We start from the raw sequence: 144,179 nt of genomic DNA, 5'->3' as shown, positions 1-144,179 counted from the left end.
TTGAATCATAGAATGTTAGCATTTAGTTACAGAAATTAGGAAGCAAAGTATAATCTTGACCTTTACTGTAAAGGGATAGAGTATAAAAGTAGGGGAGTCTTGATATATCAGAATGAGACATTAGTCAGGTTGCATCTGGAGCACTGTGTATTGTTTTCTTCTCCTTTATTAAGGTGAGTTATAGTTGCACTGGAGGCAGTTGAGAGAAGATTCACTCGGCTGATTCCAGGGATGAAGAGTTTGTCTTATCAGGAAAGGTTGAGCACCTTGAAACTAAACTCATTCCCCCAGAGAAGAATGCAAGGCGATCATACTGAAACAAAAAAACACTGTTTAAGAGGGGGCTCCACAGGATGGGTGCTGATGAGATTAGTTCTCTCATGGGGGTGGCTGGAACAAAGGAACGCAGTGCAGAAGTAAGAGGTCCCCTGTTTGAATGGACATGGAACAACTTCTTCTCTCAGAGGGATTTTAATCTTTGGAGAGACTGGGTCATTACATCTGCTGAAGATCAAGTAAGGCAGATTTTTAATGACAAAAGTTAAGAGTTATGGGGAAGTGGAGTTAAGGTTAACAGCGAGAGAGTCACATCAGACTTGAAATGTTAACGCTCTTTCTGTCTCTCCAAAAATGCTGTCATATCTGCTCAGATTTCCCAGCACTTTCTGTTTGCTCAGACCCTTGAGTTGGGATGATATGTTCAGGTTGTACAGGATGTTTGTGAGGCTTCTTCTGGAGTACACTGTGTATTTCTGGTTGCTCTGCTCTAGGATGGTATTATTAAGCTGGAAAGGGTTCAGAAAGGTTTAACCAAGATGCTGCTGGGATTGGAGGTTTTGAGTTATGGGGAGAGATTGAATCGTCTGGGACTTTTCTCGCTGGAGTATAGAAGAGTATAAAGGCAGTAGGAATATATTTAAGAGGGAAATCATGGCAAAAAGGTGACATGAGATAGCTTTGGCACATAGTGTTAAGGAGAATCCAAAGATATGCTACAAATATATTAAGGACAAAAGAGTAACTAGGAAAAGAACAGGGCCCCTTAAAGATCAGCAAGACCATCTATGTGTGGAACCGCAGGAGGCGGGGGAAATACTAAATTAGCATTTTGCATCAGTGTTTACTGTGGAGAAGGAAGCTGGAGAATTTGGGGAAATAAATAGCGACATGTTGAAAAGGGTCCATATTACAGAAGGGGACGTCTTAAAACGCATAAAGGCAGATAAATCTCCAGCGCCTGAATCAGGTGTACCCTAAAACTCTGGGGGAAGCTAGGGAAGTGATTGCTCGGCCTCTTGCTGAGATATTTGTATCATCAACAGTCACAGGTGAGATGCAGGAAAACTGGAGGCTGGTTAACGTAGTGCCACTGTTTAAGAAAGGGTGGTAAGAAAAAGCCAGGGAACTATAAACCGGTGAGCCTGACGTCAGTGGTGGGGAAGTTATTGGAGGGAATCCTGAGGGATAGGATTTACATGTATTTGGAAAGGCAAGGACTGATTAGGGATAGTCAGCTTGGCTTTGAGCATGTGAAATCATGTCTCACAAACTTGATTGAGTTTTTTGAAGAAGTGACGAAGAAGATTAATGAGGGCAGAGCAGTGGACGTGTCTATTTGGACTTCAGTAAGGCATTCGACAATATTCAGCATGGGAGACTGATTAGCAGGGTTAGATCACGTGAAATCCAGGGAGAACTAGCCATTTGGGTACAGAACTGGCTCATAGATTGGAGACAAGGGGTGGTGGAGGAGGGTTGCTTTTCAGACTGGATGCCTGTGACCAATGGTGTGCCACAAGGATCAGTGCTGGGTCCACTGCTTTTAGTCATTCATAGAAATAATTTTGATGTGAATATAGGAGATATGGTTTGTACCAAAATTGGAGGTGTAGTGGACAATGAATAAGGTTACCTTAGAGTACAACGGGACCTTGATCAGGTAGGCCAATGGGCCAAGGAATGACAGATGGAGTTTAATTTAGATAAATGTGAGGTGCTGCATTTTGGAAAGGCAAATCAGGGCAGGACTTATACACTTAATGGTAAGGTGCTGGGGAGTGTTGCTGAACAAAGCAACCTTGGAGTACAGGTTCATAGTTCCTTAAAAGTGGAGTCACGTATAGATAGGATAATGAAAAAGGCATGAGGTACACTTAACTTTATTGGTCAGTGCATTGATTATAGGGATTGGGAGGTCTTGTTGCACCTGTACAGGGCATTGGTTAGACTTTTGGAATACTGGCCTCTCTGTTATAGGAAATTGAAAGGGTTCAGAAAAGATTTACAAAGATGTTCGAGGGTTTATGCATTAGGGAGAGGCTAAACAGGCTGAGGTTATTTTCCTTGGAGCATCAAAGACTGAGAAGTTTATAAGATCCTGAGGAGCATCGATAGGGTGAATTGTCAGGGTCTTTTACCAGGAGAATCCAAAACTAGAGGGGAAAGATTTAAAAGGGACCTGAGGGGCAATGTTTTCACACAAAGGCTGGTATGTGTATGGAATGAGCTGCCAGAGGAAGTGCTGAAGGCTGGTACAATTATAACATTTTAGAGGTTTTTGAGGGAAATGCTGGCAAATGGGACTAGATCAATTTAGGATACCTGGTCAGCATGGACAAGTTGCACCAAAGGGTCTGTCTCCATGCTGTACATTTCTAAGACACTATGACTCCATGAGGTTGAGGGGTGACCTTATAGATGTTATAAAATCATAAACTTTATAGATACGGTGAATGGTAGGTGTCTTTTTCTTAGGGGATTTCAAGACTAGGGGGCATATTTTCAAGGTGAAAGGAGAAAGATTTAAAAGAGACATGAGGGACAAGTTTTTCACACAGAGAGTGACTCATGTGCGGAATGAACTTCCAGAGCAAGTGTTGGTTGTGCGTACAGTTACAACATTTAAGACATTTAGACAAGGACATGAGATAGAACTGTTTGGAGGGATATGGGTCAAGCACTGGCAGGTGTGACCAGTTTAGTTTGGGGCTATATTCAGCGTGGACTGGTTGGACCGAGGACTGTTTCCATGCTATATCACTCTATGACTCAGTTCTTGTCTTTCTAAATGCATAGAAGTCCTGCCCCTCAGAATCCTCTCCAACAACTTACCCATCACTGACATCAGGCTCACTGGTCTATAGTTCCCTCGATTTTCCTTACCACCTTTCTTAAGTACTGGCATCACGTTAGCCACCCTTGAGTCTTCCAGTACCTCACCCGTGGCTGTCGAAGATACAAAAAGCCAGGAATGGGACCAGCAATCGCTTGCTGTTTCCCACAATGCTCTGGGGTACACTTGATCAGATCCCAGAGATTTATCAACCCTTATGCATTTTAAGACTTCCAGCACCTCCTCTTCTGTAATATGCACACTTTTCAAGACATCACTATTTATTTCACCAAATTCCTTAGCTTCCACATCCTGCTTCGCAGTAAGTACTACTACCAAATATTCGTTTAGTATCTCACCCACCTCCTGCAGTTCTACACATAGACAGTCTCGTTAATCTTTAAGGGCCCTATTCTCTCCTTGGTTACTCTTTTGCCCTTAATGTATTTGTAGAATCTCTTTCATTGATATATATTGGAAAGGAGCCCTTCTTCAGGAAGAAGGGCTCATGCCCGAAACATCGATTCTCCTGCTCCTTGGATGCTGCCTGACCTGCTGCGCTTTTCCAGCAACACATTTTCAGCTCTGATCTCCAGCATCTGCAGTCCTCACTTTCTCCTATATATTGGAAAGCACAGGAATCAGAACATTAACCCCTGGGGGAGCTCAACTACCAACCTTCTTCTGAAACACATCCTTAAACCATGTCTTTGTTTCCTAAAACTCAGCCAATTACATATCCATGCTGCTACTGTGTGTGTTATAACCCAGCTCTTTGGTCACAAATCTACTGCATTGACTACCTTCTGGAAAATTATGGACATCACATAGCCTGCAGACTAGATTTAAAATGTAAAAAATTACTAATGATGCAAATTCTATAAATGTAACTATTATAAAACAAACATATTTCATAAAGCCTTGTCAAGCGGTTCAAAGCTTGTTACATAACTTACTCAACAGACGTAAAGCGATAAATATAATGAGCCCCATTCCACCAGCAAATGTTTCAGATTATATTATAGTACCAGGTCATTAAAAGCAGTTCCTTGGAATTATTTACAAGCCTATAGGTTACTTTTGAGAGATGTTTTCTTCTGTAATGAACGCATATAATAGGCTGCCGTGCTGTGAAATTCATCATTAAATTGTAGACATCTGGTGAATATCCTGGTACCTGCAGTTTAACTTCCATTATTTTTAGGGTATTTCCATGAAGAAATATACTTTGATCAAGGCTGTGCAGGTTACTGTATTCTTTAAAACTATTCTAAAGGACAAAGTTGATTTCTGGGTCCGTTGATACAATGTTAGCCAATATTGAAAGTTCTAAAGAGAGGAAAAACTCCTTCAACATCTATAAATAAATGAATCTCCGAAAATATATGTTTTGCAGAACATTGGTTTGGCTGAGACAAGAAAACTGAGCAGAGTTTAGTGATCTTGTGGCTTTTTCTTCCATCCTCGCCAACCCATTGAATGAAATACTCAGCTGCCAGCGAAATTGCTTGCACATTTCATTTAACAATGAAATCTGCAATAAATTACTACTTTCATTCATGGCTGTTTTGATCTTTGAAAGTGGAAGAGTATTTAAAATGGAGTATTGCTCCAATGATAGCTTGTAAAATCTAACTGTCTTTTGCCTTGATAAACTAGGCAGAATTGTCCAGGCCGAATGGAAGCTTTAGGAGAGGTAGCCAGGGGAACTTAATTGGGCGAAATGTCAGTTTCCCAACGAGGGGTTTTGCTTGTAGATTCGCTGAACCTTTCGAGCAGGTCAGCTTTCCCCGCCTTTGTGATCGGAAACCTGTGACGGAATCATCAACATTTCATTCATACTTATCACCATCTCAGCCTTCTGCAAAATCATTGATGGGCACAATCTTGATGGCACAAACCTGAAACAAATGTGTCCACAAACTGGGCCATAGTTGTGATACATTTACCTGATGGTACATGTTAATTCTTCCAAGCTGCAACGCCAACAAATTTCTTGAGTTACTTGACTTCTTCATAACTAAGTCAATTCCTTTGTGCAAATGTTTATAATGCCGAGGTTGTGTGGAGGCTTCAGGATCCTAGAGGAAACTTATGATGATGTCATGGAGCTGCACATCACTGAATATAAGTAGCACAGAATGGGTGGAGTCAGAACACAATGGAAATTTACACTAGACTATAACAAGACTGTATTCCAGAATGAGAAAGAACCTTGAGGACACATGGATCTGATGACAGAAAGAAGATAGATTAGTCTTTACCTGATACAACTATAAGATTAACATTTGGTTTTGAAAGATTACCCCATGTGTAACAGTGTTTAGTATTCATTATGTATAAGACACAATGTCCAAACATGAAGACATTTCTCAAGTTTGCCTTTTCATTGATCAGCCTGCTTTGAACCCAAACTCAGATTGTGAGACCAAACCACGTGATAAAACAAAGCATCTCCATGTTGATCAGCTCATGAAAAGCCTCGCTGTATTCAGTCTAGTTTGTTAATGTTAAACGCGTACGGTGTTAGGGATCAAGCCTGACTGGGCCAACAAGACTTCCCAAGAGGGGCAGCCATGTTAACTGACGCCAGCAAACATGACCAGAGCTGGTTAACAGGGTTTAACTCAAAAGGGAGCTTTATTACAAAGGCTATCATTTCTGGTTGACCTTAAGCCCACACAAACCTTTGGTGAAAAGTTATCAGATGTGTGCCTCCTCCTAGTCATGATGCAAGATCATTGGCCTGAGAGGATGTAAGCTTTTAGAATCACTGCTCCTTGTATATTTTAAGTAAAGATCCTCGCAAATGTGTATGTTGCAGTATATCACCGTGGTGCCAATAGTGCTATATGGGTCACTGCAATGAAGTCACAGACATTGATTTAACAAGAAATATCCACAGAGATGCCTGGCACTCAATCTCCTGTGTGACAGCCCTCTGCAGTAGCAACCTTATGGTGCTAAGGGTGAAGAGTGCCAACAGTTGCCTCAACATTGCCTTGTATGCCTATTAGCACCAATCCAGCTTCTTCATCAATCAAATCAAGGGATTCTTCTCCCTCAATGTACAGTTTGTCTGTGACCAAAGACCATGCATCATACACGTCTATGTTACTATCCTGCCAGCAGCTGTAAGAACATTGAGATGAAGGCTCATGATTTATCATAATTGTTTTGAATATTGCGTTTTAAATTGGATACATCGAAGTTTGATTTGTATTGCATGTAATGAAGGGAATTACATAGGTTTTAGCTTAATTCTTGAATTCTAAGTTAAAAATCACACTACACCAGGTTTATTTGGAAGCACTAGCTTTCGGAGCGCTGCTCTTTCTTCAGGTGATTGTGGAGAATAAGATTGTAAGACACAGAATTTATAGCAAAAGCTTACAGTGTGATGTAACTGAAATTATCTATCTTATTTGTTGCTGCGATCCCATCTGATGGTAATCTTGGACAAGTCAGATCTTAGACTGAGACCTGGCTTGATAGACCATGAGTTTTACTTCTGCAATTTGTTTACTGTGTTGCTCAGTCATTCATCACATTCACAAGCAGCTGCTAATGTACCTTGAAGAAAGAAGCATAAAAGTTTATTACCGACAAAAATGAAAAATATACTAACTGTATTATAAAATACAAGAACATATCTTTTTCAATATATAATTTCAGTTACATCACGCTGTAAATTTTGCTATAAATTCTGTCTTAAAATCTTATTCTCCACAATCACCTGATGAAGGAGCAGCGCTCCAAAAGCTAGTGCTTCCAATTAAACCTGTTGGACTATAACCTAGTGTTGTGTGATTTTTAATTTTAAACATCCTGTCTAACACCAGCATCGCCAATTCTTGAGTTCTGTCAGTCATAGTGAATTGTCTGAAAATTTGGTCTTAAGTGTATTTATAATAAATGTTTACAGATTTGGAGAATATCTTGCAGTTAATGCATTCGGAAAAAAAGATAGAAACAATAACTGCTGTTGCCTACTGACAGAGATACAGAAGCCCAGGATCACAGAAAGAATAAACCATTCTGAAGATCAGGCAGTGCTCATGCAAGTTCATTCAAAGTGAAAGGGAGTCATGGCTGGGGAAAAGGTCTTGAGTGGTTTCAAAGAAAACTTTAGAAGCAAAAGATCACTGGAAGTTGAAGCCATTTGTGTTTGCTCAAAAAGTGCTTAGAAGCCATAAGAGGAAAGTTCCAGAAACCAATTATAGCTATTCCAACTGAATGAGAAACATTGAAGTGGAGACAGAGTGAACCTTCCCTGAGACCTGTTGTTCAAGTAAAATGGTTAATTCTTTATTTCTGTTCTTGTATTTTGTAATACAGTTAGTTTATTTTTCATTTGTGTATGTAATAAACTTTTATGTTTCTTTCTTCAAGGTACATTAGCAGCTGCTTGTGAATGTGATGAATGACTGAGCATCACAGTCAACAAATTGCAAAAGTAAAACTCATGGTCTATCAAGAGGGAAATCAGGAGGGCAAAACAGGGACATGAGATAGCTTTGGCCAATAGAATTAAGGAGATTCCAAAGGGTTTTTACAAATATATTAAGGACAAAAGGGTAACTAGGGAGAGAATAGGGCCCCTCAAAGATCAGCAAGGCGGCCTTTGTGTAGAGCCACAGAAAATGGGGGAGTTACTAAACGAGTATTTTGCATCGGTATTTACTGTAGAAAGGAGATGGAAGATATAGACTGTAGGGAAATAGATGATGACATCTTGCAAAATGTCCAGATTGCAGAGGAGGAAATGCTGGATGTCTTGAAATGGTTAAAGGTGGAAAAATCCTCAGAACCTGATCAGGTGTACCTGAGAACTCTGTGGGAAGCTAGATAAGTGGTTGCTGCGCCTCTTGCTGAGATATTTGTATCATTGATAGTCACAGGTGGGGTGCCGGAAGACTGGAGGTTAACAAACATGGTGCCACGTTTAAGAAGGGCAGTAAAGACAAGCCAGGGAACTATAGACCGGTGAGCCTGACCTCAGTGGTGGGCAAGTTGTTGGAGGGAATCCTGAGGGACAGGATGTACATGTATTTGGAAAGGCAAGGACTGATTAGGGATAGTCAACATGGCTTTGTGCATGGGAAATCATGTCTCACAAACTTGATTGAGTTTTTTGAAGAACTAACAAAGAAGATTGATGAGGGCAGAGAGGTAGATGTGATCTATATGGACTTCAGTAAGGTGTTCGACAAGGTTCCCCATGGGAGACTGGTTAGCAAGGTTAGATCTTATGGAATATAGGGAGAACTAGCCATTTGGATACAGTACTGGCTCAAAGGTAGAAGACAGATGGTGGTGGTGGAGGGTTGTTTTTCAGACTGGAGGCCTGTGGCCAGTGGAGTGCCACAAGAATCGGTGCTGGGTCCTCTACTTTTTGTCATTTACATAAATGATTTGGATGCGAGCATAAGAGGTACAGTTAGTAAGTTTGCGGATGACACCAAAATTGGAAGTGTAGTGGACAGCGAAGAGGGTTACCTCAGATTACAACAGGATCTGGACCAGGTGGGCCAATGGGCTGAGAGGTAGCAGATTTGGGAGGTCATGTTGCAGCTGTACAGGACATTGGTTAGGCCACTGTTGGAATATTGCGTGCAATTCTGGTCTCCTTCCTATCGGAAAGATGTTGTTGAAACTTGAAAGGGTTCAGAAAAGATTTACAAAGATGTTGCCAGGGTTGGAGGATTTGAGCTACAGGGCCTGTTTTCCCTGGAGTGTCGGAGGCTGAAGGGTGACCTTATAGAGGTTTACAAAATTGTGAGGGGCATGGATAGGATAAATAGACAAAGTCCTTTCCTTGGGGTCAGGGAGTCCAGAACTAGAGGGCATAGGTTTAGGGTGAGAGGGGAAAGATATAAAAGGGACCTAAGGGGCAACTTTTTCATGCAGAGGGTGGTACGTGAATGGAATCAGCTGCCAGAGGATGTGGTGGAGGCTGGTACAATTGCAACATTTAAGAGGCATTTGGATGGATATATGAATAGGAAGAGTTTGGAGGGATATGGGCCGGGTGCTGGCAGGTGGGACTAGATTGGGTTGGGATATCTGGTCCGCATGGACAAGTTGGACCAAAGGGTCTGTTTTCATGCTGTACATCTCTATGACTCTATGACTCTATCAAGCCAGGTCTCAGTCTAGGATCTGACTTGTCCAAGGTTACCATCAGATGGGATCGCAGCAACATATAAGGTAGAAGCAGGAGTGCCCCATTCAATCCCTCGAGCCTTCTCCACCACTAATAAAATCAAGGTGGTCTGACTATGGTATCAACCCTACTTTCCTGCCTACTCACCATCACCTTTAACTCCCTTGTCAATCAAGAATGATGCTGTCTACCAGTTCTCTGGTGAAGAGAATTCTTCAGACTGATAACCACGCTGAGTGAGAAAAAAAAGTCTTCTCATCTTTGTCCTAAATGGAACAAATCATTATTAAACTATGTTCTCTCGTTTCCAACACTTCCATAAGTGGAAACATCCTCCCAGTATCCACCTCAAGGTCTATTCCCCTCAAGGTATTTCAGTAAGGTCACCTCTCATTCTTCTAAACAACAGATACAGGTCCAACTTTCTTCACAAGGTAACCCATTCAACCCTAACATCAGTTCAGTGAACTTTTCTTTGAACTGTTTTTCATATAATTGCACCCTTCTTGACTTGATTTGATTTGATTTATTATTGTCACATGTACCAAGATAAAGTGAAAAGTGTTGTTTTGCGTGCTCTACAGGCAGATCGTACCTTAGAAACTAATTCAGGATCTGGATATAGGTTTGCTTGCTGATCCAAGGTTCATTTTCAGACGTTCCGTCACCATACTAGGTAACATCTTCAGTGAGCCTCTGGACGAAGCACTGCCGATGATTCCTGCTTTCTATTTATATATTTGGGTATCTTTTGGTTGGCGATGTAATTTCCTATGGTGATGTCATTTCCTATGGTGATGTCATTTCCTGTTCTTTTTCTCAGGAGGTGGTAAATGGGGTTCAAGTCAATGTGTTTATTGATAGAGTTCCGGTTGGAATTTAATGCTTCTAGGAATTCTTGTGCGTGTCTCTGTTTGGCTTGTCCTAGGATGGATGTGTTGTCCAATCGAAGTGGTGTCCTTCCTTATCTGTATGTAAGGATACTGGTGAGAGAGGGTTATGTCGTTTTGTGGCTAATTCATATAGCCTGGTGGCTAGTTTTCTGCCTGTTTGTCCAGTAGTGTTTGTTACAGTTCTTGCACGACATTTTGTAAATGACATTAGTTTTGCTTGTTGTCTGTTAAGGGTGTTTCAAGTGCATTAGCTGCTGTTTTAGTGTGTTGGTGGATTTGTGGGCTACCATGATGCCAAGAGACCTGAGTAGTCTGGCAATCATTTTTGAGATGTCTTTGTTGTAGGTGAGAGTGGCTAGGGTTTCTGGACACGTTTTGTCTGCTTGTTTGGGTTTGTTGCTGAGAAATTGGCAGACTGTGTTCATTGGGTACTCATTCTTTTTGAATACACTGTACAGGTAATTTTCCACTGCTCTGCGTAGTTCTTCTGTGCTGCAGTGTGTGGTGGCTTGTTGAAATGATGTTCTGATGCAGCTTCTTTTCTGAATGTTGGGGTGATTGTTTCTGTAGTTCAATATTTGGTCCATATGTGTTGCTTTCCTTTAGATACTGGTTTGAAGTTCCCCATTGGCTGTTCACTCTACTGTGACATCTAAGAATGGCAGCTTGTTTTTTGCCTCCTCTTTAGTGAATTTTATGCCAGTAAGGGTATTATTGATGGTCTTGAAGGTTTCCTCTAATTTGTTTCATTTAGTGATGACAAAGGTGTCATCCACATAGCGGACCCAAAGTTTGGTTTGGATGGTTGGCAGAACTAACCAATTCAGGATAATAGGACAATATGCAGAATACAATGTTACAGCCATAGGGAAAGTGTAGAGAAAGATCAACATTAATATTTCAGAGGTCCATTCAAAAGTCTGGTAACAGCAGGGAAGAAGCCATTCCTGAACACATTAGTACGTGTATCTGTTTGTTTATTCTGCCTTACGGAAGACGGTGGAAGAGAGTATAACTGGATGGGAGGGGTCTTTGATTATGTTGGCTGCTTTCCCAAGGCAGCGGGAAGTATAAATGGAGCAATGGATGGGAGGCTGGTTTGTGTGATGGTCTGGGCTGTGTTCATGACTTTCTGCAGCTTCTTGCGGTCTCAAGCAGAACAGATGCCATATCACGCTGTGAAGCATCCAGATAGGTTGCTTTTTATGGTTTTCTTTAAGTAGGGAGACCAAAATTGCACACAGTATTCTATTGTGGTCTCATTAAGGCCCTGTAGACATTTACTAAAATTTACTTACTTTCAATTTCAATTCCTCTTGTAATAAATGGCAATATTCCATTTGTTTTCCTTATCAGTTGCTGTATCTGCGTACTGATCTTTTATGATTCAGGGTATTGAAGGAGATGGCTAGAGTGATGATGAATGTATTAGGTGTTACCTTTTGAAAACTTCATAGATTCTAGAAAAGTTCCTGCAAACTGGAAATAGTAAATGTAAGAAGAAAGAGGGAGAAAGACTTGTTGGTTTGACATTAGCAGTAGAAAATATGTTAGAATTTAATATAAAATATGGACTGGTTAGGCTAAAGGGTCTGTTTCTGTGCTGTATGATTCCATGACTATGATTCTATATAACATTTGAATAGAATAGTAAAATTGAGTATAGTCAATATGAATTTGTAAAGAGGAAATCATGTTTAACAAACCTCTTGGAAGTTTTTGAGGGTATTACTTATAACACAGAAAACAGAAAGCCAGTAGGTGTGGTGCACTTGGATTTTCAGAAGGCCTTTGATAAAGTGGTCAGGAAATTAGAGTGCGTGGGTTTTGGGGTTAGTATACTAGTGTGGTTGATAATTAGTTAACAGACAGAAAGCAGGGAGAAGGAATAAACAGACCATTCTCAGGATGGCAGACTGTTACTAGGTGGGGTACTACAAGGATCAGAACAAGGTCGATAGCTGTTCACAATCTGTATAAGTAATTCAGATGTTGCAACCAATTGTAATATCTCTAACTCTGCTAATGACATCAACCTAGGTCAGAAAGTGAGTTGTGATGAGGATAAAAGGAGGCTTCAAGAAGTTTAGTCAGGCAAAGTGAGTGAGCTGGAATATGATAGATGGAATAGAGAATGAATACATTTAAGGTATTTCACTTTGGAAGATATAGAAAGACAGAATATTTCTTAAATAGAGAGGTAGGGAAGGTCCTGTGTCCAAAGAGACCTGGCTGTCCTTGTCGATGACGAACTTTAGGTTAGCAGGTGAGTAAACAATTCGAAAAATGCATTCATACTGGTATTTGTTTGAAGGGGATTTGAGTCCAGAAGTAAAGGTGCCTTGCTGCAGACCCGCTGGAGTGTGTGTGCAACTTTGGTCTCTTATCTAAGGAGGAACATACTTACCAGAGATAAAGTGCAATGGAGGTTCAGCAGATTAATCCCTGGGATGAAGGGATTGTCTTATGAGAAGAGATTGAGGAAACTGAAATATTCCTGAAAGTTTTGAAGAATAAGAGGTGACTTTATTGAAACTTAGAAAATTCCTCCAGAATGGACAAAGATAGGATCGTTCCCATGGCTGCTGAGTCAAAATCCAAGGGACAGATCTCAGGATAAGAGTTTGACCCATTTAAGACTGAGGTGAAGAGGAATTTATTCACTCAGCGGATAGTGAATCTTTGGAATTATTAATAGAATTAATAGAGGCCTTTTAGAAACAACATAGACAAAGGAGAAGATGTGCTGTACCTGAATTTCCTGAAACTGACCTATTTATGTCTATTCTCTGCTTCCTTTTGGCTAACCAGTCTCTAGACATCCAAATATGTTATCCCAAGACCATAAGCTTCTATTTTGTAATATAACCATTGATGCGTTACCTTATCAAGTCTTTTGGAAATCCAGGTAAAGTGTATCTATAGTGTTCCCCTTTGTCAATATTGCTTTTTTACTTTCTTAAAGGCTCCTATTAAATTTGTCAAATGCACTTTTCCTTTCACCAAACCACATTGACTCTGCTTGACTATATTGAGATTTGCAAAGGGCCTAACCTCCTTAATAATATCAATGCTTCTAGCATTTTCCCTATAACAGATGTCAAGCCAAAAATCTCTGCTTTCTATCTCACTATTTTCTTGAATAGAAGTCATATTTACTGTTTCTAAGCTGATGGGATCTTTCCAGAATTGAGGAAAGTTTGGAAAATTACAAACAATGTGTCCATTTTTTCAGTGATCACTTCATGTAGTTTTTGCAGTAGTCTTCCCCTGGTGATTATAATTCCTTCTGTCACTTCTCCTCTTGACTTATTAATATTTCTAGGATGCCATTTATATCTTCTACAGTGCAGACATACACAAATATCTGTTCAATCCATCTACTATTTCCCTATTTTCCATTTTCATTCCATAAACTCACTTTCTGGAGGACTGATGTTCCCAAAATTGTTCTTTTTATTTTCAAATAAATATAGAAACTCTTACTCTCAGTTTTTATATCGCTAGCCGGCTTTTTCTCATACTCTAATTACTCCTTTTGTTTCTTAAAGTCACTCCTTGATGGTTTTAAATTCTGTTCCATCATCTGTTCTACCCATATCTTTACAGAATTCTTCCAATTTGATATTGTCCTTAACTTATTTAGTGAACTGAAAATGGTGCCTCCTTCTCCCGGAATCTTTCTTTCTAACTAGAATGAATCATTGTTGAGTGTAATGAAATATCTCCTACTGCATCTCCACTGATCTACCCTTTAGTCTAATTACACAGTTCATCTTAAGCAGATCTGTCTCAATATCTTTGTAATTGTCTTTATTTATGTTTAAAGTACTCATCTTAGATCTCCTCTTCGCTCCCTCACATTGAATGCAAAGTCAGTCATGTTAAGATCATTGGTACTTAGAGGCTCCTTCACTATAAGGTCATTTATCAATTGTCTCATTGTGTATTACCAAGTATAGGATAACCTATTTTCAAATTAGGTCTACAATGTGCTGCTGTAAGAAAGTGTCTCAAAAACACGATGAATTAATCTTCCAGGCTATCTTTACCACTCTGTTTCATCTCATTTCAATGCATGTTTAAATCATTCATGGAAGCACGGTGGCTCAGTGATTAGCACTGCTGCCTTACAGCGCCAGGGACCCAGGTTCGATTCCAGTCTCGGGCTGGATCCAAACTCTGTGTGGAGTTTGCACATTTTCCCCATGTCTGCATGGATTTCCTCTGGGTGCTCCAGTTTCATGCTACAGTCCAAAGATGTGCAAGCCAGGTGGATTGGCCATGCTAAATTGCTCATAGTGTCCAGGCATGTGCAGGCTAGGTGGATTAGCCATGTGAAATGCAGGGTTATAGGGATAGAGTAACGGGTGGGTCTGGGTGAGATGCTCTTCGGAGGGTTTGTGTGGATTTGATGGGCTGAATGGCCTGCTTCAATACTGTTGGAATTCTATGATAATTCCAACACTTTTCTCACAAGTATCCATTAGCTTTTCCTATATAACCTATGCTAAAATGGAACAAATGCTAGGAAACCTCGAAACTACTTTGAAAGTGACCTCTTATTGTTTCTATTTTTATCTCTTTACGAACTAATTCTACCACCTCAACCTTTGGAATTAAGATCATTACTCACTATTGTGCTAATTACTTCCTTACCTTAAATAGAGCGACTCCATCGCCTTTCCCTGGCATGTGGTATTTCCAAAATGTCAAGAAATCTAGAACATGAGGTGCGTACCTCAGTAACCTTGCAGTCACATTTCTATCATAGCTACTTATTTATATTTATGCTAATGACTCATCCAATGCTCTTCCATTCAGAAGCAAAAGAAAGCCTTCAATTCTGCTGTTTGTCTCAGTTTGTAAACCCTGAGCACTATCTGTTGAAACACTAGCTCTCCGGAACTTGCCCAGGATGTGTCAGCACAGTGACAGCACAAGTCGACAATAAGAACCATGTTACTACATCAAACGTCATTGAGTCATAAGATGTACAGCATGGAAAAAGACCCTTCAGTCCAACTCATCCATGCCGACCAGATATCCTAAATTAATCTAGTCCCATTTGCCAGCATTTGGCCCATAACCCTCTCAACCCTTCCTATTCGTGTACCTATCCAGATGTCTTTTAAATGTTGTAATTGTACCAGCCTCCACCACATCCTCTGGCAGCTCATTCCATACATGCACCACCCTCTGCATAAAAAGGTTGCTCCTTAGGTCCCTTTTATACCTTTCCCCTCTCACCTTTAACCTATGCCCTCTAGTTGTAGACTCCCCCACCTCAGGGAAAAGATCTTGTCTCTTCACCCTGTCCATAAGGTCACTCCTCAGCCTCTGACACTCCAGGGAAAACAGTATTCAGCCTATTCAACCTCTACCTAAAGCTCAAACCCTCCAATCCTGGCAACATCCTTGTTAGTCTTTTCTTCATCCTTTTCAACATCCTTCCTATAGCAGGGAGACCAGAATTGAACGGAAAAGTGGCCTCACCAATGTCCTGTACAGCATGATTGAACAATTTGCATGTTTAAGCGATATCTCCACCATTTGGCCTACTTAGGATGAACATTGCTGTGCGAGTCTGACTGGATATCTGGCTTTGTCATCCTTTCCTGCAACTATAACAACATTGTCATCATGAAGGATCATCTCTGATCGCCACCTACACCATGAGATTTGCAGCCAACAGGAGCTGCATTATAAACCATGGCAACGAGAGTAACTGATTAAAGAGGACTTCATCAAAGCAATCCTCTTCTATCCCTAACATCCCAACAATACTGTGCTATTTTTGGGTAGAAGAAAGGAGCCATCAGTCAGTAGCTCTTATGATGGTAATACAAAACTGGAGTGGGTGGGTCGGTAATTTAATATGACTGTAAAAGTCAGCTTCTTTCTTCAAAAAGAATTTGACCACCTGGACCCCATACTTAACTTCCCCATTTGATGTGGCTATCTTGACGAGCTTGTTACATGTTCACATCCAGAACTGGCTGCAAACTAGCTGGAAGACTCATGACCAAACTATGGCCCATTGTTTGACACTGCTGCATCAATGAACACACGTGTAGCAAACATTTTTTTGCAAGATCCTTACAACAGCTTCTCTGGTTGTGTTTAAAACCTTCCCCTCAACAATTGTGTGTGGCCAATCGTCAAACATAAATAGGTCTGTTTAATTTAAGAGCTACTCACACAGTAAGTACTTAGGCAATCAGCAGGAACTTGTGAAAAGAGAAACAAGGGAGAAATAGCACTTGAGGCTAAAGCCTCCACTTCTGACCTGGCAAAATGTTGTGGGAGAGGCTGTATGGGTGAAAGAGAGTTTCGAGGGTAGTCCCACCTATTATGATCCCAGCTGACAATTTGACAAGTCAGATCCCAGAATGCAATCTGGCTTGATGGAATTTTTCATGTTTCGTTTTGTGTTTTTCATGTGGTTGGTGTTGGCAGGTGGGCAGAAGTAGGCAACCATTTTATATAAAGTTTTCAAAACAATGGGAAGGAAAGGGGTGCTATCTTTGGAGCAAAATTTTTGTCTATTGATGTACCTACTTCTCTCGAGAAATTGTACCCCTCTTCCATCTTACTCCACCCTATGTATGTTAAAATTCACCCTCCAATGCACTCCCCCCCCCCCCCCCCCCCACCTCCACAATGTGGCAAAATCCTCTGTGCACAATATTTCCATCGCACCTACATCCATTTGATGTGTCTTCAGTCCTGGCAATGCCCACTGTGGGGATCTTGCACTACCAGGACATTTGGAGTTGCCAGTCAATTAGAAGGTGGCGCCCCCTGTCACTGAGGGGTTGACTGCACCCTGCACATTCAAAACACAAACTTAAACCTCAACAGAGCAAATAAAAAACTCAAATTCAATTTTATAATAAATCTGAACTTTAAAAAAGTTAGATTTAATAATGGTAAGAATAAACTTACTGAATTGTTATAAAACTCAGCAGGTCTGGCAGCGTCAGTTAACGTTTTGGGTCCAGTGACCCTTCTACAGAACGAACTCGAAACGTTAACTTTGATTTGTCACTTCACAATTGCCTCCAGACCTGCTGAGCTTTTCCGGAAATTTCTGTTTTTGTTTCTAATTTACACCATCCGCTGTTTTTTCAATTGTTATAAAAACTCATTTGGTTCACTAATGTCTTTTAGGGAAGGAAATCTGCCATCTTCACTCTGCTGTACCTACAGACTCTGGATGCACAACTATATGGTTGACATTTCATATTTTTATTTGTCCTTGGGATCTAAGTGTTGCTAACAAGGTCAATATCTGTTATCCATCCCTAATTACTTTTGAAAAGGTGGTGATGAGCCATCATAACTGCCCTCTGAAATGGGTGTTGTATTAAGCTGCTGAAGTAAAGTCAATAACCAATAAATAGTGAGTCCAAATGGACTCCCAAAATGCAAGGATACATCCAGCTGTGTTGACCTTTCAAATTCTAACTCATCAACATCTGTGGGCTTATGTCATGGGAAATCAGGATCGTTATCCCACAGAGCATTCAAGCAGCATATTATAGTCATATCCACCAAATCAGACCTTACATCCAATGCTTATCTACAATCATCCCTGATTATGGATTATCTCAATGGTCAGTCAGTCAGGCTCCCTTCTATGTTCTTGAATGCAAATTTCTGGTTGTAGTTTTCAATCTTATTACAAAGTTGGTAATAGACTCGTCTAACTCCTGACTGAAGCCTTGAAATGACTACTGGAATTTCCAATGACTTGAATTTGACTGGAGAGTTGATTCAAAGGGTCTGTTTCAGTCTGTATGACTCTATGTGACCTCAATCCTTTATCTACTCTTTCTTGCGGTCCTCTTCTGCAAGCTCCCTCTGCTGAATAAATTTGATTCTTCCTTTCCTACCCTCTGAGTAATTAGCTCTTGAGATAACACTGCAAAATATCTTACCTGTTTTGAAATGGAGTTTCAAGTGAAACCATTTACAACCTAACGTTTTCCACTGTTTTCTGGCATATCGGAGCCTCACAGTTAGCACATAGCCTGTTGTCATTGTCTCTGAGTCTAAACATCTGCACTATATTCCCACTGAAACAATCAAATCTAATAATCAAAGCAGCCAAGCTTCCAGTCAGGCAGACCTCAGTACAGGTCACACAATCCCCTTCTTTTTAACCTTATACTCAAGAAACAATCAGAAGAGAATGTTATAAACCTCATAGTTCTAACATGTTCAATTTCACCTGCCAAATCTATGACCTTTACCAACTCGAAGGACAAGGCAACAGATGTAGGGGAACAACATCGCCTGAATCCTATTAAAAGCTCAGCTTCACACAGAGAAACTAACAGTTATGGTGCCTGAATAACCCGAATGCCATAAATACATGAGAGAATAATCCTTGATAAAAGCAGAAATTGCTGGAGAAACTCAGCAGGTCTGGCAGCATCCTTGGAGAGAAAGCAGAGTCAGTGTTTTGTGTCCAGTGACCCTTCGGCGGAACACCACTTCTTCACTGGACCTGAAATGTTAACTCTGCTTTCTCTCCAAAGATGCTACTGGACCTGCTGAGTTTCTCCACCAATTTCTGTTTATGTTTCAGATTTCTGTAGTTCTTTGTTTTATTTTCGAGGATGATCCTTGTTGCATAGCAGCAAAGTAGTCTTTTACATGCAGTGCCATTTGGAACACACAGAGAACTGGTTAGCTGTTTCCACATTTTCCAGGAGGGTTCTGCCAATCTCCTGTATGAGTTATATTTGTAAGTCAGAGAAACATCAATTGAACCACTGCCAAAAATGTTAGTCTTCCTGGAAACCTGATTTAAAACATTAAATTGCCATTGACAGGTTCATCTCAATATGGCATAAACATTGACGTAAACCTGGGAAAGTTTACAGGAAAATAATATTTCAAAGTTAGGAAGAAACAGTTCATGTGGAAACAGATAGACAAATTTGCTATAAATTGCTGTTCTCTATGTAAAGTTGAAGAGAATGCTAAGATGAAACTTTAATGTGCTGAACTACTCAGTATGTATTCTGAGATAAACATAAATTGTGTTGCATTGCAATCTTCTTCAACGCAGTACTACAAAAAGAAATCTTGGCTCCTGAAGGATAGTAACATCCTGAAAGTTCAATGAAAGCAGCATGTGCCAGTAATAAAATAATCTGGCTACGTGGCACTTCTATTATGGACCTACTTTCTTTACAAAAAAGGCAATAAGCATTCTTCTGTTTATGATTCACATGACTGTACTTAAGAGAGGTTTCAAGTTAAACCAAGTATGATTTATTGCATAAAAACATTTGTACATTTTACTTGAATTAGTTAACTTTATGTACAGAAGACATCCCTGACCTTTCCCTCTGCAGTCTCAATAATTTACACAGACTACTCTCCTCTTCCAAACTGTTTGTGCACGACAAGCCAGTCCCTGATAATTCCACTTCAATAAATATTTTTATTTTGACCATATTATAAGTATTAACATTCCTGCAGTAATAATCAATGGAAGAAGATATTTTGCAGCACTAAAAATTAATCCAAGTAATCTCGTAGCAGCATTACCAGCCCATGACAATACTGAAGAAGGGTTACACTCAAAACATTGACTTCTCCACCTCCTGATGTTGCCTGACTTGCTGTGTTCTTCCAGCCTCTTGCTTGTCTACCATGTGAATACTGAACCAAAATTGCCCATAGTGTCCAGGGATGTGCAGGCTAAGTGGATTAGCCATGGGAAATGCAGGGTTACAGGGAGAGGGTAGGAGGGTGGATCTGAGTGGGATGCTCTTCGGAGGGTCGGTGGGCTCAATGGTCTGCAACACTGTAGGGAGTCTGGGATTCTGTGATTTGATGACTGTAATCATATCTAGATCCTGGAATGAGATGTGAGGGAGTTGTCTCATTATCGTTCAACCAATTTGGAATCTTGTTAGCTTCCTTTAGTCTAGCTTCAGTAAAGAGTCTGTTTGATTGCTTTATATTTTGTTTAGGCTTCATCAATCTAATTTCTCATTCTTCAATGGACTAATTATGGTGGCTATTTTTGTCAATCTCAAACTAATGTTTGTTTCACTTGGAATCTGAGTTCTACTGGCTGGTGCGATTTCAAATTGTGTAAAATTGACCAGATCACATTGTAACTGTTCTTTTGAAATCACTATCCAATTTCCCATAGCAATATAACAAGAGTTGTCTTCTTCAAATGTGGTAAATAGAGTCCATTTCTCACTGAAGTTCTGTTAGCTATGGCTTTCTTGAATACATCGCTCTTAATCTTATGAGACAAAAACAGAAACTATTGGAAAAGCTCAGCAGGTCTGGCAGCATCAGTGGAGAGAAATCAGAGTAAATGTTTGTGTCGGGTGACCCTCAGAATTTCTGAGGAAGGGTCACTGGACACAAAACATTAACTCTGATTTCTCTCCACAGATGCTGCCAGACCTGCTGAGCTTTTCCAACAGTTTCTGTTTTGTCTGATTGACAGCATCCGAAATCCTTTCAGTTCCTTTTAGTCTTAATTATTTTAGCTTTTAATGTGAAAGGAGTGTCATGATATTTAATTGTATTTTCTTGGCATTTTTCTATGTATCAATAACTTTAGCTCATTTTGTTGACTACCATTTCCGGGTTAATAGGTTTTAATTATACTTTTACTGTTACTGGGTGTTTAAACCTGCTTCTATTCCAAAGGCAAATGGCTCAAAGGATGAATTTACACTTCATTATTTCGGCTGTTACATCAATGACCTTCCGTTGATCAGAAGTAGAACTGTTCCCTGAAGACTGCACAATATTCAGCATCAATCATGACTCCTCAGATAATGAAGCAGTCTGCGTTCAAATGCAGCAAGACCTGGGCAATATTGAGATTTGACTGACAAGTGGCAGGTAACATTCTTGCCACACAAGTGCCAGACAATGAGAATTTAATCATTACCTCTAACTTTAATCCTATCATTACCATCACTGAATTCCCAACTCTCAAAGTCCTGGGGGTTACTATTGACCAGAAAGAACTGGCCTTGCAGCATAAATATTGTAGTTACAAGAACTGACTCCCCAAAGTCTGTCCACCGTCAATAAGGCACTAGTTACGAGTGAGATGGAATACCCCTAACTTGCCTGGATGAGTGTGGCTTTAACAACACTCAAGAGGCTTGACGCCATCCAGGACAAAGCAGCCCGCTTGATTGGCATCACATTCATAAACACCCCCTCTCTCTATCACTGACACTCATTAGCAGAGGTGCGGACCATCTACAAGATGGACTGCAGAAATTCACCAGATACTCCTTAGGCAGCACCTTCGAAACACGCGAATACTTCCATCTAGAAGGCCTTGGTGGGTGCAGTAGCAAGATAGAGAGAGTGCGAAGTAACTCACCCTGTCCACCGAAACCTCCGCATCCCCATCTGAATGACAGTGCACTACTTTCCCGTTGCCTGCCACATCCAGTGCAAATGTCATGAACCATGCATGGGCACCTCCACAGCGCCATATCATGACAGGCTTTTAAAAATAATACCGGTGCCAGGGATCACAGAATATCCCAGCAATAGTAAATACTTCCATCTACAGCGAATGGAAGAATCAGGCTAGCATCAGATGGGTGGGACATTCATGAAACTTTAGGACAATTTGGCAAGAAGACCCACTACACTTTGTGGTCAGAAACCCTCCATGATGATAAAAAGTTCATGTATATTTATGAACACAATAACGTAATTGCATTGAAGCATCACCAATGGCAGCCACTTGTCCTCAGTTGGCCTTTTTTCCCTTTCCTTCCCACTGTGTCTCAGTTCAATGCCACTGTCCGGAATGGCAACGCCTGTTGGCCTTAGAGTTTTGAGACCTGGAGCACTTGTGGCTAGAGTGTCAAGGAGCTTTCATTTATCTTATATTTAACCATTTCAATGACCAAACTATCTTAGAAACCTAAACAAAAGCTTTCTAAAACAGATGAATCATGAAAGTACATGCTTGTAATAATATTCAGGGAGGCAATGGGACCTGATAATCCAATCTTCTGAGAGGTGAGGGAGTTACAGGTTTAGTGCCGCTGGGTCTGCAACAAAACCAACAAATGGAGCAGATTTTAAAGAGAGAGGGGAGACGATGAGGAAGGAGACCCTGCATGGAAGGCACTAACCATCATCGGTCTATTATGTGGACTCCTCTTAGCTCCATCTAACCCAGGAGCAATTCCTGTGGGAGCTCAGGTTCATTAAGGAGCTGGCCACAAATTTCGTAGAATCAAAGAACATTGCTTCTCCCAAACATTTTCCCCCATGTGACCCATTCCATGGCTTGAACATTTTCACAGCCACTGGGTGAGAACTGAGAATATAGAACAAGAGCAATTATAACTCAGTCAGAGCTCCATGGCAACGCTTGATGTTTTGAAGCTCACAATACCAAAAGGTCAGTTCGTGACCCGACTTGGAATCCTTGGGAAACTCTGTCATGAAATGATTCTAGCTCAGGAGAGGCCATTTGGCTGTCATTTTAATTTCCAGGGTGTGTATGCTTTATATTATGTTCTTTCCCACTCTTCTCTATTCTTTTTGCTTCTGACTACACATTTACAATCTTCTTTCTTTGTTCTAAACATTCTGACTGAGTGAATGGGCTTTGCACAAGTCTGTAATTCAATCAATCTGTGGGACATTTTTGGCTGTTATGAAATTGTGTGATCATCCATTGTGACCCAAAACCATTAGGATGTGCTCAGCCTGGGCAGGAGGGAAATAAATTATTTCCCAGCTTTGGCCAGACTCTTAGTACCATGGAGGAATGGTATCTTGGAAAGGGGATGGGTGCACCGAGGATGACCTTTCTAATCTGAGTGGGTGTCGTGACCCCTGCCATGTGATCCTATTGGCTGAAGCCAGAGTTCACTCCAGAAGGGCTCAGAAAGGGGGGATAAGAGGGGACACCTAATGGCCATTCCCTCAGTGAAGACTCAGCCAGCAAAGACTCTGTGTAAGACGTACTGTGGTACCAAGAAGATCCTGAAAGCACCCATTGACACAGCTCAGTGAATTGAATCCAGCAGCCCAATCGCATTCACCAGAGTGAATAGTATATGCATTTTTCGGGCAGTCAGCCTAGTTTGGTGAAAGGTTAACTGAATTTGTTGTGTAGGAATTGTTTCTTTAACTCCTGTGTTTCAATAAAAGTTTGAACCACATTCCTTTGTTTGTCTCACATAATAAGAGCACCTGGGTAAACATGTTTTAAGAATAATAACTTGGTCAAAACCTCTGTATAGACTAGTTCACAGGCTACAGATTTTCATCTATCTAATCCAGCATTAATTCTGTTGATAATATTTGAGATATATTCAAATACCTGCTGCCAAAATGTTGTGAATTGTCAGCAATGTTTAGAATAAATCACACATATGGATACAATCACTGAAGATGTCAAATTTATTTCTCAGCCCTCCCTGTGTGCTGCAGAATAATACATTATCATTCAGGACTGTAGTGATGCAGAATTCTGGGTTTACATGTGCACATGAACATATCAATGTAGTTATTAAATCTATTCAGATACCACAAAACACATCATTCTATAATTTCTCCTCATGTTATCACCACTACAGTAAGGTGACTTTTCATCATTTGTCTATACTTAGGTCCTTGTAAAAGTCCTCTTTCAGAATAGACTCCACCCTCTACACTGGATCCAATTCTCTCTCCTTCCTTCCACTTGTTGAAACTTCTCTAGATTAGCCATGGGAAATGCAGGGTTAGAGGGGCTGGGGCTCTGTGAGATGCTCTTTGATGGGCCAAAGGATCTGCTCCCACACTGTGGGCACTCTATGATTCTCCAGATCTAGATGCTGGACAGTGGGCACACCCAGATCTCGGCACTCGTGCACACAGCTGGACCTAGATGTTCACATATCCAGCCCAGTACATTCAGACACTTAGAATGGAACATTCTAAGCCAGCTTTGAGGCTGAATCTAAAATCCTTGCTTTCAAAGGCAAGGTGGGTGTAGCAATATACAGAAAACTGACATCATTTAGTAATTTCAACCTTATACCTGTCTAACCAAAACATTGTACAGTCAAGGATGGGCATCTGCAAATTTTCTTTCATGTTTCTGGGTCAGTGTTATGGATATGAACTATCAATCCCTGGAGATTTGTATCAAAATAACGAAACCTAACTTTTAATTCATATAATGAGACCTTTGTTGTTTTGTACATCACATCACATAGAATGGCTTTTTGGATTTTGCAGAGGAACAAACTGAACAGGAACGGTGGCTCAATGGTTAGCACTGCTGCTTCATAACACTAGGCACTCAGGTTCGATTCTCACCCTCAGGTGACTGTCCCTGTGGAGTTTGTACATTTTCTACGTGAGTTGCCTCTCCCAAAGATGGTGCAGGGTTAACTGGATCGACCATGGAAAATGCGGGGTTAACGAGGTAGGGGTGTGGGTCTGGCTGGGACGCTCTTCGGAGGGCCGGTGTGGATTTGATGCGCCGAACAGCTCTGCTTCCACACGGTGAGGATTAAATACCAATTTAGGGTGGCACACTAGTTCATTGGTTAGCACTGCTGCCTCGCAGTGCCAGGGACCTGAGTGTGATTCCAGCCTTGGATGACCGTCTGCATGGAGTTTGCACATTCTCCCTGCCTCTGAATGTACAGGGCTGGATATATGAACATCCAGGTCCAGCTGTGTGCATGAGTGCCAAGATCTGGGTGTACCCACTGTCCAGCATCTAGGTCTGGTGAATCATAGTGTCTGGTCCAGTTTCCTCCCACAGTCCAAAGATGTGCAATTCAGGTGAATTGGCCATGCTAAATTGCCCATAGTTGGGAGTAGGGGAATGGGTCTGGGTGGGTTACTCCTTGGAGGGTCGGTGTGGACTTGTTGAGATGATTAACCTGTTTCTGCACTGGAGGGAATCTAATCTAATCAATTTAATGAAATCTTCAACATGAGTAAAAATCCTGAATCTCTTAAAGAAATTTAATACCTTAATGAAGTAGTAGAAATTTATTGTTGATTTGTCGTTTAGATAACTTTCTGTTTTGATTCGGTCATCATTTCATAAATTTTAAACGATCCATTCATTGTTCTGCAGACAATAAACTTTCAGTTTCTAATTATAAGTGTGTGTGTGTTTTACTGAAAATGTTGGGAAAATATACAGAGACTGCGCCAGTAGTAAAGATGGCGCCCAGCATTCAAATTATCGGAAAAGTGGAGAATGAACAGTGCCAACAAGAAAGATGGCGGCCGCACCGTTTCACTCACCATGGTAACCGGTGCGGTATTTCCGGTTCTACCTTCATTTCCGTTTGGTTTCCATGATCACCGAGGTACTGGTTCCGAGCCGCTGCTTTTGCTGGAGAGCTGATGGGATTTTACAGGAAATTTATCTTTACCCTTTTTTATTCCGGACGCCGCTGATTCTGGGCTCTGTCTCATCCAAATGGCGCTGGTGCAGATAAAGGACGGGGAATACACAACGACCATCTATAGACTGGTCAGTTTAACACCAGAGTCTCACTCTGTACCCGGGGGGCAATGGTCAGTCTGTACCCAGTGGGCAGGGGGCAATGGTCAGTCTGTACCCAGGGGCAATGGTCAGTCTGTATCCAGGGGCAGGGGGAAATGGTCAGTCTGTACCCAGGGGCAATGGTCAGTCTGTATCCAGGGGCAGGGGGCAATGGTCAGTCTGTACCTAGGCGTAGGGGGCAATGGTCAGTTTGTACCGAGGGGTAGGGGACAATGGTGAGTCAGTACCCAGTGGGCAGGGGGCAATGGTCAGTCTGTACCCAGTGAGTAGGGGTGCAATGGTCAGTCTGTACCCGGGGGCAGGGGACGATGGTCAGTCTGTACCCAGGGGCAATGGCCAGTCTGTACCCAGTGGGTAGGGGGCAATGGTCAGTCTATACCCAGTGGATAGGGGGCAATGGTCAGTCTGTACCCTGTGGGTAGGGGGGCAGTGGTCAGTCTGTATGCAGGGGGCAATGGTCTGTCTATACCCAGTGGGCAGGGGGCAATGGTCAGTCTATACCAGTGGGCAGTGGGCAATGGTCAGTCTGTACCCAATGGGTAGGGGGCAATGGTCAGTCTGTACGCAGGGGGCAATGGTCGGTCTGTATCCAGTGGGTAGGGGGCAATGGTCAGTCTGTATCCAGTGGTTAGGGGGCAATGGTCAGTCTGTACCGAGAGGGCAATGGTCAGTCTGTACCCAGTGGGTGGGGGGGGGAATGGTCAGTCTGTACCCAGTAGGTAGAGGGCAATGGTCAGTCTGTACCCAGTGGGTAGGGGGCAATGGTCAGTCTGTAACCAGTGGGTGGGGGAGAATGGTCAGTCTGTACCTGGGGGGCAGGGGCAATGGTCAGTCTGTACCCAGTGGGTGGGGGGGGGTGATGATCAGTCTGTACCCAGTAGGTAGTGGGGCAATGGTCAGTCTGTACCCGAAGAGCAGGGGTCAATGGTCAGTCTGTACCCAGGGGCAATAGTCAGTCTGTGTTCAGGGGCAGGGGACAATAGTCAGTCTGTATCCAGGGGGCAATGGTCTGTCTGTAGCTGGGGTATAATGGTCAGTCTGTACCCAGTGGGTAGGGGGTGGGAATGGTCAGTCTGTACCCAGGGTGTAATGGTCGGTCTGTAACCAGTGGATAGGGGGGCAATGGTGAGTCAGTACCCGGGGGTAGAGGGCAACGGTCAATCTGTACCCAGGATGCAATAGTCAGTCTGTACCAAGTGGGTAGGGGGCAATGGTCAGTCTGTACCCAGGGGGCAATGGTCAGTCTGTATCCAATGAGTAGGGGGCAAGAGTCAGTCTATACCCAGGGGGCAGGGGGCAATGGTCAGTCTGTATCCAGGGGCGGGGGCAATGGTCAGTCTGTATCCAGGTGGCAATGGTCAGTCTGTACCCAGTGGGCAGAGTGCAATGGTCAGTCTGTACCTAGGGGTAGGGGGCAATGGTCAGTGTACACAGTGGGCAGGGCGCAACGGTCAGTCTGTAACCAGTGGGTAGGGGGACAATGGTCAGTCTGTACCCAGTGGGTAGGGGGGCAATGGTCAGGCAGTACCCGGGGGTAGCGGGCAACGGTCAATCTATACCCAGTGGGCAGGGGGCAATGGTCAGTCTGTACCCAGTGGGCAGGGGCAATGGTCAGTTTATACCCAGTGGGCAGCGGGCAATGGTCAGTCTATATGTAGGGGACAATGGTCAGTCTATTCCCAGTGGATAGGGGGCAATGGTCAGTTTGTACCCAGTGGGTAGGGGGCAGTGGTCAGTCTGTATCCAGGGTGTAATGGTCAGTCTGTACCCAGTGGTAGGGGGCAATGGCCAGTCTGTACCTAGTGGGTCGGGAGGGGAATGGTCAGTCTGTACCCAGTGGGTAGGGGGCAATTGTCAATCTGTACCCAGGGGGCATTGGTCAGTCTGTACCCAGTGGGTGGGGGAGAATGGTCAGACTGTACCCAGTGGGTGGGGTGGCAATGGTCAGTCTGTATGCAGGGGGCAATGGTCACTCTATACCCAGTGGGAAAGGGGCAATGGTCAGTCTGTACGTAGTGGGTAGGGGGCAATGGTCGGGCAGTACCCGGAGGACACTGGTCAGTCTGTATCCAGTGGGTAGGGGGCAATGGTCAGGCAGTACCCAGGGGGTAGGGGGCAATGGTCAGTCTGTACCAGGGGGCAGTAGTCAATCTGTACCCAGTGGGTAGAGGGCAATGGTCAGTCTGTACACAGCATGTAATGGTCAGTCTGTACCCAGTGGGCAGGGGTGAATGGTCAGTCTATACCCAGTAGGCAGCGGTCAATGGTCAGTCTATATGCAGGGGGCAATGGTCAGTCTATACCCAGTGGGCAGGGGGCAATGGCCGGTCTATACCCAGTGGGCAGGGGGCAATGGTCAGTGTGTACCCTGTGGGCAATAATCAGTCTGTACCCCGTGGGTAGGGGGCAGTGGTCAGTCTGTACCCAGTGGGTAGGGGGCAATGGTTGGTCTATACACAGGGGGCAATGGTCAGTCTATACCCAGTAGGCAGGGGACACTGGTCAGTCTGTACCCAGTGGGTATGGGTCAATGGTCAGTCTGTACCCGGGGGACACTGGTCAGTCTGTATCCGGGGGACACTGGTCAGTTTGTATCCAGTGGGTAGGGGGTAATGGTCAGGCAGTACCCAGGGGGTAGGGGGCAACGGTCAGTCTGTACCAGGGGGCAGTAGTCTGTGTGTACCCAGTGGGTAGGGGGACAATGGTCAGTCTGTACCCAGGGGGCAATGGTCAGTCTGTACCCAGTGGGTGGGGGGTGGAGATGGGGAATGGTTAGTCTGTACCTCGTGGGTAGGGGGCAATGGTCAGTCTGTATCCAGCATGTAATGGTCAGTCTGTACCCAGTGGGCAGGGGTCAATGGTCAGTCTGTACCCAGTGGATAGTGGTCAATGGTCAGTCTATACCCAGTGGGCAATGGCCAGTCGAGACCCAGTGGGTAGGGGGCAATGGTCGGTGTTACCCAGTGGGCAGGGGTCAATGGTCTATATGCAGGGGGCAATGGTCAGTCTATACCCAGTGGGCAGGGGGCAATGGTCAGTCTATACCCAGTGGGTAGGGGGCAATGGTCAGTCTGTACCCTGTGGGCAATAATCGGTTTGTACCCCGTTGGTAGGGGGCAGTGGACAGTCTGTACCCAGTGGGTAGGGGGACAATGGTCAGTCTGTACCCAGGGGGCAATGGTCAGTCTGTACCCAGTGGGTGGGGGGGGGGGGGGGGGGAGATGGGGAATGGTTAGTCTGTACCTAGTGGGTAGGGGGCAATGGTCAGTCTGTACCCAGTGGGCAGAGGTCAATGGTCAGTCTATACCCAGTGGGCAATGGCCAGTCTATACCCAGTGGGTAGGTGGCAATGGTCGGTGTTACCCAGTGGGCAGGGGTCAATGGTCAGTCTATATGCAGGGGGCAATGGTCAGTCTATACCCAGTGGGCAGGGGGCAATGGTCAGTCTGTACCCAGTGGGTGGGGGTGGGGATGGGGAATGGTCAGTCTGTACCCAGTGGGTGGGGATGGGGAATGGTCAGTCTGTACCTAGTGGGTAGGGGGGAATGGTCAGTCTGTACCTAGTGGGTAGGGGGCAATGGTCAGTCTGTACCCAGTGGGCAGGGGGCAATGGTCAGTCTATACCCAGTGGGCAGGGGGCAATGGCCGGTCTATACCCAGTGGGTAGGGGGCAATGGTCAGTCTGTACCCAGTGGATAGGGGGCAATGGTCAGTCTGTACACAGGGGGCAATGGTCAGTTTATACCCAGTAGGCAGGGGACACTGGTCAGTCTGTACCCAGTGGGTAGGGGGCATTGGTCAGCCTGTACCCAGTGGGTAGGGGGCAATGGTCAGTCTGTATCCAGTGGGTAGGTGGTATTGGTCTGGCAGTACCCAGGTGGTAGGGGGCAATAGTCAGTCTGTACCCAGTGAGTAGGGGGCAATGGTCAGTCTGTACCCAGGGGGCAATGGTCAGTCTATACCCAGTGGTATGGGGGGTGGGGGCAATGGTCAGTCTGTACCCAATGGGCAATGGTCAGTCTGTACCCAGTCGGTAGGAGGCAATGGTCGATGTTACCCAGTGGGTAGGGGGCAATGGTCAGTCTGTACCCAGTGGATAGGGGGCAATGGTCGGTCTGTACACAGGGGGCAATGGTCAGTCTATACCCAGTAGGCAGGGGACACTGGTCAGTCTGTATCCAGTGGGTAGGGGGCAATGGTCAGTCCTTACCCAGTGGGTAGGGGGCAATGGTCAGTCTGTACCCAGGGACACTGGTCAGTCTGTATCCAGTGGGTAGGGGGTATTGGTCAGGCAGTACCCAGGTGGTAGGGGGCAATAGTCAGTCTGTACCCAGTGAGTAGTTGGCAATGGTCAGTCTGTACCCAGGGGGCAATGGTCAGTCTATACCCAGTGGTATGGGGGGTGGGGGCAATGGTCAGTCTGTACCCAGTGGGCAATGGTCAGTCTGTACCCAGTTGGTAGGGGGCAATGGTCAGTCTGTACCCAGCGGGCAATGGTCAGTCTGTACCCAGTGGGTGGGTGGGGGAAATGCTCAGTCTGTAGCCAGTGGGTAGGGGGGCAGTGGTCAGTCTGTACCTGGGGGACAGGGGCAATGGTCAGTCTGTACCCAGTGGGTGGGGATGGGGATGGGGGATGGTCAGTCTGTACCCAAGGTGTAATGATCAGTCTGTACCCAGTAAGTAGGGGGACAATGGTCAGTCTGTACCTGAGGAGCAGGGGGCAATAGTCAGTCTGTACCCAGGGACAATAGTCAGTCTGTATTCAGGGGCAGGGGGCAATAGTCAGTCTGTACCCAGTGTGTAGGGGAGCAATGGTCAGTCTGTACCTGGGGGACAGGGGCAATGGTCAGTATGTACCCAGTGGGTAGGGGGTGGGAATGGTCAGTCTGTACCTGGGGTGTAATGGTCAGTCTGTACCCAGAGGGTAGGGGGCAATGGTCAGTCTGTACCCAGTGGGTAGGGGATGGGAATGGTCAGTCTGTACCCAGGGTGTAATGGTCAGTCTATACCCAGTGGGCAGGGGGCAATGGTCAGTCTATACCCAGTGGATAGGGGGCAATGGTCAGTCTGTACCCTGTGGGCAATGGTCGGTCTGTACCCAGTGGGTAGGGGACAGTGGTCAGTCTGTAGCAGGGGGCATTGGTCAGTCTATACCCAGTGGGCAGGGGGCAATGGTCAGTCTGTACCCGGGGGACACTCGTCAGTCTGCATCCAGTGGGTAGAGGGCATTGGTCAGTCTGTATCCAGTGAGTAGGGGGCAATGGTCAGGCAGTACACAGCGGGTAGGGGGCAATGGTCAGTCTGTACTCAGGGGGCAATGGTCAATCTGTACCCAGTGGGTAGTGGGCAATGGTCAGTCTGTACCCAGTGGGTGGGGGGGGGAAATGGTCAGTCTGCACCCAGTGGGTAGGGGTCAATGGTCAGTCTGTACCCAGGGGGCAATGGTCAGTCTATACCCAGTGAGTGTGTGGGTGGGGGGGGGGGGGAGAAATGGTCAGTCTGTACCCAGTGGGTAGGGGGGGAGAATGGTCAGTCTGTACCCAGTAGGTAGAGGGGCAATGGTCAGTCTGTACCCGAGGAGCAGGAGGCAATGATCAGTCGGTACCCAGGTGCAATAGTCAGTCTGTGTCAGGGGCAGAGGCAATAGTTAGTCTGTATCCAGGGGGCAATGGTCAGTCTGTAGCTGGGGTGTAATGGTCAGTCTGTACCCAGTGGGTAGGGGGGCAATGTTGAGTCTGTACCTGGGGGGCAAGGGCAATGGTCAGTCTGTACCCTGTGGGTAGGGGGTGGGAATGGTCAGTCTGTACCCAGGGTGTAATGTTCGGTCTGTAACCAATGGGTTGGGGGGCAATGGCAGTCTGTTCCTGGGTTGTAATGGTCAGTCTGTACCCAGTGGGTAGGAGGCAATGCTCAGTCTGTACCCAGGATGTAATGGTCAGTCTGTACCCAGTGGGCAGGGGTGAATGGTCAGTCTGTACCCAGTGGGCAGGGGTGAATGGTCAGTCTGTACCCAGTGGGCAGGGGGCAATGGTCAGTCTATATGCAGGGGGCAGGGGGCAATGGTCGGTCTATATCCAGTGGGTAGGGGGCAATGGTCAGTCTGTACTTTGTGGGCAATGGTCGGTCTGTACCCCATGGGTAGGGGGCAGTGGTCAGTCTGTACCCAGTGGGTAGGGGGCAATGGTTGGTCTGTACACAGGGGGCAATGGTCAGTCTATACCCAGTTGGTAGTGGACACTGGTCAGTCTGTATCCAGTGGGTAGGGGGCAATGGTCAGTCTGTACCCAGTGGGTAGGGGGCAATGGTCAGTCTGTACCCGGGGACACTGGTCAGTCTGTATCCAGTGGGTAGGGGGCATTGATCAGGCAGTACCAAGGGGATAGGGGACAATGGTCAGTCTGTATCTGGGGGTATGGGGCTAATGGTTAAAGAGTCATAGAATCCCTACAGTGAGGAAGCAGGCCCTTTTGCCCAACATGGGATAGGTACATGCCACAGGGCAAGAGTTATAGATGGGGGAAGGGCAATTATAATGCGATTAGGCAAGACTTAGGATACATAGAAAGGGATAGCAAAATGCAGGGAATGGGGACAATTGAAATGTGGAGCAAGTTTATGGAACAGATATTCCTTGACAGGTATGTCCCTGCAGGGAGGATGTGATAAGGTAAGAGAACATGGTTTACTAAAGAAATTGCATCTAGTTAAGCGGAAAAAGGAGGCTTATGTGAAGTTGAGACGAGTTGGTTCAGATGAGGCGATGGAGAGTTACAGAATAGCTAGGAAGGATTTAAAGAGAGCATTAAGAGGAGCAAGAAAAGGACATGAGCAGTCTTTAGCAGGTAGAATGAAGGAGAACCCTAAAGCTTTTTATAGGTACGTGAGGAATAAAAGGATGACTAAGGTAGGAATGGGACCAGTCAAAGACAGAAGTGGGAAGTTGTGTGTGGACCCTGTGGAGATTGGAGAGGTGCTAAACGAACGTTTCTCATCATTTTTCACTCAGGAAAAGAATATTGTAGAGAAGAATGCAAAATGGGATAGTAGACTTGAAAGGATCGAGGTTATTAAGGAAGAGGTGTTATCAATTCTAGAAGGAGTGAAAGTAGACAAGTCCTCTGCGTCAGATGGTATTTATCAGGGGATTCTCTGGGAAGCTAGAGAAGAGACATTGGAGCCTTTGACTTGATATTTGAGTCGTCATTGTCTACAGGTTTAGTACCAGAGGACTGGAGGATTGCAGATGTTGTGCCCTTGTTCAAGAAGGGCAGTAGAGATGACCCAGGTAATTATAGGCCAGTGAGCCTTGCGTCTATTGTAGGAAAAGCTTTGGAAAGGATTAAGAGATAGGATTTATAATCATCTAGAAAGCAACAATTTGATTGCAGATGGTCAACATGATTTTGTCAAGAGTAGGTCATGTCTCACAAACTTCATTGAGTTTTTTGAGAAGGATGTGGATGAGGACTTAGTGAGCAGAGAGCGTCAATCAGTCTATTCCCAGTGGATGGGGGGCATTGGGCAATCTGTTCCCAATGGATGGGGACATTGGACACTCTGTATGCACTAGGCAGAAGATGTTGATCATCCATGCCTAAAAGGTATAGCATCAGGCTGTTTGTTTCCAGTGGACAGAAAACCTCAAGCATCTCACACCTAGTGGATACAGAGGCAATAACCTGATAAGGGCCAGTCACAGTCAGAAACAAAAATTGCTGGACAAACTCAGCAGATCTGGCAGCATCTGTGGAGAGAAAACAGTTAACATTTCACGTCCAGTTGAGCTTTCCTCAGAAAGGACAAAAGGAGGATTATAGAAGTCAAAATGTTAATTCGGTTTTCTCTGCACAGATGCTGCCAGATTGGCTGAGATTATCCAGCAATTTCTGTTTCAGGTTTCCAGCATCTGCAGTTTCTTTGTGCTCATTTAAATCTGGTGTCGGTTCAGAATCAGAGAGTGCTGTCTTGTATATAAGCAATACTATCCAAGTGTTGTCAATTTAGAGATGTTTCTGAAATGCAATACTTCAGAAGACTCAGCAGTAATTCTGTGAAACTAAGCAACTTGACTGATTAATTTCTAATTTGATGATAATGCATTCAAAGTCTAATGTAGCTAATCCTTTGCTACTCAATACCTGTTTGTTCCCTGCAGTGGTATTGCTGACCTGTTGAGTGATTTCAAAATTTCTGATTTGGTTCTTGATTTGTATGGCTGTGTAACGCACAACTTTGATTTTAAAAAAACCTAGAAGGCCGTTACCAGCAGAATTCACCAATTCCTTGCTTTTTGTGATTTGTAGTCTTGGACTCAAATATAAGGATGTGATAAAGTCTGGAGATGGTGCAATCATTGGCCATATTGCTGATGGTGACAAGGAAAGCTGCAGGATAGTAATGACGGTCTGGTCAGTTGGTCAGAAAACTGGATAATGGAATTCATTTCAGCAAAATATTGAATAAGATATTTGCAAAAAGGAAGGGAAACTGAGGATACTGCATAGTGTGGAGGAACAAAGGAATCTTAGAGTGCATGTCTATAGAGCTTAACATTAGAAAATCAGACTGATAAGCCGGTCAAGTGGCATTTTACATGTTTTCTGAGGTCAAAGTCAGGAGGTGTGGTGCTGGAAAGCACAGCCGGTCAGGCAACATCCAAGAAGCAGGAGAGTCGACGTTTCGAGCATAAGCTCTTCATCAGGAAGAGCTCACCATTCCTGATGAAGAGCTTATGCTCAAAATGTCAACTCTCCTGCTCCTTGGATGCTGCCTGACCAGCTATGCTTTTCCAGCATTCTGATCTCCAGCATCTTCAGTGCTCACTTCCTCCAGGTTTTCTGAGGTATTGACTATATGTGCAGGAAGTTATGCTTGAGCTGAATCCAATGCTAATGAGACCACAGTTTGAATATTGTGTGCAGTTCTAGTCACCACTAGAATTGGATTGGAGAGGGTGCAGAGAAAATTAATGAGAATATTGCAAAGATTTTTAACCATTTGGAAAGACTGGATAAATTGAGGTTACCTCTCTTGAAACAAGAGGCTGAGGAGTATATAAAGTATACTCCTTATTGAGTATATAAAGTAATGAAGTGTCCAGATGGAGTGATAACCTGTTTATCTTGGGGGAAGATGGTGTCAAAGAGCAGGGGACATAGATTTAAAGTCATTGGTTGAAGAAATATTGGGAAGATGAGAAAATGGTTTTAATCCAGGAAGTAGTAATGACCTCGGAATCTCTGTGGTTCAGGCAGAATCTCTTCTCCACATTTGAAAAGAACTCAGAATTCCATTTAATGTGCAGGAATATCGACCTAGTGCAGGATTGGTCTGGGTACCGCTCCATCAACCAGCATGGATTATGATTGGTCAAATTGCCTTTTTTAGTTTCATGAAATTTCCTCTAATTTCAATAGTTGTGGATTTTTAAAGCCAAATTGTGCCTAAATCAATTTGAGTTCTTCACTTGAATAACGAAAGGGACTGATGGAAGTGGTGCCGTTGGTGTGGTGCTTTCAAAAGGTATTTGCTAAAGAGCCAAGAAATAGCAAAATTAAACCCTTTGCATTTAAAGGACAAAGGCAACATAACTGAAATTGGCTGAGACAAAAAAAAGTGCAAAGTATTGAAAAAAAACATACTTTTCAGATTGGAAGAGAGCATACAATGGCATTCCCCTAATTTTAAGATCACTGTTCATTTAATGTGGACTTGAGGATATGGGTAACAAATTCAAAGTTTGCAAGGAGGCAGGGGTAATGTCATTGAGCTACTACTCCAGAATCACAGGCGAATGTTCTAATGGCATGGGTTCATATCCCAACATGGCAGATAGTGAAATCCAAATTCAATAAAAATCTAGAATAAAAAAAAACTAGCTTAACAGCAATCGCTGTCAAAGCCTATCTAGTTCATTGATGTCTTTAAGGGAAGGAAATCTGTCACCATTACCTTGTCTGGTCTGTGACTCCAGTTGAACAACAACTTGGATGACTCTTAACTACTCTCTAGTAATTAGAGACGGGCAAGAAGTACAGGTCTATCAAGCAATGCCCACATCCCTTGAATTGTTTTTTTTTAAAAAAAAAACACAGTAGCAGACTTCAGAATTGAATGGTGAAGGGAACAAACACATGGCAGGCAAGATTTCGAGTTTAAAAAAAAGCATGAATAAGACATTTTGGAAGGAAAGATGATGAGAGGCAACTTAGAGTAAATTATATAACTTAAACAGGATTCAGGCATGGAGATCCAGGTGTTACAAAGAGAAATCCTTGGAGAGCACAACAGACTCAGAAGCTGTTAAAAAGGTGTATGGTTTTGTGCACTGAGTAGAAAAATTGCATGTACAATCTAACTTAAGATATTATGCCCAATCTACCATGTTAGAAAGAATATAGCAATGTTGTTTCCCCCTCCCCATTCAAAGCAAAACACAGTGCAGTTTTACCTCTTTCATCTTTCCTGGAGGGGAAAGAAGGAGGGGGAGAGGGAGAATGATCACCCACATGTACAAACATATGAGTTCTCAGTCTTCTCTGGAATAACAGTTTCTTAATCAATTATATAGTCATTTTACAGGGCGTATCATCCAAATAAGGCAACATACATATTGATTGGGTGACCATTACAATCAGTGAACCTCAATAGTAAAGATTAAGCCATCTGCTGTTACACAGAAATTTTCTTAACCTTGTTAACTGGCTTCACCTGATGAATACTTTTCACATTGTTAACTGACATTACATACTGATTGCTACCTCATCTTGTTAAATGGCTCTACGTAATAAATGCTTTTCCACCTTGTTAACCCATTACCTTTGCCTTCATCACCCCATTGTTAATTCTAAATTCTAAGTTCTTATCTGATCTGAGTCATGCTCAGCTGAATCTCTTGTATCACAAAACTCAGAACTTAACTCTTTCCCTACCTGCTTGTACTCTATACACATTCTCAGCAAGACTTTGGGTTAAGTGCTGAAGCTATTTGAGATGGTACCTGGGATGAACGTTTTCAGTTATTTGGAGAAGCTGGAAAACTGAATTGTTCACCCTAGAACAGAGAAATTATGTAGATATTCAAAGTGATTATTTTGAGAGAGTAGCTGGAAATATATTTTCACCAGCAGAAAGCTCGGTAAGCAGAGAAACAAATAATATAATTAACAAAAAGACCAAGGAGGAGATGAGGAAATTTATTTCTCTGTAATGCACTGCCTGTAAGTATGTTGGGAGCAGATTGAATGGTAACTTTTAGAAAGGAATTGGATTTGTAATTAGAAAATAATATTTAAAAGGACCAGGGCAAGCGAGAAAGGAAGTTTGACCAATTGGCACTTTTGCCAATAGATAGCCCGCTGCAGAATGGGGTGAATGGTTCCTTCTATGCACTATGATTTTTTGATAATGAAATAGTATTTGTATGTGTTTTTAAATGCTTATTCCATGTTCTCTCCAGTTATACTGTGATTTTATTTTTATTTGTCTCTCTTTTTCTTTTTCTACTCTGAAATTCTACTGTGCAAACATTTTTCTGAAGTAATTTGCCTTTCTAACTTCCTTTCTTAGTGCTCATTTTACAGTTATCAGTAACATTTTATTTGAAACATGTATTCATTAGCTGGAACTAATTTTGAAATGATGCTTATGTTGTCCAGACTCAGGTCTCCTGTGGGTGAAGTATTGAGATGAAAATGCTTTTATGGAAGAAAATAGAAGTTATGTTTTCTATTTGTTTTTAAAAAGCACTAAATTGTTCTCCAGTTGTTGCAGAAAATCATTGCAAACAAAAAATCTTTTTTAGTTAATAATTGATATGTCATCTGAAATGCTCTTAGGCAGTGGCTTGTTCTGTATCTGCTTAAAATAGCAAGTATTTCCACTGCTGATATCTCTAATAATACCTTTTAATTTTTCAGATTCGAGATGGGAGATATGGAGAAGCCATTCATATACTCAATAATGAACTTCAGAAACATTCAAAAGTAAGTTGCAGTTTGTATTTTTGTTTTAGTTCATGATGGTTATATTTATTTGCAAATAATAACAATGTGCATCTAATTTGAAGAAAATCGAACATTACAAATATTGAAAATAAATTTCTGATAATGCAATAACCTTGGTGAGACTCTTTGCTATCCACTTGCAATGATGCAGAACATCTGAGTTCAATATTGTGGCTGAAAGATCCAGAAGCTTTGTCGTTAGTTGTCAATAGTTTGTAATTTTATTAATCTGTTTGTTATGCAAATGTATATAAAGGCAAAAGTCCTAAGGAAGTTTACCAGAACTTGTAGTGGGGTGAAAAACTAAGACTGTTCTCTTCATAACAGTTAAGGTTAAGAAGTTATAGTCATGGAGATGTACAGCATGGAAACAGACCCTTCGGTCCAACCCATCCATGCCGACCAGATATCCCAACCCAATCTAGTCCCACCTGCCAGCACCCAGCCCATATCCCTCCAAACCCTTCCTATTCATATACCCATCCAAATGCCTCTTAAATGTTGCAATTGTGCCAGCCTCCACCACTTCCTCTAGCAGCTCATTCCATACACGTACCACCCTCTGTGTGAAAAAGTTGCCCCTTAGGTCTCTTTTATATCTTTCCCGTCTCACCCTAAACCTATGCCCTCTAGTTCTGGACTCCCCAACCCCAGGGAAAAGACTTTGCCTATTTAAACTATCCATGTCCCTCATAATCTTATAAACCTCTATAAGGTCACCCCTTAGCCTCCGACGCTCCAGGGAAAACAGCCCCAGCTTGTTCAGCCTCTCCCTATAGCTCAAATCCTCCAACCCTGGCAACATCCTTGTAAATCCTTTCTGAACCCTTTCAAGTTCCACAACATCTTTCCGATAGGAAGGAGACCAGAATTGCACGCAATATTCCAACAGTGGCCTAACCAATGTTCTGTACAGCCGCAACATGACCTCCCAAAGGAAAGCATACCAAACGCCTTCTTCACTATCCTATCTACCTGCGACTCCACTTTCAAAGAGCTATGAACCTGCACTCCAAGGTCTCTTTGTTCAGCAACACTCTCTAGGACCTTACCATTAAGTGTATAAGTCCTGCTAAGATTTGCTTTCCTAAAATGCAGCACCTCGCATTTATCTGAATTAAACTCCATCTGCCACTTCTCAGCCCATTGGCCTATCTGGTCAAGATCCTATTGTAATCTGAAGTAACCCTCTTCACTATCCAGTACACCTCCAATTTTGGTGTCATCTGCAAACTTACTAACTGTCCCTCTTATGCTCGCATCCAAATCATTTATGTAAATGACAAAAAGTAGAGGACCCAGCACCGATCCTTGTGGCACTCCACTGGTCACAGGCCTCCAGTCTGAAAAACAACCCTCCACCTTCACCCTCTGTCTTCTAGCTTTGAGCCAGTTCTGTATCCAAATGGCTAGTTCTACCTGTATTCTGTGAGATCTAACCTTGCTAATCAGTCTCCCATGGGGAACCTTGTCGAGCGCCTTACTGAAGTTACCTAATAAAGTTTTTCCAGTTGTTCATATATTTTGGTAGGATAGATGGGTAAAGGAATTTTCTGTGGTGAGTAGGTCAATTGCTACTAGCATTACTTTGAAATCATTGTCAAAAGATCCAGAGGGGAGTCTAGAATTTATTGTACTCAGTTGTCGGAATCTAAAATCTTCTAAGTGAGAAGGCAGCAAAAGCTGATGTCGCAAATAATTTTGAAGTGGAGCTGGATAGCTACTAAGAGATGTCAAACTTAAGATAGTATGAATAAAAAAAACAGGGTTGTGAGATTAGGCATGATTGCTGTTTCAAATAGCCTGCAGGGACATGACAGGCCAAATGGCTTTTTTCTGGGCTGGAAGATTTTACAAAAGTCTGATATATTGCAATGTTTGAATTCTGTCTGTATCAGCTGTTTTTGCAGAGAAATTACATTTTTTTTTTGCATAGGTTGTTGCTTGGTCTTTAACTTGTGTAACCATGGTACAAAAACACAGCACAAGCTTGTTTTACTAAATCAGTCAATGATAGATCAGTGAATAAGAACAAAATGCTGGAAATAAAAACGGAATGTGCTGGAGAAATGCAGCAGGTCTTACAGTCCCTGTGGAGAGTGAAGTAGAATTATTGTTTCGAGTCTAATAGGACTGTTCTTCAGAATCAGTATCTTGATGCTCAGTTCATTGAGCTTATATTACAACTAATTGCTTATGTATTGGCTGTCAGTGTTTGAAAATATATTGTTCAAACAAAATAGTTTGCTTGTACAAACTTATTGTTATTATTGTTAAATATTGGTATGCACTTTTGTTTATATTTAAAAAAATTACATATGAATTGTTTTCAGTCCCGGGCAGCACTCTCTCTGCTGGGCTATTGCTACTTTCAGATGCAAGATTTTTCCAATGCTGCAGACTGCTATGAACAATTGGTACAGATTCATCCAGAAGTGGATGACTACAAACTTTATCATGCACAATCCCTTTACAAGGCATGCTTGTATACAGAGGCTATGAAAGCAACATTTCTCATAGATAATCCAGCTTATCAAACGAAGGTAAGATTAGACATACATCATGCTATATGTTTTAGACCTTGCACTCTTAAGAAAGTCATTATTTTATTGGGATATTCAAATCTGTATTTTGCCTGATTCAAAGGGAAATTTGTGAAATAGTATTATCAGACCTTGTAGTTATCTGTTTTGGAGTAGTTAACTATATATTAAAAATATATCATCATCATAAGTTACGCTCCTCTGAAGAACGACTTTGTTCTATAATTCTCTATCTTATGCTTTTACCAATTGATGAGGTAAAACTTAACTATTTGATTCTCACAGTTCTGAGAGAAGAATCCTTGACAAAAAAGGCTAGAAGAATGGTCATTCTAATTGTTTGAGACAATTCCTTGATCTAATTTTTGGAGCAATAACATGGAGTTAATGTAACTCCAGTTGAATTTGATTTTGTGTTTTCTTTCCAATATTGGTGTATGCATACTCCAGAATGATTCCACTCGGATTTGCAGAATATATTTACTTTTTATTTTAAGGAAGCTCTCTTGTACAGTTTTAATATCCAGTGCAAACATGCTGTGGGTTCTTGAAGAAATACATTTATTTGAAGAATATTTACATGTACTTCAGTGCCTGTAATGCAGCAATAGCTCTATTGATTTTTGATTTTGATATTATTTTAACTAAGAATTTTCTATTCTTTAATATCCTGCTCACCACTACTGTTGCCTGCTTATTTAGTGTTTCTATTTTTGGTACCACAATATTGTTATGGATTATTTTTAATCACCTATTCCTAAATGTTATGAAATACCTCTGAGACAGAGAGGACTTGAATCATCTCTCCCAGAAGTAAGGACACTGCCACTGCACCACAACAGCCCCAGAATGATTGTTATATGTTTGCATATTTTAATGTAATTACTTTGTCTAAGTAGGAAATTTTTAAAGTAACTTACATTGTCATTCAGTCTTTGGGCTGAAAAAGTGATTTTTTTCAAAATAAAAAGTTAACCAAAGCAGAAGCCTGGAAATTTAATTGAAGGTTCAGAAATTGCAATGCATAAAAAAAATGGCTATTGCTTTTCTTTGCACCTTCATCTCCATTTTCCTCAAATAATTTCACTACTCTCAAACTAAGCAAAAATTATCCATTAGAAGTAAGCTGCAGAATCTTTAAGATCAGTGGTGGAGCGTTTCCATTTTGGGTTCAATTGGCAATTGAGGTGCAAAACAATTTGCAAAATATTTTGTTTTCTCTTCAGTTTCCCCTCAAACTCAATCGCATATCACCTGTCACACATTCTACCAGGAACCAATAAAATGGGGCTCTGCTACTTTAAAAAAAAAGTAGGTTATTGTGGCAGAGTAGTAGTGTCCCTACCTCTGAGCTAGGAGGCCTGGGTTCAAGTCCCATCTTATCTAGAGCTTCATAATAACATCCCTGAATAGGTTGATTTAAAATCTGAAATTAGGCAAAATTTCATGGTACGGTGGCTCAGTGAGTAGCACTGCTGCTTCACAGCGCCAGGGACCTGGGTTCAATTCCAGCCTCTGGCGACTGTCTGTGTGGAGTTTGCACATTCTCCCTGTTTCTGCATGGGTTACCTCTGTGTGCTCCAGTTTCCTCCCACAATCCAAAGATGTGCAAGTTAGGTGAATTGGACATGCTAACTTGCCCGTAGTTGCAGGGATGTGTATGTTGGGTGGGTTAGGAGTAAATGTAGAGTAATAGGGTAGGGGAATGGGTCTGGCTGGGTTACTCTTCGGAGAGTTGATGTGGACTTATTGGGCCAAAGAGCCTGTTTCCACACTATAGGGATTCTATGATCCTGAAATGTAGTTTTGCTTTAAAATATATTCCTTTGTGCATTTGATTATTATAGCTTATAAGTCATCAATCGCAAAAATAAGCTGATGCCACTCCAGCTGTTGGCAGTAACTTGGTTTTAGCTTCTTGAAAATTGCTTTTAAAATTTGCTAGGTATAGTAGTACCAGTTTCTCTAGTTAAAGAAAAATATATACTAAGCTTGCACAAAAGAACCAAATTAATTATTAGACCCTCCTCAGAAACATGCAAGAAAGTGAATGAAGAAGATGACGATTTCAGGCACAAATCAAGTTTGTTGCAGAAACTTGATTTGTGCCTGAAATATGCATCTTTTTGCCCGGTCTTGAGATTTCAGGAGAAGTACTCGAAAAATACAGCTCAACCGAGTGTAAACTGCATGCCGAACTATTTTTAGTATCATTAATCATTAAAATTTTACAATGCAAAGCTGATTTTCTGAAGAAAAGTACGGTGATAAATAAAGTAATTCTGATTTCTTAACCAGATGTTGAAATTACAAGCTGCAATTAAATATGGAGAAGAAGATCTTTCAGGAGCAAAAGTAAGGATAGATTCATTCCACTTTACTTTCAAAATGCTCACTGTTTAAAGCAAATCTAGAAATTTAACTTGATCATGTATCTAAACTGTAAATTGTAAATTTATCTTACACACTGATTGTGTTAGAAGTTTATGTATTGCCCACATTAAACCGCAAGAAATCTACAATAATCAACAAGCAATTAATCTGCATTCTCAGGTACTTCATTAGAAGATGATTACATTTTTATGTCCTAGTCAGTTTCTGCAGTCTTCCTCTGTTCTGTTTTCCTTCCCAAAATATCCTTTTTCCTGATTATATCTTGCTGGGAGAGCTCCTGCTTCTGCACCTCTCTCTGTTCACCTTGAAAATCTTCTCAAAACCTTCCTCTTTGATGTAGTTATTGGTCAACCCTCCTCTCCTCTTGCTGATTCAGAATCTTATCTCATTATATCTGTTCATAACATGTCATGGGCTTTTCTTTTACATATTAAAGACACAGGGCTAGAGTTGCCATTCAAGTGCTAGTAATATAGGTGGAATCTGCCAAATCAGTGTTTACCTTATAGAATGTTTAGTTCTGCCTTGCAAGGTATAACTTATGTTGTGTTTGATTTGATGTTTCACATTGACTTAAGATTTCATTTGAATGGCTCAGGCTATATCTGCAAAGCTGGCCACTTAGCTACTAACAACTGGAATATTTGGACAAATTTTCTTAGGCACACAGGTACTGGAAGGCCTACGTTAAAAGTGCTTTCACATAAAAAGAAGTCATTTGCAAAGGAGTTGACAAACATTGACTAATTAAACTATTAAATAGGTAAATCCAGCTGTTTCCAACAATGTTTATATAGTGTGACTCGTGTGATTAAATAGCCCAAGATGCTTCATAAAGGCACTTATAAAACCAGCCATGTCTGCATAAGTTGTCACTGTGACTCTTGGGGGAGCACTTCCTACACTTATTTCCCCTACTGCCTTGCTATAAAAAACACTCAAGCAAAACACAAGTGCATTATATATCCTTGTAATGAAACAAGGAATACCTTTCAGGCAGACAAATCCCTCTTGAAATTCCAGTTTTCAACTCCAGAGTTCTCACTTACACAGATGCCTGGCTGTCTCAGAATATCCAGTTTCATTAGAAGCTTTCAATGTCCCATTGTGATAGACTGACTTGATTTATAGTGACAAATAACATTCTGGTTTTTAGTTCGTACTGTTTTTGTCATTTGTTTGGGATTATGCGATTTTGTTTGGTATCATTTAGTGAATGAGGATTTCAAATGGGGTTAGCAGTTACAGAGTAAGGTGATTTGAGGTCAGATGGTGAAAAGTTTCATCGTGTTTTAGAGAAGGAGAGTAAGGTCAAGAGGCATAAGGACTTGCTGTCAGAGTTAGAAAACAGGTCCATTTGAGGCTCAAACAGTACAGCTCCAGAGTTGATTGAGAGCAGATGACATTTGTGTACTGGTAGCAAAGTGGTAATTCCACTATAGGGTTCCTGTGGTGCAGTGGTAGTGTCACTACCTCTGGGCCAAGATACTTGGGTTCAAGTCCGATTTGCTTCAAATGTGTAATAACAACTATGAATGGTTCAAACAGAAAATAGGTGCATAACAAGTAGTAATGTAACTGCACGAGTAATCCAAAGCCCAGACTAATGTTAAAAAGACACTTGTAGCGCCATAGCATTGTCCTTACCTCTGAGCCAGGATACCTGGCTTGCCATCTCACTAAAGATGGGTAAAAACATCTCTGAACAAGTCGATTAACAATATCTTATAAGAGCTTAGTTCTGATGCAAAACAAGAGAGCTGAGTTCTTTACTAATTAAACAAACCAGTTACAAGCATTGCTCGTCAGGGGCAGACTCTGTGATTGGTGGGAGTCTATTTAGACAAAGAATTGAGTTCTTATTCTGTAATGCTGTGGAGTCCATAGACCATGTATAGAGAGGTGTCCACTATGGGATGCATTATTTCCCCCATAAATTCCATTTTGATTTAGTCCCCTCCCCTATCCCCCAGTGGGCAGTATTTGTTATTTGATAGTTAGTTATCTGGTGATTTGGTGTTGGGTGTTTCAATGTAGGAAAATGAGCTGAGTTTTTGTAATTTGGTTAATTTAACAAAAAACTTAGTTCTTGGCTCTTATCTATAGTTATGTCCATGCCTGGAAATCCTTAAAGAAGGAACATGGGGTGTCCACCAGTACCCTCAGAAACTATGTAGGGAGGTGAGCAGCATGGGGCTGAGTGCATTTTTCTCCATTGACTCTATTTTGATTTACACATTTTGGTATTTTTGTTATTGTAGGCTGTGTTGTTTGTTGCTCGGATAGTTTGGTGGTGAGTTTCTGTATTTTAAAAAATAACAAAAAATAAACATCATTACTGTTTCTCTCACCCGAGTTTCTGACTATTTCTAACATTTTCTGTATTTGCACTTGCAGCATCTGCAATGTTTTGCTTTTGTATTCAGAATGGATTAGGTGGTTGAAGTAAGAAATCATGGAAATGGGTGAATACATTGTCCTGAATCATTTGCTCAAGTGGAGGACAAGCTCTTCATCTCCTAACTGCCCAATCAAACAGACTGTTTCTCTTTTAGTGCTATGTAACTTTTGGTTGACACTATATTAAAAGAGTAAAGTTCAATTCTGTTGAGGAAACAGATTATTCCTTATTTTGATGAGAAAGAAGTTGCAGTTTACACAATTATTCATAATTCCTGAATTGTCATTTCTAAAACACATTTTCCTTTATATTTGTTGAATGTGCTGTAACTAAATATATTTTTATAGAGTCTTGTGGAGCAGCAGACTACTGATGATCCAGACACTGAGATTAATCTAGGATGTCTGCTCTACAAGGAAGGACACTATGAAGACGCCTGCAAGAAATTTACCACAGCTATGCAGATTGTGGGCTACAAACCAGGTAAACTGTTCGAAGCGCAAAAGTTGATGGTTGACTGAGTATTTGTAAAGCTTTTCTTTTGTGAATTGTTTTGAAGTCCTTCCAACGCTTCTGTTTTCAGTCTCATTGAATGAAACAGCACAGAAGATTGGCATTCAGTCTAAAGTAAGGTTATTCAGTTAATCCCTAACCTCTTTCCTCTTGATCTTGTGTCTTTTCCCTTTGAGTATTTACCCAGTTCCTTTTCAGATATTTTGGTGAATCTCTTCCATAACCTTTCAGGCAATACATTCTAAATGCAACAACTTACAGCTTTAAAGAATAATATTTCCTCATGTCACCTCTGCCTTTCTTCAGTCACCTTAATTCTGTGACTTATGGTGACTGACTCTTTTCTTGATTTTTCTTTTTTCTATTTCTTCCAATGTTATGAATTCTGGTAATTGAGCAGCTTTGGGTTAGATACTTTCTGTTTACTCTTTAAAGGAAATTAGTTTTGATTTACTTTATTTAAAAAAAGTACTACTTATAAAATGCAAACATTCTTATTCATATTCTCAAGTGGCTGAACTTCACAGCATGTTAGGGTATAATATTCACTCTGTTGGTTTGAATCTTTTAAGCGTTGATTTTAATACAGAATTTTTATGTGATCTTTCCTTATGAAAATAAGAAGCCGCTGGTCATACGGCTCCTTGGGCCGCCTCCATTATTCAATAAGGTCTGTTTTGTACTTTGAAGTCCACATTCCCACCTGCCCCCAGTTGCTTTTGATTCCAATTCCTAACAAAGCTGAGAGAAACTTTAGTTTTTCAATTTAGCCTAAGGAGATTGAAATCCTAAAAATGGGCCAAAGATATGTAGATTAGGTGGATTGTTCATGCTAAAGTATCCTGTAGTATCGAGGGAAATGTTCAGGCTAGGTGGGTTAGCCATTGTTGAAATAGAAAATGTGTAGGGTTATGGAGATGGGGTGTGTCTGGGTGGGATGTGCTTCAGATGGTCAGTACAGATTTGACGGACTGAATGGCCTTCTTCTGCACTGTGTGGTTTCTATACTTAAAAAATTCTGTCTCTATATAGATTTATATACAATATATAGAAAGCATTTGAAAGAAATTGCTGTTAAAGAGAGATTTAATCCTTAAAAAAGATTAAACTTTTAAATTGCCACACTAATCAAACTCAATGGATGAAGAGCTTATGCCGAAAACGTCGACTCTCTTGCTCCTCGGATACTGCCTGACCAGCTGTGCTTTCCAGCGCCACGTTTTTTGACTCTGACTCTCCAGTATCTGGAGTCCTCACTTTCTCCTACACCAAGCAAACTCCCAAGCACTTTGTTCTGTTAATTTTGGTTGTATTGGATTTATTGATAGCTACAGTGTTTAAAGCAGGCCACAGCTTGCAACTTTGAGATGTATTCTGATTTTGTTTAAATATGTCACTGTGCTTTCTTTCAGATTTGACCTACAATATTGCCCTCTGTTATTACAGCATGAAACAGTATGCACCTGCTTTGAAATACATTGCAGAAATAATAGAGCGTGGGATTAGGGAACATCCAGGCAAGATGCTTTATCCAAATTACCTTTTGTTGTGATCACTAAAACTTATAAATTAAAATATCTGGAATCTCAGTCCAGCATATCTCTGTTCTGTCAAACCATCATGCCAGGGAATCAACCCTGGTTCAGTGAAGGAAGTGATGCTCAGTTCAAGTTGTTCGGGCCACTCAAATTCTGATCTACAGCTTTGGTTCAAGAATTGGCAAGAAGTGAGGAAGACTGTTCAACACAGGGCTCAAAATACACACAAGGTAGGGGAGGGGGTGGTAGTGAAGGATAAATTTGCCCTGAAAGCCTCTCAAACAACTGGGAAGATCCAAACGTGGGGACAACCAAATTGAAAAAGGTTGTTCCCATATATAGAATGAGGACAACCTCCACTCACCAGTGGTTCACTCCCATCCTTGCTGCACAAACATGAGAAACAACCTTTGATTGGACAAGCAGCAACAAGCAATTAGAAAACACAAATGCAAGATGTTCCTGAACTGGAAGCTCCACCATCTGACTCAGTTTGGTATCAAGGTGTCCTTATAAAACTGGGGCAACAGCTTCTGTTGATTGCAGCACAAAGGAATGTGCTTGTGTTTGTTGGAGACTAATTAATTCAGCCCCTAGAGAACTGTGAGAGTTCCTTGAGCTAGCATCCCCAGATCCAACCAAATTCTGCTGCTTGGTCAGTGACCTTCCCTCCAAAATAAGGTAAGAAATGGAATGTTTATTGATGTTTGCATAATTTTCAGTACCTTTGCAACTCCAGAGATACAGAAACAGCCTTTGTCCATCTGCAACAATTCCTGGAAATGTTGAGGCTTTGCGTGAAAGTAACATTTACACCACTCAAATGCCAGGTAATAGTCATCTCCAAGAAGAGAGAACCTAACCATCTTCCCTCATCATTCAAAGGCTTTACCATAGAATTCCCCCACTACTATAATCTCAAGGGTTACCATTAACCAGAAAATGAACTGGACCAGCCATGTAAGTACTGTGGTTACAAGACCAGATCAGAGGCTGGAAATTCTAGTTTGAGTGATTCCACCCCCAACTCCCACTATCTGCAAGGTACAACTCAGGAGGTTGATGGAATACACTCCACTGGCTTGGGCAAGTGCATTTCAACAAGGATTCAGAAGGCTGAAAGCATCAAGCACTCTATCTGATCTACATGTGACTCCAGATGCACAGCAATGTGATTGACTGACTGTCCACTGGCCTCTGGACAATTGAGCATGGACAATGAATATTGATCAGGCTAGCAATGTCCACGTTCCATGAATGAATACATTAAAAAAATGCCCACTAGATGGGCACATCCTGCACCATTCTGAACATTCACTACCTCTACCACCATGGGAGCAGTGTGTTCCATCTACAAGATAAATTGCAGCAACTAACCAAGACTCCTACTTCAGCACTCTCCAAGTGTACAACCGTTACCCCCTAGAAGGACAAAGGCAGCAGATTCAGGGAAGTGCCATCGCCTGCAATTTTCCTCCAAATCACACACTCTCTTGATTTGGAACAATATCACTGTTTCCTCATTGTCAATAGTTCAAAATCTTGTAACTCCATCTCTAACAGCACTGAACCCTCTTAAATACAGGGGTTCATAAAGCTGGCTCACCACCACCTTCTGCGGGACAATTACGGAGGGGCATAAATGATCGACTTGCCAATGATGCCCACATACTGTGAAAGAATAAAGCAATTTAATTTTCACCTGTCTGTTATAGTACCAGCTTTTAAAACAATGTTTGTTTTCCAGTCTTAATACCATGGGTTAAACTGCTTTATGATTCTTCTGTAGGTTTAGAAAGATTTGTTCAAACAATCATGCTTTTGCAATGCTGAATTTTAATTGCTTGGGTTTAGACATACATAGCATTTTCAGCACAGAAACAGGCTTTTGACCCAAAGGCTCATGTTGGTGATTGGATTCTGAGTCTCCTTGCAACCTTTTCCATTAAAATTTCCATCAACTTCTTTCTTTATGTTAATGTCGTTTCTCACTTAACGCTTCTATATTACGTGCCTTCATTGTGCTTTTGGTAGGAAGCTCTATGTTCTAAGCAGGCTGGGCCAAAAATATGTCCTTAAACTCCTATTGAATTTTTTTAAAATAACTCTCTAATATTTGTCGCCCCAGTCCTGGTTTCACTCAAGTGGAAGTAACTGTCTGAATTCAATCCAAACCTGATATATCTTAACATTAAATAAACTTAAATATTTCTTTCAAGTCATCCATTTTTTATGTTTAGCGAAGAATCCTAAACTCTGTCTTTCCTGGTAGATACAACCTTTCAGTTCCCACATCATTCTAGTAAATCTTGTTTTACACCCTCTCCAGTTGCTCTGTATTCGATTTTGAAATATAGAAACCATAAACCAGCATCCCAAGCATGACCTAAAGAAAGTTTGACATAACACTTCTAGTTTTCCATTTTATGCCTCAGAAGCGAATGCCCCTGCTTTCTTTAATTTTTTAAAAATATAACTTTATTAAACTACACCACTACTTTCATGATTTGTTATCGTGTTTCTTTTCAGAACTTAGTGTTGGTATGACAACTGAAGGGATTGATGTGAGAAGTGTTGGGAACACATTAGTGCTCCATGAAACTGCATTGATTGAAGCTTTTAATCTTAAAGCAGCCATTGAATACCAACTGAAGAACTGTGAGTGTTTAAGTCAAAAATAATTGGAACTGTTTTATAACTTGTGTCGTACTTTTAGTGAGGCCGAATGAATTTTTGAATGTTTCAAAAAGTTTGCAAAGTAAATTGGAAAAAAAACTACATTGTCCTCTAAATAATATTGAGACAGGTCAAGTTCCTTGATGCAAACAGATCATAAGGAATAGCTTAAGACCTTGAAATGAAAACCATACATGGGATGCAATTCGTGAGGAGCAAAATTTAAACGTAGATTTATTAGATAGAATCTTATTAAATCTGCTTGGAGTTTTGAATAAGGTCCTGGTCTCTCTTGGAAGTATAATAGTGATTTACAAAAATGACAATAGACAGAGGGTTATTACTCTCAAGGAAACAAAGACTTTTCTCTTTTTTTCTGTTTTATCAGTTGTTTGTTTTACATAGCTTTGTTAAAATATGCTTTCAAGAATTTGTAAGATTGTGATTTATGCTTACTTCATGTTGACTAACTTATCTTGTGACCCTGGCCTGAAAGTTCCTCAGAATTGTTCTTGCTTCATGTCCTTCACCCCCTCAAATTGGCAGAATCTCTGTTAACAAGGTTTGTGACTCACTCTTGTCTAAATTACAGGAGGAAATGAGCACAGTTGTAAGGAAATTCTGGTTCTGATTCATTGGTTCATCCAATATTAGGGAGAAATCCTATCCATAATGTTACATATGAAGATACTTTGGCAGACCATATCAAATGCCATGCTCCATTGCAGATTCGCAGCAGACAACATGCCAATCATGTTCAATCAACCCATATTTGCAAGTCTCAGAAAAATATATCCTCCATTAGATTCTTCTTTTGGAAATCATTTAAATAATCCAGACTGTGCTAAGAATTACAACAGAAATCAATTTCAGATCATCAGGCTCGCATTCTGATGCATTTCTGCATGCCACAAGATATATGTGCAAATACACAGGACTCTGTTTTATGTAGGCGAAGTGAATTTGTACCTACATTGTACATTTTTTATGAGAGGGGTTTATGGAGACAGCCAGTCACTGCTGCGTCCACACACTGACCAATCAGAATCTACCTGCTTGAATCTAAGAATGAAGGTTGACAGTTAACTGTTCCAGGCCAATTAGTCCGACCAGTTGGCACCCTCTTCATTTGCTGCATAAATTGGTGGGGTTTCTTTCCTAAGTATGTTTCTTCCATTCTAGTTCTGATGGTTACAAGATGTAAAGCTTTGACTCCCTGTGTCTTTTTAGCAATGTTTAAGTTTTGTACTACCAAGCAATTATTTCTGATGATCTTCTGTATTGTATATTTATTTGTAATCTGGCTTCAAAGGGTTATGGTTGTAGAATATTGCTACAGTGGCAATCATACTTTCCATCCCTTGTCATCAAACAGATGAAGCAGCTCAAGAAGCATTGACAGACATGCCACCACGATCCGAAGAGGTAAGCTGATTTATAAAAGACTTTTTAAAAAAAATCCACAGTTAAACATACCATAACTTGATGTGTTCTCAAGTAATTAGAATGCCTACATAATCCACTTGTATTCTAATATGGATGAAATTGTGGGTACAATGTTCCTTTTTGTATTGCTGAATGAACCTGCCAGCTCTTGAACCATGCAGTATTTTCTACTTGAATCTTTGTTGTAGAGGTTTGTGAATTAAAATCAAAGGATAAAATTATGCAAATGCTTTGCCTTCCAGATCTAGTTAGTAAGAACTTTCTGATTTTGCTTGAGTTACAATCATTCAGAGGTTGTAACTTGTTTGTTTAATCGCACTACCCTTTAATTTCTATTGAGATTTTTAGAACCTAGGATAAAACCAATGATTTTGAAAGCCACTGGAGCTTGCAAAGAAGGGGCCTAACGCCAGTTAGGGATAAGGAATCTCTGCAGTTTGGTGGAATTCTGCCACTATAATCTTGGAATTCCACCCATTCAATTTGCTTTCCTGCCCCAGGGAACCATCACTCCTCTAATTCTGATCTGACCTTTCCTCCCTTTCTGTGCGTGAGAGATGGAGAGGTCATGCTTCCAGAAGCTGCTGTTCCCATATCCACCCTGTAGGGGGCCTTCCTGCACTGGGCAATCTGCATGACTGAATCGGGCAACCAAAGCTGTGCCATAGGGCAGTTTGAGTCAGAGTGGATCAATGGATCAATTTCACATGGATTAATAAAAGTGATATTTCAGAGGCTGAACTATTGGAATGAATAATGGAGGTGTTGAGGCAATCAACATCTATTGAACCCTTCCAAGAAAACCACAGCATCTTTTCTTATTTCCAGGAGATGGCAGAAAATGTGAAGGCATTGTACCTGCAAAACAGCAACTGCATACGTTAAATGTAGCAAGCAGTGTTAATGCTGCAGTCAGCTCACACAAAGCTAGTGTGGCACTGTGTGGTAAATGCAGTCTGCCGCATCCAATAGAAACTTGTCCTACATTCCAGGATCTGCTCAAGCTAAAAGGATAAAAGCATATTGGGTTGACCAGTGCAAAAATTATGGCTGCAAAGATGCAACCTGAAGTTATAACAGGTCACAAGCAAACAGAAGACAGCTGCAACCATAGGGCCACAGCAACGGAGAGTGCACAAGAGACCAGCATAAACTTAAGGCAATGTCTGAAGTTCACAGTAAGGCAGACATATATCAAGTGGAACAACCTCCAACCAGAAGCTTTCCACCTTGTGAATGTAAACACATTGTCGGGAAAAAGCCAAACCTGTGCCACAATCAACATAATTTGCTTAAGTAAAACTGTCTCTCTAAGCGTCTTAAATATCTGAATTCTCAATTAAGTGCGTACAATTGGTTGGCAATCCCTTGTATTAGTGCACTAACAAAACAATGTATACAGTTATGTAGATGTACAGCACAGAAGCAAACCCTTCGGGCAAACTCATTCATGTTGACCAGATATCCTAAATTAATCTAGTCCCGTTTGCCAGCTCTTGGCCTGTATCCCTCTAAACTTTTCCTATTCATGTATCCATCTATTTTAAATGTTTTAATTGTACCAGCCTCCACCACTTCCCCGAACAGCTCATTCCATACATTGATCACCCTTTATGTTGAAAAGTTGCCCTTAGGTCCCTTTTAAATCTTTCCCCTCTCACCCTAAACCTATGCCCTCTAGTTCTGGACTCACTCACCCCAGGGAAAAGACCTTGTCTATTTACCCCATGCATACCCCTAAGATCACCCCTCAGCCTCTGACACTCCAGGGAAAACAGCCCCAGCCTATTCAGCCTCTCCCTACAGCTCAAACCCTCTAACCCTGGTAACATCCTTGTAATTGTTTTCTGAACCCTTTCAAATGTCACAACGTCCTTCTGATAGGAGGGAGACTGGAATTGCACACAATATTCCAAAAGTGGCCTAACCGATGTCCTGCACAGCTGCAACATGATCTCTCAACTCCTGTACTCGATACTCTGACCAATAAAGGCAAGCATACCAAACACCACCTCCACTTTCAAAGAACTATGAACCTGCACTCCAAGGTCTCTTTATTCAACAACACTCCCCAGGATCTTACCATTAAGTGTATAAGTCCAGCTCTGATTTGTTTTTCCAAAATGCAGCACCTCACATTTATCTAAATTAAACCCCATCTGCCACTCCTCAGCCCATTGGCCCATCTGATCAAGATCCTGTTGTACTCTGAAGTAACCTTCTTCACTATCCAATACAACTCCAATTCTGGTGTCATCTGCAAACTTACTAACTATACCTCTTATGCTCAGATCCAAATCATTTATATACATGACAAAAAGCAGCGGACCGAGCACCAATCCTTGTGGCACACCGCTGGGCACAGATCTCCAGTTTCAAAAGCAGCCATCCACTACCACCCTCTGTCTTCTACCTTTGAGCTAGTTCTCTATCAAAATGGCTAGTTTCCCCTGTATTCTAACTTTGATAATCTACCTTGAGGAACCTTGTCAAATGCCTTACTGAGGTTGGTATAGATCACGACTTATACAATTCGGCAAAGTTATTACAAAATATTACCTTAGAGACACAAGTGGACTAGTAATGGCAGGACTAGCAACATGTATAGTTCTCAACATCACAAATGTCTACAAGATCTTCAAGATACCCCTGGTTGCAGAAGAGACGCAGTGTACTCACATTGAATCAATCCAACGGTGGCTCAGTGGTTAGCACTGCAGCCTCAGAGCACCAGGGTCCCAGGTTCGATTCCAGCCTCAGGTGACTGTCTGTGTGGAGTTTGCACATTCTTCTCGTATCTGCGTGGGTTTCCTCCGGGTGCTCTGGTTTCCTCCCCCAGTCCAAAGATGTGCAGGTTAGGTGAATTGGCCATGCTAAATTGTCCATAGTGTTAGGTGCATTAGTCAGATGGAAGTGGGTCTGGGTGGGTTACTCTTCGAAGGGTTGGTGTGGACTGGTTAGGCCGAAGGGCCTGTTTCCACACTGTAGGGAGTCTAAAAAAAAATCCAGCAGGTCTGGCAGTATCTGTAGAAAGAGAAACAGAGTTGGCATTTCAAGTCCTTTAGCTTATCGATAAAAATTAATTAGATGATCTTTCAAAATATTCTAACTTATTTTAAGACTGAGGCAAAATCTAATGTCTTTGGGAAAGCTTGTATTGTTCACAGTTTGTCATTTATTTGAATAAGGATAATCAAGCATGGGTTCATCCGCTGTATTTTCTTTCTAGGAACTTGACCCAGTTACTCTACACAACCAAGCTCTAATGAACATGGATTCCAAGCCTACTGAGGGATTTGAAAAGCTCCAATTCTTACTTCAGCAGAACCCATTCCCACCAGAAACCTTTGGCAATTTGCTTCTGCTGTATTGCAAATATGAAGTGTGTTTACTGCTATTATTTTTTCTTGTTTGTATGTGGCATAATGTACTTACTGTTGGATTACTTATATTTATGCATACTGTTTCTTTTAAAGTTATTTCCATTTTGCATCATGTCTGGCTTTTCTTGGCGCTGTTATCACTCTGTCTTCAATTTGTCTTCAATCTGAAGCAACGTTAAAGTGAGTCATAATTAGAGACTGAATATTATTCCCATCAGTTGAGCTAGTTATAGTTTTGTTTCAAAAAGAAAATTAAAATTAATGGTTTATGCTGACGTACGTAATCTTTGTAGTTTTTGATTTAATTTTTAAAAAATTTTTACATTTTTAAAAATTTCTTAAAAATTCCAAAATTGTGCCTATCTTTCTACATGTCAAAGTCAAAAGCAACCTCTTCTATTTTGGATAAGTCTTCATCTCTGCCATGCTAACTTATATGTAGTATGCAGAATGTCAAATATGCGTTCTTAATAAACAGAAGACCAATGGACAAACAAGTTTCCTTATACATAGGCAAAGTTTTCAGCTAGCAAATTGAATTCTACAGATTTTCTGACTGCACTGCTCTAGGTTAGAAGTTCTGTTTATTTGTACTTCTGTTTTTTTTATTAATTTAAAGAATGTGAGCACCATTGGCTAGGTCAGCATTTATTTCCCATCTTTAATTGACCTTAAGCAGTTGGTGATGAGCTGTCTGTTGAACTGTTGCCATCCTTGAAGTATCAGTGCACCCACAATGCTGTTAGGCATTCCAGGATTTTGACACAAAGAGTGAATAATCAGTGACATAGTTTCAAGAGAGTAGGTTGTAGTTTGGAGGAGAGCTTGCAGATAGTGGTGTTCACATGTATCTGCTACCCTTGAAGGTGAAAGAGTTCATGGATTTAGAAGGAGCCTTGGTAAGTTGCAGCAGTGTAACTCAGTGCAGCTGAACAGGTTGTTGCTGAACTTGATAGCTCTGCCATCAATTTGCTGATAACTGACAGTAAACTGATAGGGTTGTAATTGGCCAAGTTGGATTTGTGTACCTGGACACTTTTCCCCATTGCCTGATAAGTGCCAGTATTCTTGCTGTATTGGAACAGCCTGGCTAGAGGCATAGCTAGCTCTGGAGCACAGGACTTCAGTACTATTTCTGGAATGTTGCCAGTGTCCCTCACCTTTATGGTAAACAGTGCTTTCAATAATTTCTTGGTAACATGTGGAGTGAATCAAATTGGCTGAAAAATAGAATCTATGATGCTGGGGACTTCACGAGAAGAACGAGATAGATAATCGATTTGGCTCCTCTGGCTGAAGATGGACGCAAATACTTCAACCATATTGCATTGATGTGCTGGGCTCCTTCATCATTGAGATAGGGCTATTTGTGCAGACTCTTCCTGTTAATCGTTTAATTGTACACCACCATTGATATGAACTTGGTTCCTGTCCATTGGCTTTGAGATTGATTTATATGACTTGACATGAAAGGTGAAACTGATCTGCGTTTCAATCCTTTACAAATATTTTAAAGTCTAAGTATTAATAAACAGTCTTCAATTACATTTATGGGCATATACAGACAAATTTGCTGATTAACCTTTATTTAATAATGTGTAATTGAAAACACAGGTAGAGTAATTAAGTATCAAAATTTCATAATTTTCATATATGTGTGATATTTATTTGGGATGAAGAAGAACCAGTAAAATTCCACTTTGAATGTTTAGTGTATAGGTCACAAATTTCAAACAATAATTTAGTGGTGCAATTTTTAAAAAAAAACTAATTTTTAAAAATTTACTTTTTCAGTATTTTGACCTGGCTGCTGATGTCTTGGCAGAAAATGCTCATCTAACTTACAAGTTCCTCACACCGGTAAGTTAGACAGAGGCAATTGCTATTAAGGTAGCTTTATCGTGCTAAAATGTTAGAAAAATTGGTTGATAGTGGGACATAAATCAGTAGGTCATAAAAAGATAGGAATGGACTGGTCAGGTGATAGATAAATAGAAACATAAAAGATAGGTGCAGGAGTAGGCCATTCAGCCCTTTGAGTCTGCACTGTCATTCAATATGATCATGTAATCTCAGTATCCCATTCCCGTCCTCTCCCCATACCCCTTGATCCCTTTAACCACAAGGGCCATGTCCAGCTCCCTCTTGAATTTTTTTAATGAACTGGCCCCAACAGCTTCCCATGGGAGAGAATTCCACAGGTTCACAATTCTCTGAGTGAAGACATTCTTCCTCATCTCAGTCCTGAATGGCTTATGTCATATTCTTAGACTGTGACCCATAGTTCTGAACTTCCCCAACATCAGGAACATGCTTCTGCACGGTGGGCGGCACGGTGGCATAGTGGTTAGCACTGCTGCCTCACAGCGCCAGAGACCTGGGTTCAATTCCTGCCTCAGGCGACTGACTGTGTGGAGTTTGCATGTTCTCCCCGTGTCTGTGTGGGTTTCCTCCGGGTGCTCCGGTTTCCTCCCACAATCCAAAAGATGTGCAGGTCAGGTGAATTGGCCATGCTAAATTGCCTGTAGTGTTAGGTAAGGGGTAAATGTAGGGGTATGGGTGGGTTGCGCTTCGGCGGGGCGGTGTGGACTTGTTGGGCCGAAGGGCCTGTTTCCACATTGTAAGTAATCTAATCTAATCTAATCTAATCTAATCTAATCTAATATAACTACTCTAGTCTCATCAGAGTTTTATATGCTTCTATGAGACACTCCCTCATTCTTCTAACTTCCAGTGAATACAAGCCCAGCTGATCCAGTCTTTTCTCATTGTCAGTCCTGCTATCCCGGGAATCAGTCTGGTGAACCTTCGCTGGATTCCCTCAATAGTAAGAATGTCCTTCCTCAGACTAGGAGACCAAAACTGTACACCGTGTTCAAGGTGTGGCATTACTTAAGGCCCTGTATAACAGCAGCAAGACATTCTTACTCCGATACTCCAATCCTCTCGCTATGAAGGCCAGCATGCCATTAGCTTTCCTCACCACCTGCTTCATGCCAACCTTCACAAAATGTTCCACCATGACACCCAGGTCTCATTGCACCTCGCCTTTTCCTACACTGCACGAAAGTGAGGACTGTAGATGCTGGAGATCAGAGTCAAGATTAGAGTGGTGCTGGAAAAGCACAGCAGGTCAGGCAGCATCCGAGGAGGAGGAAAGTTGACGTTTCAGGCAAAAGCCCTTCATCTTTTCCTAAACTGCCACCATTCAGACAACAATTTGCCTACCTTTGAGACCAAAGTGGATAACCTCACGTTTATCCACATTTTATTGCATTTGCCTGCTCAGCCAGTCTGTCCAAGTCACCCTGTAGCCGCCTCATAGCACTCTCTGCCACCCAGCTTAGTGTCATCTGCAAATTCAAAGATATTGCATTCAAATTCCTTCGTCCAAATCGTCAATGTATATTGTGAACAATGGTAAACAAAATTCAACCCAAGTGCAAGGGTAACATATTTGGAGGGGACAAACAAGACATTATTCGTTTATGGTATGATTAAAAGATAGGATGCTGAGAAGTCCAGAGGGACTGAAGAACTTTACGTTTTGCATCTAAGGATCCCAGGAATTAGTAGGTTAGTTCAACAAGGTGGTTAAAAAAGCATACAATGAGTTATTAGTTGAAGCACACAATGAAGGAGCAGGGAGATTATGCTAGAATAATGTAAAACTTTAATTAAACCACAGAACTGCACACCATTCTGGTCATCACATTACAGCAAGGTGCAATTGCTCTGGAAAGAGTGTTGCCAGGATTGGAGAATCAACAGAAGTGTTTTAGCACCAGCTAAACCACTCCCTTAGAATCCAATAGTTGCAATATCTGAACCTAAAAATAACCCATTTATCTCTACTGTCTGCTTCCTGTAAGCTAACAAGTCCTCTTTGCATGATAATATGTTTCCTGTACACCAATTGCTCTTAGTTTGTGTAGTAATCCTTGATGTAAACCCTTGTCAAATGCCATTTAGAAATCCAAGTGCAGATTCTCTTTTACTCACATTGTTTGTAACTTTTCCAAAGACTCTGAAAAATTAGTCGCGAGTGACTTCCCTTTTACAAAACCATGTTGACTTTGATTTTATTAAGAGTTTCCAAGTGTCCTACGTACAACCTTCTTGAGAATATCTATGTAATCATATATGGAAAACATGTATTCACTATGCGGCAGCAGCGTAGACTGCTGTAATCAATTCTAGCATTTTACCAATGATGGATTTTAAGATGATTAAGTTTCCTGCCTTCTGTCCTGCTGTTACCATAGGGACTGTAAGGGGTCTTGAGAATGGGTGGGGAGCAATGATGGGTGTGAGTTGTCATGTATGAGAATGAAGTGATGATAGGGAGCAGGGAGCGTGATGAAGTGTGAGGAGTGACAGCTAGATGGCCTAATAGCTCAGAAAATAATGGGACAAACCTCCAGAGAATCAACATAGACCTTTTAAACCACTCCAACTCCGTCTCATGCTTAGGGGTACTGATTCCCAAGACAGGTGTGGCAAACTGGAAAATGTCTCAGTCTGCTATGCAATTTGTGAGTGAAAAACAAGCCTAAGCCTTTTGTTGGCCTTGAGAGGTTTTCATTGTCAAAGATGTGTTAACATAGTTTTTAGAAGGCTGTACAGGCACAGCTTATCCAGTGTTGGATCTCCTCATTGGCCTGTTAACAGAAGTTAATATTTTACACAAACGTTCCCCAAATCAATTAGTTAAACTTTAGATTTATACTCTGTTTAAAAAAACGTCAACATTGTCATAACAGACATAGATTCCAAAAATAAGTTAATATTTGTTTCAATGATTCTCTCTCTGGATTTTTTTTGTGCAGTACTTATATGAGTTCTTGGATGCCATGATAACATGTCAGACAGCACCAGAAGAGGTGAGAACTCCAAGGTTTCTCCTTTCTTGTTCTGAAACTGTTATACCTCACCAAATACAATTGCATTGTCATGTATTAAAAACACTGTAAACATTGTGAATTAAAAATAAGTTCTGCATTGAACACTTTAGGGCAATATAGCTGAATGCTTAATTTGTTCAGTTCCAATATTTTAACGTTGTTACATGAGATGCTAAACATTATAAAATAATAGGGTTCAGCTTCTTTAAAAGCAATGAGAGTGTAATTGAGCAGAATATGATGGGAAAAGAAGTTTATAATAACAGCAGATTTGGCCAACAAGAACTAATGGCTGTTCTAGAAATTGTCATGTAGTTCATGTTGCTAAGATCTAGCTTGTATGTGCTAAATGAGTAATTTGATCAGAACATATTGCTTTGTTATTAAGACTTGGATGCGGAACCTCTAATAAGATAGAGCAAAAGATTTCCCCACCCAGAGGTGGGGAACCTTTTCATGTTGGAAGGCCGCATTATGTTAGTTGTAATCTAATAAGGCTGCATCCAAGAAACTTCAATTATATATTCTTCAAAATTCACTTTTTTTTTTAATTGTGGCGGTCAGTCTGTAAGGATTATTTTGTTGAATTTTCTTTTACTCTCTGGTATTTTAAAAACATTCACTTTAAGATTAAAATAAAAATAATAAAGGATAAAACAATCATATTAATAAAAAATAAAAGACTTGTTCTGCAAAATTTGGATTCATTCAAAAGGCCACAGACAATGGCCTAGAAGGCCGCAGGTTCCCCACCCCTGCCCTAATCCATGAGGAACGCAATGCACAATGAACATGAGAGGGAATTACAAAAGGCTTACCAATCTGAAGACTTAAAAATATACATTTGGAGGGCAAGAAGGTTCCTTTCTGGAAGAATATTTGCTTTTTCGAAGAACTTCCTTGAAGACATTTACTTCAATCACCAGAAGACTTCATTTCTTCGAAAATTCATGCACTCTGTTTTCAAAATAAGATCTTTTCCAAACCATGCTCTAGTCAATTGTTTCCATTTTGTCCCATTCAGTAAAGCCAGATCAGCCGAAAGTTATAGTTATTATGATACAAGTCGGTATAGAAGGTTGCATGAGGGCTTTTGTGATACAGTGCTAGGTCTCTGCCCATGTGCTGGAAGGCCTAGGTTCTAGTTCCATCACATCTGAACACCATTAATTAAAAATATCTACAAGGTTGGTCTTCTGAACTTTTCTCTGACCAGTATTGCCATCAGAGGGAATAGTTCTCTCACAAAGTTCATGAACTCTGTGCTGCTGCACAGTATTAAAGGTAAAGAGGTCCTGAATTAAAGATTTGTTTAGCATTTTGATAGATCAAAGTGAATTCTCAGGAAGTTGTTGATGGTCAGACAGCATGGGGTCGGATGGGGCCTTTTTCTCCTCCCTGGGTGGCACTATCACCCCACCTCTGAGCTCTACAACTTCCACCCCCATAACCGCAGTGCCCTAACTGGTACTGGTCCAGCTACAAAAGGTGGGTAAATTGGCCAGTGTCCAAAGCTACATGGCTTCATTGCCATTTAAATTTGGCAGGGTGGTCAAACATGAATGACATCATGCTTGTTCGGGAAAAGTATGCTATTGTGGCTCTTTTATCTCATGGACTTCTCATTTGTATTCCCTGCTGTCACTGCATGACCTGCCTTTGCTGGAAAATGCAGGCCTTGTTATTTCTTCTCATTTTATTTTCATTTCTTCTCTGTTGTGTGAGATGAGAATCATGAATGACTTAGGACTGTCAGAGATGTGAGAAAGTATCTTAAAGAATGTTGCCCTCAATAGTTATCCAATGAGTTGATTTGACACAAAGAATGAAATGCTCATATATAATTATAATTATGGCATTTCAGACAATGTTCTAGTAGTTTTTTCAAACATTAAAATTCATCAGTAATTTTCTACATTTTTCTAGGCATTCAGAAAGTTTGATGAAATGGCAGGTAAACTTACTGAGCAGTTACGGAAATTGACCAAACAGGTAATTAACTAATTTCAGAAACGGTAGATCATGATTTAGATTGGATTCTCAACAGCATTTGTGTCATTTGTTGTTACTCAAGGCCTATTTAGTTTATCAGTATCACTAAATTTCGGAACAATTAGAATTGTGCTTTAACATAACAATGCACTTCTGTCTCGTGACTGTCAAACTATTGCCACACCTATTACAAATCTATAATTATTTCTCTCAAGTGTCACAGGGCTTTCTATTCAAAGCCCAAGTTTTGGAAGGAGAAACATGTAATAACTATTGGCTACTTTTCACTGTTCAACAAAACAGTAGCAACAATTATAATATGCGTAACTGAAATTTTATTAATAACACTGTCCTTTTATCTGTGATGTGCCCAGTTTAACTTTAAACCTATCGGGCTGTCTTATACCAAAAACCAGCCAAGTGTCAATTTCAGGGAGTTTCATGGAGAGTTTTTTCTGTCTCACTGAGCTTTGGTGAGTTATCTCACACATTGTGATGCTGCTTACCTCAAACTTGCACTATTGTGCACTCACTAATGGTGGGTGTTCTCAGGATTCATTACACAGGTTCCGTATTTAAAGCCAGCTGTGCACCAGGTCAGTCACTGCTAGTCACAAAAACCCCTTTCACAGTACACACAGTGGAGTCAAATGGAAAAGAGTAGCTTTGTTTGGCATATAGGTGGCACAGGTGACAGTTCATCAGAAACAGACGCTCATGAGAATAAATGTGTTGCTATTGATTATTATCAACTGTCTGATCAACTATAATTGTAACTGCAGCTAAAAGAATCATTCTACACAGGCTACCTGTCCTTCGTGCCGTACCACCTTAGAACAATGTCGAAGGGACAGCTGTTCACACACCCAGCATAGCATAGCAGCTTATTTTAGCATAGCATTGTGTTGTTGCTCAATGTGGGACCATCGCAAACTGGAAAGATTCAAACAGTTAAAAATGTCCAGTGGTTAGCACTGCTGCCTCAGTGCCAGAGACCCAGGTTCGATTCTAGCTTCGGGAGACTGTGTGGAGTTTGCACATTCTCCCTGGGTTTGTATGGGTTTCCTCCGGCTGCTCCAGTTTTCTCCCACAGTCCAAAAATGTGCAAGTCAGGTGAATTGGCCATGATAAATTGCCCATAAAGTGTTAGGTGCATTAGTCAGAGGGAAATCGGTCTGCATGGGTTACTCTTCGCGAGGTCGGTGTGGACTTGCTGGGCCGAAGGGCCTGTTTCCACACTGTAGGAAATCTAATTTAAATCTAATCTAAATTACTGAACAGCAGGAAAAACAAAGAAATAGCAAACAGAAAAAAAGCTGTATTTGCTCTGAAAACAGTCAGAGGCTCCCAGTATTTTGAGCAACAACAAATTTACAGTCAATGAATAATCGCTTCACCTTATTGGAATTGAGTGTTAACTAAGTCTTGTCTGGCTTGTTATGTTTGACGGTGCATTGCTGTATCATGCAGAAGGCAATGTTCCTCTTGCTCATTGTCCTCATCTTCCTCCTCAGAAGACACAGCTGCAACTGTCCGAGCTCTTCCGCGTCCCTCACATCGCCTCTTTCCTGCACCAGTTGTGCACTGTCCAAACTGTACTACAGACCAATCCAAGCAATGGAATCTCATTTTCAGTTGGCCTATCATCTAGAGGCATACAGAACAGAAACAGATTCTTCGGTCCAACTTGTCTGTGCTGACTAGGTTTCCCAAACTTAACTAGTTCCACTTGCCTGCTCATATCCCTCTAAACCTTTCTTTTTCTTGAATGTGCCTATTCAAGTGCCTTTTACATGGTGTAACTGTACCTGCATCTACCACTTCTTCTGGTAGTTCATTCCACATACAAACCATCTACTGTGTGAAAAGGTTGCCCCTCAGGTCCCTCTTAAACCTTTCTTCACTCACTTTAAACATATGCCCCCTAGTTTTGAACTCCCCCATTGTAGAGAAAAGACCTTTGCTGTTCACCTTATCAATGCCCCTCATAATTTTATAAACCTCAATAAGGTGACCCCTCAATCTCCCACGCTCCAGTGAAAAAAGTTGCAACCTATCCAGCCTATTTTCATAATTCATACCAGATGGGATCTATCCCAGGATGCTGAGGGAGGCGAGAGAGGCAATAACTGGGGCCCTGACAGATATCTTTATAGCATCCTTAAACACAGGTGAGGTGCCGGAGGACTGGAGGGTTGCTCATGTTGTCCCTCTGTACAAGAAGGGTAGTAGGGATATTCTGGGTAACTACAGGCCAGTGAGCCTGACATCAGTAGTGGGAAAGTTGCTGGAGAAGGTACTGAGGGATAAAATCTATTTATATTTGGAAAAGAATCAGCTTATTAGTGATAGGCAACATGGTTTTGTGTGAGGTAGATTGTGTCTTACCAACCTAATAGAGTTCTTTAGGAAGTGACCAAGTTGATAGATGAAGGAAGGGCTGTAGGTGTCTATACATAGACTTTAGTAAGTCGTTTGATAAGGTTCCCCCGGTAAACTAATGGAGGAAGTGAAGTCACATGGTGTGCAGGGTGTTCTAGCAGGTGGATAAGGAACTGGTTGAGCAACAGGAGACAGACAGTAGTAGTTGAAGGGAGTTTCTCAAAATGGAGAAAGGTGACCAGTGGTGTTCCACGGGAATCAGTGCTGGGGTCACTGTTGTTTGTGATATACATAAATGATCTGGAAGAGGGCACTGTTGGTATGATCAGCAAGTTTGCAGATGACACGAAGATTGGTGGAGTAGCAGAAAGCATAGAGGACTGTCAAAGAATACAGGAAAATATAGATAGACTGGCGAGTTGGGCAGAGAAGTGGCAGATGGAGTTCAATCCAGTAAAATGTGAGATAATGCATTTTGGGAAGTCTAATTCTAGAGTGAATTATACAGTAAATGGAAGAGCCTTGGGAAGAGTTGATGAGCAGAGAAATCTGGGAGTTCAGGTCCATTGTACCCTGAAGGTTGCTGCACAGGTGGATAAAGTGGTCAAGAAGGCATATGGTATGCTTGCCTTCATCGGACGGCGTATTGAGTGTAAGTGCTGGCAGGTCATGTACAAGACATTGGTTCGACCACATTTAGAATACTGCGTACAATTCTGATTGCGACATTATAAAAAGAATGTGGATGCTTTGGAGAGGGTGCAGAGAAGGTTTACGAGGATGTTGCCTGGTATGGAAGGTGCTAGCTATGAAAAGAGGTTGAGTAGGTTAGGATTGTTTTCATTAGAAAAAATGAGATTGAGGGGGGACCTGTTTGAGGTCTACAAAATCTTGAAGGGTATAGACAGGGTAGATAGCGATAAGCTTTTTCCCAGGGTGAAGGATTCAGTGACAAAAGGTCACGCTTTCAAGGTGAAAGGTGAAAATTTTAAGGGGGATACACTTACACAGAGGGTGGTAGGTGCCTGGAATACGTTGCCAGCAGAGGAAGTAGAGGCAGGCATGGTAGATTCATTTAAGATGCTTCTGGACAAATGCATGAATAGGTGGGGAGCAGAGGGATACAGATGCTTAGGAATTGGGCGATAGGTTTTCTGAACCCCCTCCAACTTAATATATCCTTCCTATAACAGAGGACCAGAACTGTGTACACTACTCCAAAAATGGCCTCACCAACATCCAGTACAATCTCAACATGATGTCCAAACTCCTATACTCAGTGGTCTGAGCAAGGCTAACGTGCTAAATTCCTTCTTAACCACCCTGTGAAGCAAGTTTCAAAGAACTATGTACCTGAACCCTAGTGTCTCTGTTTGACAATGCTACCCAGGGACCTACCATTAACTGTTTAAGTCCTGCACTCATTTCTGTTACCAAAATGCAATACCTTGCATTTATACAAATTAAGCTAGGCCTGGTCAAAATATAAATTCCGGGTGTTTTTGTATTCCCAGGAGACTAAACCCATTCATTTTTTTGAGATTAAAGTTGTCTCCTAAATGTTTGTGAACTTGGTTATGTATTTTCGTCAAAGATTTTTTTTAAACACAGTTGAGTATTTAGTTGAGCAAAGTTTGGTCCTGATTAAAACTTTGGACACTAATCTTGTTGTGAGAAAGGGTTATCAATCAATATACTGATAACTTTGTAAAATCTGGCACTTGAAAATGGTAGGTGAGTCTTTGATATTCAAATCAACTTTCTAATGAGTGTCATAAATACAAAATAACAAATTTTCAATTTAGGTACAAGAAGCAAGACATAATCGAGATGATGATGCTGTGAAAAAAGCAGTAAATGAGTACGATGAGGCACTTGAGAGGTGAGTTGGATTCTGTAAAATCCTTCAATTATTTACTTCAGTAATTGCTGGGGAAAAAAACTGCAAAAAGGCTTCAGAGCAGATAATTTCCACACACTCTCTATATCCTTCAAGTTATTTGTGGTCATTCCTTTATCTGCTAAAGATGCGTGTTCTGGATTTTCTTCTGTATGCCCCTCCAACTTCCTTCACATCCAATTCTTCAGGCAAGCTTTTGATCATTCTTTCCAATAGAGTATATCTTTTTCAGATTGTGGATCCTTTTTTTTTGTAAAAAATATGCTTCTGCAATATATCTGTGCATCTTTCTACATTGAGAGAAGAATGCAACAATGGGCTGGATTCTCCAAAGTTTGGCAATCCTGTACAAGTTTTCCAGATATATGGACAGTTCTTTTGTAGTGCAGAACTGAGAGGGAGGCAAAGCATGCTCACTTCTCACAGCAGTCAGCTGCCATATTCTCGAATTTAAAGATTGTGACAGACCACTTTGACAGCTGCTATCAAACAAAATATATGTAAGATAAATGTAGTATTAGGGTGCTGGGAGGATAAAGTATCGGATGTGTAGGGTGCCAGATAGGGGCGGGGATAGTGTGGCAGCTGGGTAGGGGTCCCAGGGGATGTCAGGTCGGGCCTAGATGTGAGTAAGTGGGAAGGGTATTTGGGAGCTTGGAGTTAGACTCTATTAAATAATCTTAACTTTTCCTGAGTAACTTCCCACCTAATTTCATCGAAATCAGTCAAAGTCTCCTATTTCAGTGTAGACTTTCAGAGGATTCCAAGTGTAGCAGACTTGCCCAGATAATTTCTTTGGAGTCTGCTGCGATGGGGCTTGCACAGCTCCCAGCTAAACTGGAATAACAACTGTTTGGCCAACGTGACCATAGTTTGAATGTTTGAATATAAATGCCATAAGGGGACCAAAATGATATCCAATGCAGTGCACGCAATTCTGAAAATTGTATAGGATGTCACCTTTGGTGTGACCATTAGAATACATGGAGCTACTGACCTAAATGCCCTGAGCAGGCAGATCGTGACGTTAATTAAGACATAACATTGATTTGACACCAATGGTGCTATCTTGGACCTGATTGCTGATTCATTCTCTTAATCTCATCCTGCTGAACACTTCATGAGCAACAAGGAAAACTGTCTACCAGCACTATTTAAAAGGCTCATCAACTATAGCAAGTTTAAAATTTTGAACTGTTCCTTCAAGATCTAATCCACATACTTTGTGCGTTCCCATCTTGGCTATGGAAAGTCACACCTGAATGGAAGCAGCTCCAGTGAACTTGTGCCTCTGTAAATGATAAATTTACAATTTGTAACCTTCCCCATTCCCCAAGCTCACTGCCTATGAAAATGGTGGGGTTTGTATTTCTGGATTTCATCTTTTATGTCATTCTTGAAATAATTGAGAGGCTGTGCGAAAATTCAGGGAATAGAAAATAAAAGTGTATTTGATGAAATCTAAACCTCCAGCTAGGTGTAATTTCTCTTAGCAGTAAGCCCAACTTCTCCCTCCACTTTTAGCATTCTAAAGTGACCATTCCCTCTGTTACACTTTTGTCCAGACTACCATTGCAATATCTGATCCACTTCCCCTTGTATCTCCCCATGCAAGAACAGGGGATGTAATGCTGCCCTTCACCTCCTCCATTTTCTATTTACAGGACTCCCAACTCTTCTAAATGTCTACTTCCATAGCTCTGATTTACCATTTCTGTTATCTCCTAAAACAATTTGCTTGTACTTTCTTAATTTGAGTATAGCATATATAGAAGATGCAGTCTCCTTTACACTTATCATGGTTATGAATAAATCTGTAGTGTACTCCGTAGGAAGCCAAAGTATCCTGAATTGTAAGTTTTTTTAAATCATCTCTTTACTGTTTTAGAGAATCACCTGGAGACTTCAACCTCTTTTACAACAATTGCCTTCATTAATGCAACAGGTTTGATTAGCTTCTTTCACACAGGGCTAGCAACTTCATGCAGACTCTGCAATGTCCTATGATTCTGTCATCCCAAACCTTTCATAGTTGCACATTTATTTCCATTCACAGCTTACTGACAGTTTCTTTCCACCTATCAAGTTTTAGGCTTATCATGCTGCCTATCAATATCCCTTCATAGCTTCCTTTCACCTTCTGAAGATGCATCATCTGAAACATTTGACATCTCTGTCTTTGAGTTTAAATGAAAATCATTGACACCATTGAAAGAATGGGCTACAGAATGAACCCTGTGGAAATGTCGCTGACAATTAAATTATTGATTTTAACTTGCTGTCTTACATTCCATCTGTACAACAGCTACTTGCACAGCTCTGATCAGCCACATCTGTTATCTCCTAAAATAATTCTATTTATCAAGTGCTATCAAACATGAGGAAAGGCAGGAGGGAAAGTTCCTAAAATCCAGACCTCATTCAATAAAGCAACAAGGATCCCTAGCAAAACTGGAATCAGTGTGTATCAAGGGGCAAATTCTCTGCTGGTTGGAGTCATATCTAGTTCATAGGAAGGTGGCTATGGCTGTTGGAGGTCAGTCATCTCATCTCCAGGACATCTCTGCAGGGTAGTGTCCAATCACCTTCAGCAGCTTCTTCAGTGAGTTACCCTCCATTACATGGTTAGAAGTGGGGGTGTTTGCCGATGATTGCACAATGCTCAGCGCTATTTGCGATTCCTCAGATCCTGAAGCAATTCAAGTGCAAATGCAAAATGATCTGGACATTTCTAAGCTTGGACTGACTAATGACTGACCATACAAATGCTAGACAATGACCATCTCCAATAAGTGATGATCTAACCTGTGCCCCTTGATATTTAGTGAAGTTACCATCACTGAATTCCCCAATATCAGCATCCTTTGAATTACTATCGACGAGAAACTCAACTCGACACAGCATATAAACACAATAGCTACAAGAGCAGGTCAGAGGCTAGGAATAGTGTGGCGAATAACTCACCACCCGACGCCACAAAGTCTGTCCACAAGGCACAAGTCAGGAGAGTGATTGAATTCTCTTCACTTACCTGGGTCGGTGCAGCTCCAACAACACTCAAGGAGCTTGACATCATCCAGGACAAATCAACCCACTTGATTGGCAACGCATCCACAAGCATCCACTTCCACCATCATTGACGTTCAGTGACAGCATGCAGAAATTCACCAGAAATCCTTACATGGCACTTCCAAACCCCTGACCACTTCCATCTCGAAGGACAAGGGCAGCAGATGCATGGGAACACAACTATCTGCAAGTTCCCCTCCAAGCCACTCAGCCACTCACCATCCTGACTTGGAAATATATTGCCATTCCTTCACTGCCATTAGGTAAAAATCTTGAAAACCCCTCCCTAAGGGCACTGTGGGTCAACCTACAGCATGTGGACTGCAGCAGGTTAAGAAGGCAGCTCACCACCACCTTGAGTAACTAGCAACGGGCAATAAATGCTGGCCCAGTCAGCAGCAGCACACATACCACAAGTGAATAAAAGGAAGGGGAGAAATTCAGAAGGACGGTCCTTCGTGGTAACCTCAGCTTGGTGTGGGAATTGAACCTACACTGTTGGTGTTAATCTCCACTGCAAGCCTGCCATCCAGTCAATTGAGCGAACCAACTCAAGGCTGTAAAGTGCATTTGAAATTAGAGATCAGCCACAATATAACTGAATGAGAGTTCAGACTCTGCTAGCCCTGCTCATGTTCCTTACATTCTTTCATTCCTATTTTTCAGGTATATTCCAGTGCTTATGGCTCAGGCCAGAATCTACTGGAACTTGGAAAACTACCAAATGGTTGAGAAGATCTTCCGAAAGTCAGTGGAGTTCTGCAATGAGCATGATGTTTGGAAATTGAATGTTGCCCATGTTCTCTTTATGCAAGAAAACAAGTATAAAGAGGCAATAGGCTTTTATGAACCAATTGTGAAAAAGCATTATGACAATGTAAGGCACCAACATTCACATGCCGCTTCTTTTTTTAGAAACAGTAGTGAATTATCGTTTTAAAGTGATTATTGTTTTGTTCCTTTCCTTATCCCCAGTATTTTAACACCCTGTCCCTGAAGATTTTATCACTTGTTATTTATACTTTAATAGGCATCAAACTACTATAAGTGAAACAAGAACAGAAATTGCTGGAAAAGTTCAATTTGTGGAGGGAACTGAGTTCTGAGGAGGAGTCACTGACCCAAAACGTTTCTCTCCACAGGTGCTGGCCAGACTTGCTGAGCTTTTCCAGCAAAGTCTGTTTTTGTTTCTGATTTACAGCATCCACAGTTCTTTCCTTTTTTTTATAAATGAAAGTTTAATAATTTAGATAATCAGTAATATTTACATTTTCAACTGGTAGTTATAATCATAATTCATATTTGTTGGATACTGCATTGACATATCCTGAGATGCATTTTCAAATAAGTGGTCAGGCCTGTGCCCTTAACCTGAGCTCTTCTATAATTTTGCAGCCATAGTCAAAATCCTGTGGTTTACTTTGAATTTGTAAAGTATAACATAGTTCAGACAAAACTGAAACTTCAGCAGTGTCAGGCAACTGAGTGATCACTAGCTGCTCTTTTCCGTGATGTTATTAGGTTTTTGCAAGTTTTCCCTTTGTATGAAAACTAAATTTAGCACATTCCATGATGGAACAAAAAATACTTCCTTACTGAGCATAGAACTAAACTTAAATTTACAGACTAATTAGTGCTGAAGTACTTTTATTTGGTGATTTTTGTCTGTCTATTCAGTTACAACAGAACACGTACCATTTTTTGGGGGGCAGACAATATGTAATTTTTAGAGATATCAAATTGGAAAATGCCCTATCTCTAACAGTTTACCTTGGATTTATTCCAAAGACAAATAAGGCTGCCCATTTCTTTGATTAACAGATTTTTATGCTGAAAATCTGTTATTCTACAAAGTTAAAAAGAATGTTGAATTTTAGATCAATCACCAAAAGCTGTATGAGCTTCTCCAATATCCCAGAATTTCCTAGATTCAACAGAACAAAAGCACCCAATGAAGAACTTAATTTAAAACCCATTTAAGGAGATATTACACAATCTTGTTTAGCAGCTTGAATCATACAAGAAATTAGATTAGTTTTCTATGAACATAATCTACCAAAAAGCTTCACATAATATTTTTAAAGTATTTTTTACTTTATCTGTATATTTTTAAATAACAGACAAATGCTCTAAAGGGAAAGTTTTAAAAAAAATCTCAAGTTAAATTAGACCTATTGAATTCATGTTAATTAAGCTAAAATAACTAAAATTGCCAATATGTCCAAATCTATACTATGTAGCAAGGGCTAAGAATTATTGATGTGATCCACCGAAAAGGAGTTGAGTTGTGAATGTTAATCCAGCTATAAAATATTTCAGCATGCATTTTCTGGCCCCAGGTGAGCAAGCTCTCTAGCATTTACATATACGCAATAACACAAAAATAGAAGCATATTAATGTGCAAAATAATAAATTAAGATGGCAATCAAAATATGATATAAAATTATTGATTTTCAATGTTCTTGATGAACATTATGGACTAATGCGTGGAATTAATTAAAATTAATACAGAAACAGGCTGAAATTTAGAGTGGTGCCGGAAAAGCACAGTAGGTCAGGCAGCATCCGAGGAGCAGGAAAATTGATGTTTCATATTATTTGCCCACCCAATCCTTGTGAATGTCTATTCTGTGTGGTCCTGATCCCTTATGCTTGTCCTGCTGTCATGTTTCATTTATTTTCCTTTCAGCACACCTATTCTTAAATATTAGTATGGTCCCTGCTTCAGTGCACTAACTGATAGCACTTTTCAATATCTCATTGCCTATTGTGTAAAACCATTTCTCCTGCTGTTTACTCTTTTTTATTATATCTAAATTTGTTTTTGTACCTTTACAATCTCTGCCTCTCAATCACTGGGAACAGGCTGTTTCAGCATTATCATTCCTTTTGTTAACAGTTTTGAATATCTCTGTCTAATTATTCCATAACCTCTCATGTTTTAACCAAAACAAGAGCAATTTTCCAAGTCTTTATTCACATTTGATTCTACTCAAATAAGGTAAAATCTTCACAAATCTTCATTGAACTCTTTGATTGTTCAAACATCTTTCCTGTAGTATGAAACTCAGACTAATTTCTATATTGACTGCTTCTAAATATTTCCTTTTCAACCCATTTAAGAATTTAATTTTTCAATACAGGCACCAAACCTTTCCTGACCACAGATAGAGTCATAGAGCATGGAAACGGACTCTTCCATCCAACCAGTCCATGCCGAATATAATCCCTAACCAAACTAGTCCCACCTGCCTGCACCTGGCCCTTATCCTTCCAAATCTTTCCCATTTTTGTACTTATCCAAATGTCATTTAAATGTTGTACTCACATGCACCACTTTCTCAGGAAATGCATTCCACACGTGAACCACCCTCTATGTAAAGGAAAAATTGCCCCTCACGTCTTTTTTAAACCTCTCTCCACTCACCTTTAAAACTGTCACCTAGTCTTGAACCTCCCCCCCGCCCCGCCAATCCTAGGTAAAAGACAACTACCATTAATCCTATCTATACCTCTCGTTATTTTATAAATTTCTATAAGGTAGCCTCTCAATCTCCTATGCTCCAATGAAAAAAATCCCAGCTTATCAAGCCTTTCTTTATAACTCAAAACTTCCATACCCAGCAAGATCATGGTAAATCTCTTTTGAGCCCTCTCCAACTTAATAATATCCTGAGCCTGTCATTACTCAGGTTGGTTCTGTCTTTTTTTTTTATAGCGTGAACCTGTCTTCAGTTTTCCTGTGCACAAGCACCAACTGTAGAACACTGAAATATATTTCCGAGACTTCCCCTGCCCCAACCTCCCAATTTTTCTCAACCTCCTCAATTTCTGGTAATCAAACATAGAATGGGTGTCCTTTACAGCAGAGGCAGAAGAGATCTATCAGAAAGGTACCTCGGAGGAGGGACTAAAATTAGTAAAACTGTAATAGTTGACTTGAGAACAGAGATGTTTAAGGTCCATAGAGGTATTCAAAACCATAAAGGATTTTGGCCAAGTATATTAAAATAAACTACTGCCACTCACCAAGGGATCAAGTAACCTGAGGTGATGGATAAAAGAGCCAGAGGTGAGGTGAAAATTTATTTTAAGCAGAGAGTTATAATCTGTGATGCACCACCTGAAAGGGAAGTAGATTCACTGATAACTTACCCATGATAGTAGAATAAATACCTTGAAGGGAACAAAATTGCAGGATTATAAGGATACAACAGGAAGAAGAACTCTTTCAAACAGCCCACGGAGCAACGATGGGCAATTACATAATATCTCAGTTTATAGGCAATAGAGACAGCTTTTCTCCAACATTGTTCCAGTATTGACAAATAAGAAGAAAGTAATTAGGTATTGCTGCTAATTTCCATTCATCATCAATTGACTTACTACGTTCTTGGATCCCATTTCCCATTTGAGAATCCACTCTTTGTTAATATATTTGAAAAGTACTTTATTGTTATTTTTAAATTCTCTTTATATCCTTCATTATTTTCCTATGCTTTTCTTAATCTTCCGTCATTTTCTTATTTTTTTTCAATGTTAACAGATCTATAAGCCTGATGACCTTTTCTCCTCTCCTAGTTTGTTTTAACCTCTTTTTGTGGAAGCATTATTCCAAAGCGATACTTTTAATAGTGTATATTTAGAGTCATAGAGATGTACAGCATGGATACAGGCCCTTCGGTCCAATTCAGCCACGCCGGCTAAATTAATCTAGTCCCATTTGCTAGCACTTGGTCCACACCCCCTCAACCCTTCCTATTCACATACACATCCAGATGCCTTTTAAATGTTGTAATTGTACCAGCCTCCACCACTTCCTCTGGCAGCACGTCCCATACACACCCCACCCTTTGTGTGAAAAAGCTGCCCTTTAGCTCCCTTTCAAATCTTTCCCCTCTCTCCTTACACTGTCTAGTTCTGGATTCTCCCCCCCCCCCAAGGAAAAGACCTTGTCTATTTATCCTAACCATGTCCCTCATGATTTTATAAACCTCTGTAAGCTCCAGGGACAACAGCCTCAGCCTATTCAGCCTCTCCCTATAGCTCAAACCTTCCAACCCTGGCAACATCCTTGTAAATGTTTTCTGAACCTTTTCAAGTTTCACAACATCCTTCCGATAGGAGGGAGACCAGAATTGAACACAATATTTTAAAAGTGGCCTAACCAATGTCCTCTACAGCCACAACATGACCTCCCAACTCCAATGCTCAATGCTTTGAACAGTAAAGGAAAGCATACCAACTGCCTCTTCATTATCCTATCTGCCTGCGACTCCACTTTCAAGGAACTATGAACCTACACTCCAAGGTCTCTTTGTTCAGCAACACTCCCCAGGACCTTACCATTAGATATATAAGTCCTGCCCTGATTTGCCTTTGTAAAATGCAGCACCTCACATTTATCTAAATTAAACTGTAACTGCCACTTCTTGGCCTATTGGCCCATCTGATCAAGATCCCGTTGTACTCTGAGGTAACCTTCTTCATTGTCTACTACAGCTCCAATATTGTTACTAACCATATTTCCTGTATTCACATCAAAGTTATTTCTATGAATGACTAAAAGCAGTGGACCCAGCACCGATCCTTGTGGCACACCATTGGTCACAGGCCTCCAGTCTGAAAAGCAACCCTCCTCCACCACCCCCTGTCTCCAATCTATGAGCCAGTTCTGTACCCAAATGGCTAGTTCTCCCTGGGTTTCACGTGATCTAACCTTGCTAACCGGTCTAACATGAGAAATCTTGTCAAATGCCTTACTGAAGTCCATTTAGATCACATCCACCACTCTGCCCCCATCAATCCTCTTCATTGCTTCCTCAAAACACTCAATCAAATTATTGAGACATGATTTCCCATGCACAGAGCCATGCTGACTATCCCTAATCAGTCCTTGCCTTTCCAAATACGTGTAAATCCTCTCCCTCCAACAACTTGCCCTCCACTGATGTCGGGGTCACTGATCTATAGTTCCCTGGCTTTTCCTACCACTTTTCTTAAATACTGGTTAGCCAATCTCCAGTCTTCAGCACCTCATCTGTGAATATCTTAGCAAGGGGCCCAACAATTGCTTCACACGGAGTTCTAGGGTACACCTGATCAGATCCTGGGCATAATGGGTTTTAAGACATCCAGCACCACCACCTGTGTATTATGGGCATTTTTTCAAGATGTCACCATCTATTTCCCTACATTCTATATCTTCCATGTCCTTCTCCACACTTGTTTAGTACCTCCCCCATTCCTGTGGTTCCACACCTACGTGGCCTTGCTGATCATTGAGAGGCCCTATTCTCTCCCTAGTTATCCTTTTGCCCTTAATGTATTTATAAAATCCCTTTGGATTCTCCTTTACCCTATTTGTCAAAGCTATCTCATGTCTGTCTTTTGCCCTCCTAATTTCCCTGTTAAATATACTCTTTTACTGCTTTTATATTCTTCTATGGATTCAGTCGATCTCTACTATCAATACCTGACATATGTTTCCTTTTTCTTGACTAAAATCTCAATTTCTCTAGTCATCCGGCATTCCCTACACCTACCAGCCTTGCCATTCACATCAACAGGAACACACTGTCTCTGGACTTCCATTATACCATTTTGAAGGCTTCCCATTTTCCAGCCGTCCCTTTACTTCCGAACATCCACCCTCAATCAACTTGTGAAAGTACTTGCTTAATACCGTCAAAATTGGCCTTCCTCCAATTTAGGACTTTAACTTTTAGATCCGTCTGTCCTTTCCATCACTATTTTAAAACTAATAGAATTATGTTCGCATGCCCAAAAGTGCTCCCCCATCTCAGTCACTTGCCTTGCCTTATTTCCCAAGAATAATCTTTGCACCTTCTTTAGTAGATACATCCACATACTGAATCAGAAAATTTTCTTGTACGCACTTAACAAATTCCTCTCCATCTAACACTGTTTATTCTGCAACTTTGCAATTTCCTTTTTAAAAGTGTATGGTTGTCAATGTACAATTCTGAGCATCATTATTTCCTTCTACCTCTCCTGACTCATTTCCAGTTCAAACTTTTTAAAAATTAATTTGTTTTCCTTTTCTATTGACTATGGGCTGTCCTTGACAGAGAAATTAAATAAGAGGAGGTTTAATCCAAGCAAATAGATTATGATGGGAAGAGAACATATGTTTCCCATGATCTTATGGAACAAGGTCTATGGGATAAGAGTTTAGGAAAGAGATATGTAGGGAGTCTTTTCACACTGTGAATGATAATGGTCTAGAACCCATTACCTACAAAGATGGTGGGAGCAGAGATGATGTATGATCTTGGAATAAAATTGGACTGCACATAAATGGCATTAAATTTAAAAGATAGAGCAAGGGAATGGGACTGATTGGATTGCTCTACGGAGAGTCAACATGGACTTCATGGGCTAAATGACCTCCTTTTGTACCATGATGACTCTATGACCTGCACATCTTTCCACCAATTATCTGAACAAAAATGGCAATTTTAAAGGCCCTGTGTACTAACAACCATATGATGATGCTAGGCAAGTGAATGCATCAAAATGCTCTTGTATATGTGACCCATTACAACTTTATTCATTTTAATACCGTTCCAATGCTAGTAACTCATAGAGTAGATTCTACAACCATATTATTTATATGCTTTATTAGAAAAAGTCCATTAGGTATTATAGCAAAGGGGAAAATTGGAACTAACGCTGTGAAAAAGATTGCTTAAGAAGATAAAATTGTTGTAGTACATTGTTCCAAAACAGAAAATATAAATGTTGCTTTAAATAATGTAAAAATAATTTTTGTAAAATATCATTTCTAGTTGTTCCATTTTAAGGGCGATTGTTCTTAAAATATTGCATCTATATTTCATCAGGATTTGTACTTGAACATGGCAAAATTGCAGGTAATTTAGCGTCCATTCTAATCAGAATTTTTTCGAACTGTGCCAAAATTAAAATGTTATTAAGTGACACTAGGCAGATGATAGATGTAATTCTGTGAGTTACCATTAACACTAATAAATAAAGAGGATAATGTATCAATTGCTGCTTAATTTATGCAAGCATTTGAACATCTACCTGTGTTTACTACATTTAGGAAAATATAACATCACTTCTCACCTCTGTCAGCTGTAGTTGGGCTAGCCTGACATGAGTTTTCCCCACCTTTCACTGCCATTGGGCCAATATTAGATAATGTTTCCCTTGATATATCCACATTTGGGCCAGGGTATCATGTAAGATGTTCCTGCAGAAGAAGACTCTCAGTAAAAACAAAATCTGACTGTAGATGTTTTTTAACTGTTGAGCTGATTTAACAGAGCAGTATCTAAATGTGAGAAGTGTTGTTTAGTATTATGGTCATACGCTTTCATTGTAATGTAACAGTAAAGCTTGCAAGATCTTATCTCAAGGTTATGTCAAGACATCTGTATTGAATCGCCATATCAAATCAATTCTAATTGTAAAGCGAGTTACTACATTTCTCCAAAATTATATAATTTTAAGGAATTGTTTTAAAGCTGGCAGGAAGATCTATTTTTAGTGTCTGCTAGGGACCAATAATAATGAAAATTAATTATGGAAATGATGAATTAAATGAGCTAATTAAATAAAGTATCTTGAAAACTGATTTTGTAGTAAGTGGTAGTACCACTTGTGTTGCACAGGTAAACTTTTTTTTGCCTTTAAATTGCTGCTTTTACTTTAAATTTTGCCAAGTTTCAGAATGAGGTGACTGATTTGGTTGGTTTAGCTCAGTTGGTTGGATGGCAGATTTATGATGCAGAATGATGTCAACAGTGGGGGTTCAGTTCCTGCACCAACTGAGGTTACCGTGAAGGGTTCTCTTTCACAACCTCTCCCTTTGCCTGTGGCATGGTTACCCTCCGGTTAAACTACCACCGGAGTGGTAGTTTATGTAATGAGAGAGCAGCACTATGGTCTGGTAAGACAATAGTGACTTGACCTTTACACTGGTTCCATGACCTTAGTACAAAGTTCAGGAGCAAACGAGCAGTCCCTGAAGAAAGCCTTTAAACTTGCTATCTTGATGGCAGAATAGGAGCTAAGCCATTTATGCCCTCTGACGTTTTGCTGGTTCTCACTTAATCCCAATGAAAGAGCCAGTGTCATGCAGTGGAGATGCTTGCCATCACATAATGGGAGGCATTTTTCAGTGGTGAAACCCACTGTTAGCTGATGATATGATGATATAAGACCCTCCTGCCCAAGATGGGAGGAACCCCATCACAGCCATAGCTTTCCTATCCAACTCCAACTTGCTATGAACATAAGATTTATTGCGAACACAAGGTGGCACAGGTATTTTTCAAGTGAAAATTTCATTTGTAAATATCCTTGGCTTCATTTTATTCATCTGTATGATTGTCATTTGTTGAGACTAGTTTAGGGTGAAATGTAGTGACGCGACACGTGGTTTGCACACATGGATGGTTATGAGGGCTAGGGATAGTTCTTTATTGTGTTTTGCGTTCAGTTCTTTATTGAATGTGCTGTGGGACAAGGGTGAGCTTGCAAGTTCAGCGGGCCTTTTCAACGCATTGTAAAGAAAATTTTCTGTGGGGTAAATTAAAAGCCCTTTGAAGACTCTGCTTGTCAATACTCTTGCAACAAATCCACCTGTAGGCAATTCTGACACTATCCTTTGTCCTTCGAGGTGGTAGACATCACAGGTTTGGAAGGTAGTGTCGAAAGAGCCGTTGTGTTTTAACTAATAGTATAACTATCAGTTTACTGTGGCAAATTGAATAGTTTCTTGTGTAGTTCTTAAGGAACTGTATGTCCTTCATGCAACATAATGGAAGTTACTGTCAACAGTTGTAAGGCATTGAATGTTTTTTTTTAATTCATCCCAATTCAGCTGCAGGAGTAAATGTTTCAGTGTGATCTTTTAGTTGGAATCCACTTATCTGTTCTACATATCTGTACTCTTTCCATTTTTTTTCTTAAAAATGGAATCCAAAAATTAACTGGTTATTGGAACTGAAATTTGTTATTTTTGTTTGATTAGACTGTTCATAATATTCTATTCACTAGTTCCAAATAGAAAAATACTCAAAGAGGCCATTTAACTCATTGGCATTACACCATGACTAACTCCAAAATGGGAGCTATCTAAATCTAATCCCACTTTCTTGCCTTTCCTTTACACCTTTTTGGATTCATTTCAAATACCCTGTTAAAACTATAACTTTTGCTTCAACAGTCATTCATTTAAAGAAGTGCAAATTTCAGTTTTAAAGTACAGAAGATTGGCAAACTATGTTGAAACATAATTTATAGATTATAAAATAGCTAGTGTCTGCGATAATTTCAATACTATTGTGTTGGAACAACTGGAATCTAGCACACATGCAGGCTATTTGGCTCAACTGATCTGTGCCAGTATTTATGCTGTACATTAGCTTTCCCCTGATTCATCTCAACTTCTCCATGTGCCTCCAAATTCCACAGTCTTCCTTTTAAAGGTGTTTCATCTAAATTGTCTATTCTATGTAATGGCGAATATTTTAGATTTCTGACCTTGATTTTGGTCTCCCCAATGGAAAACATTTCTCCATGGCTAGCAAACCTCTTCATAATTTTCAAGGTATCTCTTTGGCCTCCACTTTCTCATTTCTAGAAAAAATAGACTACACCTGTTTAATCTTCTATCCTTTCACTTCTAGTATCATCAGTCTAAACCTTTTTTTGGCCTTTGAACAATGGTGTAATAGTGCTTACACTCACACTTGCTGAAACTTTCATTACAATATCCTTTTGTAATATTGAGCCCAAAACTGCATTGTATTCCAAATGTGGCCTGACCACATTTTGGGTTTAACCCAACTTCTATGCATTTCAGTTTTATGGCTTTAGAAATCAAACAATGTATTTTTGTGGTATTATCAAGCTCTGTCACTAATTTTAGCGATGTGCTCATTGTACCCCAATATCTCTTTGTTTCCTTACTGTATCTGCACTCCTTTAAAGCAGTTTGCCTCCTTATTCTTCTTATCCAAATGTTATAGCTTGTACTTATGCTGAACTTCATTTTCCAATTACATGCATATTCTGCAAGTTTGTGAATGGCAATGCAGTTCACTGAAAATATTCCTGATGGAACCTACTTATAATGTGTGTTTGCACCACAATAATTCAACATCAGCATTTTAACATGTTGATTTTACCAGGTGAATTGAAAGTGACAATGCTAGTCCCATATTGTCACACTGTTCACCTCTCATATTTGGCATTTTTCAATCCTGATATATTGAAAATCTAATCCCAGACTTCCTTGATTCTGCCCCCTCCTCATTTAACTGAATGAGAGGGAAACTTGACAAAGGGACTGAAGTTGAAGTTAAAGCCACAATCTTATTGAAGAGATGACTTGTACTCCATATGTTCTTGTATTTAATGCTGCATATTTCAACAATGTTGTTTTCTGAAGTTACTTAGTTCAGGCAATTAACCTCTGAATATCTTTTCGGAGCACAGGAAATAGGAGCTTGTGTGATTTTTAACTTTATCCACCTCTGTCCAACACTGGCACCCCCTTCTTGAATATCTGGACCTCCACAGCCCTGTGTGGAGAGAGTTCCAACGACTCACCCTGAGTGAAGGAAGTCCTCTTCATCTCAGTCTAAGTGTACAACCTCTATGGTTCTATTCCCATGTCCAGACGCCTCCCACCAACCCCCCTTCCCGGCCAGAGGAGATTGCCTCCCATTTTGCTAGACTCTAGTGTAGGCCCATTCTCATCAATCCCTTCAAGGGATAGGACAAGTCAGCCATCCGAGGAATCACTCTGATGAACCTTCATTCCATTCCTTCTGTGGCAAATATAGCCTTCCTTAGATAAGGAGGCCAAATTGTACTCAGCCATTATACAGTTGCAAGAAGTATTGTTTACTCTTGCGCTGACACTTTCTTGAAATAAAGGCCAATGCACTATTCGCTTTCCAAGTTGCTTGCTAACTTCCATGGGGCTTTCAGTAACTATGGACTCAAATACCAAGGTCCCTTTGAACATGAACAGTTACTAATCCTTCCCTGTTTAAGAAATTTTCTAAAATGTCTGTCTTTGTTACCAAAGTGGATACCTTCTCATTTTTTTTCTTTTTCCACTTTCTTGCTCACTTACTTAGCCTGTCTAAATTCCCTTGAAGCCCACTCACCATGTCCTCGCAAGCAACATTCCCATCTAGCTTTGTATCATGGTCAAAATTGGAGACATTACATTTGGTCCCCGATTCTTAGGACTGTTTAATTCACTCAGGATGGAATTTTTCCACCTTCAGACTAAATCTGAAAGAAGGGATTTTGTGGAGAAAAGCCCACAGCCTACTTATTCGGTGAGTCTAGTAGAACAAATGTTAATCAGGAGTCTTTTGGTCTTCGGTGGGATTTCTAATGAAGTAGATTAGATTAGATTCCTGACAGTGTGGGAGTAGGCCATTTGACCCAACAAGTCCACACTGATCCTCTGCAGAGTAACCCATCCAGACCCATTTCCTTCTGATGAATGCACCTAACACTATGGCAATTTAGAGTGGCCAATTCACCTAACATGCACATCTTTGGACTGTGGGAGGAAACAGGAGCACCCCGAGGAAACCCACACAGACACCGGGAGAATGTGCAAACTCCACACAGACAGTCACCTGAGGCTGGAATCCAATCCGGGTCCCTGGCGCTGCGAGGTAGCAGTGCTAACCACTGAGCCACCGTGCCGCCCCCATTATGAAGCTGGAGCAGCATATCCGGCTCACTTAGTAGTCCTGGCCAACAACAGGCTGGCATCACCAAGAGCTCACCAGATTATGCAAGTGGATATAGCTGCTGGCAGAACGCCACCCTCTGGAGTCCTAGCTGGAAGATTAAAGGAAAAAAATAGCAGGAGTTGTTTGGTCAGTTGAATGTTCTTGACATTGGGGGTTGCAGGAAGGGGGGGAAGGGGTGACTCTGAGGCTACACCCTGCCCTACGTCAAGTTCTTTTGTGTTGCACAACATAATGTAGATCAAGGGGACCTCCGTGATCAAACTGACGGTCTGCCCAGATTGCTAATTAGGAAAGCGAGCTCTTTCTCTTCCTGCGTGGAGCTGAACTATCTGCAATCTGGCAGAAAGAGACCTTTGTTAATTACTCACGTAACATCGCTAATTGGCAGTGGGATGGGCAGGTTGACCATCAGTTTTACCAAACAGAATTTTATTTCTGAGCGGGCAATAGAGAAGTGGGATTTCTCCCCATCCAAACGATTATTTAGCCTGTCCCTGCTACCCTCATTGCCACTTTCAGGGAAAATCCATTTTGTTTTATGAAATGCAAAGTAGAAATTTTGCGCACAAATTCAACAATAATACTCCATGTTGTGCCATTTTGTCAATGAAGAAACGTTACTTTTCCTCTTTCGCCAAGTTAGGTTTTGATAGATTTTGAAGTTGCTGTCAAAAGTTTACACTTTCTCTTATGTGGGTAGATTGATTGGTCAATGAAATAGAATATGCTGTGTTCAAATAGACTAATGCTGCTATAAGTCACTTTGTTGACCTTGCTTATACATAACAGATTGTACTATAACAACCGTTTTGAACTTGTGGAATAAATTAATTGTAACATTATAACAATTTGTATGTATTCCAATTGTGTTTATCATACGGTGCAATGCTTACACATGTAATATTTAATTGTATTGCTTAAAGTGCTTTAATTGCTCATACCTTTAAATGTCTGATTTAATTTTATGTACATTATAGTTGTCACTTTGCTTGCATTGATTTTGAGATCTGCTTAGATGTAATTTATCCCCTTCACAATTATAATGCACTATTACTTTTCAGTTGCCAAATACTGAAACTTATTCTATTTTGTTTCCAGATCTTGAATGTGAGTGCCATTGTCCTTGCTAATCTCTGTGTTTCCTATATTATGACCAGTCAAAATGAAGAGGTGAGTGAAAGACCCCCATTTACTGACGACATATGGAAAAACAATCTTTTTTTTTATTTTTACATTAACTACATTTGTTTGAATGTATGTGTCTTAGCTTCAGTCATTAAATTTGACATCTGATCACCTCCTCATCTTAAGTCCTGGGGCAGCACACCAGTACTCAATGGAGTTTCAAAGAATAGGGGGAATGCAATCTGATTGAAACTTACAGCATCCTAAGAGGTCTAGATAGAGTGGATTTGGAAAAGTCGTTTCCAATGGTAGGAGAGGCTAGGACCCAAGGGTGTAACTTCAGAGTGAAGGGATCATCCTTTAAAACTGAGATGAGGAGGAATTTCTTCAGCCAGAGGGTTGAATCTGTGGAACGCATTGCCACAGAAGGCTGCGGAGGCAAAGTCATTGAGTTTATTTGCTCATTGAGGGTGGGTTGGTAATTGATTGGTACGGGGATCAATGGTTACAGGCAGAAGGGAGGAGAATAGGATTGAGAAGGATATCAGCCATGATCAAATGGCAGAGTAGATTTGATGGGCCGAATGACCTAATTCTGCTCCTACATCTTATAGTCTTATGGTCTTATGACCTGCTTACTGACAGTCAGTTTTGATTCCACAAGAGCCACTGGTCTAAACATGGACAAAAGAGCTGAACTCCAGAGATGAAGAGGAAATGTCAGTATTTAGTGAGATTGCTTTGTGTAACCTTGAGGCTATAAATATTTAGAATGTTGTCCTGTGTTTTGTCTTAAGCACAATCATGTGTAGAAAAAGAAAAGCCTAATAATAAACTATAAAGTAGATATTGTCAGTAATCCAGATTATTATGGTCAAGCAGCTTGTGTGTCTAGACTGCAGTATGTGGGAGTTGTGAGCTTTCCTGAGTGGGCCTCTTTCCATAGATTCTCCAACTTGAGGCTCGTTGGCTTAATGCATTGAGCTAACATGCAAGTTGGGGAAACTCCAACACAAAAGAAGGAGGGAGCAGTCTCAGAACAGTTTTCTCAAGACAACAGTCGTATTTAAGAGAGAGGCACAAATTCAGATCAGGATTGGTGTGACTGATAATGTGCTGAGTGAGGAGTACCCAGGTGAGAGAGAATGAAAATCTACAGAGCCTGATCTTATTCCTGAGATACTTGCAAATTAGTGCAGATTCCGGAAAGAGAACAGAAAATGCTGGAGAAACTCAGCAGGTCTGACAGCATTTGTGGAGAGAGAAACAAAGTTAACGGTTCAAGTTCAGTGACTCTGACTTTCAGTGACTTTGGAACCTGGATTGAAATGCTAATTCAGCTCCTCTCCTCACAAATGCTGCCAGATTCACTATTTCTGCAGTGGTTTCTAATTTTCATTTCCTGCATCTGCAGTATTTTGCTTTTATTGGACTGAGAGCCTGTGATGGAAGGTGTGATGGGAGAAAGAGGGTTTTCATTTCATGGGAGACTGACACCAGTGTAGCAAGAAGTTGTACCATTTGGATGGGTTTCACTTGAACTAACCTGAAGGCAGAATCCGAGCAGGAAGGATCTACATGAACCTATTGAATGGCGGAGCAGTTTCGAGGGGCCGAATTGCCTACTCCTGTTCCTATTTCTTATGGTCATATACATGGTCTTTAAAATGGTAAATGAGGACTGAGGGAAACATTTCAGGTGGTAAAAGTAATATAACTAATAGCTCAGAACAAAAAATAAAGCAACAAGTTAAGTAATAGTCAGACATTTTGCTTTAGGCATTACAGGTATAGAGTAAACTCAATGTGCAATTAAAACTGGGGAGAGAACTAAAAAATTTGAGAATATAACCAAGAAAAACAACAAGTTAGTGTTGTGGTCTAAATAAGAGATTCTTTACGTGTGAAAAACATAGTAACATTAAATAAATTGCAGGCATAAATTCAGCCTGAAGGGCGTAACATTGTCACCATTCAGATCAGAGCTAGAAACAAATTATACCAGATTGAAGGTGTACAAAGTCAGAAGTCACACACAACAATAGGTTATAATCCAACAAGTTTATTTAAAATCACAAGCCTTCAGAGCACTGCTCTTTCAAAAAGTGAAGGGGATGGGCTCGGAAAGCTGGTGATTTTAAATAAACCTGTTGGACTATAACCTAATGTCGTGTGACTTTTGACTTTTCCCATCCCAGTCCCCCACTGACATCTCCACAAAACAGTTAGAGAATGTGGTAGAGGATGAGAAGTAGCTATAGTGTTTACAGTGAATATGTTCACATGTAGGCTACCGTTAATGATGGCCACCAGGAGCCATCTTTGCATACACTGCTCCTGTAACAACGGTCAACTGTGACAGGAACCTCTTTTGACATTATACCTCTGCGTGGGTCACATCACAAAAGTTGTGCATGTTGACGTTAGTATACATAGCAGTTCCATATCATCTGAGTTTCTCTGAAGTGTTTGTTCATAATAACAATGACTTTGGAAATTAACCAGAACACCCCATCATTCTGAGGAATTGCTGACTATTCAGAGCAGTGAACTTCCTTTTTATTTAATTAATCACTACACTCCAATATTAAATCACATGTCGCTATTCTCATCAAAGTCCATGGTAATAGCAAATAATTATTCACTATATTGATCATGAATATCTTTTATGTTCCTCATTATACAATTGGCAACTCCACATGGTAATCAGGATCAGTTGATGCAATTCTCAGCTTTATTTTTAATGCAATATTTAGATTTCGGACGTTCAGGAGTTTGATTCCATCCAATGAATATATGGATAGCACTGTCTTTTTGATAGGTTTTAGCCGCTCTGTCCGTTAGCAGTGACTTAGCACTGGAATGCTCTGTTTGTGCACATGCATGCTCATTGTTCCATCTAACAGTAAAATTGTTGATAAATTAAGAATTTTACAGATAGAATTAAGAAATATAAACAAACTTAAAACAATGGGACAGTTTCCATAGATTGCAGCTGTGAAATGATATATTGTGTAAATGCAGCAAGTTTACATTTATAGAGCAGTGGTGGTTTAATCAGGATATTTAACTTTGATATCAACTGGGGCTATCTGACATATCATAAAAGTTAGTGGAATTCTTGACTGATGCATCAAATTGTTTTAAGTTGTTCACAAGATGTGGACATCACTGGCTAGCCCAGAATTTTTTGCTAGTTGCCCATGGATAGGTGGTGGTAAGCTGTCTTAGAGCTATAGAGTCATACAGCATGGAAAGAGACCCGTCGGTCCAATCAGTCCATATCATGCCGAACATAATCTCAAACTAAACTAGTCCCACCTACCTGATCTAGGCCTAGATCCCTCCAAACCTTTCCTATTCATATATCCGTCCAAATGACTTTAAAATGTTGTAATTGTACCTACATCCACACTTCCTCAGGCAGTTCATTCCACACGCGAGCCATCCTCAGTATAAAAAAAATTACCTCTGTATAAAAAAATTTTTTAAATCTCTCCTCACCTTGAAAATGTGCCTCCAGTCTTGAAATCTCCTATCTTGGGGAAAAGGTAACTATCATCAACTCTATCTATACCTTTCATCATTTTATAAACTTCTATCAGGTCACCTCTCAACCTCCTACACTCCAGTGAAAAACATTCCAGCCTGTCCAGCCTTTCTTTACAAGTCAAACCTTCCATACCAGGCAATATCCTGGTAAATCTCTTCGGAACTCTCTCCAGCTTGATAATATCCTTCCTATAACTGGCAACCAGAAACGGACACTATTCCAGATGTCCTACACATCCTCAACATAACATCCCAACTCCTATATTCAAAGGACTGAGCAATGAAGGCAAGCATACCAAATATCTTTTTAACCATCCTGTCTACATGTGACATAAACTTTAAAGAATTATGTACCTGACCCCATAGGTCCCCCTCTTCTACAACACTACCCAAGGACCCACCATTAATTATATGTTTGTGGTACCAAAATGCAATACGTCTCATTTTAATTGAACTCCATCTTCCATTTTTTCAGCCCATTGACCCATTTCATCGAGATCCTTTTGAAAACTTAGAAAACCTTCACTGTCTACTGTGCCACCAATTTTGGTGTCATCTGCTTTCTTGAACTGTTGCAGGTCATGAAGTATGGGTACATCCACAGTGCTCTTAGGGAGGGAGGTCCAGGATTTTGACATAGCAACACTGAAGAAATATCAATATAACTCCAAAGTTAAAAATCACACAACACCAGGTTATAATCCAATAGCAACACTCTGAAAGCTAGTGCTTCCAAATAAACCTCTTGGACTATAACCTGGTATTGTGTGATTTTTAACTTTGTCCATCCCAGTTCAACACCGGCCCCTCCAGTTGGGTGGTGGTGGGGGTAATGCGTGAATTGGTCAATGTCAGCACTGGGGCTGTAAGGAGCCTTGGGAAAGAGGAGAAGGTTATGAGTTGGCATAATGGATATGAGGGGTCATTAGGTTGGAGCATGATTTGTACAAATGGCTATGAAGGGAGCACAGAGATGATCATATATCAGGTCTGAGGGCTAGAGGACCTAATATCTTACAACACAACCCAAACAAAGCCTCAGCAAATTGTGGTGGACCTTTTTACCACCTCATCATAGCACTTGACAGGCCCTGTGTCCATTGTAGTAGGCCTAAGTCTATCCCTCATCCACACCCCAGTGTGAAAGTCATGCTGTCACCCAAGGCCAGTGTGCCAAATTTGGAAATTTCCTGACTCCTGCTACTCTCTTCACTTCAGGCTAATCTATGCCACTGAAAGCCAAATTGCATCATCTAAAAGGTAGGTGCATTATGACTGGATCAGGTGCTGGAAGCTGTTGCACAACTCATTCTGTGGTAGAAAGTGGTTGAATAATGAGATAACAAAGTAGAAAGTGGGTTTCAAGATTTTGTGATGCTTCATAAGAAGCATTTCTTAAAGTGCAGAGGTTTAGAAATGCATTCTATTCACTGCAATCCAACATTCCCTCCTTTCAAATTCTCAGGAGGCAGTGGAACCAGACAGCTGTGGGATTCAGTGCTAGGATATGAATGCAATGCTGTGAAAAGATTAATTATCTCCCATAAGTGGTCAAGGCCAGCAAATCCATCTTCAAATGCCATATCCTACTAACAGCCTTATTTGCTGTTCAATGGAACATATTCTCATCATTCACTCAATCTCCATCAAGCAGAATTCATACCTAACATACCTTACTCACCCTCCACCAACATTTATGCCTGTACCATGAAGTCAGAAGTCACTTCCTAAAGTGAAAATCGAATCTGCTTGTTCAGTGTACTGAGTTTAATTAAGCCAACCAATTTGTAATGCAAACCTGTATGTCCTATATACCCTGCCCCTTTCCTCTACCGGTGAGAATGGAATCTGTTGCAGATGGGAGCAGGCCTTACAGATGAAATTTAATGTCATTCATTCTAGCTCTGAAAAAATCTATTAGCTAGTCAATTATCTTAATGAAGTTTGTTGGATTTTTCTGTGCTTCTATTTTGTATTTTCTTATATTGCAACTGTCACTGTACCTCAAAAATATTGTGTTGTTTATAAGGGATATTATAAGGTTGTAAAAAATGCTGTATGAATTGCATGTCTGTCTTTTCTTTCTGCAGTCTTTCACATTATCCTTAGAGTGGTTGAATAATGAGATAACTGTGGTTTTTGATTAGGCCAGGAGTCTGCAGTTTCTCTCCTCTTCACTAGATTCCTCATACTCTGTTGTCAGTTGCACGTTCCTCAATGTGTATCCATACCCTTGGACTTGTTAATATATTATCAGCCAAAGAATCAGATATAATGGTTTCTACTCCAGCTCCCTGTGGAGTTACTGAAGGATTATTTCTTAATCCTCTCCTATTCCTCATAGACTGATAGAATAGGCATTCATGTATCGTACAAAGAAAAGTGAAATGTTTGGATTCCAAACTCTGTTTAAATTAATTCCAGGTTTCTTCCTTGATGATCTTTACCCCACTCAAAATCTCTTCTTTTACAATTAGGTCATTCTGCTATAACGTACATTTTGTTAATGCAAATTGGCTATAGAGCGATTGGCAAATACGGGACGCTGTTTCTAAAGTGGAAAGTTTTAAAATATGTGTTGGCTATAACGCAATTTCATTGCCACCATTTTAAGTGCTATTTTAATTGCACAAATTTTATATGGCTCAGGGTCACACAAGAACGCAATCGCCCTATAGGAGAAGAATCTGTATTAAGCTTCTACTGAGGAACTCCTTTACTCTGACTTATGTTCCCATTGGGGTCTTCCACAATGCCCCGCTAACCCATTCAGGGTCCTGCACTGTTTAAATTCACTTCTTCTTTCTCCAGCAATCCCCCCAGTCTGGTTCCCTGTGTTTAAATTTGCTCCAGACTTTTCTCATGGAGCTGCACGATTTTGAATTGAACTCACACTATCATATGTTTAACGTAACAGTATCTTCACTTCAAGCTGCTGAATTGACAACGATACAACTGTTACTAGCTAATGTTGAAAAGTATTACATGTACAATGTACACAACGCGTATAAATGCACAAAAGTTTTCAAATCATTCTGGCTGCTGAGATAATGGTCATGTGAATTAGTAATGTGTAAGGGATGTATTATGGCAAAATGTGCTTCAGTGAATTCATTTTAAGTCCTGACTATTGAATGTCTTCCCTCATTGCCTTTATTGCACTTTTACATTTAGCACCACTTACAATACTATTATTCAAATGTATGTTTGAATTTGATCAGTCAATTGGAAATAAATATGTTGGTTTTATGAATTGATTACATTAGGTTCTATATTCATTTAGATTATTTTGTCATAATGTTTGCATTGTCTCCCTTGAAAGGCAGAGGAGCTAATGAGGAAGATTGAAAAGGAAGAGGAACAACTGGCATATGATGACCCTGACAAAAAAATTTATCACCTCTGCATTGTTAATCTTGTAATAGGGTAAGTCGTATGTTATTTGACACTGGCATATTAAGTGCAAGAGCTACGCAATCCCATGCAGTATATTAGAGGTTTTCATCTCAGAAATCAATGATAGCATGAATGGGGTTGTTGCTGCAAATAATATTCAGGAGGGTGGAATAACTTTCCAAAGTAGATGCTGACCCTAAGCAGTGATTAGGAAATGCAGCTTGTGTCGCAGTGGATAGCAGAGCTTAGTTAATACAAGCAGCAGTTGCACTAAGAAAACTATTGAGGTTAAACATTTAAACAGCAGTTTTAAAGACATATGAATAATATGCAAAGGTAATGTATTTCAAATATTTGATAATTTAATTGGTAACAATTAAAAGAATGGATTAATAAGTGGTTTTAGAATTGTTATAAGGAAGCAGTTAGAAACAGCACATTCTGAAAACTCTTCAGTTCTGTTAATGTCAGGAAAACTGCAACAACCATCAACTGAGTATTGTAGCTTTTGTAGTGTGTTGCCAATACAAGGTGGCCACCAAAGATGGTGACCAGTCACCTTCACATGTGACGTTGGCCGTGATAATGTACAACCATGACAGAACGTTCTGGCCATTCACCTGATCCTCCCATTGGCTGCCGCTCCCACCCCCTTTGCCCCAATATTTGGATATTATAAAGAAGTTTTATTTGGAAATGGTCCAAATGTAAAGTAGAGAACGCTTGCAATAAAATTCACAGAGATGCACATTTTAATGTTGTGAAAATGTTTGCTGAGTTCTATCCAAAATCCAATCACCTCAGGTCACTTCAGAAGATCTATGATACTTCAAATGAATAAGACTGGCACATGTTAGACAATCTCACTGCCACCTGATTTAACTTGCTTCAAATAATATGGGAGAATCTTTTAACAATTTTGTTAAGTTAGAATAATTCTTGTGTTTTGGGGCAATTGTGCCAAGATAATGCACAATTTTTTCAACTTTGGAAATCCATCCAATATCGAAATCAGTACCCATTTGTTTTTACCTTCCAATAAACAAGGTGCCCTCTATAATTTGACTTTTTTCTTTAAATCATAAGTAGTTCAAATCAAGTACACATCCATAAAATAAATATGAACATATGAAGCATAGGACTATGTGGTGCAAAAGCTATATATCAGAGAATCCCTCCTGTGTGGAAGCAGGCCATTCAGCCCATCTAGTCCACATTGACTCTTCCAAAGGATACCCCACCAGACCCACCCATCCTTGTAATCCTGCATTTCCCATGGCTAATCCATTAACCTGCATATTCCTGGACTGTTGGAGGAAACCAGAGTACCTGGAGGAAATCCATGCAGACACTGGGAGTATGTGCAAACTTCACACAGACAGTCACCCCAGGGTGGAATTGAACCTGGGTCCCTGGTGCCATGAGGCAGCAGTGCTAGCCACCGTGCCAGCCCTATTGCATCTTATTGTGAATCCTTGAGATACATTTTATTTACAGTCGCAGATTTCCTAATGCTTGGATCATTTATTGCATTAATAATGTCCTTCTAATACATGTAAATGAGGCTGGTTAGCAGTCAGGCTGTAATTATTGTGGAGCGAGGAATGTTTGCAGCAGAAGGGCCTTCTAAATATGTAGCTCCAGAGCAAATAAAGATATATTTCTTACCTCTTCAAATCATGTACAGCACTTCCAGCATTCATAAATGGATAATGTTTAATATTTTATGCTATTTGGCAAGCAAGTATTTTGTGATAAAAGGAATGAATTGTTTCAATCAAATGGCATTACATTGTCAGAGACGAGGGAATAGTCTCATGCTAAAGGGTGATGAAGATAGCTGGAAGTGGAGCTCAGTGAGGTTATTTGCTGCTGCTTGTGGAAATCAAGACAGTGCAGGCTTTGATGGAAAGTTTCAGAATTTGTTTTTTTTTAATTATTTACATATTAGAATGGATTACAAATACATATTCATGTCAATCCTGCTTGGGTTTTGATCCAGTTGTTAAGTGTCCGATTACTGTAAGGAAGTTAATGACTTTCTTTAAAACAAGAAATAAGTGACTCTGATACAATTGCTTCATTTATAAATTGACGTTTTTAGTAATGAATTGGTATTGACCTTTACAGATATGGTGCTCTTTATATGTAGTTTTATGTTCTCAATTCTCTCAGGACCTTATACTGCGCTAAAGGAAATTATGAGTTTGGCATTTCAAGAGTAATAAAGAGCTTGGAGCCATACAATAAAAAGGTAAGATGAAACAAAAATAGCACATTACATCAAGTGAAAACTTCTAACCAAGTAGGGCTTCCAAAATATCCATTTGATATTGAGAAAAATCGGGGTAATGTTGTTAGTCTACAAAGTGAATCCCATGAACCTATTTTGTTAATCTAATTCTGGCTTTCAAATTTATCTCTTTACTCGAGACAATGAATGATTTTAATGTAATCATGATTGTTTACTTAAAAAAAATGAAAAAATGCCAAATAAGATAATAAGATGAAGGAACAGAAATAGCCCATTCAGCCCATTGAGTCTACTCAGCCGTTGAATGAGATTATGGCTGATCTGACTACCTTGAACTCTACTTTCCTGTCTTGTTCACATTACCCTTGATGTGATTACTTGATTAAAAATTTGTCTATCACAGCCTTAAATGCACTGAACAAGCCAGCCTCTACCACCCTCTGCAGCAAACTGTTCCACAGAGTCACTATCCCTGAGAGAAGAAATTCCTCCTCCTCTCTGTCTTAAAGGAGTTACCCCCTTACTCTGAGATTATGGCCTCTGACTCTGACCCATTCCTGAAGAAGGGCCTGTGCCCGAAACGTCGAATCTCCTGTTCCCTGGATGCTGCCTGACCTGCGCTGTTCCAGCAATAAAGTTTCAACTTTGATCTCCAGCATCTGCAGACCTCACTTTCTCCTCTGACCCTAAACTCCCCAACAAAAGGACACAACCTCTGTACAATCTACTCTGTCAAACCTGCTAAGAATGTTTTATATTTCAGTAAGGTCTTCTCTCATTCTTCTAAACTCCCAGCCTACTCAGCCTTCCTTTCTGCATACCTAAGATTAACCGAGTGATCCTTCTCTGGACTATCTCTAATACTAGTAAATCATTCTTAGATAAAAGGACCATAACTCTTCACATTAATCTAGATGTGGTCTAACTTGTGTCTTTAGTAATATTAGCAAGACTTTCCTATTTTTATTCTGCATTCCCTTTGAAATATAGGCCAACATTCCACTTGCCTTTCCGATTACCTGCTGAACTTCCATACTAGATTTTTGTGAATCATTTACAAGAACCTCCAAAGCTCTCAGTGCTGAGGCTTTCTGCAGTCTTTCTCCATTTAGCAATATATTAATATTGAGCTCTTCTGGTCTACCTGCCAAAGTGTATAACCTCACGTTTTTCCACATCATATTGCATCTGCCAACTTGGCAATAGTATGTTGATTTTCTTAAGTGTGGCCCCAGCACCAATCCCAGTGGCACTTCTCTAATTACAGGTTGCCATCCTAAAAATGGCTCCCCTTTGTCCCAACTCTGCCTTCTATCAGTTAGCTAATCATCTATCCATACTAATGTACCATCCTTACATCATACAGTCTTATTTTAGTAAATAGCCTTGTGCGCAGTACCTTTATTGAACACAATTTGGAAGTCCAAATATAGTGCTATATGTACTCATGTAAAATCAAATGTTGTAGACATTTTTTAAGGTTATATTTACAGGGTCGACTATTACATGGATACTACTTTTGAGAGGCTGAAATTCATGCTACAGTTCAAAATATCAGATCATTAACAGAAGCCCAATTGATCTCTAAATTAATTTTTAAAAACAGAGAATTATGGCAATTACCTGAAAAAGATCATTATTACCTGAAAAAGAAATCCGTAGCCTAATGTTAGTGTGAATTGTACACATCAACAAATAAATAAGAAATTCATTTCCTCATTGTAACATTTATGTGCAGGATAATGCCTTGACACACAAATGGCGATCTATTATCTGTGTGAAGAACTAGGATTGACTTTTACATGAGATATGTCTGGAAACGCCCAGATTTCTTTGGTCAAAAATAGGGGTTGACTTTTACATGAGATAGACTTTTGCTCCAGTATATACGATATAGCTATTGGGTCATTCTTTATCTATTCAACTTGTTACCTTCTCAAAAAACTCTACTAAATCTGTCAGGCCTGATTTCTCCTTCATGAAGCTGTGCTGATTCTATTTGATGTGTATTATGTATTTCCAGATGCTGTGCTATTATCTTTTTTATAATAGACACAGCAACATTTTCCCAATGACAAATGTTAAGCCCATAGTTATTGTTTTTTTTGTTTCCCTTCCTTTTTGAGTGTTACATTGGCAGTATTCCAATCCTCTGGCACTTACCCAGAATCTAAGGATTCTTGTGGGAATACCATCAATGCATTCATTATCTTAGTAGCTACTATTTTGAGGAAGTCAAAAATACAGTTGTCTCCATGGTACTTGAATAATTCTAGTGGTAATCCACAGGGCTCACATTTGGAGCCCTCGCTGTTGTGGTATAGTCATTTAGATTTAAATGTAGAAGGCGTGAAAGGAAAATTTGCAAACAGCACAAAAATTGGCGAGTAGTTAATACTGAAGAGAACGGCTGTCAACTGCATGATATCAGTGGATAAGTGGGCAGAAAAATGTCAAATTAAGTTCAATCTGGAGAAGAGCAATGTTATTTGACAAAGGTTATGAAAGCATGTACAGGTAAATATACAATAGACAGGAGGGTAGTCAGAGGGTTTCTTATGGTTGAATGGATAGAGGAGGTGAGAGACCTTGGAATCATGTCCACAGGTCTCTGAAGGCAACAGGTAGTTAAGGCAGTAAAGAAGATCTGTGGGATGCTTCCCTTCTTTGGGAGAGGTATTGAATACTAAAGCAGCGATGTAATGGTGAAATTTTATGGACATTGGTTGGGCCACAGCTGGAGTTCTGTGTACAGTTCTGGTTGAGGAGGAATGACAAGATGAGAAGCTTTGATACCATGTGCCTTTTTACAGCCATCCTGAATAATTGCGGAATTACAATTTCAAGGAAATTCGTACAGTCAAGTTCTGTGCTACCAAACTACTAAATGTTTAGGAAGTAGATTATGTAATTTTCTTTTTTTAAAATGTTTTGAATCATTAGATTAGAATTAGCCACAGTGGTGAGGCAGTTAAAACAATTTTAATTTAGGAATGGATGCAAAAGAGAACCAAAAGTGATTTTGTTTTTAATTGGCATGTCGTATTCCATTTGACCCAACATATTCTGTGCAATTACTTCAGGGAACATAAATATTCGGATTTATATAAATGAAACTGATCCGTTTAATTTGAAAATTAATGTTCTATGTTCCTGTATTTCAATATGCATTCTTTGGCATTAAAGCTAAAATATGGTTTCAGTGTAATCCCCAGAATGATGTTTTTCTTCGCTTACAAGCTCTGTATCTGGAGTGACTTTCCCTACTTGTTAATGTCTGAACAAGTATATAGAAAACTGTACATACATTTGTGAGTAAACATATGTGTACATGTAGATAGCAAATATCCCTCATAGCAATCAAAATCGTTTCTGTCATAAATCAATTTAATATTTTTGAAATTTCTTTTAAGTCAAATTGGCAAAAAACCTTACTTTGAATATTCAATTGAGTTGCTCCCCCCAAAATCTTTGTGAATGATTGATTAAATTTTTTGATTTACAAAATAACACATATCTTTTAAAGGCTACTGTTTCTATGAACAGAATCACGTGTACTTTGATCTTGATGTTTTAGACAATTGGAATCCCAATACATTATATTTTAGGGAAGATAAATGCAAATCTTTTTAAGAAAAGGTTTTATTACACCACAGCCTTCAACAAAGGTACGCAGCTGATTTAACATAGAACTTTGGCCAAGTTTCATGAATTAACCCTCGCTAGAAAACACTGTTCTATTTGTTTCTTTACAGCTTGGAACAGATACTTGGTATTATGCCAAACGGTGCTTCTTATCTTTACTGGAGAATATGGCAAAACACATGATTATGCTGAGGGACACTGTTATACAAGAATGTATCCAGTTCTTAGAACATTGTGAAAGTGAGTATCCAGTCAATGTCACTCAAGCTATAGAACCCCTATTAAGAAGTGATATTCCAGTGACCAGACACAAGACAATGCAGAAGGTATTTTTGTTTAGATGTGTTTAAATTGTGAAGGTAACAGTTTCAACACCTTTTTTGTGGAGGTGAGTTCCAAGCTCCTACCAGCCTTACTTTGTTAAAAAGAAATCTTCTCCCAAATTCACCACTGAAGAGTCTTTAACGTTTAAACTGTACCCACTAATCCTAGGCTCCTCACCTCTCAAGAACAGTTATATTCTATCTACTTCATCTGTTCCTCTTTAAAATCTTGATAAAACTACCCTTAAACCTTCTAAATTCTGGGAATACATCCCCAGTTCCTTTTAATTTCACCTCAGGAATAATTCTGGTAATTTTATACAGCTCTCCTCCTAGGCCGGTATATCTTTTCTGAGGTGTGGTTCCCAAGCCACTCTCAGTACTCCAAGTGTCTAACCTGGGTCTTGTATGGCTGTTCCACCACTCTTAGCTCCCTTATATTTTAATCCTGTAGATGTAAAGGCCAGTATTTCAAGCTGCCTTGATTATTTTCTGTGCTTCTTCATGCTGTTGTAATTGTCTAAATTGCTGGATTCCAAATCTCTTTAGGCATCCACTATTTCTAATCTTGCACCATTCAGAAATACCCTGTTCTATCTTTTCAGTGCTTCTCCCAATATTATTATTAAAGAGTTTTCGTATTTAGACATGGACTGCTTCAGTATCTGATGAGTTGCCAAAGCTGGATGGAATATTGGCCTTTATTCTAAGAACTGAAGTATAGAAGTACAGAAGTCTTACTGAAACCAGTCAAGGCATTATCTTGAATCATGTGAACAGGTTGGGGCCCTTATCTAAGGAAATAGACAGTGGCAGTGGAGGCAGTGCAGAGAAGGTTTGCTTGGTTGATCCTGGGTTTTGAGGGATTTTAGCATGAGGAGAGGTTGAGTAGGATGAAGCTCTAACATTGAGAAGCAGCCTTATTAAAACATGTAAGGTGGCTTGGCATGGTAAATGCTGAGAGGTTGTTTCCCCTTGAGGGAGAATCCAGGACCAGATGACATAATCCTCTGAGTTCCAGGGATTTGTTCTTCACTACCTTTAATTTCCCAATATTATTTTTTAACAAAACTATTTTTTTACTTTCACACTCATACTGAAACCCTTTGATCTTAATTATTTCAAGGTACTTGTGTTTTCATCTGTGAAGACAAACACAAAGTATATACTTAGTTTCTCTGCCATGTCTTTCATTTCTTCTTATGATGTCTCCTGTCGCTGCCAGCATTTATTGCCCATCCCTAACTGCCCTTGAGAAAGTGGTAGTGAACTGCTATCTTGAACCTCAACAATCCTTGAGGTGTAACTACACCTACTGTCCTGTTAGGAAGTGACTTCCAGGACTTTTACCCAGAAACAGTGAAGGAACAGTGATATATTTACAAGTCAAGATGGTGGACATCTTGGAGAGAAATGCGCTGGTAGTGGTCTTCCCATGTATCTGTTGCCCCTGTCCTTCTAGATGGTTCCATGCCTCCGAATTCCTAATCTCTGATGTATTCTTATAGTGTACTGTTTCTGCAGACAAAACAGGATCTGGTAATATTTTATGTGGTTTAGCCGTACATAGCAATGGATGAATAAACTGTTGCCTGCAATATCAGAAAGTCTAAAAATGGAACAGAGGTGAGAACAGCAAAGGTCAGGGTGAGTTTCTAGGGTATCACAAGTCAGCTCCGATTAAGCAAGTTACAAAAATGTCATGGTGGACAAAGAACCAAAGGCAAGACAGTTGGAATTTTGTTAATGTAATTTGAGGTGAATTGAGTTTATTTCCTCCCCCCCCCACCCCCACCAAGGAGGAAATAGAAAGAAGCAAGACTGCGAGCAGGAAGGGGGCTGTGGGTGAGAATGAGACCAGGAAGTGGTCAGAGAGGGTCTTATCTGTGACAGAGAGCATAATCGTAACGGGAAGGTCAAGAGTGCATCTGAGAATATTGATTAGGGATTTTATGTAGAAGGAGAGATTAAGGGAGGATAGGAGGACAATGAATTTAGATGGAGATTGAAATCACCAGTGATTAGAAGTCACTGAGCTCAGAGTCCGTGGGGGAGGATATAGTTTAAGGTCTCGGTGAGTATTTTTTTCTGGTGCTTGATATAGGGGTCAAGAATTTTAAATGAATCACATAGTGTTGATCTGATGTTGTGAAAAGCACTACATATGTGGATGTTCTTCCCTTTTAAAAATTTGCAGTTTTAATAATATTGTAATTTTATCTTTGATCCATTTAGTTTATGGCAAGAATGTGTTAGCAGTAATCGAGCAGCCCTTGGAAGAACAGAAACTGCACTCCGGGAAGAATACAGTTACATATCAGGCACGGCTGCTAAAGTCATTGATTTATGAGATCATTGGCTGGAATAACTAGCAAAATATTTATCTTGCTTGAAACAAGGTTGAGCTGCTCAGAATTATCTTACATTTCAACTTCTTTAAAGGGATACACAATTTTTAGAAAACATTTCACCTTTTGCAATGAAATATTGACATACTGGCTGTATAAATTCAGCCGTACTGTAATTCATTTTATATACTCCAACTTGCACAGGTATGTCCTTGATGTATCTTGTTAGAGACATCAAAAAACAACTGTTGCTTATGGGAGGGAAATAATATTCCAGATCGTACTTGTGACTTAATCATTTGTCAATCCAGGTGCAATAGAGACTGTGTTTTAATAATACACTTAAATTTTGTTAAGGTCTTTCAAAACCTGTCAGAGTTGTGTTTGTTTTTACTGTTACACGTTTTTGGAAGTAAAAGATTCTGGACTCTGATTTCATGTACCTTCGTGAGCACATTTTATTCTGAAAGACCTGTCATATAAAATTGACAAAGGCTCTGCACTTCACTTTATATTTTATTGAATAAAGTAGACAATTTTAAAAAAAAGTACAGCAGTTTATGGTGCATCATTTAATGGAGTGCAGAGTTTCATGGTTCTACTGCAGTCAGTATGTATTTTGTAAACTGAACAGAAATAAGGAGTGCACGAGGGCTAATGATATTGACCAGAAGGAAGTGTTGGATTTCAGTCGGGAGTGCACTGGGTCCAGCTAAGGTCCTCTTTGACGAGAGGTATACTTTATAAAACTTCTGGAGAATCAACTAGGTAGAAGACAGGAAAAACACGGAAAGGTCGTTCTGCAAGCAAAGGTGTCAGGTTAACAGCAATGTTTTGTAAATGGAACAGTGGTCAGACAGCATGGAAACAGTCCATGCCAATCGTACTCCCAAATTAAACTAATCCCAGCTGCCTGCTCTTGGCCCATATCCCTCCAAACCTTTCTCAATCATGAACTTATCCAAATGTCTTTTAAAACATTGTAGCTGTCCCCACATCCACCACTTCCTCTGGAAGGTCATTCCACATACAAACTACTCTCTCACCTTAATAATATACGTCCTCGTCTTGAAATCCCCCACCAGAGGGAAATCTATTGTGGCAATTAAGGGAACAGTCCCTTAGTCTTGGATTATACATATGTTAGAACAATTTGGAGGGTGGAGCTTTTCCTACAAATTCGTATAACTTTTTTTACCATAAATAATCATTATATTTAACTCATCTATTGTAAAGTCTGAAGGTGATGCCCTGTGTTTTTAACTTCCATTCTGCGAGCTTATCACTTACACCACTGCATTTCTAAAGGGAAAGATAAGATGCCCTTCCTTAGGGTTAATACCATCATGAACCCAAACTGAATGCCAGTCCACATCATCCCTTGTTGCTGTTTTAGTATTCATCACTTTAGATAAGATCAGACGTTCCCCATTCATGAGCAGGAGTTGATTTCTCAAACAAATAGATAATGGTCATTCTTGCAAGTTAGCTTGATGAGTGCAAAATGACAACCTTTGCGAGAAGTCTTTTCTCACCACATCCTGTACGACCAAATTACTATTTATAAATAGAATTAATATCTTTCTGGAATTCTAACGTGCCAGCTCCTTTCTCAATATGTTGTGTATCTAGGTAGATGATGATAAACATATTCGTACGAATAACTATACTCATTCTTAGATTGAAAAGCAGAAATAGTTATAATGTATTATAAATGATGCAATAAAGCCTTGTTGCTAAGTTGCTGGTGTTCCTGCAAAATTCTGCTTGTTCCGTAGAAACGTAGGTAACCGCCCAGAGCTCCAACAGCAACACCGGTCATGTGATCAGAACAACCACCTGAAACAAAAACACATTTGTGAATTCTTTGATCAGAGAATTTTCCAGACAATGTCAATACCTACTGTACCCAGTTTTGTATTCCTTGACATTACTGCAAACACTTAGTGAATTTACATCCATTCTGTAGTTCTGAATCTTTCATCTCATTGATGATCCATTTCTGAAGTTGCATGCTGTCCTTATGGTCACATGATTTTCCAACATTAACGAAATATGGTAATTTCCTAGATGTAAGTCTTAAATGTATACAATAAGTGAGCATACAGGCTCCTAACATATCAGAACTTAGAGTCACAGTCTGAAAATAAAGGGTCAGCCATTTAGAAGTGAAATGAGAAAGTTTTTTTCAACAGAGCAGATGTGAATCTTTCTAACTATCTACCCCAATGGAACTGTGATTGCTTGTCTTATACATATTTAAGACTCAGCTTCATCTCATTGAGAAATTACAACACAGATGGAGGCCATTCAGCCCATCAGAGGCACTATAGGGCTATCCAATCAGTCTCATTCAAGTGCTCTATCCTGATTTCCTGAAAGTTTAATTTGCTTGATTTTCCATTCAATTTAATTTCAAAATCATTCACTGCCTCTACTCTCACCATCTTTCTTGGTAGTGTGTTCCAGGTCATTTTCACTCCATGTGTAAAAAAAAGTTCCTCTTTACATGGATTCAGAGTCAGTCGGCAAGGAAACAGACCCTTCAATCTAATGTCGAACATAATCCCAAACTAAACTAGTCCCACCTGCCTGCTCCTAACCCATATACCTCCAACAGTTTCTTATTCATGTACTTATCCAAATGTCTTTTGAATCTTGGAACTGTACTTGCATCCACCACTTCCTCCGGAAGTTCATTCCATACACACAACACTAATGGAAACCTAAAAGTTGATGCCCCTTCGTCCTTGATCCATCAATTTGTGGGAATAGCTATTCTCTACCCTAACAATAGACGTCATAATCTTGTTCACTTCAACCAAACCTCCTCCAAACTTAAATAGCTCCAATGAAAGTAGCCCATAATCAAAAGAAATGGAAACAAACAAACACACAAGGGATAAAAATTGAAATTGAGCAGATTGTAGGCGAAGGAAGGGCAGATGAGAAAGTGATCCACACGATTAACATCAACAACTGCATATTTTTCATAAGGAGAATGCAAAGTTGCAGAATAAACATAAGGAGAAAGTGAGGACTGTGGATGCTGGAGATCAGAGTTGGGAGTGGGGTGAGCTGGAAAAGCACAGCAGGTCAGGCAGCATCTGAAGAGCAGGCGAGTCGACGTTTCGGGCATAAGCCCTTCATCCTGATGAAGGGTGTACGTTATAGAAGTGCTGCTCCATGTTGCAGAATAGTACCTCCACAAAATGATGTCAAAGCAAACTGGTTTGGAGGAGGTGACATTATAGAACTGGTAAAATACAAGATAATCAGGAAATATTAAGAAAGGTAGAGGACAGTAATGAAGCAAGTACGTTTTGCACACTAGTGGAGTTAAAGGATGTCAAGAGTGCAGGAAACATAGAATTAAGTAAAAAGGTCAGGCATGATTTTGCTAAGTGTACGTAGCATAAGTGAAGTGTTCTTGAAGGGCCAAATATATGCTCAAGTCCCTATTTCTCATGTTCTACTGGACAGAATGCTGTCCTGTCTGGAACAGCATGTATTGAGCTTGGAGAAGGGCTGAATGAATGCAGCTGCGATGAAAGGACATTCAAATAGTGCTCTTAACTTGACAGATTTAATCACTTCTGAAACTTCTTGCAGCATTGCATCACAAGCTGGAACAAATGTTGCCAGCGAAAGATTCATTTTGATATCTTTCCATGGCCTCCACATTAGATGAAAAGCAATTCCTTATTCCTGAGAGACTTAAAGGAGGCTTGAACTCTCCACGCGCTGTACTCAGTGCAGCATCAGTGAGCCTGAAGGTGCCACTTTCTCACAGCTTCAGTCATGTCACATCCTCGCAGTGTTCCTTACTGCCACAATTAACGTTCCCTTCTGGCAGTGCTGGCTGGTTTCACAACTGCGCATATTTGGTGGCATGGTGGCACAGTGGTTAGTGTTGCTGCCAAACAGTACTAGGGAGCTGAGTTTGATTCCACCCTCTGGCAACTGCCTGTGTGGAGTTTACACATTCTCCCTGTGTCTGCATGGATTTCCTCCTGGTGCTCTAGTTTCCTCCCACAGTCCAAAGATATGCAGGTTAGGTAGATTGGCCACGCTAAATTGCCCATAGTGTCCAGGGATGTGCAGGCTATTGATGAGCCATGGGAAATGCAGGGCAAGAGGAATAGAGTAGGGGATGATTCTGGATGGGATGTTCTTCGGAAGGATTGGTGTGGGCACGATGGGCCAAATGCCCTGCTTCTACACTGTAGGGTTTCCATGAATATCTAGTTAAAAATCACACAACACCAGGTTATAGTCCACCAGGAAGCACTAGCTTTCGGAGTGCTGCTCCTTCATCAGGTACTGACAGCTAGTGCTTCCAAGTAAACATGTTGGACTATAACCTGGTGTTGTGTGATTTTAACTTGTCCACTCCAGTCCAACGCGCTCTCCTCCACATCATGAATATCTAGAGCCCACCCCCAAACCCCAAAAACACTATTATTGATTTTTCATGCTTGCATGGATTTAATTTGATTTCTTTATTGTCACATGTATTTTTTTACGAAATACTATGAAAAGTGTTGCATAATATCACCACTCTCTGGCACCATCTTAAGACAGAGAAAGATAAACCGAAACATAGACTATACAAGCAGGAAAATAAAGTTCAACCTTCCAGTCCTTTGTGTTAAGGGTCTGGAATGGCCAGACACAAGTCCCCTTGCCGTGCTGCAGAACATGAGTCACCACTCTCCGACACCAGCTCGCCTGTATTCCTAACAATGATTCCCAATGATTTGGGCATTCCCCTATCCACTATCCTGCTGAATTTCTAGACCTTCCTGTCTACGTTGGGTGTCGTAACCAAATCTGAAATGGTCTCCTTAACTGGAATGTGAAGTTCACAGCAGTAGTATTGGGACAGATGCTGATTGCTGTGTTTTTTATATGCTTGACAAACAGTAAAATCCTGGAACTCTCTCCCTTAAAAGCACCGTGGGTCTACCTACACCTTCTGGACTGAAACAGTTCAAGACAATAGGGTACCGCCACTTTATCATGGGCAATAGGTGAATAGCCAAGGTCTTTTCCCAAGGGAGTCCAAAACTAGAGGGCATAGGTTTAAGGTGAGAAGGGAAAGACTTAAAAGGGACCTAAGGGGCAACGTTTTCACGCAGAGAATGGTGCATTTATGGAATGAGCTGTCAGAAGAAGTGGTGGAGGCTGGTACAATTGCAACACGTAAAAGGTACCTGGTTGGATATATGAATAGGAAGGGTTTAGCAGAATATGGGCCAAATACTGGCAAATGGGACTCGATTAATTTAGGATATCTGGTTGGCATGAACAAGTTGGACTGAGGGGTCTGTTTGCGTGCTGTATATCTCGATGACCCTATCTATCATCAACATTAATGTTACCATTTAGTCACAGTTCTGTCAGTTTTGAAATCCAATAGTTTATTAACAGCAACTACAATGAATATTTTTTCAGAATTAATATTTTACCTTTCAAATTGTTTGATCTTCTCTTCACTCGCTTGTGTTTTGGCAACATGTATTTTTGCCCTAGTGAGAAATCAAACTGAATTAATGGCAAATGAATCACAAGGTAAAATTCCTTAAGATATTACAAAACAGTAAAATTGAGGCATGGCCCTCACGATTAATATGTAGTTGACTTATTTTTAAAAGGGATGTTAATTTTAAAATGTATGTTTTGGTACTTGAGGTGTAGCTGACACTCCTTGAAGGAAAATCTCAGTGAAAATTAGTCCCTGTTACCCTAGAAGAAAATGATGATTCAACCTAGTTTATTCTTCTTCCTTAAAAGTCACTGTCCTTTGGTAGTCATCGAGTAAGTTCTCTCTTACTAAGGGACTGTTTCAATGATGAGGGCTTATGCCCGAAATGTCAATTCTCCTGCTCCTCGGATGCTGCCTGACCTGCTGTGCTTTTCCAGCATCATGCTCTTGGCACTGTTTCAATGATGCCAATTACTGGCAAATTCCCACAGCTTCTGTATTCTTAAAGGAACAAAAGGAGGAGGTGTCCCTTTAAGGCATTGTGAGAATTGCTTTGGACCTGGAGCAACCTCAGGAGGTCACAGCGAATGTGCAACAATGCAGGGTCAGGCCTATTCAAAGGCTGACGTGGTTTCGCTACGTTGGAATTGTTCCGGACCAGACGAAAGGAGATAATCCAAACTGCCAGAAATCTGAATACAAACAGAAATGGCTGCAAATAGCCAGCAGATCTGGCAGTAACCCTGGAAAAATAATACTAATGTTCTGGACGTTGAACTCTTCCTCAGGACTGGAAGAAATGACCCACTTTTGGAAAGAAATGACAGCATTTTTACAGAGGAAAGGAAACTTGTTTAAAACAGGATAGCTGTAGAGTTTGGATAGAGAATAGAAAATAAATCAAATTGCCAAAGGCAGCAAATTGATGATGTATCATCTATCCCTCAGAACAGTTGTAGCACAGAAGAAGCCATTTAGTCCCATATACCCCTTCAGAAGTATCATTTACACCTTCTCTTGGCCTTTTCCCTATTGCTTAAACCACACCCAACTCGATGCTAGTTTAATATCAAGGTCTTTTACTTCACTTCACCTTCAACACTGACCAGTTAGGTTGGTGAGGTCACCAAGCTGAATGGAGTTGAGATCTGCTGGATGGAAATTCAGGCACACCAAGTAAAGCAGAAATGCTTCTCTTCAGTCCCCTGACAACCAGCAATTTCCCACACTGTAGGGATTCTATTCCAACTTCAGTTGATTTTTAATATGGCGACTAGCGCGTTTGGCAATGCTCTGCATGTACTGTCCAGTCACTGAATTACATTGAAGAGAAGCAGCAAAAATACAAAGTGTCAGACAGGCTCAGCAGGTTCAGCACCTGTGGTGAGAAATCAGAGTTAACGTTTCAGGTCGGGTGACCCTTCCTCAGAACCGAAGGGTCATTCGACCCAAAAAGTTTACTGTGATTTCTCACCACAGACCCTGCCAGACCTGCTGAGCGTATCCAGCAATGTCTATTTTTGTCTCTGATTCACAGTATCTGCAGTTCTCTCAGGTTTTATCTCAGAGGAGAGGGTTTGTGTGGGATTTGCAAGCACGGGTTGGTTGAGCACAGTTTAGCCCATTGCAAGCATTTGATTTGCACTAACCAACCCCACCGCCCTGTGGCCAAACACTTTAACTCTCCCTCTCACCCTGCCAATAACATGTAAGTCCTGGGCTGCCTCCACTGCCAAACCCTAACCACCTGACGCCTGGAGGAAGAATGCCTCATCTTCAGCCTTGAGACCCTCCAACCACACGGGATCAATGTGGATTTCACCAGGTTCCTCATTTCCCCTCCCCACACCTTATCCCAGTTCCAACCTTCCAATTTGGCACCGCCTTCTTGAATGGTCCTGCCTGTCCATCTTCCTTCCCATCCATCTGCTCCACCCTGCTCTCTGACCTATCACCTTTACTCCCCACCTTCATCCACCTATTGCACTCTCAGCTACCTTCCTCTAGCCCCACCCCTCCCTCCCATGTATCTCTCAGACCCCTTGGGCCACCCCCTCATTACTGATGAAGGGCTCATGCCCAAAACATCGACTCTCCTGCTCCTCAGATGCTGCCTGACCAACTAGTGCTTTTCCAGCACCACATTCTTCGATTTGATTTGATCAGCCGATTCTGGCGATATATGATCTACGCTACTGGCACTGACATTGATTCGGGACACTGTTGAACTGTGTGCAAGACAGAACCTCTTCCTGGACTGACTACTGAATGCTATTAATTGGAAAATACCACCTGCATCACCTCTGCATCATAACAGCATGAAATACCTTCCGAACCGGCTGTTCAAATCTTTGAGATAGTTTGCCTTTCCAGAACAATTTGAGGTATCCCAGGATCTTTATGGATCTGAAAGGGGGAGCCTTTGGCCCAGTTACAAGTCCATGCAATACACAGTGAGCAACAATCTGATCAGGTTGGTCAATGCTTGCAAGATACCTTTCAACGTCTGCACCAAACTGCAAGATGAGCAATTTGCTCGGGCTCTATTGACAAGGTTGACAAAAAGATTAAATGCAGAATTACACAAATCCCAATCTGTAGATTGACTCATGAAGGCTGGATTCAGGTCGAGACTAGTGGAGAACCCAGTGGATTTCTTAAACTTTTAGCATTTAGACATAGAGGGCAGGATGTGTTTCGGAGTCACGTCAACATATTGCTACACAATCTTTCTAAATCAACACATAAGTTCATAAACTCATAAAATATAGGAGCAGAATTAGGCCATTTGGCCCACTGAGTCAGCTCCACCATTTGATCATGGCTGATATGCTCCCCACCCCCATTTTCCTGCCTTCCATCCATTACCAATTAGAAATCGGTCTAACTCCTTAAATTTACTCACTGTCCCAGCATCCACTGCTCTTTGGGGTAACGAATACCACAGATTCACAACCCTTTGGGAGAAGTAGTGTCTCCCCAACTCTGTTTTAAATTTGCTGCCCCTTTTCCTAAGATTATGACCTCTTGTCCCAGAATACCCCACAAGAGGAAGCATCCGCTCCACGTCTAATTTATCCACACCTTTTATTATCCTGAATACCTCAATTTGATCTCCCCTCATTCTTCTAAATTCCAGTGAGTATAGGCCGAAACTGTTCAATCTCTCTTCATACAACAATCCCTTCATCTCTGGGATCAATCTAGTGAACCTCCTCTGAACTGCCTCCAATACCATTATATCTTTCCTTAAACAAGGGACCAAAGCTGTGCACAATATTCCAGGTGCACACCAATACCTTGTACAGCTGCAGCAGTACTTCCTTACCTTTATATTCTATTTCTTTAGCTATAAAAAAACATTCCATTCGCTTTCTTTATTATCTGCTGTACCTGTGATTCATTAATGAGTGCACCTAGATCCCTCTGCACCAGACCACCCCGAAGTCTCTCCCCATTAAGATAATAGATCACCTTCCCATTTTTCCGACCAAAATGCATGACCTCACACTTATTCCTCACACTTAAACGCCATCTGCCAGATTTTGGTGCACTCTCCTAACCTATCTGTACCCAGTTGTAAGTTTCTCATCGCAATTTGGTGTCCTACCTATTTGGTGTCGTCCACAAATTTGGCTGGAGAGCCTTCTATTGGTTTTTCCAGGGTTGTTAAGGTAGATTGTACATGTGAGACATGTAAGGGGTTTTAATTAATATTCCTTGTTAAAAAGGAGTCACTCACCAGATTTCCCAAAGCAACCAGCTGGCAGTTGCCACGCCAGGATGTGGTCAAGCCATTCGGCCTTGAAAAACTCTGAAAATCCAGCCTGCCCACAAAGCATCACTGCAAACGGGAGATATGTCATCAATAATTGTGCATTCAAGCAGCGAAAGTCATACCGCGGCTCAATGTATTTCCCCAGCTGCTTTCAGCTACTCTCAAGTGACAACAGTGAAAGGAGCAGGCCACGATGAGACCCGATAACCACCTCTCATACAATGCCACCAAAGTGGTCTCTCCAATCAGCAGCAACCCTATCGCAGCTCCTCTGGATTTTCTGGATGTCCATGATCTCACTATGATTAAACTGGAAAGGGTTCAGAAGAGATTTAGCAGGATGTTGCTGGGAATGGAGGGTTCGAGTTATAAAGTAGAGGCTGGGACCTTTTTCACTGGCGCATTAAGAGGTTGAGGGGTGCCCCTATCGAGTTTTATAAATTCATGAGGGGTATAAATAAGGTGAATGGCAGGTATCTTTTCCCTAGGGTGGGGGTTTTCAAACTAGGGAGCATGTTTTTATGGTGAGAAGAGAATGATTTAAAAATGACATGAGGGCAACTTTTTTACACAGAGTGGTTCATGTGTGGAATGAACTTCCAGAGGAAGTGATGGCTGCAGTACATTTACAATGTTTAAAAAACATTTGGAAAAGCTTATAAATAAGAAAGGTTTGTGGTGATATGTACCGAGTGGAGGCAGGTGGGACTAGTTTGGTTTGGGTTTATGTTCGGCATGGACTGATTGGACCGAAGGGTCTGTTTCCGTGCTGTATGACTCTGTATGACTGGAAGAGTACTGATGACTAAGAAACAGGGAATAGTGGATCATCTTTCAACACTTCTCCATCACGAAGTTCATGCACCACCTTTCAAATACTATGGTTCCTAATCCATCAATTAGTAAAACATTGTATGAAATTAGAAAGTGGGTCTTTATTTTCTTATTCAGTACTGACATTATAATCAGAGCAGTACTGCCACTGCCCTGCTTTAGCCCTGTCTCTCCTAAGTTTCTTTTTCAAGTGCCCATCCAATTTCCTTTTGAACTTATTGATCATCTTGACTTACATCAGCTTTGTAGACCAATGAGTTTCGTTGTCGATGGGTCGTAAAGGGTTAATGGCACTGGAGAGTGCCACCCAAAGCAGAAAATTATTAGGTCAAGCTGAAAATTTCTGTCACTATGTCTATCATATCAATATAAACTGTAGCTGGAGAATAACATGCAATCAACTAGGTCTTGTTAAGTGCAAGAGCCTTTTCAAATCAGACCAGGAAATGGCTTTCCTCAACTATACTAGACTAAGGAAAGGTCACTGGACCCAAAACGTTAACAGTTTCTCTCTCCACAGATGCTGTCAATTGCTGAGGTTCTCCAGCAATTACTGTTTTAGTTTGCTGAAGATTATGAGGGGTCTATTTAAGGTAAAGAACTGGTGTTCCCCATGTCCTGATGGATCCAGGACTATGAGGTGCAAAGTTTAGGCATGAGATGTTGAGGGGTTTTTTTAAGCTGTAAGTGATGATGATGTAAGGTTGAGCATGGTGGCTCAGTGGTTAGCATTGCTGCCTCACAGCATCAGGGACCCAGATTCAATTCTAGCCTCGGGCAACTGTCTGCGTGGAGTTTGCACATTCTCCCCGTGTCTGTGCGGGGTTTCCTTCCACAGTCCAATGATGTGCAGGTTAGGGTGGATTGGCCATGCTAAATTTCCCATAGTGTGCAGGCTAGGTGGATTAGCCATGGGGAAATGCAGGAATAGCGTAGTTGTGTGTGTCTGGCTGGGATACTCTTCAGAGGTTCGGCGTGGACTCGATGGGCTTCCATACTGTAGGGTTCTATGATTGTATGATTGGGAACTCACTGCCCACAAAGTTGTGATGATGAATAATTTTGGAATTAAATTGAACAGACCCATAGACATTAAAATAAATATACACAATGGAGAATGATTAGGTTGCTCATCAGAGATTCTGGTGAAGGGCTTTTGCCCGAAACATCAATTTTCCTGCTCCTTGGACGCTGCCTGAACTGCTGTGCTTTTCTAGATTCTAGATTAGAGTGGTGCTGGACAAGCACAGCAGTTCAGGCAGCATCCAAGGAGCAGGAAAATCGACGTTTCGGCAAAAGCCCTTCATCGGGAATACAGTATTCCTCATGAAGGGCTTTTGCCTGAAACGTGGATTTTCCTGCTCCTTGGATGCTCTCTGAACTCCTGTGCTTTTCCAGCACCACTCTAATCCAGAATCTGGTTTCCAGCATCTGCAGTCATTGTTTTTACCTTGCTGTGCTTTTCTAGGAGAAAGTGAGGACTGCAGATGCTGGAGATCAGAGTTGAAAATGTGTTGCTGGAAAAGCGCAGCAGGTCAGGCAGCATCCAAGGAGCAGGAGAATCGACGTTTCGGGCATGAGCCCTTCTTCAGGGAGATAGAAGTTGGCACAGGAACAATAAAGGGATAGAGTGACTGGTACACAGATATAGCTTAGCATAAGCAGTGAGACTCTGAGCCACAGGACGTAAAAGCACATTCCTAAAGGAATTAAGCCAAATTCCAATAGATAATGGACATTAAAAATTATTCGGTAAAATATAAAGCTTGTTTACTGTTACCACTTTGTTTTTAAATGAAAATTACTTTACCATATTCCAGAAATAAATCTTGTTCAGACAATGGATAACCATTCTTTTCAATCTGCAGATTCATTTGCAGCATATTGGAGCAGAAAATCTTCTTATAGCCCTGAACAAAGAGGGATGCCCGAGAATCCATGTGTTGAGCTTGTACAATATTTGAGCATTTTTTCTGGAATTTTCAATGGAAAAATCAATCATTTGGGAAGGAAAGAGACTTTTATCAAAATTAATGTGCCCTCGGAGTTGGGTTTGCCTCACTTGAACCTTGACATTTTTCAACAAAATAATTCGCAATGTTTTGCACTGTCTTATATTACATTTATGTTGTCCACAATTCCTTATCTTTGAGCCATCAGCAAATTTAACAATAATATGATCAGTCCCCTAATCCAAGTCATTGACAGAGGTTGTAAACAGTTGAGGTCCCAGCACCAATCTCTATGGGACTCACTGTTCACATTTCGCCAATCTGAAAATGACCCATTCATGCCGACTTTCCAGTTTCTGTTAGCTCGTCAATTCTCTTCCATGTAAATATGTTACATCATGAGCTCTGGTTTTACATAGTCACCTTTAATGTGACACCTGCCTTTCTGAAACCCAAGTATACCACATCTACAGGTTTCCCCCAACAAAAGCAAATTGTGCAGATCCTGGAAATTTACCAAATCCCAACAGTGTGGAAACAGGCCATTCAGCCCAACAAGTCCACACCAACCCTCCAGTCCTCTACATTTACCCCAGACTAATGCACCTAACCTACACATCCCTGAACACTATGGGCAATTTAGCATGGCCAATTCACCTAAACTGCAAATCTTTGGATTTGTGGGAAGAAATCCAGACAGACCGTCAACTGAGGCAGAAATCGAACCCGGGTTCCTGGTGCTGTGAGGCAGTAGTGCTAACCACTGAGCCACCGTGTTATGGAACATGCAACCAAAGCAGACAGAGTGGTTAAGAAGGCGTTTGGCATGTTTGCCTTCATTGCTCAGACTTTTGAATATAGGAGTTGGAACATTATGTTGAGGTTGTACAGGATGTTGGGGAGGCCTCTTCTGGAATACTGTTCCCAGTTCTGGTTACTCTGTTATAGGAAGGATATTAGGAAGCTGGAGAGAGATCAGAAAAGATTTGTCAGGATCTTGCCAGGAATAGATGGTTTGGGTTAAAAGGAGAGACTGGATAGGCTGGCACTATTTTCATTGGAGCGTAGGAGGTTGAGAAGTGACCTGATAGAGGTTTATAAAATACTGGAGGGTTTAAATAAGGTGAATGAGAGGTGTCCTTTCCCTATGGTGGGGGATTTCAAGACCAGGGAGCACATTTTTAAGGTGACAGAGAGAGATTTAAAAAGGACATGAAGGGCAACTTTTTTACACAGAGAGTGGTTCGTGTGGGGAAATGAACTTCCAGGGAAAGTCATGGATGTGGGTACAATGTTACAGTGTCTAAAAGACATTTGGATAAGTACATGAATAAGAAATGTATGGAGGGATATAGGCCAAGCACAGGTAGATGGGACTAGTTTAGTTTGGGATTGTGGTCGGGCATGGACAGGTGGAACCGAGAGATCTATTCCCACACTGTATAACTCTAAGAGCTGGAGAAACTCAGCAGGTCTGGCAGCATCCGTAGAGAGAGGAACAGAGTTAACCTTCCAAGTCCAATACAACTCTTCCTCAGTAAAGGAACATATTGACACTCAAAATATTAACTCTGTTTCTCTCTCCATAGATCCCACCATACCTACTGAGTTTCTCCAACACTTTGCTTGCAAATTAATCAAAAATGATTTCCCTTTCACAAAAAACGTTGGCAACTTTTCTTGTACCCTTCAGCTGAAAACATCTTTTAGGCCAACGTTGCCAGAAATGGACACTAATATTGACAGGGCAAGGTCAACAAGGTCATAGAGTCATACAGCATGGAGACCAATCCCTTGATCCAATGAGACCATGCTGAACATAATCCCAAACTAACCAAGTCTCACCTGCTTGCTCCTCCCCCATATCCCTCCAAACCTTTCCGTAATCATGTACTTAACTATGTATCTTTTAAACATTGTACTGTGCCCACATCAATCTTTGTGAACAATCGAAGCAAGTGAGAAAGATAGGTTTGGTGCAGAAATGGAGGAGTTGAGTTACAGGTATTGAAAATGAATAAAAGGAAACAAGAGGAAGATTGGGTTAAGAACGAAAAATACAAATGAAAGGGAATTTTTAATCTGATTTTGAGAAGTTCCAACAACAATTAACACCTGAAGGAATGAAACTCCACAGTTATCATAGCTAATTGTCCATAGTGCAAAGGCAGCAAGTAGCAGTTAATATATTGTTATAAAGGTTGCTCTGTCGAGGAATAAGCTGATTAAACAGCCCATGGTGAGTTTAATTGATCTCCACCACAGAAATCCATCAACTTAGTGGCATTTATTGTACGTTCCCCATGAACATTTGTCTGCTTTTGCAGATCTAATAGTGGGACGATTTAGTCACCAAATTTTAGACATTTCAAGACAGTTCTGTTCCTCGTCTGAAGCTGCTGCATGTTAATAATGACGGCGAGTGCCATAAAGCACACCATTATTTTCACTGCAAGTTCTGACCTATTATTTTTCCAGCAAAATTCAGCCCCTTGTCTACAGTGAATGTAGAAGGTCTATGGGTACAGTTTGGATTTTGATGAGTGATGATCATTGTGTGGTTGGAATTGAGAATAAAATCACTGGAATTGAATTCAAGTAACAACAATGAACCACTGAGCACTGGTGGGATTTACTTGCTAAGTGAATGGTTTCCACTTCAGTCAACTCATGTGTAATATTTCTCCTTTCTGGGCATAGTAGCAATGTATGTGAAAGTCAATATGTGCAATCTTCCTCTCCCAGAGACAGAAGGGGTGGCAAGAAGGGAAATAATTGACTCACCCCACTCCTACCTTCACCAATTACGGGCTACATAAGGAATCTACATGCTACTGCAGACTGTTCCAACTTGCCAACGATTAAAGACCTTAAGTAATCAATTAATGGCTTCTTAAGAGCCTCAACTCCCTGATCGCTAGCTTTCTCAATAGACAAGAAAACTGGATGGTTTCCCAACTGGGGCCAGGTTCAGGGGAACCTTTGTTCTGCCCCAATCCAGAGGCAGAGGCAATCAGAGGGAGAGGCAAGACTCTGAAAGACAACCTGGCACCCTTGCCACTGACCTCCCCTGAATCCTCTCTCCCCAAGACGCCCACCTCAGGGGATGTACAAGAGATAGACCTACCTTCTTGTCATTAGATTCATGGAGGTGTAGGCCTCAACCTTGAGAAAGCAGAAGCCTCTGGCCTTTCTGACTTGCCAGCAGATCCTAGTGATCCAGGGAACCATTGTCAAGGCCTGCAACAGGGTGGGAGGATCACCGAAGCTTTCTGATCAAGTTTTAAAGAAGTGATTGGTGGGAGATAGGGTGAGATTTTAGATGCAGAAGGCAGAGAGTTAATGGACCTCTACGATGCCTGCTCTCAATGTGACATAGTGGCTCAGTGGTTAGCACTGCTACCTCACAGAGCCAGTGACTCAGGTTTGATTCCAGCCTCAGGCGACTGTCTGTGTGGAGTTTGCACATTCTCCCTGTGTCCGCGTGGCTTTCCTCCAGATGTTCCAGTTTCCTCCCACAATCCAAAGATGTGCTGGTTAGGTGGATAGGCCATGCTAAATTGCCCCTAGTGTTTGGGGATGTGTAGGGTAGGTGCATTAGTCAGAGGTAAATATAAGATAATAGGGATGGGGAATGGGTCTGGGTGGGTTACTCTTTGGAGGGTCGGTGTGGACTGGTTGGGCCAAAGGGCCTGTTTCCACACTGTAGGGATTCTATGACTCAAGTTGGAGAAAAGGAAAATCAAGTTATAATGTTGACTAATTTCTGGAAGTGGACCAGATTCTTACTCTTTTGGTTCAGGATCGGAAGTTGTCATTTTCTTCAAATATTTTCAGATGCACCACTGACTTGCACTGGATAGTTATAAACAATATATTCAAAGCAAAAACAAAGCAGTTTTAAATCACAGCTTTTAATGAACAAATTTCTTACGTGCTCCACAATAAGGAAGTACAACAGCTGGTGTGACAGAGAGTAACCTTGACAGTTTAAAGTCGTCATCATTCTCTTACATAAGTCGGATTCCAGGCAAGAGACTCCATAGTTCTCCCTTCAGTTAAAGGAATGAGAATAAAATAACATTTGTCAAATTAATTTCAGTGTAGTTTTAAAGATATCACCAACTCACACGAAATTACACTGCAAACCACTAATCTGGAATAAACAGCTGGATTAATGATAACCATGTAACCATTGTCAATTGTTGTCAAAATCTGTCTGATTCACTGATGTTCTTTTGTGGAGAGAATAAGTCATCTTCACCTGGTCAGGCCTATATGTGACTCCAGACGCAGAGCAATGTGGTTGACTCTCAATGCCCAGCTGCCTAGCCTGCGATGCCCACATCCCGCAAAATGAATAAAACAAGCAAAAAAACAATCATTTCGCTGTTTAGATATGGGGCAGCATGGCGACTCAGGGTGGTTAGCACTGCTGTCTCACAGCGCCAGGGACCTGGGTTTGATTCCAGCCTCGGGCAACTGTCTGTGTGGAGTTTGCATGTTCTCCCCGTGTCTGCGTGGGTTTCTTTCCAAAGATGTGCAGGTTAGATGGATTGGCCAGGCTAAATTGCCAATGATGTGCAGGTTAGGTGGGTTAGCCATGGGAAATGCAAGGTTGTAGGGATAGGGTTGGATGCCCTTTTGAGGGTGGTGTGGATTCGAAGGGCCGAATAGCCTGTTCCAACAGTATGGGTTCTATCCTGTTTGTTGGCCAGGACCATGTTCCACCATTTCCTCCAAGCATTCTGTGCAGAGGCAGCAGCGCGTCCTGGTTCCTGGGACACAAACACACACATTGTCCCTTCCAAGGGCACCTACCTTGAAGAAGTTCTCCTCCTCTCCCTACAAGGATCTCAGTGAGTCTCTTTCTCACTGCACCCCACAGGTCAATCACCATCGCCCACCCCTCCCCCTCAATATTCATCTACCTATCATGTTCCCAGCTAGTGTCCCCCCCCAGCTCCACCCCCCTCCCATTTATCTCTCAGCCCAACCCCCTCCCCCCGCACCCCCCCCCCCTCCAGCCTACAAGCCTCATTCCTGATGAAGGACTTAATGTCAATTCCCCTGCTCCTTCAATGCTGCCTGACCTGCTGTGCTTTTCCAGCACAACACTCTCGATATTGTCTGGATCACTCTGGAGGGCAGTCCCTGCTGTATGAATTTTCATAGTAGATCTGCATTGACTGTCTCCTCCCTTCCAGCTTACACTGAGCTGGGTCCCTGGCTCAAAATCTTGGATTGATGTTCAGCCACAGAATCCATAGCCTTGAATGATTGCTAAAGCTCGCTGCAAATTGGAGAGCTTAGGGCTGTGCAGGCAGTTGCTACAAGACAGATTACATTATTTTTCAGCTCTGTCCTTGAGAATCATGATGAAATTACACATAGTAAAGTTACAGTGAATGGGATTCTTTCCCTATTTTCTCTTTATACATAATTATAGAACATAGAACAGTACAGCACAGTACAGGCCCTTCAGCTCACATTGTTGTGCCAAGCATTTAATTTAATCTAAAATCAACCAAAATTACACACCCTTCAGTTTACTGCAGTCCATATGCTTGTCCAGCAGTCGCTTAAATGTCCCTAATGTCTCTGACTCTACTATCACCGCTAGCAGTGCATTCCACCACTCACTGTGTAAAGAACCTACCTCTGACATCTCCCCTAAAGGTTCCTCCTATCACCTTAAAATTATGACCCCTCGTGACAGCCATTTCTGCCCTGGGGAAAAGTCTCTGGCTGTCTACTCTCTCTATGCCTCTCATTACCTTGTACACCTCTAACAAGTCACCTCTCTTCCTTCTTCTTTCCAGTGTGAAAAGCCTTAGCTCACTCAACTTCTCTTCATAAGACAATTCCTCCAATCCTGGCAGCATCCTGGTAAATCTCCCCTGCACCCTCTCTAAAGCATCAACCTCCTTCCTATAATGAGGCAAACCAGAAATGGACACAATATTCCAAGTGTGGTCCAGCCAGGGTTTTAGAAAGCTGCAGCAAAGCCAAAACATTATGGTGGCTCAGTGGTTAGCACGGCTGCCTCACAGCACCAGGAACCTAGGTTCAATTCCAACCTCAGGTGACTGTCTGTGTGGAGTTTGCACATTCTCCCTGTGTCTGTTTGGGTATATTCTGGGTGCTCCAGTCTCCTCCCACAGTCCAATTATGCGCAGTTTAGGTGGACTGGCCATGTTAAATTGCCCCGTAGTATCCAGGGAATGTGGTAGGTTAGGATGGGAAATGTGGGGCTACAGGGATAGGTTTGGGATCTGGATGGGATGCTCTTCGGAAGGTCAGTGCAGACTCGATAGACCAAATGGTCTCTTTCTAAACTATAGGGATTCTGTAATGTGTGCTGGATACTTTCATCAATCGTATTTGAATATTTCATTTCTTGTTCCCCTTATATTATAAATTAACATTTTTTTCATGGAATGGATCTATTTTAGAAGAGCAAAGAGATCTCAGCAACATATGTTTGTTTAATTTAGCTATCAACACAGTAATCACATCTAAAAGTATCATTCTAACACTGGTATTTTTTGTTGTATTTGTTCCTGAGTTGGTGATTTATTGCCTGTCCCTCATGGCTCTTGGGAAGCTGGTGGTAAGTCAACCTCTTGGAACACTGCAGTTCTCAGGGATGTCGAGATGTGCTCAGTGCTGTTACCATGGGAGCACTGGGGTTTTGAACCAGCTGAAGGAAAGATGGTTTGGTTTCAAGTCAGGATGTTGGAATGTTGAAAGTGGTGATGTCCCCATGCGTCTGCTATCCCTGTCCTTCTGGATGGTGGAGTTAGTGACTGTGGAAGCTGCTGTCATAAGGAACCTTACTGAGTTGTTGCAGAGATTCTTACTGTGTGTCATGGTGGAGAGAGTGAATGGGTATGACATTAATGGTTAATGGATAAAGTGTTGATCAACTGGGCTGCTTTGTCCTAGACATAACATAAAATAACCTGTACCACTCCTAAACATTTCCCCTTTATAGCTTATGACCATTTCCTTCTGAATTAGGCCCTTTTGGAATACTGCACTCATTTCTGGTCTCCCTACTGTGGGAGAGATTCATGAAACTTGAAAGGGTTCAGAGAAGATTTACAAGGACTTTGCCACGGTTGGAGGGTTTGAGCTATAGGGAGAGATTGAATAGGCTGGGGTTATTTTCCCTGGAGCGTCGGAGGCTGAGGGGTGACTTTATAGAAGTTTGTAAAATAAGGTGCATGGATAGGGTGAATAGCCAAGGTCTTTTCCCCAGGGTAGGATAGTCCAAAACTAGAGGGGTTTAAGGTGAGAGGGGAAAGATTTAAAAGGCAGCTAAGGAGCAACTTTTTCACAATTAAGGTGGTGCGTGTATGGAATGAGCTGGAAGTGGTGGAAGCTGGTATAATTGCAACATTTAAAAGGCAGCTGGATGGGTATATGAATAGGAAGAGTTTAGAGAGATATGGGCCAAATGGTTAATGCGCCTAACGGTCTGGGCAATTTAACGTGGGCAATTCACCTGACCTGCACACCTTTGCACTGTGGGAGGAAACCGGAGCACCTGGAGGAAACCCACACAGACATGGAGAGAATGTGCAAACTCCACACAGACAGTCGCCTGAGGCAGGAATTGAACCCGGGTCCCTGGCGCTGTGAGGCAGCAATGGTTACTCTTCGGAGGGTCGGTGTAGGGAATCTAATCTAATCGAGTGTTAGTAAATGGGATAGATTAATTAAGGATATCTGGTCGGCACAGACAAGTTGGAACAAAGGGTTAAGAACTTCTGCACACAAAGCAAGAACAGCTAAGGACATATTTGGAATGTTTAGTCTTCTTAAAAAAGTCAGTCTGGATTGATAATAAAGCATACACAAAATGATTGATAATAAAGCACACACAAAGTGGTTGTAAATATGGGAAAAAGAAATGAGGCTGATACCAATCAATAGCTAAAGGACTAACAGAATGGGCAGGAAAGCGGCATATACAAAAACAGAAAGCGATGGAGAAACTCAGCAGGTCTGACAGCATCTGTGAAGAGAAAGCAAGAGTCAATGTTTTATGCCCTTCAGCAGAGGCAGATTCAATCAGTTAGAGAGGTCGGAAGCCACGCACTTTGATAGGAGTAATACGGTGGTAACATTGTCTGAATGACACCATTCTAAAGAGGGTTCAGGAGCAGAGGGACCTGGGAGGTCACGCGCATCAATCTTTTAAGATAACAGGACATCCAGAGAGAGCAGTTAGTAAAACGTGAGAGACCTTGGGTTTTATAAATAGAGAAACTGAGTATAAAAGCTAGGAAGCTATACTGAACCTTTACAAAGCTCTTTTCGAGCCACAACTGGATGGTATGGTGGCTCAGTGGTTAGCACTGCTATCTCACAGCACCAGGGGCCCAGGTTCGATTCCAACGTGGGCAACTGCTTGAAGTTTGCAAATCCTCCTCACGTCTACCTGGGTTTCCTCCCAACGTCCAAAGATGTGCAGGTTAGGTGAATTGCCCAGGCTAAATTGCCCATAGTGTCCACGGAGGTAAAGGCTGGGTGGATTAGCCATGGGGAAATGCAGGGATAGGGGAGAGGGGTGGGTCTGGGTAGCACGCTCTTCGGCGCGTTGGTACGGACTTGATGGACTGAATGACCTGCTTCCACATTGTAGGGATTCTATAACCAGAGATTCTATAACCACAGTCAAGGATAGTAGTGGGAAGTTGCGTGTGGAGGCGGAAGAGATTGGGGAGACACTGAATGAATACTTTTCTTCAGTATTTACTCAGGAACAGGGCATTGTCGTCGATGTGAATACTGAGTCACAAATAAGTAGAATGGATGGCTTTGAGGTATGTAGAGAAGAGGTGTTGGAAATCCTGGAAAAGGTGAAAATAGATAAGTCCCCTGGGCCTGATGGCATTTATCCTAGGATTCTCTGGGAAGCAAGGGAGGAGATTGCAGAGCCATTGGCCTTGATCTTTATGTCCTCTTTGTCTACAGGAGTAGTGCCAGAAGACTGGAGGATAGCAAATGTGGTTCCCTTGTTCAAAAAGGGGAGTAGGGATAACCCTAGTAACTATAGGCCGGTGAGTCTCACTTCTGTTGTGGGCAAAGTCTTAGAGAGAATTGTAAGGGATAGGATTTATGCACATCTGGATAGGAATAATGTGATCAAGGATAGTCAGCATGGTTTTGTGAAGGGCAGGTCGTGCCTCACAAACCTTATTGAATTCTTTGAAAAGGTGACGAAGGAGGTTGATGAGGGGAAAGCGGTAGATGTGGTATATATGGATTTTAGTAAGGCGTTTGATAAGGTTCCCCATGGTAGGCTACTGCAGAAAATACGGAGATATGGCATTGAGGGTGAGTTGGAGGTTTGGATTAGGAATTGGCTGGATGGAAGAAGACAGAGGGTAGTAGTTGATGGCAAAGTTTCTTCATGGAGTGCCGTCACTAGCGGTGTTCCGCAAGGATCTGTTTTGGGACCATTGCTGTTTGTCATTTTTATAAATGACCTGGAAGAGGGGTTAGAAGGTTGGGTGAGCAAGTTTGCGGATGATACGAAAGTCGGAGGAGTTGTTGACAGTGAGGAAGGATGTGGCAGGTTACAGCAGGATATAGAGAAGCTGCAGAGCTGGGCAGAAAGGTGGCAAATGGAATTCAATGTAGCTAAATGTGAGGTGATTCACTTTGGGAAGAATAACAAAAAGATGGGGTACTGGGCTAATGGTCGGATACTTGGTAGTGTGGATGAGCAGAGGGATCTTGGTGTCCATGTACACAGATCTCTGAAAGTTGCCACCCAGGTAAATAGTGCGGTGAGGAAGGCATATGGCGTACTGGCTTTTATTGGTAGAGGAATTGAGTTCCGGAGTCCTGAGGTCATGATGCAGTTGTATAAAACTCTGGTGCGGCCGCATCTGGAATATTGTGTGCAGTTTTGGTCGCCATACTATAGGAAGGATGTGGAGGCACTGGAACGGGTGCAGAGGAGGTTTACCAGGATGTTGCCTGGTATGGAAGGAAGATCGTATGAGGATAGACTGAGACACTTGGGGCTGTTTTCATTAGAGAAAAGAAGGTTTAGGGGTGACTTGATTGAGGTGTACAAGATGATTAGGGGGTTAGATAGGGTTGACAGTGTGAACCTTTTCCCGCGTATGGAGTCGGGTATTACAAGGGGGCATAGCTTTAAATTAAGGGGGGGTAGATATAGGACTGAAGTTAGGGGTAGGTTCTTCACTCAGCGAGTCGTAAGTTCATGGAATGCCCTGCCAGCAGCAGTGGTGGACTCTCCCTCTTTATGGGCATTTAAGCGGGCATTGGATAGGTATATGGAGGATAGTGGGTTAGTATAGGTTAGGTGGGCTTGGATCGGCGCAACATCGAGGGCCAAAGGGCCTGTACTGCGCTGTATTCTTCTATGTTCTGGTCACCACGCTTTAGGAAGGAAACAAGGGCCCTTTACCGCATGGAGGGGAGATTTACCAGAATTAGAACATAGAACATAGAACAGTACAGCACAGAACAGGCCCTTCAGCCCATGATGTTGTGCCGACCATTGATCCTCATGTATGCACCTTCAAATTTCTGTGACCATATGCATGTCCAGCAGTCTCTTAAATATCCCCAATGACCTTGCTTCCACAACTGCTGCTGGCAACGCATTCCATTCTCTCACAACTCTCTGTATAAAGAACCCACCTCTGACATCCCCTCGAAACTTTCCTCCAACCAGCTTAAAACTATGACCCCTCGTGTTAGCCATTTCTGCCCTGGGAAATAGAGTCGATAGCCAGAGACTATCTATGTGTCTCATTATCTTGTATACCTCAATTAGGTCCCCTCTCCTCCTCCTTTACTCCAATGAAAAAGGTCCGAGCTGAGTCAACCTCTCTTCATAAGATAAGCCCTCCAGTCCAGGCAGCTTCCTGGTAAGCTTCCTCTGAACCCTCTCCAAAGCATCCATATCTTTCCTATAATAGGGCGACCAGAACTGGACGCAGCATTCCAAGTGCAGTCTAACCAAAGTTTTATAGAGCTGCAACAAGTTCTCACGACTCTTAAACTCAATCCCCCTGTTAATGAAAGCCAAAACACCATATGCTTTCTTAACAACCCTGTCTACTTGGGTGGCCATTTTAAGGAATCTATGTACTTGCACACCAAGATTCCTCTGTTCCTTCACACTGCCAAGAATCCTATCCTTAATCCTGTACTCAGCTTTCAAATTCGACCTTCTAAAATGCATCACCTCGCATTTACCCAGGTTGAACTCCATCTGCCACCTCTCAGCCCATCTCTGCATCCTGTCAATGTCCCGCTGCAGCCTACAACAGCCCTCTATACTGTCAACCACACCTCCAACCTTTGTGTCGTCTGCAAACTTGCTGACCCATCCTTCAATCCCCTCATCCAAGTCATTAATAAAAATTACAAACAGTAGAGGCCAAGGAAAGAGCCCTGTGGAACACCACTCACCACAGACTTCCAGGCAGAATATTTTCCTTCTACTACCACTCACTGTCTTCTGTTGGCCAGCCAATTCTGTATCCAGACAGCTAAGTTCCCCTGTATCCCATTCCTCCTGACCTTCTGAATGAGCCTACCATGGGGAACCTTATCAAATGCCTTGCCGAAGTCCATATACACCACATCCACAGCTCGACCCTCATCAACTTTTCTAGTCACATCCTCAAAGAACTTGATAAGGTTTGTGAGGCATGACCTGCCCCTCACAAAGCCGTGTTGACTGCATTTAATCAAGCCATGCTTTTCCAGATGATCATAAATTCTATCCCTCAGAATCCTTTCTAACACCTTGCAGACGACAGACGTGAGACTTACTGGTCTGTAATTGCCGCGGATTTCCCTATTTCCTTTCTTGAAGAGAGGAATTACATTTGCCTCCCTCCAGTCCTCAGGTACAACTCCAGTGGAGAGCAAGGATGCAAAGATCTTCGCAAGTGGCGAAGCAATTGCATTTCTTATTTCCCAAAGCAGCTGAGGACATATCTGGTCCAGGCCTGGCGACTTGTCAATCTTAATCTTAATTGTTCCAGGAATGGACATGTTGCCTACAAGGTTCGGTTAGCGAAGCTGCTTGGAACAAATGAAATTATGGGAAGGAGTGATATGTCTTTGCATAAGGTTTTGCTGAGGTAGACAAAGCTGTTCCCATTAACTAATGGATCAATTAAATTAAACCTGCCTTATAAAAACATTCCAACAATCACAATAAACATTTTAATTCATTACACTTCCTTCAAAAATTAATTGATGAAGTCAGCATAATTGTTAAGGAGTGTAATCATTGCTCTAGGTGATTGGAAGTGTAGATAAATGCCTAAGTGGACAATGGGATTAAGTAAAAATGGAATGGGAATGCAGAATAATAACATGCCGACACAGATTGTAAAGGCTAGTGGAAATGAATCAAGGCTAATATAAACTCTTTATTTCACACAGTGGGTAGTTAGGGTGTAGAATGCACTGCCTGGAAATGTGGTGGGGGCAGGTTCAATTGAGACTTCAAGAGGGACAATGGATGTGGGCAAAAGGCATGAGATTGGCACTAGCGAATAGAATCAGTGCAGTCCTAATGGGCTGAATGGCCTCTTCCTTTACTGTAAACAGTTCTGGGATCCCGTGAAGGGTCTAAGTTTGCAATAATTCTGCATTTCGCACAGCTTTGTTCATCAGTATGCAATAATCCAAAAACAGTCAAGCATCAATGGATGGGAACGATAAGTGTAAAATCATAAGACAATGTACAAGTGAAAATATGGGGTGCACACATTAAACGTCATTGTGGCTGAGGTAAGAAAGCTAGAAATATATCTTTTCAAAAGATGATTAAAAGCAGTGCACACAGGTAGTTGTGCTAAGAATTAGAGCCGGGTATGAGATCTCTGTTAAAAAGTGGCATATTTTGAATGTTTTGCTAAGTTTGATGAGACAATGTTTAACCACAGTGTTTTGTTGGGTCTCAGATTTCGATGCGCAACGTGGCAAGATCACTGGCCCCAGCTAGACCTTCAATCCCGAGATGAAGTGCCCAAGCAGTGGCTCAATTGAGTTGTAGTCAAAACATGTGGTGCTGGAAAAGCACAGCCGGTCAGGCAGCATCCGAGGAGCAGCAGAGTTGATGTTTCGAGCATAAGCTCTTCATCAGGAATGCTTGAAACGTCGACTCTCCTGTTCCTCGGATGCTGTGTGACCGGCTGCTTTTTCAGCTCCACACCTTTTGACTCTGATCTCCAGAATCTGCAGTCCTCACTTTCTCTCAACGGAACTGTCCAAACTTTTCTGGAGAATTTGTATCCAGGAAATTTTTGTTTGGTGAAAAAGCTGAAAGTTCAGGAACTTAATGGGATGTTTGGAAAATGCGTGAGGTGAATAAACCTTCTGCACAAAACGTTACAAAATTGTTTTTTTTAATTATTTCCACCTATTTAGTGTGCAACTGTTAGGAGTCAGTGCATTATTTTGATGCCTTGTGCCTTGTGTCCTATTCCCACTGACCAAATAACTTCTCCTTCCAACTTGCTTGCTCAGTGACTTTGTAAATGGTTCAGTCCCCTAAGGTATCACCTACATCCCTTACATCACTATCATTAGTTATTCCCTCCTTAAAAATATTCTTCCTGTGCTCTCCAAGACCCTTAAATATGTCATATAATGGTCTCATAATAAATCACTTGTCAGGGATTGATTAACCTCTTAGGTTTGTTTTAAAACAAAGTAAACCACAGTATAAATTAGAAAGGGAATATTACCGCAAACCAACTGATTTCTGTGTGTGCAGTTTTCAAACCCATTAGTGGACTAACTGGCAGCAGAGTCACCATGCTGTATACACACACAGCACAAACTCTCTTAAAGGCAAGTAACAAATCTTCCAAATTCATGTTCTGCTTCCCAACAACCATGACTCAGTGGGGGACCTGGGTTCGATTCCACCCTCGCATGACCGTCTGTGTGGAGTTTGCACATTCTCCCTGTATCTCCAGGTCCTCTGGTTTCTTCCCATGGTCCAAAGATGTGCAGGTTGAGTGGATTGGCCATGATAAGCTATCCATAGGGTCCAGGGATGTAGAGGTTAGGTGGATTAGCCATGTGAAATGCAGAATTATGGGGATAGGGCAGAAGGCAGGATGCTCTTTAACAAGTCAGTAATTATCTGATGGGCTGAATGGCCTGCTACCACACTCTAGGGATTCAATGCTGGCATGTTTCCAGCCTTAAAACAGGGCCAAAATCTGCTTTTTGCCCTGTGTCCAGCTTATATTTACAGATTTTCCATTAGTGATATCATTCACCAGAATAGCAGGTTATTCAAAGTTTGTGAGAAGATTTGTAGCTCGGGTGCTTGTTGTTGTGATTCTGTTCGCCAAGCTGGGAGTTTATGTTGCAGATGTTTCGTCCCCTGTCACCGGAGTTGTTCGTATGTGGCGCTTAGGCGGTTGGCACAGGATTCCCATTTCCTGGCTTGTCTTAGCGTCTCTCGCCCATAGGTGTTCAAAGTTTGTGAGAAGATTTGTAGCTCGGGTGCTCGTTGTTGTGGTTCTGTTCGCCGAGCTGGGACGACACGTCTGCAACACAAATTCCCAGCTCGGCGAACAGAACCACAACAATACCAGGTTATGTACACGAATGACACACGATCTTTGCTGTCCACAACCCTGCTACTACTGTGTGTTCAACATGTTTTGCTCACTGATATCTGTTGACACAACATCTTTAGTCAAACAATGGAAATTGGAGAGTATTTTCCTTCATCTTCACCACTGTCATCTTTAGCTCAGTGATAGCACTAGCATCACAGAATCAACGATTGGTGGGTTTGGATCTCATTCTGAAGACAAATCGAATCTGGTAATTAGGAGCAGCGCTGAGGGAGCACTGAACTATCAGGGGTACCATCTTTTAACCGAGACATTGAATATCTTCTTAGCTGGTAGTCAAACATCTCAGAGCGCTATTTCAACACAGGTTTGCTCACCAGTGCGCAGCAAAAATAGGTTAACTGGCCATTACTGCATTGCCATTCGGGGAAACTTGCTGTGCACAAGTTAGTTGCTGGTGACATCTCATTGGAAGATCATGAAGGCTGCCACAGAAATGCAAGGTTAGCTTCTCTCTTCCACTCATATCCAATCCCTTCATGGTATGATGAAATATAATGGACTGGTAGATACGATAGTGATGAAGGCATTTGGTATGCTCTCCTTTATTGGTCAGAGAGTGAGTATAGGAATTGGGAGGTCATGTTGCAGCTGTACAGGACATTGGTTCGGCCACTTTTGGAATATTGTGTGCAATTCTGGTCTCCCTCCTTTCAGAAGGATATTTTGAAACTTGAAAGGGTTCAGAACAGATTTATAAGGATGTTCCCAAGGTTGGAGGGTTTGAGCTATAGGGAGAGGCTGAATAGGGTGGGGCTGTTTTCCCTGGAGTGATGGAGGCTAAGAGGGTGACCTCACAGAAGTTTATAAAATCATGAGGGGCATGGACAGGGTAAATAGACAAGATATTTTCCCTGGGTGGTGTAGTCCAAAACTAGAGGGCATAGGTTTATAAGGTGAGAGGGAAAGATATAAAAGGGATCTAAGGGGCAACTTTTTCATGCAGTGGGTGGTGCATGTATGGAATGAGCTACCAGACAAAGTGGTGGGGGCTAGTACAATTACAACATTTAAAAGGCATCTGGATGGGTATATGAATAGGAAGGGTTAGAGGGATATGGGCCAAATGCTGGCAAATGGGACCAGATTAATCTGGGATATTTGGTCGGCATGGACGAGTTGGACCAAAGGGTCTGTTTCTGTGCTGTACATCTCTATGATTCTATAAACGGCTTCCAGGTGACTTCTGATGTCTAGTGTTTCAGAGTGAACAAGTTGCTTGGCAATCTTAGCATCTGATTTAACCCTGAACTGAGCTGCTGGCTTCATATTCTCAGCATTACATTGATCACCAATCTCCACCTCTGCAACATCCCATTCCTGAGACCTCATTGCATCAGTTAATGAAACATTAAATATTGACTTTATTAACTCTGGGGCAATTACTCATGCTTTCATCACTGACCCCTGTTCAATCCCCATTACCATTCTGAATCAACTTTGATTCATTAACAAAGTCTGTTCATCCATCCACTCCATGTTTATCAAAATACACTAATTCCTGGTCATACCAAACTCAAATTTATCCTCTTGATCCTTTTGCCCCTTCTTATCTCTGTTATCTCCTTCAGCCTTGCAAGAGTTGTGGCTTCAGCAACCGATTACCTGGGTTCCAGAAGCCCCTTCCAAACCATTAATTCTATCCTTCCCTGTTTTCAAGACCCTCCTAATGGCTCTCCTTTAACTCAATGTCTATTTATTTTAGATTGTACCTCTGTGAAATATATTTTCCATGTAATAGGAGTTAATAAACTGAAGGTGTTATTATCACATGAAAAGAAATATATTTCTACAACATTTGCGCTGAACATTTGTACATTATAGAAATCAGAAAATGGAAAGGGAGACAATTCTACCTACTTCCCAAAATGTAAGTCTGCTTAAAGTGTGGTGATGGACTAAACCCTAAGCCATCCCCCAATAAAGTGTACAAAAGATGACAAGAGCAACTCACAAACAGTTATTGCTCCTAACCTGAGCACACAGAAACAGGCAAAGAATGGTCATTGCTACATTCTGTGACAGAGAAAGTGAGGGCTGCAGATGCTGGAGATTAGAGCTGAAAATGTGTTGCTGGAAAAGCGCAGCAGGTCAGGCAGCATCCAAGGAACAGGAGAATCGACGTTTCGGGCATAAGCCCTTCGATTCTCCTGTTCCTTGGATGCTGCCTGACCTGCTGCGCTTTTCCAGCAACACATTTTCAGCTGTATTCTGTGACAGGGAAAGATTTGGTCCAACCCCATTCTGAAAAGATTCCTCTGAAATTTGTGTAGATCTTGTCCAAATCCTATGTTGTTCTGAAATTTTAGTGGGTGTTGTATTGCTCAAGTGTACCATGACAGAAGGTGAAAATACAAATGATTGGTTCTGCTTTTCTCCAATTCTCAGTCAGTCAATCTCAACCCAGAAAAGCTATCACACAAAATAAGAACATTAGGAACAGAAAAGGCTAAGTTAAGGAATTGTGCTGTATATTTCTTCAACAAGCAAGATAAATATTAATATTCAAACGTTTGCACGATAGTTGAGGGTTAGGAAGAAGGAAATACAAAACTCCTGTAAATGTCCAGTTACAAAACCATGCATTGAAAACAATGCTTTACTTATCACATTTATAACATTAGGCTGCAGTGATTAAATTGCATGATTTTTTTATCTGGGGACACCTAGGCATTTAATGTTGTTACTGCATTTGTGATCCAGAGACCAGAGTGATGGGTTCAATTCCTGCCATGGCAGCTGGCGGAACTGAGCTCTAATGAATAAATCTGAAACAGAGATGGTGACCACGGCAACTATCATCAGTTGTATTGAAAATTCATCTGGTTCACTCATGTTCTTTAGAGAAGGAAATACGAATGTAAGAAACAGGAGCAGGGAGTAGGCCATCTGGCCCATTGAGCCTGCTCTGCTATTCAAAAAGATCATGACTGATCTTTCCATGCACTCAGCTCCACTTGCCCAAACCACTCACCCTAACCCTTAATTCCTTTACTGTTCTTTGCCTTAAAAAATATTCAACAAGGTGGCCTCAACTGCTTCGCTGGTCAGGGAATTCCATCGATTCACAACCCTTTGGGAGAAGCAGTTCCTCCTCAACTCAGCCCTAAATCTGCTCCCCCTTATTTTGAGGCTATGCCCCTTAGTTCTAGTTTCACCCACCAGTGGAAACAACCTCCCTGCTTCTATCTTATCTATTTCCTTCATAACTTTACACATTTCTAAAAGGTATCCCCTCATTCATCTAAATTCCGAGTATAGTCCCAGTCTTCTCAATCTCTCCTCATAAGCTCGCCCTCAACTCCGGTGTCAATCTAGTGAACCTCTTCTGCATCCATTTTTCTCAAGTAAGGAGAGCAGAACTTTGATAGGCTACACTTCATCCCCAACTTCAAGTTATCTATGTAAATGGTAAACAATTGCAGTCCCCACACTGATCCCTGAGGCACGCATTTAGCCCCTGATTCCTAACCAGAAAAACACCCATTTATCCCCACTCTTTGCTTTCCGTGAGTTAACCTATCTTCTGTCCACGCCCATAATGTCGTTCACCCCATATCTAATGCAGCAGCCTTTTGTGCAACACCTTATCAGATGTCTTCTCAAAATCCAGATACACCACATCCATTGCTTCCCCATTGTCCACTGCGCTTGTAATGTCCTCAAAGAATTCCAGTTCATTAGTGAAGTATGACTTGCTTATCATGAACCCATGCTGCGTCTGCACAATGGGACAATCTCGATCTAGATGTCTCACCATTTCTTCCTTGATTATAGATTCAAGCATTTTCATCCCTACCTGGTCTGACCTACATGTGACTCCAGACACACAGTTGGCTCTTAACTCGCTTTGAAATGGCCTACAGACCCAATCAGTTCAAGGGCAATTTGGCTTGGGCAACAAATGTTGGCTTTATCAGTAACATAAAAGAAGTTTTAAAAATTATAAACCCCACATTGTAAGTAATCTAATCTAATCTAATCTAATCTAATCTAATCTAATCTAACCCTATTGACCAAATTCACCATGGAACTAAGTTCCGCATATTGTAGCCTATAGTAAACTAAAACAAATTCATTAAAAATATTTACCTTTTGTAGAAGTGTAACAGCTTAACATAGTTTTAATTGTATATAAGTATTTTAATGTTTTAGGTTCATTTGCTATTTTAAACATCGAACATTTGTAGAATTCAAAGACGTGACATACCAAGTACCCAGGAGCTGGGTCATGCATCGGTCACTGATATTCTCTCCAAAACACTCTGTAACCCTTACTTCAGGATAAACTAGTTTGGTATCTGTTTTAATCCACTGAGGATCAAGAGTCCAAAAGTCAATGTGCAGTGTTGTTTGAAAAGCTGTGAAAAGAGAAAGCATAGCTTGAGATTAAAGCAGGACATGTTAATATAACACCTTGAAAAGGAGCAGAAGTCAAACATTTAAGCCTTTGAACCAGTGCCACCATGTAATATGATCATAGCTAAACCAAATAACTTAATAAGAAATGGGAGCAGGAACACGGGCTCTTGTGGTGCAGCGGTAGTGTCCCTAGCTCTGAGACAGGAGGCCTGGGTGTACATCCAACCTGCTGCAGAATAACTCTGTACAGGTTGAGCAAGGAAGTAGCTCTCGAATAAATACATTCAAACAAGTAAGAAAATCTCAAAAGGGTACTCAAAAGATAAATGCATTATTTGCACATTTGTGGTGTAGTGTTAGTGTCCCTATCTCTGACATAGGAGGTCAAGTTGCACCTACTCCAGAGATGTGAAACAACAATACTGAACAGACTGATTAGGAAAATATCTGTAGAACACACAGAATAGATATATTCCAACAAGTGAGAAATCTCAAGAGGAACGCTCAGAAAAAAAGTACATTATTTTGAGCCCCTGGAACTATATTTGTGTCATTGAGTCAAAATCTCACAAATTCCTACCTAAAAACCTGTGATTAGGTACACATCCATGGACTGCAGTGGTTCAAGAAGGCAGCTCACCACCCTCTCAAGGGGTAATTAGGGATGGGCAATAAATGGGCGATGTCCTTACCCCATGACTGAACTATTTAAAAAAAGGCAGGACAAGGTGATGCAATTTTCATGGAAACCTTTGCATTGACAATAGCTACAACTCTGCTAGGAACCCAGTCAGTGACTGAATGGAATCAGCGACATCGGGTGATGCATGGTAAGGTCAGGGAGAACTGGGTCAAAGGTTGACAATGCTACACAGGGGCCACTCAGATTTCCATAGTCCCACCCTGTGACAGCTTGGCCTAGGAAACCTCATCCCATCATTCTCTCCAGTGATACTGCATAAGCTGCTGAGGGTACAAACTGGAGGCATTAGCTTCTATTAGTCTCTCATTGATACTCTGAGTCACATAAAACCTATCTGCAAATTATTTGCAACATCCTTGAGACGTGACAGTGCTTTCATTTTGCTCTTGATTTCTTTTCACCGGAATTAAGTTTGGAAATGTCATGAAAATGACTGTCAAGCTATAGCACATATAAGGTAATTACCATTAAAATACGCAGGGTCGGTCACTTTAACTGTTTCAATAGCTTTTGCTGCTGTGAAGTCCAGTCTTCTTACTAGATCGCCAACCTTTTTGAACTGTGATACAGCTTCATGTCCCGACAGTGACCATCGCTTTAGTGTGTCTTCAAGCTCAGCTGTGGGAGTAAAACAGAACCACATGTATTCAACTTCAGCACCACTCTCAGGTGATAAAGTCTGATGGACAAAACCATCAACAGGGTCCGCAGTTTCAAACAACAACTTATACCATTGACGCTTCCAGGGGAGAGCTAATGGCCTTAGAATCATAGAATCCCTACAACGTGGAAACAGGCCCTACGGCCCAACAAGTCCACACAGTCCCTCTGAAGAGTAACCAACCCAGACCCATTCCCCTACACTATTATTCTACATTTCCCCTACACATCCCTGAACACTACGGGCAATTTAGCATGGTCAATCCACCTAACCTGCACGTCTTTGGACTGTGGGAGGAAGCCAGAGCACCCAGAGGAAACCCACGCAGACATGGGGAAAATATGCAAACTCCACACACAGTCTTAAAATGTTAATGCTGTTTCTCTCTCTATAGATGCTGCCAGGCCTTCTGAAGTTCTCCAGTACTTTGTATTTTATTTCTGACCTCCAGAATCTGTAGCATATCACTTTTAATGCTGTTGTTGTTTGTTTATTGTAGTAAACTTCAATGTACTTTTGACGGTTTGGGGCACATTTTAATTTTTGTCGCTGGGCCGAAAGTTGATGATTGTTCATTCCCACTCAACTTCTCTCGTCATTGTGGAAAAGAAAACATGTTCCCTGTCCTCACCCTCTCCAATCTATATACCCCTCTGGTCTGAAACCGAGCGGGTTAATTCATTAAAGGTAAAGTTCTGCAGATGCTGGAGATCTGAAATCCAAGCTGAAACACTACAGGTCTGGCAGCATGGACAGAACAAAAAGCAGAGTGAATGTTCTGAGGCCAATAATGAGAACATGTCAGAAGTGAAGCAGGCTGGAAATCTGATGGATTTATGTTGTCCAAAAAGTGGGGAGGAGGAGCAAGTAGAGCAGATGGGAAAGGTACCTCGGAGCAAAAGGGATCAGAAATGCTGATGGTAGAAAGGAGATAGAGATAATGAATGGGTGGCATGGTGGCTCAGTGGTTAGCACTGCTGCCTTACAGCACCAGGGACCTGGGTTCAATTCCAGCCTCGGGTGACTGTGTGGGTTTACACATTCTCCCATTGTCTGCGTGGGTTTTCTCCAGTTTCCTCCCACAGTTCAAAGATGCATAGGTTAGATGAATTGGCCAGGCTAAATTGCCCGTAGTGTTCAAGGATGTGTAGGTTAGATGCATTAGTAAGGGGTAAATGTCGAGTAATAAGGTAGAAGAATGGATCTGGGTGGATGACTCTTTGGAGGGTTGGTGTGGACTTGTTTGGCCAAATGGCCTGTTTCCACACTGGAGGGATTATATTTTATGAATATTTGTTAATGGTAGCTGTTAATAACAGAAAATAGGTTAGATACACTGTGAACTAACCATGACAAGTAGTGGAGGGGGTGTAAGTGCAGGAAGGAATTCTAATCAAATTGGAGAGCAGTGTTCATAGTTTCAAGATGTTAAACACACTGTTGATGCCTGAGGCTGCAAAGTACCTAAGCAGTGGTAAATGAGGTGCTGTTCTTCCAGCTTATTTTGGCTTTTCTGTAACACTGCCCCCTTTCCTGTCTCTTTCTCTCCCTCTGTTTCTCCCCACCCTACCCCAATAGTATTCAGTGTCTTGTTTTTTTGTGGCTTTGCTCTCAGTAGAACTGGTTTATCTTCTGCTATTAACACCTAATATTAACACCTACTCTTCATTCATTCATCCTCTCTACTACCATTCCACATTGTAGAAGGGAAAGTGATAGAGGTTGCATACGTGAGTATAGTAGTCAAAGGATAAGGCAGATGAATGTGCAGCTGAAAGGATGATGCAGGAGGGCGGGCTGTAGTCGTGAGGCCCAGCTCTGGGAATTATGAGACCTCAGCATGTGTTTCTCTTGAACAGAGCAGAGACTGAGTTCCATGTAAAGCCGGGGTGGCTTTAAATGAACTCAGGGTGACGTGGTGGCTCAGTGGTTAGCACTGCTGTCTCACAGCACCAGGGCCCCAGGTTCAATTCCACCCTCTGTCTGTGTGCAGTTTGCACATTCTCGCTGTGTCCGTATGGATTTCTTCTGGGTGCTCCGATTTCCTCCCACAATCCAAATATATGCACATCAGGTGGATAGGCCATGCTAAATTGCCCATAGTGTCCAGGGTTGTGCAGGCTAGGTGGGATAGAAATGGAAAATGCAGGGTTACAGGGATGAGGTGGGATGGTCTTCAGAGGATTGATGCAGACCGATGGACCAAATGGCCTCTTTCCACACTGTTGGGATTCTATGTGCATGGGAGCTGGGAGAGAATATCAGGAAGACCAAAAAGTATGAAACACTAGGATAAATAGACAGCACCAGAATAGGAAATAGCAAATTAATGCATGGGATCCTAGTACAGGTGAGCATTATAGTGTCTCCCTCAGGATTAATGTGCATGTATGCGAATTCACAGAGTGCGGTAAATAATTTTGGTGAGTTGTTTATTTCAGGAAAATGATGTTGTGATTAAAACGAAGCCTTGACTCAAAGAAGGGAAGGAGTAAGTATTATATATTCCCGTTCTAATTGACTATTTCCATTTATGACATGAAATATTAAATAATCCGCATTTATATTTTCAAAATCAATTTAGTACACATTGTGGTTCACCCAATGTTTACTAGTTTCCTTTTATTCATATTTTATTGAAAATAGTCGGCATTATATCTTTCTTGGTGGAGAAAGTGAGGACTGCAGATGCTGGAAATCAGAGTCTAGATCAGAGTGGTGCTGGGAAAGCACAGCAGGTCAGGCAGCATCCGAGGAGCAGGAAAATCAACGTTTCGGGCAAAAGCCCTTCATCAGGATTGAGGCTTATGCCTGACCTGCTGTGCTTTTCAGGCAACGCACTCTCGGCGTTATGTCTTAGTCGATTACAAATGGATATTGAGAGTGCACTATGCCCGATCAGTGAAAACGAGAAGATCCCTGAGCAGAAGCAGAATTTGCCTGCAGTTCCAACGTTTTTTTATGATTAACAACACAGCAGAGTGAGTGTTGAATCCTACAGCCCGGATTCACTGTTCAAAATTATCACCCTGTCTTGTTTTATTTCACACCAACTTCCCACAGGTTCGCACGTCCTGTCAGAACAGCGATCTCTTAATAACTTTGGCCAGGTCAACCCCCCCCCCCCCCCAACCACACACACACAGACAACAGCATGAATGTCACTGTACAGTGCAGTGACACTCCACAGCCCATTGGGTTATTTCCCTGTCAGTTACAGATGGAGATGAGACTGTGTCATTTACTCACTGGGTAGTTCACGGGGTGGAGAGGCAGCACACGCACACTCCCTGACGATATTCTGATTGGCTTCCCACCCAGTCGCCCAACTCCCTCAGGACCAGGACCTGCTGCAGTTAATCTCCTGTTTACCTTGTAACATCCGAAATCCCACCACTCCGTCCAAAGTGAAGCGCTCATACTCATTCTCGAAGAAAAGAATTGCTTTCTCCAGGCCGGAAATCACACCGTTCAGCCTTGACTCCTTTGCTGAAACGAAACTAAGAATGGTAAATGCAATCAGAGCCGAATTCATCCTCCACTTCATTGTAGACAGCCTCTCGAAACCTGGTGGTTCTGAGCTGTGTGGGGAGAGCACGTGACTCTGTGCATCCTCTCAATAATCCTAGCTTTTTTAACTTTGTGTTTACTAGATTTTAGTTCCCCCGCCCCCCTTCATCAAAGCCCGAGAGCAAAATCGGCTTTAGGCATGCCTGAAGTCTTCTTCAAACCCCCCCCCCCCCCCCACATCACAAAGAGCTTTGATTGCAAATTGAAGTTACAGCACCAGTTTTAACTGGTTATACTTAATATCATTTCTGCCGGCATCCCCAATCCATTATGGAGTGATATGAGGATTGAGTCTTTAAATGGGATTGTTCAGGGATTTGAGCTTTTTGGTCATAAAACTCACTAAACTGCTGTTAACATTGAACCATCCAGACAAATGATTTATTGCTCATTTATTGTAGTTTTGTGTTGTTGCATTAAAATTCTATCAAACAGTAACTCCTGTTTCTCCCTCAGGGTCACCAGTTTTAAGATGGTGTATAGAAGTCCCAAGGCTATCTTCACCCACTCTTGACTTAAAATAAAGTCAGATTTTCTCTGATTAGAACAAAACTTTTTTAATAGCATGGGCTTCGCTGAAACAAAGCCACTCCTTTGTTTTAAAATGAATTTGTTGTATTTATCATCAGCACACTTGCCTTCATCAGAGTATTGAGTAAAGGAGTTGGAAGGTCATGTTGCAGCTGTACACGATATTGGTAAGGCCATTTTTGAAATACTGTGTACAATTCTAGTTGCCCTGCTGTAGGAAGGATGTTAAACTAGTAAGAGTACAGATAACATTTACAAGGATGTTACCGGGACTAGAGGGTCTGAGTTATAGGGAGAGGATGGATAGAGTCATAGAGTGCCACAGCACAGAAACAGGCCATTTGGCCCAAACTGGTCCATGCTGTCCAAAATGTCCATTCATGCTAACTCCATTTCCCTGCACGTGGCCCATATCCTTCTTAACATTTCCTATTCATGTATTTGTCCAAATGACTTTTAAATGTTGTTGATGTACTCACCTCAACCACTTCCCCTGGCAGCTCATTCCATATGAGTACCACACACTGTGTAAAAATGTTGCCCCTCAGGTTCCCTTTAATTCTTTCCCCTCTAACCTTAAACTGATGCCTCCGAGTTCTTGATTCCCCAACCCTGGGGAAAAGACTGAGTGCATTTCATCTATCCATGCCTCTCATGATCTTATACACCTCCACAGGATCCCCACCTCAGTCTCCTACGCTCTAAAGGAAAAGTTCTAGCTTGTCCATCTTCTCCCTTTAACTCAGACCATTCAGTCCAGGCAACCTCCTTGTAAATGTCTTCTGCATTCTTTCTAGTTTAACAACATCCATCCTATAACAAGGTGACCGAAACTGAACACAATATTCCAAGTGTGGTCTCACTAATGTCCTGTATAACTGAAACATAACTTCCCAATTTCTATATTAATTTCCCTGACTGACGAAGGCCAGTGTGCCAAAAGCCTTCTTCACTATCCTGCCTACCTGTGACTCCACTTTCAGAGAACTGTGAACCAGAACTCCAAGATCTATCTATTCCACTACACTACTTAAGGCCCCACCATTCTCCATGAAACTCCTGAGATAGGGTGGGGCTTTTTTCCCTGGAGCGTCGGAGGCTGAGGGGTGATCTTATAGAGGTTTATAATATCATGAAGGGCATGGATAAGGGTAGGGGAGTCTTAAACTAGAGGGCATAGTTTAAGGTGAGGAGGAGAAAGATTTAAAAGGGACCTAAGGGATATCTTTTTCATACAGAGAGTGGTGTGTGTATGGAATGAGCTGCTGGATGAAGCAGCAGAGGTGGGTATAATTATAAAATTTAAAAGACATTTGGACAGCTACATGGATAAGAAAGGTTTAGAGGGATATAGACCAAACACATGCAGGTGGGAGTAATTCAGTTTAGGATATCTGGTTGGCATGGACAAGTTGAACTGAATAGTCTCTTTCCATGCAATATGAGCCTATGACTCTAAGACACATGGCTGGAATGAATGATATCAATCTAGAATGGAGAGACAACTCCCACAATTATAAATGAAAACCCCACTACTTGAATAAGTCACCCCTCCACCTGGGTGTTGTCCTTTGTTCCTTTTTAATGCTGTTATAGCCTTAGGGGACCACTCTCCCATTAGAAAGAGAGAGATGATTGGCAGTCGTTTAACCTGAGTGTCACCGTGCCTCAGGCAAGGGACGGGATTGAAAAGAAGAGTCCTTCATGGTGACCTCAGCCAGTGCGGGAATTGAATGAATACTGGTGGCATTATTCTGTGTTGCAAACCAGCCATCCAGCCTACTGCTCTACTTGACCCACAAAATCAGCAGCCACCCTCCCTACAGGTCAAACTAACCATAACGTCATATGCAGCATTGATTAAAAATTGAAATCCTCTAACTATGTCACATTTTTCAAGAAGATATTCAGGACTTGCTGATATCGTTATACTATTTCCTTGCAACATTCGAAATCCTACCACTCCATCCAAAGTGAAAAGGTCAAACTCATTTTCGAAGAAAACATTTGCTTTCTTCAGTTACTCCGAATATTTAACAACAAAAAGATGAATGCCAAACAGAGGTTATCTGAGAAAAACCATCTCCAACTTGGGCTCTGGGTCTCTTTTTTAAATCCCAGCTTTCAGCTTATCATTTCAGTTTTAGTTTGATCCTCAGGCTGCGTTCCTGCCTGCAGACTTTGCAAGACCCCAGATGAGGAAAGGGTACCAGGATCTGTCACTGATTGATTGCCCTGTGTTCCAGATGTAAAGTTGCCTTGGACAGTCCCTGTGATGGTTCTAAGCTGGCTCCATATATCTAGCAGTAAGATTTAACGCACGCAGTATTTGTTGTCAAGAAAAATTGAGAGATGCTGATCCATGGCTCGGCTATGATTCCAATCCTTTGGGATCCCTGCAATTTATCCTCAGTCACCCAAACTGCCTTTCAGTTCAATATACTGCACTGAGAGAGCCAAACCCTCATACTCACACCCACCCTTTGAAAGAAAAGCACCAAAATTCATCCACGAGTGTCTCATGCGTTTCTCTGAATGTGAATAAATGTAGGTGACCAGGCGAAAACATTATGTGAAAAGGGAGAATGTACAAGGAGACAGCAGGGAAATTGTACTAGTGAATTACTCCTTTAGGGCGGATTGACCTCGATCTGTGTCAAAAAGTGTGGTGCTCAAAAAACACAGCCGGTCAGACAGCATCCGAGGAGCAGGAGAGTCTCCATTTCGAGCATAAGCTCTTCATCACATTCCTGATAAAGAGCTTACGCTCGAAATGTCGACTCTCCTGCTCCTCGGATGCTGTCTGACTGGCTGTGTTTTTTGAGCACCACACTTTTTGACTCTGGCTTCCAGCATCTGCAGTCCTCACTTTCTCCTGATCTCTATCCGTGCTGTGTTGATTCACTGGAATCAAACTTTTTTGGCTACAAGATTAGGTTCAGGGAGCTGAATTAAGAAAAATACAGTGGGTGAATCATGAGCAGATCATGAAATTGGTGCCTAACACTGATTTGACAGTGAAGTTTCCGTCTTTGACCTCATCATCCCTGTTTAATGCCCTCACAATCATCGACAGTTGGTCATCTGTCAATTACACAAGGTCCTTTTAGCAACACTATTTAAAGGGTTTGGCATTCAGCTTAGGTGTTTCTGATTATCTGTTTGCTGCTGGAGATTTAATAGAAGTACTGCATGTTATTACAAACAGTCCTCTTAACATTCATTAGATTAGTAACAAATTCAATCAGTTTATCCTTTAATTTCCACATAAAGAGAAAATTTTCAGGTGGAGTGTTCCAAACAGGTCAGACACACTTGAATCTCTATTAAATAAAGGAAAATGACAAATATACAAACGTTATCAAACTGGAAATGGCATTGCTTTATATGATAATCCTTTGCCTACCCTGAGTAGGTTCAGTACGTTCACCCAATATTTTTTGAAATTTATGTACAAAGTATCATGTAACATTGTCAGCAAATCAGGTAGGACTCCGTGTCCTTGTTTGTTTTGGCTAGTTCATTGGCAGAAACGTACATTCTCGATAGCTGACTCTGAGCATAGTTCCAAGACTGATCTGTTACATTAAGTCTTTTGCTGTCTAACTGACTGATTATTGCAAGACAACAGTAACAATTATGATATAATAATATTTCTTCTTTGTCTTTTTATCGGTCAGCTCCATTTTAGCAGTGCTTTATCTCTCTATCTATGGATTCATAATTCTGACTTGCTCTCAATCACTTTGTTATCTTTTTCTTGCCCTAAATTTTCTCTGCTCTGACTCCATCATACAAAAAGTCAGAAATGTTATACTATCACTTCTACCAACACCAATCCCATACATAATAAGCTGACTCATGAAAGTATTTCCACACTTAGTGAAAAGTGGAGTTTCCACAATGTCTGTTGAGATGTAACTTTTAAAGAGATTCGAACTCCCAAATGATAGCTGAAAGAATTCACATTCTAAAACCTTTATTGTAACGAAAGTCTGAAACACTATTGACGAGACTTTTAGTTTTGTAGGCAATTTATGGAGTGCAGAAAATGGTGATTCCCAATTACAGTTATACACATCACACTCTCTGTGGAATTATTTGCTGTTTGTAGCTCCGTTCATTCCTGTTGTACTTTGGTTATTGCTATCTGCACTATTGTCTTGTTTTTACACCATAACTTGCCAAATCTCCCCTCAGGTTAACCATTTCACCTCCATTATTTATTCTCCACTTGCCTGGATGAGTGTCGCTCTAATAATGTTCAAGAAGCTTGACATAATCCAGAACAACTTAATTGATACACATCCGCAAACATACATGCCCTTCATTACGGATACTTAGGAGCAGCAGTGTGTTTCATTTACAAAACACACTGCAAGAATGTATTCCTCAGACAGCAACTTCCAGATCACTCCCATCTAGAAGGACAAAGGCAGCAGATACATGAGAACACCACCATCTGCAAGCTCCCCTCGAAGCCTCTCACCATCCAGACTTGGAAATATATCACTGCTCCTGTATCAAGATCCTGGCACTGTCTCCCTAAAGGCATTGTAGGCCTACCTTCACAAAATAGATCGCAGCTGATCAAGAAGGCAGTCTACCAGCAACTCCTCAAGGGCCTCGAAGGATGGGCAGTAAATACTGGCTCAGCTGGTAACACCCATATCCCATAATGTATAAATAAAGAAAGCCCTAGTTATACACTTTACCTGGTTTAGGTGAAGGCTGTCTCAATGGCACAGTTTCCCCTTTCTCTTACACAGGTATCAATCCACATGAGTTGATATCAATTTCTCCCACACTAATCAATGAGGCCCCCATCCAACTCTCTAATCTTTATTACCTTATGCCAATTTGTTTGTTGATCATGTAATATATCAGAGATTGTTAGTCTTGTGGGGTTGCTTTTCAATTTAGGCCCGGGTTCCTCATACATTTTCAGCAAAACCTCTTTCTTGTTCTACCTATGCTCTTGGTACCCACATAAATCATGACAATTGGAATGTTTTCCCGTCCCACTTGAAGCTCCCCTCCAGAGGAAAAGGATGCCCTTAACCCTGACATTGGGCAGGCAATCCAGACTTCATGCTCTAGGCTACATGGATCAGTATCTCCACCCTCCTACTACTACAAAATAAGATTTCATCTTATTCCGCCATTTGCATGGTCCTCTGTGCCATGGTCATTTTGCTCGTCCTCCTTGCTCTAGTCCATAGAAGCCGCAAGAATATTGAACTTGATGGTCAATGACCAGGGCTGAGGCTCCCCTACTGCTACTGTGTGTATCCCTATAGCTGCCCCTTCTACCATGACACCCCTGCCCACAGACAGAATCAGAAGGAGACACTCTGAGGGCTGTGACCTTCTGGAAAAAAAATGCCCGGAGAATTTTACTTTGATCCAGCATCTCTAATTCCAGCTGATCAACTCTGAGCCAAGTCTCCACCAGCTGCAGCTACTTACTCCAGAGATGGTTGTTGTAGACAGCAAGCAAACCCCTTACACATACTGCAGCTGGCTCCATTGCCTGTCCTGGCATCTTTATTGCATTTGGTTTAACTTGTTAGGTTTAGAAATATCACTCAACAGATTATCTGTGATTTCTGAAGCACATTCATTCTGGAAACTACCAGTTTGTAGTACTGCCTCTAATTAGAGAGAAAGATAAACTTAAAACTCAATAACCAACTGCTCACCTGTTTGTGTAAGCCATGACTGTAGGTTTTATCTCCAGGGTCTTGCTGTCACTCATTCCCTCTCTCAGACTACTCGCTTTTTTTGCAAAAGTCGAGAACACTCCACCCTCACTGCACTGAACTCTGTTCATTGCTCTGTCTTCAATTTCCGGCTGGAAGATCAGCTATCCTAACCTAATCTAGTCCCATTTTCCAGCACTTGGCCCATATCCCTCTAAATCCTTCCTATTCATATACCCATCCCTAACTGTTGTAATTGTACCAGCCTCCACCACTTCCTCTGGCAGCTCATTCCATACACACACCACCCTCTGCATGAAAACATTGCCCCTTAGTTCCCTTTTAAATCTTTCCCCTCTCATCTGAAACCTATGCCCTCTAGTTTTGGACTTCCCTAACTGGAGAAAAGGTCTTAACTATTCACCTTATCCGTGTCCCTCATGATTTTATAAACCACTATAAGGTCATCCTTCAGCCTTCGACAATCCAGGGAAAACAGCCCCAGCCTATTCGGCCTCTACTTATAGCTCAAGCCCTCCAACCCTGGCAACATTCTTGTATAGATTAGAGTGATGCTGGAGGGCTCATTCCTGATGAAGAGCCTTTGCCCGAAACATCAATTTTCCTGCTCCTCGGATGCTGTCTGACCTGCTGTGCTTTTCCAGCAGCACTCTAATCTTGACTCTGCTCTCCAACATTGCAGTCCTCAATTTCACCTAACATCCTTGTATATCTTTTCTGAACCCTTTCAAGTTTCACAACATGTTTGACATACTTAAATTGAAGCATACCCACACAGAGAGTGCCAGACAGTCAGTCACCTTCCTGAGTTGGAAGCTTCTGTGGATAACCTGCTGGTCTGCGGATGGGAGGGTGGGTTACAATGGAAGAAGCCATCACAGATCATAATGAGAATTTACAGCAAACAACTAGAGTGACTCACCAGACAACCCAAAGGTGAAAAGAGAAAGATGCAATCAAAGATGGTTGAAGTTCACAACGTAGGTCACGTGTTGACAACGAAAGGATCTTACCTGGATCCTGACAAGGTGACAGTTGTGACAGAGGTGCAGTGACCCACTGATGTGAGAACAGTGCAATGATCTGTTGGATTCATGAATTATTTAGCTAAGTGCTTGCTTAATTTGTCATCGCAGTGTGATACTGGGACACAGAGCAAGAAGCAGCTTTCACTAGAATCAAACAACCAGTGACAATAGCACCAGTACTGAAGTATTACAGTGTAAATTAAGACTTCACCTTGTGTGATGCCAATGAGATTAGCCAGTGGAAGTTATTTTGCAGCAAGGACAACCAGGTATATTTGGATGCGGGGCATTAATGCCAACTGTACCATAGAAAATGCAATTCAAAGAAAGTGCCTAGCTTTTGGCTTTGAGTATTTTAATCAATCCCTTGTTTGGGAGATACAAAGTGACAGTGGAGTCTGATCACATGCCAATTCAGAGTACCTTTCTCAAGAATGCTATTTTCTTTACAAAGATATCTTCTGCACATGACATACAAGCAAAGGAAAGATGTATACATTGCCAGAACAGTAGTCCCTTCAAAGAAAGTTGAGGATATTAAGACACAGTGTCCAATCTTCTGGGTTCACTGAGAGGCAACAGCTTGATATGTTTGGGAAGTTATGAACTCAGCAGAGATACTAAATCTAAAAATAATTACAAGAGTCTTGTTTCAATCAAGCAAAGTCTGCACAAGATACCACTGAAGAAAGTAGTGATGGACAGATGGCTTGAAATCATTGAGGATAAACCTGTTGCTATCAGGAGGTATTAGAAATTATTACAGCTGAATTCATTGCCCAAGCTAGCATGTTGTATTAAGGGAATAGAGTCACTACCCTTGAGGAGATGAGAGGAGATGAGAGGAAAGGAACTGAGTCTAGTCAGAGGAAGGCAAGAAAAGTGCCAAACATGAGCAGTGAGATTAAGACCCATGTCAGGCAGTGTTGTACCTACAATGAGTACCAGGCTAAGGAAGTTAAACAGATGTTTCTGACACATGACATCCCAGATGAACCACGAAGGAAGCTGGGAGTAGTCCTCTTCACTATCACAGGAATGGATGATCTTGTCACTGACAATCACTATTCTGACTACTTGGAGTGGACCAGCTGAAGTCAATGACAACCAGGAAGAATATAGAATGCCTGAAGGTACATTTCAGTTGCTACGATGTTCCAGACATAGTCACAATGATCATAGCCCTCAGTTCACGAGGGCAGAATTCAACTGCTTCATTAAGCATTGGGAAATTCAACACTGTGTGTGATCTCCATTTTATCTTCCATCAAATGGAAAGGCGGAAGTGGCACGATAATCATCACAGGGAATATGAAGAAGTTGACCAAGTCCTGTACAGACTTGTACAAGACAATTCTCGAGTGAAGAAATACACCAATCAGAGGTGTGGAAAGCAGGGCAGCTTAAAGACTAATGCCACACCACACCCACATCAATTTTCAAACAGCAAAATATAAAACAACTAATGTCAGAAGTAGTAACTGCAGCAACATGAAGATGAAATGACAGGAAGCTCAATTTCTCTTTAATAAAATTGCACACATGTGCCGTGTTCACGAACGGCCAGCTACACCATCATAACATAGGCAGCAGCAACATTGAATCCCTCAGGTGTAACAGTAGCACCACCCTGGTCTGCAGGTTTGATAACAGTGCCAGGATTGGAGTGGAATGCAGCAAGTTTATAAGGAGACAGGGTACAGTGAGAGAGGGGAGCACAGACGTTGAGATAATGTTAAGCTTGCCGTTTTCCATGAAAAGGTCAAGAATGGTTAAAAAAAAACCCAAGGGTGGGCTTCGGACTGGGGGACAACATTGATAATAAGTGAAAGGGTCCTTGAGCAAGTGGTGGGGTGGTCTCCTTAGACTCTAAGTCTTTGCTTTCCTTCTTGCCCTCCTGCCCACCCATTTTCTAAGGCCATGGAGGACTCACATTTGTCTTTAAACCTGTCCTGTCTTCCTTTGTACTCACCTCACCCACTCATTGCTTAAAACTTCTTTTACATCTCTAACCTTTCCCAATACTGACATATGATCATAGGCCTGAACTGTTAACTCTGTTTTTCTCTCTCTATATACAGATACAGTCTGAAGTCACATGACACCGGGTTCTAGGCCAACAGCTTTATTTAAAATCACAAGCTTTCGGAGTGCTGCCCCATCGTCAGGTGAAGTCTATACAGATGCTGCTAAACAACTGTGTGCTCCCATCATTTTCTGCTCTTCCATCTGCAATATCCATAGCTTTCCCATGAGCCTTTGATTCTATCCCTCGGTCTGATTCTTTTCTGCACAATCTCCTACTTCTTTGAGGCTACAGTAATGTAATTTCTACAGGATTCAACCCCACCTTCCTCATTTCAAGTTGTTCAATAGATTAGCAAGTGACCAGGGTAGTATTCCTGAAACCAGTACCTGTGATCTTCCATGTTATTCACTTAATTCCAAGTTCCTGATGTTCTTGGACGAGAACTCACTTCCTCTTTATTCTCCGCTGTGTAGTTGGTTCTGATATGGCTAACGGCAAATCGATTTATCCCCTCCCTTTACCGGTTCCTCTCTCCTTATTTTGAGATATCCT

At 41.3% G+C, this 144,179-nt stretch overlaps 2 protein-coding genes across 3 annotated transcripts; one reads left to right on the top strand and one right to left on the bottom strand.

Moving 5' to 3' along the window:
* Positions 1–25,517: 25,517 nt before the first annotated feature.
* ift70 (intraflagellar transport 70) lies at positions 25,518–98,729 on the top strand. The gene is made up of 19 exons (XM_043711170.2): positions 25,518–25,694; positions 37,646–37,711; positions 40,066–40,275; positions 42,574–42,630; positions 45,418–45,553; positions 46,996–47,100; positions 49,651–49,779; positions 51,173–51,222; positions 54,473–54,625; positions 56,421–56,486; positions 59,456–59,509; positions 61,457–61,522; positions 65,710–65,786; positions 69,540–69,750; positions 82,752–82,823; positions 89,653–89,756; positions 91,902–91,980; positions 95,736–95,865; positions 98,184–98,729. The coding sequence occupies exons 1-19, from the start codon at positions 25,641–25,643 to the stop codon at positions 98,318–98,320; spliced, it is 1,956 nt and encodes a 651-aa protein (XP_043567105.1). The 5' UTR covers positions 25,518–25,640; the 3' UTR covers positions 98,321–98,729.
* A 65-nt stretch (positions 98,730–98,794) lies between these two features.
* cunh16orf89 (chromosome unknown C16orf89 homolog) lies at positions 98,795–134,393 on the bottom strand. 2 transcript variants are annotated; one of them, XM_043711171.2, is made up of 8 exons: positions 134,119–134,388; positions 130,551–130,703; positions 129,231–129,381; positions 114,283–114,400; positions 110,207–110,369; positions 107,527–107,628; positions 103,768–103,827; positions 98,795–100,135 (listed from the first exon to the last, which is right to left on the bottom strand). In XM_043711171.2, the coding sequence occupies exons 1-8, from the start codon at positions 134,291–134,293 to the stop codon at positions 100,005–100,007; spliced, it is 1,053 nt and encodes a 350-aa protein (XP_043567106.2). In that variant the 5' UTR covers positions 134,294–134,388; the 3' UTR covers positions 98,795–100,004. The 2 variants fall into 2 exon arrangements, with proteins under 2 accessions (XP_043567106.2, XP_043567107.2); XM_043711172.2 differs by lacking the exon at positions 103,768–103,827 and having other exon boundaries at positions 134,119–134,393.
* Positions 134,394–144,179: the final 9,786 nt, after the last annotated feature.

This window comes from Chiloscyllium plagiosum, unplaced genomic scaffold (assembly GCF_037043375.1).
Source record: "Chiloscyllium plagiosum isolate Xiang-an unplaced genomic scaffold, Cpla_swu_hap1 HiC_scaffold_20, whole genome shotgun sequence".
NCBI classification, from domain to species: Eukaryota; Metazoa; Chordata; class Chondrichthyes; order Orectolobiformes; family Hemiscylliidae; genus Chiloscyllium; species Chiloscyllium plagiosum.
This window is presented reverse-complemented; position numbering and strand designations above follow the sequence as displayed.

What these genes read in the sequence shown, in the direction of transcription:
- ift70 (XM_043711170.2), top strand. Translation starts at nt 25,641, where the DNA reads ATGGCGCTGGTGCAGATAAAGGACGGGGAATACACAACGACCATCTAT. An exon ending in AACTTCAGAAACATTCAAAA is followed by an intron (nt 37,712 to 40,065) that starts GTAAGTTGCAGT and finishes AATTGTTTTCAG; the next exon opens with TCCCGGGCAGCACTCTCTCT. An exon ending in TGGGATTAGGGAACATCCAG is followed by an intron (nt 47,101 to 49,650) that starts GCAAGATGCTTT and finishes GTTTCTTTTCAG; the next exon opens with AACTTAGTGTTGGTATGACA.
- cunh16orf89 (XM_043711171.2), bottom strand. Translation starts at nt 134,293, where the DNA reads ATGAAGTGGAGGATGAATTCGGCTCTGATTGCATTTACCATTCTTAGT. An exon ending in CGACCCTGCGTATTTTAATG is followed by an intron (nt 129,382 to 130,550) that starts GTAATTACCTTA and finishes CTCTTTTCACAG; the next exon opens with CTTTTCAAACAACACTGCAC. An exon ending in ACTTCCTTATTGTGGAGCAC is followed by an intron (nt 110,370 to 114,282) that starts GTAAGAAATTTG and finishes TGAAAATTCCAG; the next exon opens with AAAAAATGCTCAAATATTGT.